The sequence below is a fragment of the Argopecten irradians genome, chromosome 2 (genome assembly GCF_041381155.1).
Source record: "Argopecten irradians isolate NY chromosome 2, Ai_NY, whole genome shotgun sequence".
NCBI lineage: Eukaryota > Metazoa > Mollusca > Bivalvia > Pectinida > Pectinidae > Argopecten > Argopecten irradians.
Window position 1 is genome coordinate 20,718,239 of NC_091135.1, and position 144,179 is coordinate 20,862,417.

Consider the following 144,179-nt stretch of genomic DNA (forward strand, 5'->3'; position numbering starts at 1 on the left):
TTCCCAAAACGCCACATTCTAGTTGTGGCTAGTGAACATCGGTAGGTAAATAGTGATATATTTCTTCAGCGGCAGATGTTTATTGCATAAAGAAAGATTAATTTATCTCCTATCCTGCCCTGTCTGGATCTATACCGGAGGCACAATATAGTTTACAGAAAAAATATGTACAATATATCTAATTAACTGATCAGCAGCTGGAATGAATGCTTCAAAAATCTAGGATGGACAAGTTTTCTTCAATCCAAAATACATTGTTCAGAATTAATTTACAAACATATACGTCCCATAGTCAAAGTGCGTCCCGGCTATATTTTCTATTGTATAGACGAGGTGCAACTGAAAAGTAAACTTTCTGGAATAAAAATGTATCCACGCTCTTTACTTTGAGAATATTTTTTTATGATGCGGAGAAAATTGCCGAACCTTTCCTGATTTTGCGTATGGAACCCCTCCTTGGAGGCGCCGGCAGAAAATAATTCATCCGGTATTGTCTTAATCTCCCAGACGCTTGATTTGTTTTACAAATTGACCTTGGGACAATGCCCTTGTGAGATCATGATTTCCACAGATAGGAAAAAAGAACCACTTCATGTCACGTTTTGTGATGGTGCCAGTCTATCGTAGAGAATCTTGTACAACAACGAAAACAAACATAAATTCGGAAATTTATCAAGATGAAAATACTTCGTTTGTTGTTGTATTATATGTTGAAACATTAATTGTTATACATCTGATATATGAATATATTTATATTTTTATACATCTGATATATGAATATATATATTTATTACATAAAAGAAGAAACAAAGCTATCTGGAACTAACATAATATAACTGGAATAGTATAAACCAGGCGCCACACAATTAATAGTGTCTAATATGTTACGAGGTTATGCTAGTAAAATACGGGAATAGCAGTTCTTCGGTACGAAATTAGTATTTTTGACAGAAGATTTTAAATACTTTTTACCGATGAAATATTTTTTTCGTGATATTTTATTTTCATAACAGCTTACGACGTTCTTGGGGAGTATAATTCGGTCAAACAACAGTCTCCCGACTCTCCTCGCAGAATGATGGAAGACGGGGTCGTGTCATGTGAAATTATCTCCTTACAGACATTTATTTAAAGTCAGTTTGACGTGACTAAGTGTCATTTAAATAGAAAGCGGCGACACAGAAATATTGATATCATGGGGAAGTCTATTATATGATATATATGCAGTGATTGCAGTCTCTCCTTTGTCACTCTCTGTTATGGGTGGAACCGTTCTTTCAGCTTTTCTGTGTTATGTAGTGCGATCACGAAAGGGGTAAACCGCTTCACACTCAAAGCAATTGAAAGAATTCTTTATGCATATCATATATAAAAAGGTGTTTTGTAATGATGTGAGGGATTGCATGCAAAAGAAGAAACAACTTTAGGTGAATAAACCCCGGCCTATAATGTAGTATAGTGTGTGGGTTTCCGGCTTCTTTTCCAAAAAAAAAAAAAAAAAAAAAAAAAAAAAATATCGGATCTATCGACAAATCGAAAGAATAAGGAAGCATCTTGGTAAACATTTTGGTGTTTAAGATAAAGCTCGCCACAAAATCTAGGTGACATTGATCAGACCTTAGCTGTATTTCTGCATCCGTTCCAACTGAAAAGTCTTGTCCAGAACACTTTTTTAACGTATCTGATCATTTTGTCAATTACTTGTGTATTTGTATTTTATGATTCCATTCCACATTTGCAACGGTAATGTGTGCCCAAAACCCCCATGTGGAATATGGTTATAATAAAAGAAATAAAATCCTGAACTTCGGCCATGGCCTGATGAATTATTCTATTTTTCCATAAGAAATATAACATTATTATTTGAGAGTTATTCATCTGCTATTGATTTGGATTTGATAGGGTCACATGTCATTCTGTGAATGTAAACTTTTGACCTTCGCCATATTTTTCAACGAGTCATCATTTCCTATCCCCTTGCCGACCTTGTTTTGCCATACTTTAGATAAAGTGTGATGTCCAGTTAAAGTAAGCAAACGACATTGATGTGGCAGATTTGTGGAAAGAAACACATTATCTTTATCTATCTAACACAATCCCTCCAGATTTCTTATAAACTTTTGACCGTAAAACGTGTCGCATTGTCTTATCCATTATATTGATGTTGTCTTATTTCATTTACGCTCTGTCGGTAGAAGGCAAACATGTACAAAGACTTCCATGAAAACATGGAAATGGTCTTTGAAATTCTCCAGGGATACTGAAATGACCACGAAGTAACCAAAAATCGGCCAGTGATTGATATTCCGCCAGGAGATAGCGATGGCACAAGGTTGAAAGGTCCGGCCATAACCTCGTATCAACAGTGGTATTAGTGGTTCGTACATCGATGAATGGTCGGTTTCTTTGATAGGGGATAACTGCAGCTACCTACTCAGTGGAAATTAAAAACAATGGCCTATTTCTATCAAATTTCCATTTTACATGTGGATGACAATGTATACGTCTTAAATTATAAACATGTAAACACGAACATCTTTGCAAATCATTACAAACTATTGACAATCAGTTTAAAACTGGAGTTGACATAAACATCGAATTTGTTTAACTGCACATTACAATGGGTTTTTTTATAGTCCAGATAAAACTGAATACCAGAGTTACCTCCCGTCACACGTTCGGTTTTTCTTTTAAATTATATTTGCAATATATAAGACAAAAATAAATATATCGATTAATCAGCCTCCCACCACCAAAAAGATAAAACAAAGAAACAAGAGAAAGAAGGGGAGCGGGGTGATTATAATTTATTCTCGACCTTTTTCTTGAAGCTAAAACACTGTTAACTGATGAATGACAGCAGGTATATAGTGGGTAATACATTTACTACTGAAGACTTCAAAGTTACTTTGTTTGTCATATTAATGTGATATTATCAGATATGTAAAACCAGAATATGTATTTGTTCATTGTACCTCATTCTAGGAAAATAGGATGATATATTTAGGTGATAATTTAGAATAAATTTAGTTTTGTGTGTGTCTGGGGTTTCAGGCCTCTGGGGCGTTTTGCTGGCTTTGGCCAAAGGATTTTAGAGTGATCTCCCTTTCCGCACCATATGCTTTTGGCGCCACCGCCGTTGGCTTGCATCAAGGATGCTCGTTGCTCAAAAAATTTAAACCCTCCGTCCCTCCACTAAAATTTCATGCTACTGGGTTGCCTGCTCCTATTGCAATAAGTAGAATGACTAGAGATAGGCTTGTGGTGCTAATATACAATATTTACATGTATAAATGTCAGTTATATGTCTATAATATGTCTCATGATCTCATTCTTTCAAATATTCTAGTCATTGTCGATAGCCTAGTCAAAGGGATCTAGTTTACTTATAATTTTTGTACTCCTATATTTTCATTATTTTCTCTGTACGATGATATCGTAGTTTGTTATTAATTATTATACCATTAGAGACAGGAAACAAAATATAATGCAAGTTTAAAAGAGTTTTGTATGATCATAAAAAAAAAAACAACCAGAAGACCTGCAACCCAATTCGTATTATATTCGTGATATAATGAAATAAATATGAGATAGCATTATAAGATGGGCATGCGTCCCATTATTACAGGAAACACAACACGAATATGCCGCAGCCTCCCAAAACAGACATTTACACATGCAACACATTACACACATGGGAGGCCGTCCTTAAATAACCTTAGCTGTTAATAGCACGATAACCCTAATGGACCAAACCGAACAATAGTTTTAGTCATCTATGTACATTTATACCAAACCATACAGTACGTGGTACTATATTTGTAGGCTTATTATTGTCTCTTTCTAGGCAAACACACCATTTACGTCAGCTCAGGGGAGGTAACTACTATTATACTGGTAGCGGAATCAGACGATGATCTGGATTCAACGTTATCTGGTTATCTGTATCGTGCAGTTGGCCGTGAGTGATATCGACAGCCGGAGGGTGAAATATACATTAGTCTGAGGAAGTGAGATGTATGTTGTCACACTGTTGTCTTGATAGGCTCGTTATTGACTCGACTTATTACAAAGTGCTTGATCATTAGTATAACAATCGAAATGTGTAACTAAATAGTATAATCAATGCCTTTCATATAATATAGAGTGATAGTTCAGATTTATTTTGATTACTATTAGTGTATTAGTATCGACTAATCAGTTTTTATATGTAAACTCACTCAACTGGCCACCACATCCTTCTCATCTGAATTCTAAATTTTGAATACTTTCTTGTTGATGCATAAACTAAAACTAGTCATTTAAGATTTATTTAGGCGTTGATGATAAGCGATTTCAAATGGAAGAATATTTTTCTTAAACATATCGCTAGTTAAAAAATTTCGCACTTGTTTTGTGTTGTTACCTCATCTTAGGCCCGATAAAATTAATGCTTTCAAAAAACTTTTCAATTTTACCTGAAAGGTAGTGGGCTTAATCAAACAAACAAAGGTTAACCATTTAAGAAAGATGTGTTTTTGTCCCCTGGTCAAAACCACCGTAGTCTATAAAAGTGGTAGTGAATGATCATGCTTATCGCCCATAATAAAGGAATGGGGCCGACTGGTTTGTCAGTACAATGTGACCAGGTTGGCCACAACTCACAAGGAAGCACATCGTTTTACAATAATACTTTTAATTGTTTGTCTGATTGATTAATTAACGTCGTATGAACATAATAGAACGTTTACTTAAATCAGCCGCTTAACAGAAAGAAGATGCACCACTAATCATAACATTAGTAGGACTTTAAAGGTACAATCACACACAATCAACACATTTTACACTTGGGAGACCGTCCTTAAATGTCTAATGAACCAAACCAAACTGGGATCATTAAATATATATAGATATATAATGTTTATAGATATATCCAGAGCATATTTTACGGATGAAACACAATTTTACTTTTTTCCCTTTAGTAAGACCACTATTTAAATATTCCTACAAGCTTAAAAAGTATTCCTTTGTGTCATATGTCATGTAATTTCGATATATAATGGGGTTGGTATATTTTCATAACCTATTTGAAACCCTTTCGTTACAATATGACATAATCGACATTACAAAGACATGTTTTCTGTTTGAAGGTTTGTTTTAGGTGCACGATAGCAGGGGGTAGAACCCGTCCGGTTCAATTCTCCTTTATAAACAAACATATATTCCCGGATAAGTATGAAATTGTTCTCTTGTTACTTACAAAGTGGTGTTACAGCCTTAATTAGTGATCAACTGATACCTTAATCACGTTAATTATCCATTGAACAATGTAAAATGAAGAAGTGCTGACCTGCCCAGTGGGATTCCCGTTGACAGTAGTTATTCAGGCGAGTAACTCACTTCTAGATTTATGATGCGGTTTTCTTTTCCTTCTAGGCATTGTTGTGTAGTAGACCTTTTGTGACTCTGAAAAGACATTTGTTCCAAAATGAATCGTGATTACATTTAAGTAAATATTGTGTGTTTTTCTCTCTGTCAGGTAAATAATACTTCATTATCGCTTCAACATTTTGAGTAATTTAGCTTAAAATACATATTTTGAGAAAAATACATAGTTAATCGCTACATAAATATATTCTTTAATATCTCATATTGCATGTACCGTCCTTAATGGATGTTAATAGGGCGGTAAACCCAACCCAATCAAATTATGTTGAATTTGAAAAGTAATTTCACATAATGCATTTAACGTAATAGCAAACTAAGTATTGATTTGACTAGATTGTAGGTTCCTCCCATGGCCCGTATGGTTCTTTAAGATTTCTTGTATTTTATTGTTTATCGCTCGCCTTTATGTTCTATTTCTATAACGGTACACATTATTACTTAAAAATTGATGCGAACTCTACCTGTATCACCAAGATACAGAAAAAAACTAATGTGAACAATCGCAGATTACATTTACCGGAGCTTATTAATCATTCATGACAAAGAGTTATTTTAATATATCCGTTTAATAATTGATCCACCCTAATCGTTTTCGTTATTTGTTCAATAAATTAATGAATTGACAAAACACTTAAATGGCAAAAGTTTTCATATCATTTGATATCCTTTATTCAATACACAAACAGGTTTGATATTATACTTCCACAGTGAAACATGCATACTAAATCAATGTATAAATGAGCTAAAATTGTTTGTCTATTAATTAAAACCTGGCGATGTGATTATTGATTCCGTAGGAAACCGTGTCGGTAACATGGCAGTTAAAAATATCAGGCAAAATACACCCGACTTAAAGTTACCCGCAAACAATTTTGTTTTGTTTCGCAAGGAACAATATCTATTTGTTGTGGTAGAGTGATTGCTTGACTCCTATTAGTTCACCGACTGGGTTAAAGCTAGCCATGTGGCCATTTAAAATAAATCGATAGTCGTCCTTTTACATATACCGTAATACAGCCAATACACCGCTCCTCAAATATACCCGATCACTTCATTCCAAAATGTGACAGCTTCATTTATTGACGACCCATTATAAACAAAACACATTCTAAAGTTTAATGCGAAAGAACATACTTCAGAAACGTTTTATAAAATTAGTAATTATTGCGAATTCTTGTGCAGAGGTTTCAATACATTTTCCTACCGTTGCGCTGATATTGTTTTGGATTTTAATATGTTAACTTTGTGTAGTTAAGCTGACTAATCACTGTAGAATTGAGACGTGTCGAACATTGATGTGAGCTGAACTCTCTCCTCTGATTTGTGAGGTTTGGTTTATAGGTAGAGGCCGTGTTTCAAAATTGGCCTCGTCATTTGTTTTAAATCATGATTAGTTGAGATTTTTGACCTCACTTGTGCGTAACTTCATGAGAGGGGATTTGACTTCAAACTATTACCTCTTTCTTGTTAAATCCGGATTTAAATTATTTGGATTTAGGATTAATTATTTTCGATCATTGGACATCAAAGGATTTACATGAACCAGGATGGCTGTTACTCTCCAGGTAGGCTCCAAATCTTAGACTATAAATACGTTTAGGTATATTATATACATGTAATATGCACTTAATGTTTTAAAGTACTTCTAGTAATGTGCTATTCACAATATGCAAGCTTTTTATAGATAAAATTGAAAACCTACACTGTTTCAATCTCATTGTACATTTTTCTTGTATTTATGTTATTTACATATACTATTCCTTATAAACCAATTATTGTTTAACCGTTTTTTCGCAAATATTATTATTTCCAGTTACAAATATTCCATATCATTCCTTGGGATGAATCTGACCAATCTTTGATAATTTTTTCCTGATCCTATTACCGAACAGAGTTTAACCTTGTGAAGTAATGACTGATCTCAATGTGAAATGTTACTAACTCTTATTTATTTATGTGATAGTGGTAAGTATGTGTGTATTATTTTGTCATCCATGCGTGAACAATAAGAAGCTTTTCAAACAAAACCCGGTATTATTAGGTTATCCATACAGATCGAACAGAACAAGTGTACATGTTTGTTACGACTATGGCTGTCAGTTTGTCATTTGTGAAGAACACAAAATGTGATTTTTTGAAGGATACGACCTTAGCGATTGTTACAGACGGTCTGTAGTGTGTGTAGATATACTATTACATCTCTATGTGTGTGTTCTTGGAGTAACATTTAAAGTATGATGGACACAATGTCCATTGTCGTTGACGACGAGACTCGAGGGGTAAGTGAATTAATTGATAATTTTCTATCAAGTACTTGTCACATGGATCTTTAACACTTGATTACTTCTTTGTAGCATGTTGTCAATGGATATATTTTCTCCGACATTTTATTGAAAATTGAAACATTGTTAAGCACTCGAATGCAGATGGAATAACTTTATCGCACAACTACGGAATGTTTTTTTTTTTAATTCTAAAGTGAAAAATCCTGGTTTATATATTAACTACTTGTATATTTGGACTTTTTTTCGAATTAACTTTTAAGCTTTACGTTTGACCCTTCCCTAATTAATAAGTATATGTTAGTTCTGAACGACACAGCTGCATGGCGATGCCTGATTTAAATTTCTTGTTTTCATTTTATTGGTTGGAATATTTTGCAAATTTTGAAAAAAAAAAATTGAAAAAAAAATTCCCACTGTATGAAAATGTTAACGGCATCCAATACCCATTATGGAGTCATTAGCAGATATGATGCAAATAACAAATCTTAGGTTTTCAAATTGGGAAAAAATCTGAACACGCTCAAAACTAAAATATGGTATACAATAGACGTCGCCAGCCTTAGACCTGAACACTTTACGATGTGTGGAACTGATTAGTGCTTTGCGTTGACAGTATGTGTCCTCGTTAAGGTCAGGTCTTTGAAGGCTGCTTTAGAAACGTAATATCTGGATATCTGTTTAGGGGTGTTGTGTATTGTCTGGTGTGTACAAAAGTCGTTAGACTATTGATACATGGAAGATAAATGACATGCATTATTAACATTATGGCAAGTCAACGCTGTGATATTAATGTAATTTTTGTGTGGATTAACGCACAATGAAATTGAATTTTCTTTTATCGATGCCATAATTTCGAAATGATTCATTTTATATTTTGAATGTACAAATTAAATAGCCTGAAATTGATATTACCTGAATACCTTAGACACATTGGAATTTATTTTACAAGAGGATGTACACTATTTTGTAGACTATCACGACTCTTTTGTGTGCAGTAGTAAATCAATTGTCACAATATCTTAAACTTCAACATTAGAATGTAATTGCATTTTAATGTATATCAAATACATTTCGACATCAACACACGATATGAAATAAGATTGGTATAATAAATTGTAATCTTAAAGACCTACTACCTTTCCGAAACAAAAATAAAAAGTTTCTTCAAAGCAATACTAACATCCGAAATCATATATCGATTGCCTAAGATGAGATGACAACACCAAACGAATGCAAGATCCTTTGTGTAATCTATGTTAACACTAAAGATAGTCAACTAATGTGCGGTAACTGGGACGACCCGCATTATAAAAATTAACATTTTATTTATTTTCATTTAATTGTTCAGAAGGTGAAAATAAGTGTAGTATTAACGTTAAGCTTATATCTTTTGCTACTCTTCAAAATTATCAATCTCGTTTTACATTACCATTAAAAAATAAAAGTCGTTTCAAAAAGGTAGTGGGCCTTTAAATTTATCATAACAATTGATTTACGTATCTGTTTATACTTATATTAAGTATCACCTTAATGATAATCACATTAACTGTATACGTTTATTTTTCTATCAAACTGTTTATCATTTCTCACTTGAGTTAAGTTCTCTTTCTTAATATCAGATATTATATTGGTCAATGAAAATGTCCAGTACTCCGTTTCAACTCATTCAGTGACTTATTTTACCAAAATCGCGAGAAAGAAGTATGAACATTTTCATGTATAATTCGTTCTTGATCAAGAGTAACGTTTTTTGTGTCCACGATATTAAGCTTTACGTATTCTTCGAATAATATTCAAACTCAATAATTTAATATTTAACTTGTATTATTATCACCTTCAATGCCCATTACTATCAGTTCACTGTCTGTGCGTCACACAAACATAACAATATGGCCTCCAATGAATCCGTCGCTCCTACCTGGAGTTAGATATGATTGTGCGAGGTAGAAGTCAGTTTCTTTTTGTCAGCGAATAAAGACACCCCTTGACATGAATACCGCTAAATCATGCATACCACCGAAGGTAACTGTACAGAGCTAATATGTATCTCCTTTCATTGTCCTGAGTGAATATGTAGGATTTGTGGTGTCTGGCATATGAAATGGGTCTTTATAAGTAGGAATACATAGTATTAGGTGGAAGATACCACAAATGATACTTCACAATATACTTCTTATCCTTTAATAACCTTCAACTGTCCCCAGATTTACTTTTTGATATTGCTGTATGAATTCTATCGCATGGATCGAGAATAAGGTAGCTTTATAATGATAATATGAAGATTATATAGCGTGTTGTAGACTTGTGTAAAGAGAATGTAACACAAATAAACCACTGTCCCCACATATGGTCGTCATTTATTACACTATCTGTTGATAGGACGTTAAACAAAAGGAAACCGAGCCTAACCAGATCATGTACCGCATGTATTCGACGTGTTTGTCGTGCTTCGTTTTTTTGTTAAAGTATAGAATTATTGTTAACTTCATTTTTTCATATTAGGCCCAGTTGATTATTATGGAAATCCTTTGAGCGGACGGGATTTCCAGACTGCAGAATTTAAATTAAAAGTTATTCTAGGTCTATTTTTTTGAGAATGCATACCCCCAACACATGTAAGACATGTGCCACTCACATGTTAAAGCGGCACACGGTATTACCGAGCCCGGAGATTAGAATGTCGTTGAAGGTATACAAATTGTTATCTCCGTTATGAGAAATGATTTGTTTGTATAACCTTCGAAATCGACAGGTCCATATACATCAATGTGCAATTAGTTTTAATGGGACCGGTTTACGGTGTGTATTTCATGGCCTGATATATCAATTTCGACTAATCAATATAATTAAATTATACACGTTTTAGGATTATAGCACAATTTAGAATGATACCATAGTTGAGTAGATATATTTTACCAAAGAATTTCAACCAAGAGTTCGTGAAAGAGAGGGAAAGAAAATGGAATATGTCTGGTTATACAGTTGTTGGATTTAATTACTGTGTTTGATTCGTGTAATGGCATATTAATGGTGTAATTTTTATGCTAATCAAAAGTCCATAAATTAGAAATGACTTTGTTGGAAGCGTAATATGACCTTGTATCGAACGTTCTAAGAGTTCACCTGTGGCCTTCACTCATATACGAAACACACACGAATATAACTGTAACAAAATGTTGTCATAGAAATGAATGATTTTCATAATTATCCTAACAAGTGTAGTTATCCTATTTAGATAAAGAAATTAAAAAAAAAATCTCATTAAAATATGATTTATTAAACAGTACTGGTATTTATTCACACTGACCCATTTCAAAAGAAATGTTTTTAAGCAAAACTGAAGGAAATAATGACTCGCTTCTGATTCCCTTTTGCATTACAACTAAGTTTCAATATATATTACGAGACTACTTGAATCAAATCCAATGATCTCCTATTTTATTGAACAGAAAATGATTTCGAGGTAGAATGAATACTCTCGATTAACAAGCTTAAATAGAAATAGTGACAATATAGCTATCCCAAAAACATTTAAGTCCACTAAGTATGTATGTAAGGGGGAAACTGTCGCCATGACTTGGAGAATTGTTGATTTGTTTTATATCATGGCGCTATAACATAGCCTGTGCCACTCCTTGTATATTTTGATCGTTAATAAAACTCACCTGGTTGAACCATATAGTACTTTCCATCTCAATTACAATAAACAATGCACATTTTATTGATTCGGACTGACTCCACAGGAGTCTTATCAGAAACGTTTTGTAGATAACATTCCTTCAGGTATGTAATATTATGAATAGTTCACTTGTGTGGGTTTTTTTTCTCGAAAGGGCATGTTAAATGAGGCTATTCTTATTTTTGGGTTGTTGCTATGAACATTTAAAAAAATGTTCTATGGTATTGATATTTTGGGCTGTTACTGGGGACATTTTATTTGTATGATAATTATTATTTTTGGTTGGTTGCTATTGATATTATTATCTGTGTGATGTTGCTATGGACGTTGTTATTTACGGTTATATATTTTTATCAGGACGTAGTTTCTATTACCATTTTTTACGTTCGATAATAGAGTAAGAGCTGAGTCAGAGACTGAAACCAAACCTTCAACTGTGCATAACTGTGTATTGATTTATCGGAAAATGTACTTCATAATTGATGATTTGTAAGCATAAATAATGTTTTCGCAGAAAAAAACAGAAAAAAACCCTCAACGAAATAAATAAGTTGCCGTTGGTAGTTTTGGAGACTTTGAACGTGGTAAAATAGCGGAGATATATTAAAATCATATAAATTGTATGTGTATCATTGTTGTTTTTGTTTTAGGATTAATCAAACACACAACAATTAGTTATATCAAACTACATTAATTATCAATCTAATCAAAATGTGATGTTCATACGGAGTTGAGGGTAGAAAATGAAGAGGGAATTTAATAAGATTAAACAATCATTGACTATTACGTAAATAGCACAATATAGTCCGCTAAACCTGCCTATATCATAAGGGTTTTTATTTTTATTTTTTTTGCCCAATATATGTATTAGACAAAAAAAGAGAGATTAAAATAGCCTAATTATATAGACAGGTTTAGCGGACTAAGCACAATATTGTATGATGCTGTAATTATATATATATATGATATATTTACTGGTTTAAAACATATCTGTTCAGTGCTTTACTAGATTGTATAGTTCTTGTCATGTAGAGCATGACATCAAATAATCGACAGACTCTCTAAAAGTATCCGATTACCTTGATATAAAACCAAAATGGTAACAATGTAGGGAATAGTCCGATTGGTTCTCCGATTGGCTGACTGTGTCTAACTCCCTATTAGCAGTTTGATTCATTGAAGGATGGTCTCCTATGTATGCAATGTTGTGCGAGTGGTGTGTACACGAGTGGTATGGGAAACGGTGGTATGCCCTTTCCACCACCTAGCAATCCAGTCAGGTAATTATTTTACATACACATCAGCATTTGATTTCTTTCACTACGGGATCTAGAGTAGAAATTCTATGTTCAAGGCATGGAAGAAAACTGATCAAATGATAGACAGGTGTGAAATGTTAACAACTGGTGTTCAAGGCATGGAAGAAAACTGATCAAATGATAGACAGGTGTGAAATGTTAACAACTGGAAGTAAATCATAGCAAACACATTTTCTTTAATATATGATTAAAACGGACCGAAAGATCACTTTTATAATTTCCTGGTAATCATAGATAGAAAATAATCCGGATTGTCTGCGTATGAGATAATTTGTGATCAGTGTGTTTTGGCTTAATTCGCAAGAATGTCGTCTGCATCTGCCTATTTGTGTATTTAGTGTCTGGTAGGCTTACCTGGTTATATCCCATATGGTATGATAGAGTACGTTTGAAATCGGCAAATCGATTGGATTCTTCTTTATTTTTCGTTAGATTAATTCCATGTTTTCGGTTTAGTATTGGGCTATTTTCTACAGACATTTTGGTCCATGACTTATTCTGCTATGGAAAACACTATGATTAATCTGTTCCCATCTGCACCATCTAACACAAATTATACGCACACCTGCAAAGCCCGTTATTAGCCGACATGTTGATATGCCGATTGATATAGGGGTTTATGAACTTTTATTGATTCAAATGGATCGATATTTGGCAATATAGTACACCTGTACTCTAGATATCAACAAGAGGCGTCGAGGGATGTGTAGTCCTCTTCTGTTGATGTTTCCAATCGATTCATTTCTAAATGCATCAAAATTGCATAATCGACATTGCATTGGAGGCAACAACCTACCACTGGCAGCACAGATTCATTAAAAACTTAGATTAATGTTGATGAATATAAAAATCACAGTAAAAAATGGAAATAAACATTTAATGAGTTGTGATCTCTTTCGTGCTTTATCGTTTATTTATTGATCCACCGAAAGAAAAATCAAACCCATCTAATTGCAATCACTTCAATTAATTCACAAAATCCGACACTGAGAGCTTAATTTTGGTTTGATTTTTATTTGTAGTAATGCCCTATTAACAGCTTAGTTAATATACGGTGACCCCATCTAGCATGCGATATGAACGCTTTCTTGTTCTATTCGTGGTTTTTGGAGATTTCGGTACATTCGTGCTGGAACTTTTTTTGTGATAGCGGAAACTGTCAATTATACATTGCTCACCAAAGAAGTACAGTATTTCTTTAGTATCACCAGTACTACATCTCGTCTGTTTGCATCAACGGAACCACCAGTCGCCTGTGGACCGTTAAAAAGGGATACATTCTAACATTACTACTGCAACTTTGATATGCATTGACAAAGGTCATATGATCTACAAAGTACCGAAATGCGACGTTGTTCAGAGAATATGAAGGAAAAACAAAGCAACATGCAATGCAATACAAATAATGCGATTTAAGTGTACGCCAGTGTGGAATCGAAAAATCGCAAAACTGTTTACTGAAAACTTAGAAATGCCTATGTATGATGCAAACTAACTAAGCATAAAAAATGTACGACACTGTTAAACAAGTATTCTGAAATGCAATAAAAGAATCAAAGAACAAAGTTTTGATCTGCTAAAAGAGGATATGTTTTTATTTACATTGGTTTTATTTGAATAAGTTTTACGCTCGAGATTAAAAAACATGGTCATTTAAAGACGTTAAAATTTTTGGTTTAATTTGAATAGTTTAACGCCCTAGAGTAAAAACCATGGTCATTTAAGACGTGTCATTTTTATTAGTGGAGGAATACCCGGAAAAAAACACCACCGACCAGCGATCAGTACCTGGTATCTGCCCCACATGTGATTTAAACTGGCAACCCAAAGAGTTCTACTATACAAGAAGACAACACGGATATACCGAAGTCTACCAAAACATCACTACGCATTTCATTCACGCAACACACTGCATACATGGAAGGCCGTCCTTACATGACATTGACTGTTAAGGATGTACTCCTCTGAGAAGTCAAAACTTCCATGTATTAAACTTTTTTTCTCATATAGGTTTTTGAAAAAGAAGTTCATACCATAAAAGAAATTGGAAGAAAAAACATATGTCCGTGTGCTTGTTTTTGAGCTATTGTCAATGAAAGATACCTAGTTGACAAAATATTGGATTTTATGATAATTTTGACGTTTTGACCATATACACAAGAGATTTAAGTCATAATTTCCAACTGAGGTGTTTGATATGTTTGGGTGTATGTATAATTTATTTTCCGGTATTCTTCTTTAAAAATATACCAGTTTTGATTGATAAGACTAATATTTTTTTCATAATACCAACATAAGCTACACTACCCCTTAATTTTGAGCTACAAAATGCACCATTTTTAGCCATATTTGCCAAATTTAACCCTTTATAGAAAAAGTTCTGGTGTTTAATTTGCATATCAATAAGGATAGGGTTGTTCTTTCTAAATCAGGCAGAAAAATGGGGGTCCGTGTGCTTCCTTTTTGCCCCATTTGAATATTTGTTATTTTTCAGTATTTTAGAGTAAAAAATAAAAGTGCTCAAATTACTATTAAATGTAAAATTAAAGTGAGAATACATTACACATTAATGCTCAATATTTTAATTATCACGAACCTAGTAAAGATTTACAGCAAAAATTAGCTCGATACAGCTAAAAATGCTGGCGCAGTGATGATTTTAGCAAAAACAATTTCAGTAAAAAATGGTAAAACTGTGGCTCTACTCAAAGCGAAAAAGACATAATTTCAAAATGGCCGCAAATATTGGCCATATCTTAAAATCCCTGTATAAAAAATCTACTAAAAAAAGAAATGTATTTTTTTGGACAAAATTTGCAACTGGCATTCTGCTACAGATATTGATAAATTGTTTTTTAAAATCTCAGTTCTTTGATCTATGTCGAAACGAGACTTCAACTGGACTGAAACCTCAGAAGAATACATCCTATATTAACAGGACGTTAATTAATCAATCAAACAAACAAAATGCGGAGGGCTTGACGACAGATCAATTTATTCTTACCAACAATCATCTAACATACAATAAAAACAACCTTGTTCTGCATTACGCTCACACAGATCAGATTTATAGCTTTATCAAGGAATAAATTACAGTCCTCAATTGACACATCCCTACCACAAAAATATAGGTCTTACAAAGATCCGGAGGTTTAATTTATAAATATATACCCTTGGATAAATTGGAAACTGAGGTTAATTTATTTTATTTGATGGTTAGAACATGAACTACAAATATATCAAAGTGTTTGATATAGCGTTAAAATCCAGCCAATATCCAACAAACTAATCACATATATCAGTAGGTTTAATAGTTTTGTGAGAGCGTCGTGTCTAATACCAACTGTAAATAAATTTACCTAATCCAACGTACACCTTCTTTGTAGCTAGTGTAATCCACTCGTTCAAAAAATTACATAACAATAACACAAAGTCGTACGCGCTTTGTTTGCCACTCACCAATACGATGTGTTGTAGGTAATAGGATTTGGCCCTGGGTGTATACAAAGGCAGGTCTACTAATCCGTAACGATTGATCCAAGTTTTAACTGGTATTGATTCATTCGTGACCTCTATGTCAAGTACGAAGCTTGGCCTTTTTAAGCAAGAAAGTTTTTAAAAGTGAGTTCTATAGAGCAAAGCTTATATGGAGACCATGGCGTTACCACTTGGTGGCAAAGAAACAGTTGTGCACGATATATACTTTATAGTTTACTTTGATGTTTTAATTTTTACCTTTAATGATAAGCCATTTGGTAAATATGTATATATATATCTATATATGTAAGAAATATATATGTTTTGGGAGGTGTCAAGTCTGTTTGAAATAATAATTCATAGTGCGATAATATCTAATTGCACCAAATAATTAACAAAAGCGGATCCTTATTGCCTTTAAAGTAGACCATATGTCACATGTGGTACCTAATTAACTGGGTACAAAATGAAAGAGTCAAATAAACACACCGGCAGATAATACATCGATAACCAGGAGGGTCTATAATTTATATTGCTGACAAAACCGACGTTTGAAAGTGATATTTTGTTCACATTTAAACGTATTTAGCAAACTTCCTGATATTTTGTTCACATTTAAACGTATTTAGCAAACTTCCGGTTATAAAAGATTGGCTATGATTAGAAGGCAAATGGCGTTTATACGAATTTATATTGTACGTACCTTTTTATGTATTATTTGTACCTGATAATGAAAATATGTAAGGTTTTAAATAAATCGTCGTTCGTGATTTGTTAGGTCAACATTTACCGTTTACAATTACGTTTTAGTTTATATACATGGTTTGTACGCTGGTGATGCCAACCATCCTCTAAACAGCTGGGGCCAAAATGGTGTGCTATATTACTGAAACATACTCCCAAAACATCGAACATCACACCCCACTTGGTCACATTATCCTGACAAGGGTAAACCATTCGTTCCACTCCTTTTATGGTGAACGTTTAACAAGAATATGAACTACAACTGTTTAAGAGTACAGTGTGTCTAACCAGGAGACAGTTTACAATGCATTAATTTCAAGACGAACATAATATATTAAAAAAATTAATATCTATTTGACAATATAATCTAACGTTTCATATGCCTTTACAATGTAAGTTTCCCAATGTTACCATTTAAACGAAGTTATTAATTTATCCTACTGCAAGGTATGATCGTCACTACATGACGTGATTAATATATTGCTCACCTTCAATGTGATCTCGTATATGTCAATCTTAGTATATAGATGTATGTGTTTTCCTTTGTTGTTGGAGTAGGATAGCGACAGAGTCAAGTGCATAAACACGCGAAATGTACACAAGGACCTCCCCCAAAGTTAACTTTAGTCATTATAGATCATTCTGGAATTACAAACGGCTAATAAACAGGTCAGTTATCAAGTAGTTTAGTAAACGTATATTACCTATATAAACAAGGGTTAGATCTATTTAAGTGAAAAACACACAGTAATGTTTAAGTAACCTATATAACGTCTGGGGGCATGCTATAGATTGTGATTACCATGCTGGGATTTTATATAAGTAATATCAGCTGATTCTCCTGACATCAGCAAGGTCAAATTTAATTTTGGAAATATTATAAGATAACATATTACCTGTCTTTATTCATTGTTTGCATTAAGCTAATATCGGAGGACAGGCACAAGGCTAAAGAAGACCATACTAGAGGATAATACTAACACTGCAAGTCAACCATCGTACAAATCATAACAATTCGCTTTATGGAAATATATAGATATTCATTATACAAACACGTTTTAAACATATTTTAAAAGTTCGTAACTCGTCTCAACTTTAAGGACAACCTGAGCTTTCAGTTGAAGCATGTGCAAATATGTAATATGAAATTCAATATTTGTTAGACTTAATTGATATATCATGTCCTATGCATGGTTGCAAATGAAAATCAGGTTATTATAGGCCCAAATAGTATATACATGTTAATCAAATGGTTTTCATGCGCCTATTCGACATATACATGAATGCCTTTCAACATGTTTCTTATCAGGGACTTGCTTTATGAAATATGCCCTTCATGTTACAAAGTTTATCTCTTAAAGTTATTACTGTTATTGGTATTGTTATTAAAATTATATGATAAAATAACCATGGCTACATGATATATTGTTGGGAATGGATACGTTAACTCGCTGCCAAGAGGTGGAAGATAAGAAGTGAAATATCAGAGGACTAGAATACTTATAATTACCTCCCACATTCATTTGTACAAAATGAAACATCTCTTCAAAATCACTGACATTGTAATGTTTTAAAATAAATCTTACGTAAATCAATTTTGAAAGGAGTTCTTTCCAAAATTCATCTGGCATAAATCTATCAAAATAGATTTGAAGATGCACGCTAGGTTGCTATGGTTAAAAACGAAAAATATTGTTTTTAGGATTTAAATAATTTAAAAAAACATTTAAATTCAATTATTAACTTATACTGTAAATACTGAAACATGTTCTTTTTGTCGCTTGATACCTAATATATATATATATATATATGAATGTATCTCAAAACACCATTGAATCGTACTATTCATATAATGGATCATTATATTATCCAAACAATTTGACAGTCCCTTTCGGAGCCTCATGGTGTGACGTCATGGGTCTATATACGCTATTGTCAAATTAAGACAATATGGTGTACCAACAATATCACTCTATATTTGATGTTTTGTATATCTGTCAGATAAGCAATGTTATTCAGACCGTATTCAAACTGTCCTGTTCATTCATGTAACCCGATAGTTGTTGTTTTTGTGATGAGAAACATGGTTGTGATTTTGTAATCCCTGTACCGTAATCACAAAAAAGAGAAAATTAGAAATAAATGCATGATTAATAGAGCGACAACATTATACATACTTTAAAACCTATATTTAGTTAAGATTTTGCTCTTGATAGAAGGGATTGATTCAACTAAATTACAGTAACCTGAAATAAGTATACCTATAGTTTTGTATTATACTTTTGTATGACTACTTTACTTCCAAATTAAATGTAAATTGATTTCAGAGATTGATATAGTTAATTGCCGTTGGGAATTATATACTATCTATACTTGCCCTAACTTCCAAACTGTTTTTTTAACGAAACTTGCAATCGAATGATACCACGAAATTCAAATATGCTATATACGAGATCAAAGGAACAGTTAAGGAACCGTGTTAGATAGAGCAGTAATGACATTAAACTGCTTAAGTTAAGAAAACTGGAATATAACTGTATAACCCAAAGATGTTGTGGAGGACAATTTGTCTAGTCATTTTTGGCTTAAAGATTTACCAAGTTGATACCACTGTTTATTGTCGAAAAGGAGCTTTTGTAATTTATCGTAAACATATGTATAGCCAAAACGAACTTGGTTCTAATACTGAATGAGTTCATCGTTATTGCTGAAATACCAAAGTCGTTAACGGTGCTGATAATGATATATATTTTCTATAAATTGACAGTTTCCTTAAGTGCTTGGCGAACCTTACTTTTAGTAAGCGTTTAACAGTTCATAGATAGCTGCGCCTATTCATGAATTAATTTAACTGGCATTAATCGTGAAGTGCAATATTTTGATTCATCAAAATGTATTTAGCAAAGTTTTAGACAAATAGGGATCAAATATAAACAATACATGTGTTATATATACAGGTCGGCAATGTACATGAGATTAGTAGTACATTCTGATGTTATCAGGAGTCAGTGACAGAATAGTATAGGTCACACGAGGACTTCATTTGATTCAATTATACATTCCCAGTATACACGTATATCAAAGATAATGCTTTTTCGATTGCCATTATGATATTGTATATCAGAATTTGCCTGTTAGTGTATCACGTTATGATCTAACGTGGAGATGTACCTATACGGTCTCCAGTGCTTTTAAGTATATCATTACCATCTTTAATAAGACAATGTAGGCACTATGTTTTGGGAATATAACTGTGAGTTATCGAAATCGTGCCTTGTTCTTTGGACGGGGATTCGACCGATTATGTTTACGTGCCAAAAGGAGAACAAGTAATCGCCTTATGGAAACTAAATGTTCATCATTCGAATTTACTGTGAATTGCTTCCTTCAGACAAATTGAAATTACTTTTTGTGCGGTATTGTATCCTATCGTTATGAGATTGTGTTGACTATTATAAATATACACTTACGTAATGGAAACATTAACGTTCCGACCGAGATCCCTTAAGGCCTATAATCTAAAGGAATACCAGCTATCATTAAAGGTGAGCGCACTATTTTCACATTTGATGACGCCTTTAAATGACGTCCTAGGTTTTTTTTAAAATAAGAATTTTATGGAAGTGTACGATCAGTTGACAGTTATATATTGTTCATATTTATATGCTAAATTAAACAGTTTCCTTTGTATGGTTATATCACTTTTTAGGATAAAATAGAGATTCATGGGTTATTTGAAGAATATTTGGCCTTTAATGACAATATTCTACTGCTTTAATGTCTTTTTGTTGCGTCAGTGATATAAAATGCGCAAATCATGCAGCAATCTCCCCCTCCGTAAAACCCCCCCAAAAAAACTACACTGATATACACAGCACATTGCTTAAAATGGGGATAATCCTTGAATAAACTTGTTGATAGGACGTTAAACATTTGAAACTAAACCATCCCTGTACCTCGAATCAAGCTTAGTAATTTCTACTTGGTCTGTTTCCTGCCACGTCCTTTGTGCTTTGTAGAACTGAAGGACAAACCATTGTTATGACGAAACTATTGTTTGAATTCTAAGAGTGCTTTCTCCATTTAGGTCTTGTTTAGTGTTGCTGTGATTTTGTTGACCAGGTTTCTTAAAAACGACAATCAACTAAACGTACGTACCTACACAATAAAACATTTAGGTATCAACACGTAATATTAACAAATTACAATTCGTCTGGAACCAATATAGTTAGAAAGAACAAAATATGCTATCATTGTTTATTCATATATAATCAATTTGGTAGGTGTTTGCATTCGGTGTATTAGTTGTAAATTTGTTTATGTGGTTAAATATAGGCAATGAATGTTATTACTTAAAGTTTAATCTTCATTACTTAGTTAAAGCTATTGGATGTAATTTGTTCATTAGCTTTTGATTCCAGTATTAAAAGTCGATATAACATTACTTATGGTAGGTATACTAAAACATTATCCATTTAAACATTTAAAGTTATATGTGTATGTCGCATATGCTGTGTAACATTAAAAGCTATTTCTGTTTTGTAAGTATGCTAAGTACGACACATATTACTTTAAAGATATATGTAAACCATATAGATTATTGGACATTAACATTTGATATAGTGTCGTTCTATTCTATTTATATAACAAAAGTGCACAATTTGTACCCCAGTTATTGATTGGATTTACATAGGGAATAAACGAAAAGTTTCTTCGAGTCTAATTAACCAAATGAAATATTAGTGCACAACTATTCGCAAGAACTGTTGTTTTATTCATTCAAGTCTTACTAATAACGAATATTTCTCCAAAAACCCCGACAAAATGTGTTTCACCCAAAATTACATATGACATCAACAAGATCGTTATATTTTGTCACAATCTGGTTATTTAACAGTCTAACATGCATTTATACAGCGGTACATCGACAACAATTCTAATTCATTTTTACATTACAGATATATTGGGAACAATGGTCGGGTAACTGGAGTAGTGTATATGAATGGTCTCGTCACTGACCCGTTACTGCCTATAATATGGTAGAGGTGTACGCCAAAATAAAAATGTTCCTGCACTCGTGCTCTTTGATATGGAATCGATCCAATGAATTTGATAAACCATGTACTTTGATACAAGTGTTACGTCAAATGACCTTACAGATTACAGTTTACATTACCATGAGTGTAATATATCATTCCAGGAAACCTCTGGAAACTTTTCTTTCGCGTATACAATATATAGAGTCTTCGTTATGTTTATTTTACAATATATTCGCGAACCAATGACTCATATGGATTACCATCTAATAATTTTTCCATGTATACTATTAAAAATATTTATGCATCTTCACTCTCGCGCAAGAATAACGCAGCGATAAATTTGAATGAACATGATCAACTAAAGTAGGATGACTATTCAATACAAAAATAAATGGTACGGACTATTCAATACAAAAATAAATGGTACGAACTTAAGAAGTATACATATCGAAAAAGGGGGGCCAATATGGGGTTAACAAAAACCGTCAACAAGACACTCGAGATCCCTCGTAAAAATGTTGATTTCGCAAAAATAAAGTGTTGTTCAGTAGTACTGTGTTTAACAAAGAAAGCAAAATGTCACTCGGCTGTCATTCATTCCCGACATCGGAACGATCGAATGACGTCAAATGTTCATTGCGACATCCTATTTATAGTGTACTTATACTGTATTTATACTCTCTAGACACACGAATTATGTGATTAAGGTACTCATCTTCTTTTGGAAGTTGATAATTTGTAAGGATTATAACCGTTACGGTTTCCGTAAATGAATTATTGTTTATGAATCATATTAGCAAGCATTCATACGAGCATGCAATTCATTTTTTGCGTTTTCGATAGTTCGAAGTCATCTATTTGTTTATCCACATGCCAATTCAATATTGCGATTACGTTTGTTTATGTCGATGAGCTATTTATTTGTTTCACGATAACATTTACAAGCTTCGTTTCTGAATAAAAAACATCCAGATAAGGTTACAATTCTAATAAATTATGCAATTGCGCTATCCCAGCTCTTTAGAGTGTGTGACAAAGTATCTAAAGCCGCATTGTGACGCATATTGATATAAGTTACTATCTTGTTTGCGTAAAAGGATGGTAGAAAGAACCGATCTGGGTTGCGAGTTCGAATCCCATGTAGTTGGCAGGTACTGACAGCTGGCCGATGTTTTTTTTCCTAATACTCATGCTTTCCTTCATCATTTGCACCTGAAATGTCCCTTTAATCACCCTAGCTCTTAATTTGATGTTAAACTAATCAAAACCAAACTAGATAAAACGAAAAAAGATCAGAAGTCTGTCAATAGCTTTATTGATTTTTGATCTATTGCAGTCGATCCATGAGCAGCACGATGCGTATCCGGACCAGGATAATGACGACAAGTACACTGTGGCCAGTACAGCGTCCACCGCCTTTACTCTGGGCTCCAACTACACCACAGGCACAGATAACTACATACCCGTGTCACGGCTGAGTAAGCACAGCTTCAAACTACGGACGACGTCCAGCTTCCCCAGTATACTCAACCTCTACAAACATCCTATACTCGAGGAGGTGAGTAGACTAGGATAATATAAATACAAGTTCATATCAAACATATTTTATTAATATTTCAAGTAAACCGTAGGCCTATTTAATTTCATACTTGTATTCGTTCAGAGCCTCTTGTTTATATTCTCCATACTTGAAAGTAAACAAGTTTGCAGAAGTTTATTCAAAATGCCCATATGTTATAAATATTGTTCGGTTTAGCAGTTAGATAATCTAATTGAGCAGCGATTTTCTATTTCGTTTTACGTTGTTAAATAATCTTAAAGATTCTCCACCGCTGACGATATTATTTTTCTCATATACATGAACAGACGAATTAGTGTTTTTCTTCAGTTACAAGTTACTGACTTTTCCCCATTATCGCCATTGAAAAGTTTAAGCTTATTATTTACAAATAATTAATTGCGTCCCGAAAAAAAATCATGACACTATATTCTATATGGAATTAAGTACTGATTGTGCAGGCTCCAAAAGCAAAAGAAATTATTTCATATGCATTTTGTGTTAATTAGACACATATAAACACGTTAATACATCAGTTATTATTCAAATGATGTGTATCGTTTATGGTCTGTCGGCGGTTGAGCATCTTTAATGATGTGTATCGTTTATGGTCTGTCGGGGGTGGAGCACCAAATGATGTATATCGTTTATGGTCTGTCGGGGTGGAGCATCTTTAATTAGTGTCTGATTTAACCTAATATTGCGTGTTAAACCATTCCATGTATGAGGATCAGTAATCCGGCTTGAAATGTATTTGATTAGAATTATCAGTTACTCATTTCACAGTTAAAGTGTCAAATCGATACCGCTTTGATATGTGTTATGTTTGTTGTGTCCATCAGGGAGTTGACAGACATGATGCAATTATAAAAAGAAAGCCAGTGCGTCGAAAGACTGAGCAGCAGAAGAAGAGCAATGAAAAGGGCAAAGTGGACTGGGATCAGGTGATCGATTCACGGGCAAAACAGGAGGTAAATATCGGTCAAAGTTGTCTTTTGTTAATGCTTAGTTAAATTCCAAGTATTTTGAAATATTGTATTTCTAAATTATAATTATGAAAAGCACCAATTTATTCACATTTTTTTAATCTTTACAGAGTTTAGACATGACAGACATATGACAAAGATTTCTTTACGTACGAAACATTCATTAATCATTTTATTTTGATTTTAATTACGTTAACTGTCAACACAAGTGGATGAATTTCACTGATAATATTATCTGTATTACTATTCACGATTGATGAATTCATCAACATGCTTTATGTTGCGATTCATCATATTTTTTTTTTATTCTTGTGATAGTAAGATTTCAACGAAACATCCACATCCATAATTGAATGTTAAAACAAACAATAATCCCTAACAATTTTGTTAGAATAGAATACGAGTACATGTGTAAAAAATGTTAAGTGTTTTTGCAGTAATTATAGCATTTATTTTCAGTTTAAAGATGTGCTGTATATAGTCCATATATCTAATGCTTCAAATTGATTTCAAATATATTTGCTTACGTGGATAATGAAAACATTGTAAGAATAACTGCTTTTAGTTCATGTCAAGGTGAAATGAATAATAATCTGTTTTTGTCATGCGTTAAATTATATATATGTCAATGCCAGTATATACAAACGTTAATTTAGTTAATTACACTAATTAATCAGTGCAGTACATAGCCTGATATAGAATGGCTACTGACATGTAACACCTGTGTATCTTTATAGGCGTACAATACGAAAGTAAGTTTTCCTAATATATTTTTGTAATTAATATTTCTACATTAATATCTATACCTTAGATAATGGCTATGTTGTGATGGTGTTAATATGTATGTCTAAAATACTTTATCAGTCTTTGTAATATATCTTATAAAACGTTAGCGAAAATATCTAACTAGTGATTTCAAACTGATTTAAAGACCATTGTGATACGATGGTCACTCCATTGTAACAGTATTTACGAGGAATTATGGATTATCATAATTTTAAATTTCATCTGGTGTGAAATTCGTACTGTAGCTCATTGTTCCAATCATGCATGTTTAAATTTCATGTTTCTGCTAGTCTTTGGTAGCATTTAAAAATCAATCAGTAAAGTTAACATATTATACATGATAGAAACAAATGAATAGGAACTTTTTAATTACTGCTTTAATTTTACGCGTTGCCAGTCAGGGCAATATTAAATATGTGAGTCAACGGGTGTAGTCGAGCAAATAATATCTCATCAAAACAAGTAGTATGAAATTTGTATTTCTACGATGTTTTATCTATCTATTTATTTAAACAAAATCATATTTTAAAAGCTTGGTGATGGTTAAAGGCTACTTAGGTGGAGGTTGTTATACATTTATTGATATTTCTTTCGCCCATTATTAAGCAGAAATGATTTTGGTGGTGGTTTATTTTGTTGCGGAGAATTACACGTTGTTTTGCAACGAGAAATGGATTGACGTTTTAGCCAATATGCTAAATAATGGCCAGTCATCACAAGAAAAAGTACATTTTCAAATGGCGTTATATCTTTGCATTACAAAGTGATGGTGTGGTGTATCGGACATATAGGTATGAATGACATCATCAGAAAATCTAAATTCAATTTGAACGCCATGCCTGTATATTCATTATATTCAATGAGATTAGAATTTAGAATCGTTCGTTTATTTTCATCAATCTGTGTGCATTCATTAACAATTCATTCTATCAAAGTTAAGAATGATGAATTTTAGGATAACCATCCAATAAGGATATGTAATTTCTGGATTGTTTATCAAGTACATGTAGTTACATTGGGTAAAAGACATCAACGACTATTTTGACTATTTACTCTTATTTAAAAAAACATATTCAGACATATAGTGTTACAACTGTGGTTGCACAAAAATCCACTCTGACATTACCTTTGCATTAAATTTATTTTTCATGCAAGACACTAAACTCTTTCAAAACGATCTCCAAATATCAATACTTTGTTTAATCGCGGATATGTTCAGAAGAATGTATGATACATGTACATGCTAGTCGACCATTTATACAACACTATATTTCGTTTGAATATTGCATGAAAACGATGCATCCGCAAATGGCATTATGGTAATGTCCAGTGAGAGCAAGAAAAATATATATGCCAGGATGCTAGGTGAATAATTAATATGCATGTTGTGTTCATGAGTAATGGTGAAATGTATTGTTTAATTAGTATTTAATGTAGTATGTTTCAACATATAAGTATACTAAAATGCATGATGTTTTATCAGTTTATTAAGTGTTATATAAGAAATGATAATATTAGAAATTATACCAAATATATCGGTGGGTATAGAGTCGGTATAAGTTGGTACAAGCCTAAACTATCCGTTATCATATAAACAGCAAAATGTACCATAACACTGAATATATCTCTTTGCTTTACGTCTTTGTTTGATATAAGTGATAAGTCACTGTAATCCCTATCATCTGCATGTTTAATAAGCTAAGATTTTAAAACTTTTTTTATGCATAAGTCATTTATTCATATGTTTTTATTATAGTATTTCAGTGTTTTATCTGATTTTATGCATCATATAATAAATTTTCTATAAGGACTACATTATCATCAGAAACCACACAATGCAATCTCTTCTGTGGAATGCATTTTGCAATCATTTATTCTAATACGTTTTTAATGATACTGATGTTTTAACCATATTTTTGAGATAACATTATTCCTTTGATATTTCAAAAACCATCTACCAATGCCTTTTGTAAACTATCCAAAGTGTATTTGGAATTTATACGTGTTAAAAAATAGGTTTTGGCATTCACATAAGTATACGGCTATTCATTTAATAAGGTATTTAGTAAACAGCTTCAAAACCAATAAAAAACTGTACGGATTTTTTTGTAAAGCACGTTTGTTGGTAAGACGTATATGTGTTTAAAGAACGTCATTATATAAATCTTAATAGCAGATATTATCAACTTTATACTCAGGGCATCACCCCATTAATACTATTACTCGTATTCTTATTGTATCAGTGAGTATTTAATACCAGAGTCACATAAGATGCAAACATTTTATTAAAAAAAAATCTTTATCACATATGTGGAAGAAATTATCTCAGAAGTTCTATCAAGTATGTTTGAAAATTAAATTCGGAATTTGTTGTATTTTTCAGCAAAGGGCTATACGAATCGAGGCAGTAGCCAGAGATCAAATGGAAAAATATGAAAAATACATAAAAAACTTGAAAGCGAAAGTCGAAGTACAACGAGAAGCACGCAAAAAGCAATACGAAGAGTTAACAGAACGTCTCAGACAGAAAGAAGAAGAGGTACACCCGATATTCACAACATCTATGTAGCTTAACTTTGCATTTTCATGTACGGGACACCATGAACTTGTCCTTGGCCTTTCTTCTTGGTAGAGGGGACTTTTTTCCTTAAAGGTAGAGGAAGTATATGAAGATTATTGAGTGACCGAACCTGACATTGAATAATTAATTTTGATGTTGTTTCCTTTTAGAATTCCCATACATTTCATTCTCATTAAGAACTTGCTTTTGATTTTAGGATAAAAAACGACGATTCCTTGTATTAAAACGACCAAAAATGGAGTATGTCCACGACAGAAAATATCTCAAGAAGCTTCCAAAATCTAAGTTCACAAAGGTATGAAAATCTTGGGACTTTGAAAGTTATATTATTCAAATAAGCGAAAATATTGTTCTTTATGAAAAGATAAGTGATATTTGGTGTTGCTCCCAGCTTAAACCTATGGAATATTATCATTGCGACTTTTCATATAAAAGCCGTCTTACTATACCCTGAACGACAGGGTTTAGCGAATATCCCCTCTTGTCATGTGTTATATAGCTATAAGTTGTCTATAATGATATTGTTAATATTATGTATTCTCAGTCCAGGAGAACCCTGTTACAACATTACACATATCGGGATGTCTGCATAAAGATTAGAAATCCTGTGCTTGAACCATCTAAATTACGTATTTAATAATACTATACTATAAACTTATTTTTGTGGCTAATTGATTTATCATTTTTCTTTAAACGATCTATTCACGACATTTTAAGTTTACAAGTGATGTCCGTATGGTTCTAAATTTGTGTTTGAATCAATTTCGCGATATCCTTTTGCCCGTGAAATACACGGCAATTAAGTACACGCGAAGAAAAGTTGTTTTACAGTAAGTAACAGTTTTAACATTTATGTTTGTATAGTTTAATTAACATTTGATATCCAATCCTATTGTAGATGGTGCTATTATCTGATGATTTACAAAAGAAAGGCGTATTAAGCACCAGGACAGACGTTGATAAATTTTGGAAAGACTTCGGCAAATCTGGATTAGAAACGGACATATTCGCAGCGAAAGACCCCCTGAAAGAAGGTATTCTAAATTGTATTTTCATCGACTTTAACCCATTAACTGCTTCCACGTGGCTATCTTCTGTATGCTTGTTATAATTCCTTTTACAGAAAGTATTAAATCCTTCAACATCTAATATGGTTATTTATCTATGATAAAGCGTTGTTAGAAGAGAACTTTTACCCTTTCTTATGCATGTTTTCCTCTATATATATGTATTAATATTTCAATTGAGTTGAATATGTAATGAATGCACTTTTATGTCTGTATTATTTATTTTTAGCAATGCATAGTAACAGAGTAGTTGGTAAACCAGGAAAAGTACTCCACCGTACAAAACATAACAAGATGGTACAACGATAACTTTGTACACCTGTGTTTTTGTCTTATCAACATTTTTGTGTTCTTCCTACAGTTCAAGAATCGAATGAATGGATCGGGAGAAGACTGAACGGACCTCCGCCGCCTCGGAAAGACACTTACGGCAATAGAGGTTACCCACTCCCGCCACTTAACAATAAGAAGAAGAAAAAGAAAAGATCACAAATAGACGATTCCTCTGGACAGGACGCGACTATAAACGCGCCTAGTATTCATATTGAAGGCAATGATGATGAGAGTGAAAACTAGACTATGACCTGTTTCGAGCGTTTTATAGGTAGACAAATGAACAATAGAATCTGGTAGTTCTGATATTACCTAATGTTTTTTAATTCACTGTACAGGGTTGCAAGTACCCTTGGTTGAATTAAAACATTTTCGAATTTGAAAAATGTTATATATTTTTCAAAGATACATTCATTTTTTAAAGGCTCACTCCCTTTCCGAAACAGTTTTTATATTTTTATGTGAATATAACATAAAATTGATAATTTTGTAATGCGCTTGTCATCACCTTCCGAACAATTGCATTTAAATAAATCAAATGTTGATTTTTATAACGCGGGCGGCCATGTTTCTCGCCGTAGTCCTCATTACCGAACGTTTGTTGAATATCACTGCGCCAGATGATAAAACAGCGAAAAGAATCTTTACTGTTTATATTTTAGGGGATATTTTAGGCCATCCATATACCATATTCATATATTCTTATGTTATTATTGTTTTTAGAACCCTTATTTTTGTTTCGGAAAGGTAGTGAACCTTTCACTCTATCATTGCATAAACAAAGCATAAGAAACACCACAATTAATTCCGAGAAGGTAAGACTGACTTGTCAAAAAACAAATACATACTATTTGTCTTTTAGACAGAAAATACTCGAGTAGACTTTGATCGAGAAAAAACATAGACGTTCCGTCGGATATATGATATTGATACGTTTATTGTCCCTTCCAAAGCTGTCATGTAACAGGTATTTGTTAGATATGAACCTATTGTGTCGGACAATGTGTCAGGGTGGGGTGAGAGTAGAGGAGGGTTGGTCGGATATTGTTGGGGGTATTGGGAAGGAGGTGGGGTTATGTTGGGATGTATTGAGATGGGAAGGACAAAGGAGGGAGCTATGTTGAGGTGGGTGGGAGTTCTCACTGATTAAATCCTTGTTATAGTGGGTTTACAACAGATTTATCCTCGCCACGATCGGTTTCCAGGAGAAATGCTTTGAAAAATAGTTACATTATGTTTTCCTTGTTATTTTGATGTTAAAGGAATACAGAAAATGTAAATGGGATGCAATCAAAATATATTTTGATATGCATTAAATTATTATTTATATTTATTACTATTAAATAATATAAAAAATTGCATTGCACGAGTTATTTGTTTCCACTGCTATTGATTGAAGTCATCATTTGTTATACATGCAAAAAACGTCTTATAAGTGAATTTGTATGATCGGTGATTATGTGAATGGTTTCGTGAGGATATTATGTTTTATGGGTTAGTAAAATCAAATTTTGATTTTTGAAAAGTTAATTTCACATTCAATAGATTAGCAACAGTTCCCACTGTGCTAACTGCGTATAGCAAACAAACATATATCAAAACAATACAATTTAAAAACACAACCTACACACCTGTCGTAAAAAACTCAACAAATGACTAATATCAAGAACCTGTAAACTCAACTTTTAATCAATTTACAACCTGAAAATTGTCTCCAACAGATGGCATTTACGTTACTTCTGTTGGAAGGTAAATCTTTTTAATATACATTGCAAAAAAGTTTATTTCCTCGAACTTGATTTGACCATGAAAATAGCTTAAGAAGAATGAAAGCTTTATTGTTGACAAAATGCAGAATAATACGCACTGAAAAATCCAATATGTAAAGCAAGGTGTTCCTGAAGAGTAAGCAATATCTGTTTGACTTTCATTGACGATACAAATAGAGGTAAAATAAAACTGGGTCAGGTCACAGACATACACTATCACGAAGGTCTACACGTAAGAATGTAACATAGTTGTGTACATTTGTTTCAAAAAATGATAGATCAAGGAAGCAATCATTTACAGGTTGGTAAGCCCCTATGTTTGGAAGAATTTGGCAGAATCACATGTAATTCCGTTTCCCCATGCATTATATTGCCGACAAGAAGGACGCAGTGAGAGTTGTGAACATCGCTGTTTTATTTATAGTTTTTTTTCATGTAAATATGTATATGAAAGTATACACGTTGTCGGAAGAATATTTAAAGTTTTCGGCGAATTACTCAATGTCATGTGAAATTAAGCATTTACCAAATCTGACCGTGTTTTCAAACATGTTTATCCGTGAACACGTAGGGACTATTGAGTTATCTTCCTTTAGTCACAACACAAGACAAATGTAAACAGTTACTGAGCGTGCACACTCGTTTAATTGCACCTATTCCAATTAATTTTTAATTATCGTTGGTTGTTTCTGTTACGCAGTATTTGTGTTTTAAATATTGTTAGATATATTCCGCCAATGACTATTAATCATTGAGAAAATATTAATACATTGAAACTGTTAGCGCATGTTTTCTTTTTTGTTGTTAAACAGACATGTGAGTGAGTCAATGTATATTTGTCATGGTTGGTTTTAATTTTGTTGTAATCAACATCATTTAAACCCCACTAAATTATACATATTGTTTTGAAAACTTATAAGACGTTCCACTTTGATATCAGTATACCACGTCCACGATAAGGGGAAGCGATTTAATCATATATTACCATTGCAGCTTATGACTGTTACAACTTGTAGAAACTTCTTAAAATGTTTGATCTAGATATAGAACGAATAAATAAAACTTAATATATCCGTCAAAAGCGGACATATGTAGATAAAAATAACAAGCACACACACACATTCATACACACACTTTACAATCGATGGAATAAACTTTTTGATATACAAACGGCTGTTTAAATATATTCGAATTGACAGAAGCATAACTTTAGGTCGCCAATCATTTACATGGATATAGATTAGGAACGACACAATGACATCCCATCTTGATTCCTTGTTTGTGGCAGATAATTAGTTTAAAGTTTTATTGATATTTATTTTACTATAACCACTTCATCACGATTTGTTTGAAATCTTCACATTCTACACGAATGGGAATAATTCACGTCCCACGTGATACCCGATTAAGTGTGGGACTATTGTTTCTATAGGTGATGGTGATTACAAATAGTTATGTTTCATCACTTCTTGAGACGAGACACTAGCCTCGCACAAATGTTATCAGGTATCACGTGGTACGTGAATAAGTCTCATTAGTTAGTAGCTTTTATTGTTCAAACTCCGAATTTAAGTGTGTAAACAAAAAAAAACCCAACCATTTGCTTTATTTCTTTTAATTAAAATCCAAGACACACACGGGTATGGCTGCAACAAACGCTGTTTTTTTAAATATGACGACTGAAATGTAATAAGTTTATTATGCATTAAGAACATTAATATCCTAGAATGATATATTCCATGTGTTTTGAAATGCTGTTTTAAACTTTAATAGATCAAAATGTTTTGTTTCCATTCTATGCACAACTGAAATATGAAAATTACAATTGTCTATGAATAATTTTTTTACGTTTCGATATTATTCAGAATGACCACCATATACATGTAGATGGTTTACGTCAGCGAAAGTTAAGTCTATTCCAATCTAGTAGAAAAATCATTTTATGTTGGTTAGAAGTAGAAAGTATCAGTAGAGTAAAACAAATGTGGGGGAAACGACTTAAAACCTTAGGCTTACAGATACAATTAGTGCTGAACTACGGTCATTAACAGTTGTACAAGCTATTCAAGCGTATCAAATAAGCATTGAAAACTCGCCAAATACAAAATCCGTATGTAATGAATATTATATAAACCTGTCGTAATTATAATTATCACTAGGAATGAATTGTATCTATTTGGAATGTTGACAAAACTTGTAGTAACAACCGAGTAAAACAATCTGACACAACCGAAAAAGCATTGGTTAAAGATAATATTCTACGGAATGTAAGAATGGAATTCAGTCAAAATATCGATGATCTAGTATAATTGACAGCATCGTTACAGACACGGTTGGCTGCACTATGCTACGTTACGCTTGATGTATACACAGTAGCGTGAAGTGCAATCAACCGTGGGTCTTTGACGATGTATAGTCAGTACCATATTTCTAACGCGGCTATTAAATCGCGATAAGAATTAAAAATAAGTTTGCGAAGATCAACTTTCGCGAATTTGAAAATTCAAATTCGCGAAAGTAAAAAGTACGTGAAAGAAAGTTGATGTACAATACTAAACTGCAAAAGGGTGTCATCATAACCTGATTATTCAACCGAGGTCTGTGTAAAGCTGTAACGTCATTAAAAATTTGCAGTTATTTGAAACTATGAAAAATATAGGTTTTAATTTCAAAAGAAAAATACAGCGAGTGAACTACTTGCCAGAGCTGGTGTAGTTTGGTACTACATATAGTTACACAATGTAATAAACAAAGACTCCAATGTCGTCTTTCAGACAAATAACATACATGTATATAAATATATCATAAAGTATTATCAAATTTGGTAAAGAATCAACATTCAAAACTCTTAAGGTGCAAAATTTCAAATATATAGATGTACCAAAAGCACATTTGATAATATATACACCATGCTCACACATGCGTATCGCATTCACCTCCGATTTTGTACATATTATTTACAAGTAATAATCTCAAATAGTACATATATAGAGATTCGTAAAATATCGTAATCACAACAAGTAGAATTAAAGATGCTCTAACGTCGACAGAGCATAAATGATATTAATCAATGGAACAGTAATTGGTGTTTAATCGTGTATATATATGCCTAATTAACACAAAAAATAATATAAAATATTTTATTTCGCCTTTGATGCATGCGCAATCAGTACTTCATTCCATATAAGATATAGTGTCACGGAATTTTTTCGGGATGCAATTAATTATTTTTCATATTTTTAACTTGAAGTAAAATTAGAAGCTCAAACTTTTCAATGGTGGTAATGGTGTAAAGTAAGTAACTTTTGTAACTGAAGAAAAATACTAAATCGTCTGCTCCTGTTTTTATAGTGAAAAAATACCATTTGTCAGCGGTGGAGCATCTTAAAATGAACTATCGACAGAATAACTTTTACGTGAAAGTACGTGAATATAAAATTGAACAATATTTACAATAGTAAATGTACTTAAATGAAGTAAATTGAAATAAATCGATACCAGAAGTGTATTAAATCTTATCATTTGCACATACATATGGATAGAACGTGCAGCAAGGATAGTTTTATATGTTAAGTATGGATGAAAAAGCGTCATGGTGGATTGATATTAGGTTTTTGTAGTTTTGGAAGCTTAGAGTATTCGATAGAATGTTTGCCTTTCTTTTTAAACCCCGTGATATCGGAAGGGAACACAGTATTTAACATCTTAAAAAACCTAAGAATCTAAGAATTAATCACATACTTGTCTACAAAAATGTATTTAACTTGACCTCATTCCTTGCTGACAAGATTTGCTCTCTTTTAATATCAAGATTAATATTTAACAGAGGTCATTTCGTCTTAAACTGTAGATCAAATCACAACAAATTAAATATCCATTATAATTTACTAACACAAAAAGTACTTATTGATTTTCAGCGCATACTATTGGCTGAACATCATTCAAAAACTGATAAATTCAGGGAATGATTTATCTTTATAAACGCGACAAATGGGACTTACAAAAATAGGTAGTCAAAATATTCAGTAAATGTTTTCATCAACGAAAAATAAGCAGCATCAGAAATGAAAGTGTAAAACATTAAAAACTGTACTATCACAGCAGACAAATATACAATGTATCTACAGATAAATTTCGGTTTTAAGTGACTAATAATTCTATACATTAGTACTGCTGTATTGAAGGAAATGACGAATATACCATTCTTCGGTATATCTTATCCTTTCGCTGTTACCGTACATAACGTATTAATGTTGTGTACCATATTTGGTAGTGGTGTCATTAAATATTACCGTACATAACGTATTAATGTTGTGTACCATATTTGGTAGTGGTGGCATTAAATATTCATAACTAAACATTTCATCTCTATTTGAATGTTCTGAACCCAACTTAAGTATGTGTGCTATCATATCTTATCAAGGTCATTCACCTATTTAGAGGAGGTCTAGACAACTGCTGGAGAAAAAAAAGATTATTTTTGTCGATAACTTTTATATTATAAAGGAACTTGATAATATAAGTCATGCGTGTTTTTTTCTACAAATTTTTTCATATAGGAAAAGTAATTTATTTAATAAAAATATAACAAAAACATGACATGTTGCTTACACGATGCGTACATCCTTAAGGTCCAAACACAAACTGTACAACCCACCATTAACACGGGATGTAAGCAGCACACAATGGTCATTAGATTCGATTCATAACCAATATTTAGATGCCACGTCTGTGTGTCCTTTCATGTGTCTAATGAACACGCATCTCCTTTCCTGTGTACGGAGGAGTTTGTTTGTCGAGGACAATCCATCATAACATCACGTTGGCGATGATGTATACTAGCCGAGTCCGACAGAGTATATGAATTAACTTACATCTAACACTGCAAAATGAAAAAAAAGAAGCCATTAGAGCATGCATTCGGAATGATCACTTCAGAGAATTACTTATTATAGTTATAAAGTCAATCCCCAAATAGTTTAAACAAATATAATATGTAAAGTCGTTTTGGTACACTGCTATATAATGCATTTGATGGGGTTTATTAAATTGGGTTTGATATATATTTCTGTAAATTGTTATTAAAGCAGTATATGTTTTGCATCAGAGCGCCCCGTAAATCAATACCCCATATCTGATCAGGATACCCCCCACATTTTTATCTAACTGCATGAAGTACTTTATTTTATATATCGCCAACTTGTCTACGCCAAAATTCTTCATTTCACATATTCATCCTTCCCCATCCGTAACCTTCTAAATTCACTTATCAAGATCTATCACGCCTCTTATTTCTTCCCACACATTATAAAACATAATCTCTAAATATTTAATCCCACGTCTGTTTCCGTACATTTTATGTCATCAATCTTCCCACACTTTCACGCTATATCCCTCTAACTTATCCCTCTAACTTAACTACATTTTCCGTCTCTTACATTTCATCATATCCATTTACCTGACGTATTTTGCAATGCTACCATGTTTTCTCGAACTAATTTTACTCAGAGACCCCTTAACCTTTGAAGCATTTACTCGTCTAACCAAAACCCATATTACACGTACACTGGAACAAATTTAACTCAAACACATGATGTCGTCAGTTTTGTTTAAAAGTTAACTTAAGATAATACTATTTGAAACTTGCTAAAGCTTAAGTGTTAAAGATTGTAAATAGTATTGCAAGTTAGAAAAATGACAATATTTAAACTTAAAATGTATTAAAGGACGCTATCACTTAAAAATATCTATTTTGTAACCCATGTAGCACATTTCTATGTCTTTTGTTGTAATACTTTTGTATTGTTTTGTTAGGATTATGGAGAACAAAATGAAAGAGAAACTATTCATGACTAGGTTGTATGTTTAAAATATCTTACTTGGCTTTTTCTCGCAATCCACTTCATCTTCGCCGTCGAAAACATCAGCGTCCTCCTTAACACCATTTAATACTATGTCGTCTATATTACTGACTTCTCCCTCGTTCGACTCCTCGGATATTTTCGTTTCTAGCACGTGAGTTTGTGAAGTCTCTGATCGCCTCGTCTGGTTCTTGTGGTGAGCAGCGTAGTACTTCAGGAACGATGTGATACTACGCCGGCCTTGCTGTAATGGACAAGTTAGATTTTTATTTTCACAAAATTCACGGTTTTATGTGACGTTTTGATGACTGATCGTTTCAATGATGATTTGGTTTGGTTTGATTTTATTAGTATTAACAACCAGGGCAATGAAAGGACGTGCCGATTTGTTTGTGGAAGAAAGTCGGAGTACCCATCGACCAGCGGTCAGCGCCGCGCAACTGCCTAACAAAGTATTTGAACACGCATCCCAGAGGTGGAGGGCATGTAGTAGTATGTCGGGAAATCTTAACCACTCGACCACCACAGCTTCATTTCAATAATGAAGACGATAGAAAGTGTACACAGTGTAAGTACATAGTTTAAACATTGAACTAGTCATCGAAAAGTCTTATAAAAGTATTTACTGGTTGTTTAAAATATCTTTATATAAATATTATTAATAGCTATTACTAATATCATCCCCGGATTTAAAACTATCAGCGTAACCAATGAAATAGTAATTGGAGTCCTAAAAGACTAATTGACCATAACAATGTTAATATGTTCTTAATTCTATAAATCACCTGTTGACCAACTTATCAAATCTGCACGTTGTTAGATATTTAGTATTAATAAAGAAATAACAAAATTAGATAAATTCTCAGATTCACATTATTATTATTTCTTTCGCATTATATGACACGAATAACTCAATAATAATTGACCATTTACCTTTTTAACAACACTAGAGCATAATACTTAAAGTTAATATGAGTTTTACTGTCAGTGACTTACCTCCACCACGAAATCTCGATCTCCTTTCTCAAGTTTGAAATCAGATGTACCCACGTGACCAGTATTAATTCCTACAGTTCTATCAAGATCTTTGTCCTGTCGAAACAAAAGAAAACAAACCATTAACGGACACTTAAATAGAAACCAATTATAACTGATATCACTTTTATAACCATAAAGTGACAATCAATAAACCTCTCTTTTGAAAATTAAAATTAGCTCACCATCCAACATTTGCACTAATGAAGGAGTACAAACAGGCTTTGCGTTGTCTAAGTGTCATTTATTTACGTAGATTATGATTATGACATTTACCATCAACCAAATATATCTTTCATTTTCTTTGGACAAAAAAAATCCACTTCAAAGATGGACAGAAATGTCAAGTAGTACATGTGTTAAATTCAGTATACATTATTTTGGATCACCTAGTGAAATTTCGATTATTTACCTGTACAAATATCCGCTTAACGTTTGTTAGAAGTGCGCTTTGTAGCGTATCAAAGAAAGACATAAGGCCGTCAATAGTCTTGCGCTGGTATCCTATATATCTCTGTTGAAGGAAGACTCCTGTGTTTTCTACAAAGTTGATTAGTTCATGGTACTCAATCTGTAACAAACACCAGTAAATATATAGAAAAACAACGGATTACAGGCATCATTGCACAACTTAAATTCCTAAATCCAAATTATCAACTTCGTAAAAGATACTCAAATTGCCGAATTTATTGAAAGAGCAGATATTGGAATAATATATCGGTGCAATGCATAATAAATATCTATCATACTCATAGGGACTCGAAAATAGAAAACGTATTGAAAGGGAGACAACTCTAGTTTCTTGGTTCCGATTTTAGGATGTTGTTGGAAACCACGTTCCCAACACGATCTCCGTCCTTTACACTAGTAAGTGTTACATTAGTAAATTTAAAGTTATTTTCTGTTCTACTCTTTAAGAATTATGGTCGATGTTGATATTATTTGCGATACAGATATGATTATTAACAAATTTACCTCTCCATCGTCATCCTCATCTAAAAGTTCAAAGGCTTTGTGGACATCATAATCAGCACCAAACAAGATTTCGGCACTCGCTTCTGAAAACTCATCCTAAAATAAAATTCCTCGTGTTAAATTTAATACCTTCGATTATATCCTATCTTATCGGGATACACAGTTTAACCATGTTTACATTTTAGATTTGCGATTTATATTGAAAAAGACCATAACGTAAGATATCTACTTCTGCAAATGATTGCAAGAGTTGGCTAGTGAGAAAATTTGTGCGCGGAGGGATTGTCCACTGTCGCTATAGCAAGGAACATCAGACAACCTTAAGAGTGCCAGCTATAAAAGATACTAAGATGGACCATACCAGGCTATGCATTTTAACCTATCTCTATAACAAAGTCTGGTTTTTATTTGTAGATATAAAACCATTAAAGTTACATAATTTTATATAGTATGAGCAGCCCCAATTAGTGCGGGACTACTTTATTTTTATCGGAGACAAAACCATCATTTTTACCACACATCTCATCCACATAGCAAAAATAGTTAAGAAATGATAATAAACATACGTCGTCAAGTAAGTTATAGCAATGCTAGTATGTAAAACCATCACATGGTAACGTTAGTTGTAGTAATGATCTCCACATCGAAGTGAAGTCATTTATAGAAATCAAGTCATTTATAGAAACGAACTAATTTACATAAATGAAGTCATTAATAGAAATAAAGTCATTTATAGAAATGAAATCATTTTAGAAACAAATTCATTGCCGTAAATGAAGACCACTACGAATATGACAACGTACATCTGCAAAGGCAGCCTCGAGTTCTGATTTGTTGATTGTACCCCCTCCGTCTATATCATGTTTCTGTAGCACCTACAAAACCAAGGAATATTGATTAGTTTTACATATAACATCATTTACACGATTGACATTAAACACAAGACGCGTAAATGGAGGTGACTTACTATATGTTGAAAATATATGTTATAGCGTATAACATACAGAGAACAAATGTATTAACCAATGAACGAGTTCCTTTCATGCTGTTATGAAGATATGCTTTCTGGTATTCATTAATAGTTCAGTGTCTTACTACATATACCTATACCGACTAAGTAATTAACATTTACAATTCCTCCCTAACCATCTGATCCCTGGCTATAATCACAGGGGACATGAGAGCTCTTTAATCACGCGTGCACTGGAGGCGAAAACGCTATGTCATTTTGACTTTGCTCATAAGAGATAATAAGAAGGGACAACCTTTCGTTACGGTTGATAACCATCAAGATTTTCATGTACAACATCTTTTTTGAGCTTCTTCATTAATGCGTGCTTTGCGTGGGTTTTTTCATATCCTTGGGAATGTCTAGGGCTGACAAATATTTTCCCAAATCACCTTTTCTTATATTTTCAGACATAGCATTGCCCGTATCAATCTCTATATGGACGTTTTCTGTCATAAGATATGCGTGTATTTTATCAACACATGACTTCATATCGTTACCATTCAAACATTCACACATTTCATTAGCCTATGAACTATTTTGCTGTCATGTAACCATTCACGCCTTTCATTACTCTATTAACTATTTATGCTGTCATTTAACGTATTTAATAAGCCCTTGGCCTAATTTCCTTACCCTTAAGAATTCGTTCACTGCCATCGTCACTCGTCGGTGCTCACGATGAACAGTCTCTTGTTGTTTCTTTTCCTCTTTCTTTTTTCTGTAAATAGACAAATAAAGGATTATCATAATGATGATTGTGTGTACAATAATGTTCCATATGACAGGGCTTTTGATCCATAACGACAATGATACTATTGGGTCGACTATGTCGTAATGTTAGGGAAATATAAATAAGGTTTCTCAAATGCAAATAAGATAAAGATTTTAAGCACCCGTTTTAAATAGCTTATATAAATGCCATATAAACGAGCTTCTATATACAGGTTTCTGATATCTTAAAAATAATTTACATTAGATTATTATGGTGGTTGCTAGGAAACCTGAAATACATGACCTACACTTACGCGTTAGTAACGGCAATAAAATACCTAGATACACTCCCAACAACCTTGATTTGATCAGGCGTCCATTTTATTACGTAACTTATAGTAAACTAAGCCATCGATCACAAGTGCCGAAAAGCCAAGGAGTGTTTTCTTTAAATCAGGTGAATGAGGCATGTAAACAAAGGTATGGTTGTCTAACTAGCGAACAATACAAACGTGCAATTACTTTGACCAAAGACTCACAATGCTAATATCAAACCAGACGTTAAACTAATGTTCTGTTATATTATACGAATAGAAATTTCGTTTTATAAAACAGTTTGTACTGATGGAATTTTCCTGTGATGGTTTGTACAGTACTTATATTTCAAATATTGCACGCGCCCACAGCTAACAAAATAAACAGTATATACATAGTGACAAAAGCAGGGTACGAACAGCGCCAGACAAAGTAATACATATATAATTATAATTTTGAAACAATAAATAGCAAGTCTCACAGATATGTAAATACCATTTATCGTTGACGATTTAATGATGATGATCTAACCAATTGGGTTATTCATGGTCTCCTATAAAGGTTAATTGCTGGAAACAAGGTAGTGGTTTGTGGTTTGGTGGTTTATGTTTAACAGCGAATTAACTTTTAACATTGTGCAACAAACGGAGTATTACCTGGCAAGTTTTGTGTCCGGTAGTTCAGCTAAATGAGTCCCGATTCTTTGTTCCATAAGGAAACGGAACATCTCATGCTCACAGTCCGCATACTGTTGAAAGGAAAACACAGACAATTAAAAACAAAATCATACAGAAAAACGAAGTGTATCCTATCACATATATAATTCCATATTATATCCATTGTGTGAATGTATTATCATGTGTATTACAAGATGATTGTATACGCCGCTACAGAATGTAGGACAGTCTTCAGATGACGTATTTATATTTCAAAACCCGTTACCTTTATGCCATTACAATTTTTGATGATGTAATATACTCTGAATAATCCCGAAAATTGTGGTCAGAGAAGGGCCGATACATCTTGCCGTGTTAGTAAATAGTTATTATTGTTTACATGTTGTTAATTTATGGATAATTGTGTACTAAGTGATTTAATTGAAAGAAAATATAACACGAAATTGTTATTCCCTTAAAATAGGTAACTATGCTTTTATTTTCAAATATCCGTTCCAAATAAAACAAAAGGGTGCTTATGTTAAGGAAAGTTAGCAAACATGTGTATTTTTAAAGATTTTTTTTTTTTAATTAGACGTGCTTATCTACTTATGAAAATATTCCACACATTGGTAACACTATCGTTTTACTCCAGATACGGATATAAACTTCTATCAGAGTTTCAATAATACCCTAGGCAGGCATGTTTCATAGCTATACTAACTAGCTATAGAAGATAACTACATCATACCCATGCGCCGTAATTCACATATAATAACGTTGCTAATGCTCGCTAAAGTATTTCACTCAAATTTAAACATATACGAGAAACTTTAACCTTATCGTTCTACTCTCGGCCAGTCTCGGTTCATGAGAACTCACTGTAAATGAAATTCATTTTGACCCGTCATCATGACTAAACAGTGTTCAAAATATACACAAATCAATATTTATATACAGTATGGTATTACGAAACTCATTTTCCAATTAGGGAGCAAAATATAAACACGGATATCATTCCATTCAAATAAAGCCTTATCCGTATTCGTCTCATTAAAAAAGAATTTGAATCAATTTGCAGTCTATTCATTGCAGACTTGACTACCGGGAGTGCTTGTCTCAGTGCTATCTTTCTACAGGGCAGTGTGTCAGTCCCTAATGTATGTAATGTAATAATGATGAGACGCCTACAGGAATGTATGGAGACCTATACATATAACACATACACACAGTCACGTATCGGGAACTAGTAATCATTCACACACACACACACACACACACACAAAAAACCACAAAAAAAAACCAAGTAGACGTAGGCTACGTCATTATTATGTGGTATTTCATTCAGCAAATAGTGCAGCAAAACGAGGAATGATTCAACAAGAATGCATATATAATATGCTGACAATGTATATTTAGATGATCAACTGAACGAACGTATGAGACAGTTGTGTGATATGTGTACTGATATACACGTGTTACTGTATACTCATGATCGTATGTCAATGCTAAAAAATCAACAATAAAATGTCGATACTGTGTTTATCAGTGCATGGTAATTCAGGACCACGTAACATGTCTTCAATAGTCATGCACAAAGTGTTTACGTAGATGTCATTATCCTACACAGACATGTTCTACTGATTGGTAAGTGTAATCATAGACAATATGCATCCCGTAAGGCTCATTCATATCAAGCAAATATCGCTCTTTGTTTTGTGTAAAATACACGTAGTAAGCATGTCCGATTGAGGTATAACATATCACAGTTTTCCCTAAATAATATCACTTTCTCAAGGATAAAATAGGACACACTCAGCCTTCAATAATTATAAATTATGTAACACGTATCTTCCCCCCATCAAGTAAAATATACTGTTCTCTTCAAAACTCATCACTCTATAGTTCATAAGGACATTTTACTGAAATTACTGCCCAATGCCCAAGTATTTACATACCAATATAATATATATTCAAAAACATATGATTTATTTTAACTTTACACTATACAAAACACACACCTATCTCCATACTTTACGATATTACCGATCAATCCCCACACGTAAGTGTATACCCATGCGTCTCTGTGATGTCGTATATCGATCTCTTCTGACTAAACATTACCCCTACCAACCAACTTAACATAAAGCGACCTTTTAAAGTCACAATATCCGTATCTTTCTTATTTTTCCCCATGATTTAGAAGAATTTTGAAAAAAAAATACTGTTGTAAATCATGCAGAGACAGGACTAAATCGAAGTCAAGATAAGCGATAATGATTCGTAATTTTTTTTTATAAAAATCAAATAAATATTGAACATCGCTAGGTGGCTCCCATTTAGTCACACAAGCCGAAGAACAATATCGGAGTCGAATCTAACTTTTTGTTGATAGTTACGTATAGTGTGACTTTAATAAATCCAGCAAAGTAACCCTTTCTATGCATTATATCAAATATCAACATCTTTCTCATCAAGTAACTGTGTACACTTTCTTTTCTAGATTCAAACCATGATAATACAGTACTTTAGATATCACCAGTGTATATTTAATACACCAGTAAGTTTATAGTCACGCGTTATAAGCGAACGAACATTTAACTCCGGGTGTTAATACAGTATAACACACACTACAGTTCCCATTCTAATTGATATCAAAACACTTCACTTGAAGGGTAATACCAGCTCTGTTCGATCTATAATGACTAGCTATATAGATGTACACAAAGAAGGGCTGGTAAATTGGTTTAATGTAAGTCCATAATAATATTGATTTACATTTCTACCTCTACATTTCACAACTATAAGGGTCACGGATTGGGCAATGAGTCATACTGATATATACTTAATTTTCAAGTACATTGACATTGGTGAATTTTCCATTGACATGGTATAAAAGACACATACAGTACTAAAAAGTGTACACATATGTGATAATACGGAAAAATACGGAAAAAGAGTGTACTTATACAACAAACTCCGTCTCATCTTTTTTATTAGCCTGTAAATGCACGTTGAAGGAAATTCTTACAAGAACGAATACAGATTAAAGCGTTACATGGCATATTTATACTTAGTTATTAAGCTAAACTCAATTAAGGCTGTTTAGACTTAAGGCTGTTTCATGATCTTTGGTGTCTGGTTATAATTTTGTTTTCATGAATTTCATAAATGATAAACCTTTGATTAATGATACTGAACATGTTGAAGTTCTGGACGAAGTTTCACTGAAGGTCACAAGTCTACAAGTAGATATACACGTACACGTTACATCCTAATTTACGCGTATTTCATTGAAAATCAGTCCTGGTACTGATCCAAGTACACTAACTCACCAACAGGAACCCTAGCGTTTTTTCGTTCTGTTGTCCGAACCTTTCTGATTTGGCAAGTTTCTGCGGTAAGTCTTCTAGTGGCTGCAGTCTCTGCAGAAAACTATCACCTGGCTTCATGGACAGCCACCAACCTAAAACAAAGGTTCAAAAACTTAAATAACATGTAACATGAGCCAAGATGTTTACAGGAAAGTATATCATTAACGTTTCCATGACAATGAATTTTTAGTGTTGAGATAATGGTACTGAAAACCCAGAACAATAGAACTGAAAACCCAGAACAATAGAAATGTAACATGTAGATTTGTTTGGATCATTCGGAAATTCTTAGGTTAAGGAAATAATCTTTTAGTAAGAAAAGAATTAATGTCAAATAGCTTCATATCAAGGTTAATAAAAACTTTCAGCAAGTACAACTCTTAGACCGGATCATTATTATATACGAAATATAAGATTAAAATTTCAAAACTACAAACCATTGATGAAAGTACACACGCTATTAGTATTACTTCATGGATAAAACTTTCCATTTTATTTCGAAGATTTACAAAAATAATTTCAAACTATTTTTAAATAATTCAATTTTGCTTGTTACCAGCATTTTTATTGGCTTAAATTTTTTCTTTATCAGCCTATAAAGGAAAAAATGGCGTCGCCGTTTGTAACGTTGCTTCTGATTGGCAGAGATGACGGCGTAATGATTTCATAGACAATAGAGTCCCAAAATGATATATCTAATATTGAAGAGATAATCTTTAGTAAATTGAATTACAAGGATTAATTTGAATAGCTTTTTTTTTATGTTATGGAGATATAACGCAAAAATCGGAGTGTACTCTCAGATTTTTCAGTTATATCTCCATAACATAAAAAAATCTATTCAAGTTAATCCTTAATGAAACGAACCAACCATTTAAATTCTCTTAAAAATATGTAGCAACCGATCAATATTGAGAGACATGCAACAGATTTATTGCACCGACTAAGCTTGGTATGTGATAGACAGTAGGTGTTAGTAGGCGGTGGGATCCGTGACCATTTACGTCTGTCTGTAATGGGCCGTATCATTTTAAAAACTCTATTTTATTTTATATGCGTATTACGTCATAAATGAGATGGTATCTAGTAGAAACGGATAACTAGATACATCATTATTACGACTTAAAATGACTTAAATCTGATTTAAATCTACCGAGACTTTATTGAGTACGTTTTTAGAAATGTGACTGTATAAGGACTGCACCAATATTGACAATTCCTACCCCAGTCCAGAGTAATGCTTTACTTTGTGGTGTCGGACTTGAATACTTTAGTATTCGTCAGTACTGGTAAGCTGTTTTACTTGTTGTATCAATACAATGGCAACAGTTTAGGGAATTGTACGTGTATAGGTGTTCCTCCGAGTAATATTTGTCTTTCGGATTGTAGTTTAACTTAGTGTATAAAGTACATGATTCAATAATACATTGTTACTCAACTCACGTATTTAAACAAAAATTACATAGAAATGTCTCATTACTTCGGGCACATATGCTCGATGGACGATTATGTCTTTGTACTAGTATAGACATTATGTGTGAAGTTTTAACATGTTGATGACTAATAAACAAAAAACTACACCAACAGAGGTCTGGAATAGTCATTGCCACTGTCACATATACATGTTTATAATGATGTTTACAATTTGCGAATGTTCGCAGAAATATATCATTTTTCACATAAAGATGGATTAACTTGTATTTTAACAAAATTGGACGGACTCAAACTATAGTATTCAACAGACGTACACTTCCGGAAAATAAGAACACCATTTGAACACAGTTTTATGTATCCAGTATAGTGTTCGTCCTTGACTTTTGTATGTGCAGGTTGAAATAAAAAGACATTGCCACGAAAGCAATGAAGCAGCTGGTGCGCCCCCTGGGAGGACATGATTGAACTAAACCAATTAGAAGTGATATGTTTACTGGTGTTGAAATGTTGCCCGCCATGATGCCAGGTACGATGTAGTAAAGTCAGTAATATAGTGTGTTTCTACTAAACGGCAATTGTTTATTTGTTTATGCTGATTTGTCTGCCAAATGTATCATGATTTTGCAAAGCGCAATTTCTAAACTCGACACTTATCACTTCTTAATGATGTTAAAAGATGATTATATAACAAACGAAACGCCTGCGTACTTAAAGGGAAACTTTATTCCCTGCGTACAGGTGTGCGTGTTATTACTGTTAGTCGTATCTTATTGACAGCTTTGGCAATGTCAACATTTTAAAATTATATACAACTATAAGGCGGAAATGTGTTGCATTGTGGGTTTACACTCACCATCAAAACAATGGACTGGATAATTACAAAGTACTCCGCCGTCTACATATAAATTAGTTTCCCCATTCACTGTGTATGGTGTTGCTTGGAACATGCCTGTCAAAAGATACCAACGTCAGTTTACTATATTTTTACAAAAACATCCAACAAAACAATAAAAAATAGAAATGGTATTTTAATTAGGTAAATTGTTGGACCCCTTGTGCTACGATAATTAGACATTCTTGTATTATGACAACCTCCTGTATATAGTCGTACCAGAAATATACCAAATCAAGGAGTTAACAAGCGAAAATACCAGTATACGATTATGTATGGCACGAAATGGGGCAGGATGGTGAGGGAAAGGTTTGATGACTGTCATAACATGATGCGTTTTAACCAAATAGAGTAACTGTAAGCCTGGTGTTATACATCCTTGGTAAAGACATATAATATAGAATACCATACTTGTGTTTTAAATATACAAAGACCAGGAAGGATAAAAGATATATATATATATCATAGTCTCATAATTATACAGTAGATCCATTGCAAGTCAGATAATACATGTAGTCTTAATTACCCGGTATTGACATGGACATGCGCACTGCTAATCGTATTGGCATATCCGGTGTAGTTTTAGGATGGCAATATTCTTCAGTCATGTGGTTTAAGTTTGTCACAACGACACATAACTCTTTGTTAAATCTTTTGTCACGGTAAAGCTGGAACAAAAAATATACTAATAGGTATTAAGAGATAAAATTATTAGCTAATTATACAAAAAGTAGAATGACAAGGACTAAAATCTAATGAAAGAAGAACACCAATGTATAAAATTGGTTTTACGTAAATTAAATGTCTTGTAAAACAAATACTATGACTGACGTTAAAGGTAGAAATTGAACATGAAAGAGTGAAATAGCATTGTTAAAAGACTTTCTCCAAATGCGATAGGCTCGACACCAATGTACCTCTCCAAATGTTATATCAGGGTCGTTGGTTTTTCTCTTCATCACACTACCAAACCATTCATATATTCTATTTCCTGGGTTCCATCCATAGCCTCGCACCAAATTAGGCAATAGACTTAAATACCCGAAGGAAGCGTCTGGAAAGAAAAAAAGCAGAGGTCGTTTTAAGAGAATCCAAAAAAGAAGAAGCAGAAGTAGAAATGTAATAACTACAATGATAGAATCTGATAAGGTTTGCATGGCACTAAGTGACTACTGGTAAACTTCTCAATGGATGGGTATATGATGTTTTGGTGAATGTTTGTGAATAAACAGTAATTGCGTTTCGTGATATCCATGTGGTATCGCTTCATTTAACGTGAATAAAATAAAACAACAGAAAAACTCATTGAATGTATATACAGCGTTAGTGCATATTAGCATTCACGTGGACAATATCTACATTGGATAACCGTTCTGTAGAAGAGTGTGATCAGTAGGTGGTAGGAAATTATCTTATTGCCTATATTGTGACATCGAAAGAAGACCTGTTATTTTGCTCTGTCAACAGCATCGTTTTCAAATTATTGATCAAAGAGATTGAGAAATGAACGAGAATGACCTAGCTTCAATTTCCCAGATTGTTCTACAAAGGAATAAGTGTAAGTAATGACAGAGATATATCTTAGCATCGAAACATACAGCAAATACAACATAGTACTATATAGTAGGTAATCTAGGCATATACAGAGTTGAAGTAATGGCTCTGTTTTAAACCACCCCCGAGTACTCTGAAAACATAAAACGATCGTTAAGTAGCAATATTAGCTACTTTTGCTGTTGTAAATCAATCAAGAATTTAAAAAAAAACACTGCGAATTTTGTATTATAGAGTATTAGAAGCATAACTACCAATAAATATCTCTATCCAAGAAATGATTTGGAAGTTCCATATGAAATAAGAAACCGGAAAGTACGGTATAAGGGCAAGGTGTAAGATGTCAATGTGGAGATGAGAACACGATTTTTGCTGACTTGTAGGTAGAGTTATGGTTAGCTCGGGGGAGGTAAAACCTGTAAAATAAGCTGCACCACACATGCCGAGTCTCCAGCATTCCCTAATTAGAATCTGCACCTATAAACCAAGCCGCTGTAACGTACCACATAAAATGAGAACGAATTGTAGACATCGAACAGAATCCTAAGGGGAGCGTTATCAGTGCATATCAGTACGGCCAGATATAGAATCCAATTCCACAAAATAATTGTAAATCTTTCAAGACAACACTTTGCAATAGAAAGTGAACATAACAGAGTTCGCACAGCAAATATTGAAAACCAGACACAAAAAAAAGTAAAATTGTCAAAATGATTATTCAAAGAAGTAGAAAGTCAGACAAAACATGTATCCTAACAAGCATATGTGACGGGAATGTCTAGTATGAAATGTCATGATGCTCTCTAACAATGAATCACAGACATCAGACCATTAATTCCCTCCCTCGTGTAGAGCACGATTTATATCCATATGTTAGATTTGAGATGTTTTACGATTTCATTAACCATTAACTGAAAACTGCCGTAAGACTAGGTAAAGGCCAAGACTAATTGGTGTAGTTTTTATGTTATGTGAAATGGAAAGGGGAGGTTCTAGACTTCAGTGGATGCCATGGAACTAAACGATAAAGGGGCATTTTCGTCGCCAATCATTCTGATAGATTGATCTGTATTTTATATGTATCATTCTTCCTGGCTGTTTTCAAAGTAAATAAGATACAAATATTTTACCCAGCTGCTCTTACTGACAGATCAAGGTACCCTGTTGACTACAAGAGAAACCTGATAATATATAGCCATGCTCCCAAAGGCGTAATTAACTGCATTGGACCTGGAATACGTTCAATCTTAAAACAACAACAGGAACATCTATACATATACAATAATGTACTACCTTTATGCAATGACCAGCTAATTCATTCCCGGATTGATATATTTCCTTGAATTGCCATGTACTAATAAATTGAAGGGTGGAATCGTTGATGTGTGTCTGTACTACATGTAACACTATGAACTCTATTTATTTGTAGAAATGTTTTCATTCTTTGTATCGACCTACTTACTAAATCTGACTTTATCATCGTTTATTTTGTATTGAATAAAGGGCGTTAAAGGTTTATTTTCATTTCCATTACTATAATAACATTTCGTTTTATTCATAACTATTTTTAAAATACCACGCAGCCAGAAAGTGTAAGAAATCTACCACCTAGGGCAAACCTGATAATAAAAATGTTAAGATATCGCTATCATATTGCTTTGAGTTATACATATACATGTATTGTAATATACCTAAGAAATAGTGGGAGAGGTCCTGACTCAGGAACTCTTCAATTTCGTAGGAGTTGTAGCCAACGGCGAGGAGAGCTGCGGTCATGGCGCCGGCGCTGGCTCCAGCTAAACGTTTGATCTTAGGGAACACTCCTATTTCTTCCAGGACCTGAAAAAAGAATTTCGCTGACGATGATATTTTTAAAATAAAAAATATGTTTCTTTAGAAAAAACCAACATGGGTCATAACTGTAAAGGTACATTGGTTGTAAGTATTAACATGAAGGACGTGTATCAAAATATACACTTTTAATCCAGATCTTTATTTTACCATCTCTTAGAATCAATTTTAGGCGAGCGCTCAGAGTTGTAGTTATGTATTATACGGTATATTTGTATTTTATGTAACCAGAAAACACACACAAACCTCAATCACCAACTTTCTACGTCATACATTAGTTCGTACCTTTTCTATATAATATTACATATGTAATAACAAACTTGATTTATAGACATTGGTATCCGATATGCTTTTAAGACTCGGTTTATTAGCACATTAATGATAGTCGTCATTCTGGAATTATTCAACAGAACTAATTTAACACGTGCCGATGATTCAGATAATACATATAACGAGCCACTGGAAATGTCACCATTACTGTTATCATTCGTGTGAATGTCTCTCCCATTATACATATATGTACATGTACATCATTAATGTAAGTTCAATATAAGTTATCCGGTTAACCAATGGAGCTAATTTCAATAATTACTGAAAAAATGAGCTTAAATTATACCAGGATCTTAACAGTTGCCGTACACAAATAACTTTGATTTCTGCATATTGGAATCTTTATGTTGCAATCATTTAATTCAATATTTCAAAGGGTAACATTGTACTAAAAATGCTCACAATATGTTTTCTTAACGATTCTTGGAGCTCATGCATATGTTCATTGTTTTGAATTGGAATATTTCATTGCATATTTGAGTCTATCAAATCATTATCTATCAAATAAAGGAGACATTTCGTAGGTCGAATTGAGTGCTGTATTTGTACGAATCTGGCATTGCACTTTGTGTTTTGTAGATAAAATGAAGTACAACTGTAATACTTCTCATGGTCATTTTAAAGGGATTTAAAACATAATAGCAGTATAATTATTTGCGTTTCCGTCATAACATGAACTGAAAATGTCAAAAATGCAAAATACAAGTATTAGAACCGGAAGGTGTGATTAATGTACATCAGATGAATATATGTAGTCCTGGTCACTGCACTAAATGTACCTGGAGCGGGAAAATGCACGACCAGACCGAGATTCGAACCCGGGGCCCTCCTAACACTAAACGGGTGCTTTGCCAAATGAGCTACCTGGTCGCCAGCGATGGACCCGATCCAGAACCGGTACACTTGTATCTTTATTGATTTTAAACATCGGTGCAAAATATTCAATAAAACAGAGAAAACTATATATATATAAACCTTATTATTGTTTTTTTCGTAAGACGTACCCTGACAGCGCCACAGTAAGCGAGTCCTTTATTACCACCTCCCTCGAACACCAAGTTCTCGAACGGATATTCATGGTCCCGTATGTCTACTTTCATCGCTGTTACTTCTAAGTCACTCAGTATTGACGGCATCTTATGATACTGTTTTCTTTTGTTCGCTGAAATCAAACAGGGAGTAATTGAAATTCATGTCATAATCGTGATCCAACAATTTCATGCTTTATAAAACAATTTCCTCTTGTAGCTTTTACTTAGCCAATTAATTCGTAATGCCTGTACCCCACTAAGGTTAATATAATTGAAAAGCTTAATGATTACATATTTATATAGACAAGTTGGAAATTAAAATTTCCGGATAGCAGGCTGGTATGATAATTTTGAAGTCATACATTGTTCCTTGAGTTATTTAATGCATAAATGAGGTATTTGGATTTTCATTGATGGTGTATCAAAATCATCAATAACGCTTTAAAATTTTACCTAATAAATTTTATATCCAAATTTTATAAGCATAATTAGTCAATCAATATTTAAATCATGTAGAAAAAGATGCATGGCTTTATTCCGAATCAAACAAACAATGTACATGAAACGTGAAAAAGGTAAATAAATGACATGCATAATTGTGTAAACTTTTACGGGCGTTCTATGTTCCACATATGCGAGGATAAATAAACAACTACATAAATGTTGATTCTAAATATAGTATCTATGTACAGTTATAATTGACTTTTATCGGTCTTATGTAGTAACATCTAGCGTTCACTTAAAATGTCTACTCTAGACTTGTTTAACAATAATTTCTCAGACAAGTGGAAACGCGACAGAAGTACATTTATCTAATTAGAAGCTCAAGCCGATTGAATACACAACTCCGTGCTTGCGCTAGCCTGCTATTTTTGGGTTTTTTTTTGCGCCGAATTTGAATTTGCAAAAATAAACGCAGAGGTTCAACGCAGTCAGTTGCAACCTATGGAATAAATATAAATACATGTGAAGCAAATATGAAGAAAATCCATCCAAATATATTAATGGTGCAATAGAGGTGATATACAAACAACATAAATACAAACAATACCATTTCATTGCAACTTAACCGAAAATATGTAATTTGTTAAACCTGTGATCAACACTGCATATTTGTATATATTCACTCTATTGGAATATTTAAGTACATTTTTGAATATCACACGAATGAGTTAAAATAAGTTCTATCCTTAGAACAAGGCATGATGCAAACATATCAATTATAAAAATTACACATATTTGATGAAAATAGAAAAAAAAACTAATTTTCAAATATATTAACACATTCAAGGAAAAAATACAAAATATAAGAGGACTCTAAATAGAAAAAAGAAAGGTATTGAATATGATATCCGATTGTACATATATATATATTTCGATTAATCTACGCTACATTTCTATTTCATTAGAAATGTGCAAACCTGTGCGAAACCTTTGACAATATTTGGTTCCTTTTCTTATAATGAAATTGTTTTACTTCATGTCCAGCCAAAAGTAGTTCGAAATGTGTATAGAAAAAAATTGAAAACTGATTTTGATGATATCCAGCTATCATGCCGTTCAATGTTTCCAGGTGTCAGACTGTTTCAAGATTATACATTGTTGTAAAATGAAAAAGGGGAAATCAAAGATTGCCTGCAGTTGACTTTGAAAAACATAAATCAATAAGTTACGAAGAAGTCAAATATTTCCGTATTAGATTTTAGCGTTTACGCCAAACACATACAACCATTCATAAGATTTATGTCATTTGTCGACATTGCTTGGATTTGTTTTAATTGGAGTATGGTATATTGTAACCTGTTCATATCAATATTAAAATGAATTTCAACGGAATTGGAACCAACATATCCAGTCAAAGATTTGACACAAGTGACGGTTTTAAAAGGAAAAGAAAAAGGACATGGCGCAAGTTAAGTGTTCGAAGCATACCAGCCGTTGTGCTCGTGAGATTCCTTTGTGTGATACCTTGATTTCAAATATAAGGCAGAGTACAAGATCAATTAAAATTCCATAAAACTTGTGCATTTCCTGAAAGAAAACAGTGCTTGTTCCTGTGTCCTTTCTGAAATATACGTTATTCAGAACTTAAAATGAGGGAAGCAATTCACAGATTTATTAGAATGCCAAGAAAGGTCTAAGCCAGAGTGGTTAAAATGCCATTCCAATACTAGTAGGTCTAATCGGTTGTGTTATAATTTCAAAACCAAATCTAATAACCTTCAACCAAAAACTTCTTTATAACAGTATATCTGTGGGTATTGATGCTTTTACACAATATGTTGGACGGTCCAGGATGATTTAGCAATTATTATAGTATTGTGTTCGGGAATTGCCATTGGATGCTCCTATGATATTTGGGAAATATAAATACATACAGCATAGCGTGATTCAGTACAATGTCATTGAAGCATAAAAATGAAATACAATGTATAAGTCGTTTTAATAGCCGTATGGAATGTTAGATAATATGCAGTAAATATATTTGTCTTGATTTGAAAGAAATTGGTCGATTGCAATATTTTATAGTACCAATCTAAAATGATTAATCAATTTCGAATTTTTATTAAATCCAGCAATTCTAAGGTGTGATATCACAATTTTATTAATGGAATTAGAGAAGCCTTCATACATCGTAAAACTTATATTATGGAAGGAAGCCTTCAAACCGAATCGATATCAGTCCAACCCCACTAATCTCGCGGATAAATATTTACATTCGCCTTCAATGAAAATTCATGGCTAATAGTGCCTTTGAGATCCTTCTCACACGATATGTTATTTAAAACCCTATCCATCATCTTCATCTGACTTTGATGTGCCTTAATGAATCGGCTGGAGTTATCAAAGCTTACATCTAAAACGGTCACCTGGGCTTTAAAAGTCAGACAAGTTTTAATCATCGCTCTATTCCCTAGTTTACACACCTGTGAAAGGTGTTTATACTATATACACCACAATATCTCACTACTGTATTCCCAAACTATACCTATTGATGTTACTGTAAACTGACATGAATATAACTGTAGAGTTGAGAACCAACAAACGGAGAAGGCTTCCGGATAAACATATAATTATAAAAGTAGCTAGTGTCTCCTTCTAGGACTTGTCAATGATTACAACATTTAAAATATTTTAAATTAATTTAACATAATAATATTAATGCCATTGCGAATACATCTGATATCGACATTTTAACAAATCCGTAGTTCAATTGTTTCAGACTAATTGAACGATTAAATGTTACAAAAACCAAAACAGAGATTTGACTGCACTCTTCAGGCTGAACTGACCAAATCATTCAGAAAGGTAAGCGTCCTTAGTTTAATTGACATTATCTTAAATCTGATGTTATCTTATTCTTAAGTGGAATTGCTCTGCATGCTACAATCGTATGTTAACACATGTTTCATTGATGCAAATTAAAAGGGTTGGGCACAAGTAATTGAACGTATATGAATCCATCACCATACACAAATAGCAATTGAGTGTTCATATTGCATATGGAAATCGAATGGTTCCAGATAAAAGTTATGTATGTACGTTAAAGGACAGAAGAATACAGTTGCATTCGGCTTACTTGTACCGATGAAGCATTTTTTCAAGATGAATTATATATTCCTTACAATTCATAATTTGCCGGTCACTACAGACAAACCGTTGTATAGCAATTTTTCTCTAAAAGCCAAAATTATTAATCGTTTAAATGTCCCATCTTACTGAATTGATCAGTAAACAAAGACATTAAAACTTGACGTGGCCAATGATATATTTGTTCGTGACCTCTACAGGTTATGGGAATGGAATTTTCCGTCAAAACAGTTGTAACATATCAGAATTGGTGTCATCGATATCCGGTGTATTTGGGGTTTGTTTGTATCTTCAATGCAGAAACCAGCAATAATCAATGCTGGTATTTTTATCATTTTTCGTTCGTCTTAATATTTTACGAGGGTATTCGTCCTTGACACTCCGATCACACCAAGTCAACATGCATGTTATCTTAGGTACATGTCAAGCGCCATTGATCATAGGGATTGTAATGTGAACATAAAATTTATCACATTTTTGTATACTATATATATATGTATGTATGTTTAATGTATCGCGTCAAGACTCTTAAAATGAAAACGTTATATATTTAACTCCACCACAAAAAAATGTTACTGAAATATAAAGAAATTGGCCATTTACAAAGTGATCGATTAATACATTAAAACGCAATAATAAGTAAGTGAAAGATATTTGTTTTATTCTCCTTTCGTAAAGTCTAATATACCTTTAGATACAAATATGATATCTTGAAAAAGTCATATTAAGCTGTTTATATTTCCAAAAACCAGGCAAGAGTTGGCTAATGTTAATGTCTGTTAATGAAGCCTAGCTTAGTTAACATTTTTATAATCACTTTGCCTTGTTTGATCCACATACTTTACAAACAGGGCATTACATGAACATTTAGAATATTGCAAATTCTGTCTTATTTATTTTTATTTTGTTTCGTTCTTTTTACCAAGTAGATTTTTCATTTGGAACTACTTCGTTTCGCGGAATAATGACATTCTTTATTCTTAACACAAATCTAACTTGGCGTGAAAAAAGGTGAGGAAGGTATCATCGCCCCTAGTTAATATACACAAAACTAATTATTTGATGGGGAATGATACACAGGTTACTAAATAATGTATTGGTATAGCATACCTTTCCCGTCTACTTCATCCGTCAATCCATTGGCCCCGACGCCATTTTTAAGATTTGTCTCTCTTTCACTTTCATGCAGACGTTCGCTCACCAGACGGTGACGCTGTTTCTGTGCTTTAACTTTGGCGGGGTGTTTCCGGTCCACAACTTCCTGGGGGTCGGGCCGACGGTAGCTGAGAGCGTTTCCCATCTGCAATTGATCCAAACATAATTAGTGGAACAAGGTGATGAAATATTCATCGTTCTGAACGGTACGACTAACATGCAACTTGAAGATTTTGTAGGTTAGATCAGACAAGCCCAGAACTATGTTGTCACTCTCTTATATGGTTAATTATGATACCTCATTCAATTGTGGTGATTGCAAATAACCCTACGAGATGTTGCTACATTGTGTCTCAATCGTCATTGACTTTGTGTCTTATGTCCATTACAACTAGAGCCTTTCTGAAAGCAATTAATTTGCAAACCGGATCGTGGGAGCCATAAGACACCGGGAAAAGATATCAAAAGTTTGTTTGTCATTATATAAGCACTCAATTGTGAAATCGTGTAACCGAATTTTGAATCAAACATCTGGATGACAGCGAGTCGAGTTCAAGAAACAGTACATGCGACTATTTATTATACATAATAGAAATGCCCTGATCACCAAAGATCACTTAAGCTCGGCATTGACAAACAACAGAGTCGTCATTTATCGTCAATAACGTGTATTTAAATTAACACGTCTACCAGGCGGGCATTGATAAAAGTTTGGGTCGCCTCTACGTTAGTGATTTGTTTTTAATCGTACATATGTGAGGCACGGAAATGGATACTTTAATGCATAATGATTAAAAACCTTTGACAGCTAAAGATGGGTCTTCATAATCGGGTTATTAGACGACATGCTGTACTAAACAAATGCATTGAAATGTCAATAAGCCTATTTACTGCACATCACACAATGTCGAACCAAAAGTTCAAGAAAGCATACAAATGTACGAATAAATAATCAAACAGGCATCTTGACAACCTAATAATTGATACATTCAGAATCCAACAACTGCCACTTGCCCCACTATGATACAACCGACGCCTTCGAAACGACAGGCAGGGTTTGACCTGAATGTGCTAGTAGTTGTAGTAGAGCAATGACAAGTACGTTTTGGTTTTGTTATTGTGGTACCTATCAAACATATTAATTCAAATAAGTTCTGGGTCTGCTTTAGGTTGAACTTTAACCTTACACTTTTATATCCAATGAAAGACGCTTTATTTTTGGATATGTTATTCTTGATATACCATCCCTTACGCGACTTTTACCAAATTCGTCTTTAAAAGATATCACAAATAACCGAGCGATTACACGCAGTCATGCAAAAGCATTGCCAAATGACTTGTAAAGTAATTTCTGGTAATTTATTCCGACGGATAATATTCACTAGTGTGTGAAAGTTACGCTTCACCCCAGGAAAAAACCGCACCATTGCACCGGATCGAATGGATCATATATTATTTACAAAGAGTTCATATCCTGATAGTAAGAGCTCTAGGCCGTAAACACGGTTAAGTACCGCATTGAACTTTCGTTTTAAAAACGATTTGTTGAGCATAAAACTGTTACAGTAGTTGGGTTGAGAATTGAGCAAGAGAGGGATGTGATTCAGAGTGGGCGGGGTGTTTGTAATCAGGGGAAACCCAAAAATGGTTGGAATCTTTGGAATATTGGGTGTGGAGGAATTCGGTAATTTGAAAGAGAGATGTGGTTCACGGCGAATATAAAGAGGTAGCAGCTCGATGAATATTGAATCATATGATAATACCAATATTTGCTGATGCAATGGATGGGTGATTGTTTTGATATTGTCTTTTGCATTATAGACAGCAGGACAATCCATGTACGATAAGCATATGTCACATGGTCTACATACATTCGAATGTATTGTGTACAGAGTTTACACAATTAACATGTCTGTATTGAATTGTAGATTTTGTACAGACATTAATAAATCTAATGGTTTGAAGACTACATTGAGGCTTTAATTGAAAAGCTATTGAAATGAATACGCTGTTTATCATTCCTACGAAATATGACTATTGTGACATTGTTTTAGCAATTGACTGGCAGATTTAAACCCCTGTATTGAGATAGTCTAAAATAATATGAAGGGTGACAGTTCGGTCTATATGAAATTAACAAGAATAAACACACAGTAATATAGACAGTGTATGTATGGATGTGTAACATGTATATATATACAATGTATATATTCACATTCTCATCTTGATCACCCCCTGACGGGAATAGTTCACCCATGCAGGAATTCCCGAGATATTACCGCTGATTTCGCGGAATGACGAGATAATTAACAATATCGGGGGGACAATGTGTTGATTAACGTTCAATGTGTCACTATTTGATTGGCATACATATTTGAAAGCAGACTCAGCATGAAGTCGTTATGGCTTAAACCCTAACATTAGATAGGCCCATCCCGTAATGAGGCGGTGCAAACTAAACGCAGGATTTGAGTCTGTTAGACTCGCGAATGCGCCATGAACATGTAATGCACCTAGTGCATTTTTTAATAACTCCATGAAATCCTTATGACCTTAACAGTAAGACTAAATTGAAGACGAATACAACGTCATCGATATCATGGTTCTCACGATAGTATTATGCTAATAGGACCCTCCTTGTTATATTTACGTATATTCATTCTATGTTTTGACGAAAGACATACCAATTTATTTGTAACAAAATTGTTAGATCTTTCAAATATTATTCTTCCCTACAAATATTCTAGGTCATACACAAATATGTAGCAACAAAATGATTTCATCTGAATATATAGAAACTGTTCTTATGTCCAAAGTCAAATTGTTATAGAGATTTAAAAACTAGAAAGTTGATTTTTGCATGCATAGGCCGAAACAAAAATTCTTTGGTCAAATGGTCAGTCCCCATGTCTTGTTCATTCTGTTTAGTGAGGCAAGCATACTGTATTTTGTGAGTAAAGATTTCTTTCAGAGATAACCTAAAGTAAAAAAGGCCCAAAAGTTGACATGAACTGTATTCTTGGAAAAGACTGTTAAAATATTCGAAATAAGGATGTTCATTCATTAGAAATACTAAGTAACATTAAGAAATTGAAAAAAAGGTCTTACATTGAAATCGAACACTTTTATGTTCTTTAGGAAGTTTTTAAAAACTATCTCAGTTGCAAATATTTGTGTTGTAAAAAACAGAAATAAATGTGTAGAATGTAGACATGAGTTTGACCTTGTATATGTTTATGAATTAGATTCACGGTGACACAGAGAACGACCACATTTGTGAATTTGATCGTGAAGGTATCGTATTACCCTTGACAAAACTACAAACTATACAGACACGAATGCATAACGTATCTGCCTGTTGATATATTTACCGTAGATTCATTTTGACCCATGTTTTCTTCTCCACGTCGGTGAAGATTAGCGAGAGTCACTCAAGCGTGTAAATCGTCTGAGGAGAGGATCGGCTGATCCAGGGTCGGTGTCTGTATCCGAGTTTATGTTTGTCACTATAATGTCCTTTGACGAGGTTCCAAACAAAGTCGAACCACTGATGCTTAACTTCTCGCTTCCAAACTACACTAGTTTATTGGACAAGATAGTTCTATTTTTCCTGATGGGTTTGTCGGCTAGTTGGTTTGGAAGTTCTCTATTTTGTACATATTTTGAAGCCAGTGTATCCTTTGGCTTGAATAGAACTGGAACTGGTCTGACAAGAACGGATTTCTAATAGTTCAAATGGAGTCCGCACGATTACGTAGACGCTATCCAATATCGCGTTGATGTCACAGATATATAACAGGTCAGCGCTGGGTTACACAATTTCAAGTTCTCCGTTGCTTTGTTGAAAAATCGTAGTCGACACTAAATGGTATAATGTTTTAACGCCTGACACACAAGATGCACAGTGGCAGTGACTCTAGTCATGAAAATCTGAAACCGACCTGGTGGCACGAAGTTCACGGTTTGTCATCAATGCTTGTACCATCTACCTGTATTACCAGGTACCGTTACACTGTCAACATCAAACAGATCAATACCATACATCAGTTATACATCCATGTGCAATATGCATTGTCTTCTAATTATGAATTCTGGAAGCAATGTCGTGCATACGTGCTATGTTCCAGTTATTGCCACGTCCTCTAATTAAAGCTGACATTCGTTGAGGGGACAGGACCACTCCAGTCTGTGTTGGGCTCTCAAGTGACGCGGCTTGTTACTTTAATTTAAATAGGCAAAGCAGTAAATAAGGATGATCGATAGAAATATAATTTCAGGCTTTCTAGATATACCCGATAATATGTTACGGGTGTATACGTGTATTTAGTGTGTTCGACACAGACCCTTGGGTCATACTGGATATAACTTTATTTCGCAATTTCATGTCACAAGGGCTTGACATCATGTTTCCTAAAAATCTAGACGGTTAAATACGAACCAATTTTGACAATTGCAAACATGCTTCGATAAAATGTATTTCAAACATATAATTGTGTAAGCTAAGATGATGTCATAAGTCCTTCGCTTTTGAAATAGTACAATCGTGTGCGCAAATGTGATGGTATTAGTCCTTTTACTTTAAAGACATTACAACCCCATATTTCAAACATTAAATTGTGGTCACTAAGGTGATGCCATAAGTCCTTTGCTTTTAAAACATTACACACGACAGGTTTTTTTTTCGAAACATAAATCTGACCAGTGAAAAAAAAAGGATTAATAAAATGATATCATCCTAAACAATCGCCGTCTAAGGTCTTGCCAAAATATTATTTGTATACGTTCGAATATCTATACTTTCGGTACCACCTGGATATCTTATATAAATGATTTTCATACCACCAGTCGTAATATAGCCATTCATTCATATTTTTTGTTCTTTGTAGTGTATTGACATTATAAGTTCAATGTGTGGTCTCGCTACATCATGTTTAACGTTGTTGTCCGCATTTATGATGAACTCAATATCCGGTTTCCGGGTTTTCTCCTAGAAGAAAATTAGTCGTTAGATCATCGCCATTCGCATGAGTTGTGGTTCGTGTTCGATTTTAGGAGCGTACCAACATCAGTTGTGAAGACCTCCTCATCCTTAACGATGCGCATGCGTGTGAGAGGCATGTATTTTGAGAGACAGGGGTATACACACGCGTGCCTCTTGTAATACAATTTCACAGAAACAAATTTACCTTGACCCCAACCTACCCATCCCATCATATCACATACAGACAATGAATCAGCTAATACTGATAAAGACTAGAAGTGATACGGATACAATTTATTCCTTTTTTACTTGTTATCGAATTCGTGACTTCAAACACAAGAATGTGGCGGAGACTACATCCATTGCACAAACCATGTTGAGAAAAAATGTATATACATGTAATTGCGATTGAATCCCCTTCCTTGTCACCCCTAATGTCAAGCTTACCCTTCCCCTCATACAGACTTTAGTTATCTGTAGCCCCTTGCTCAACCCCAAGGACTTATAAATCCTTGCTTACCCCTAACATGTCCTCTTTCCCCGTCTGCCAGTCTTATACCATGGGTGAAAAGTTAGTACAGGAATCAGCGTGGGATGTTTGTAGTTAAAATATACATTTAAACATATCATAATATGGTATAATTGCTTTTTGAAAATCGTGACATTTTAACGATGTTGATAAAATGATGACAGACAGATGTACCAGTCAGTACAGTATACTTGGTGATGTTGTTATTTGTCATCAAAATGTCACGTACATATTCAATGTACGTATTTTGCACTTAGATGTTCGGAAAGGTTCAGAATTAGGGACTTTAGGGACTAAAGTAAAGCATAGTACTAACGTACTTAGACACATCATGGTGTGAACGCTTGTAACACAGTAATGCATCTGCGATTTCCTCGTTACACGAAATACAATAGCACATTAAAGTATTTTGTAAGGGCAAACTAAAGATTAAAAATACATGTAGAAGGGGCTATATTACAGCCAGAGGCGACGGGCGTCACAGGTTTTTAGATAGAGATTATCCGGAGTAACCACCGAAAAAAAAGCACAGACCTACATTTTATGACACTCCCACTTATGTTCATATTTTGCAACCTTTAGGAGACTGGTTGTTTATTGTTCGGGAACCACATGATTAACTAGCTCTTAAATGTATACATATGTATATTTCTGTAAATCCAGGTTTGGGCTGGTATTCCCGTCACCGAATACCGAAGTGACTTCAGTCTGTTTACATAAATGGTGACTGCTAATCTGCTATACATTACAGATCGAGTATCAGGCATGCACGAAACACTATTTTACGGGTTTTTTTTTTATTCTGACAGGTTAAAGTAGCAGACATAGAAAACATTTTATAAAACTACAGGTTTTTGACAGTGCATTATTTATTGAGCCGTGGTTCAATGTACATGTAGAATATCAGAAGGTATATGTGTTGATGGTTAATGTAAATTCCTATTTTTATTTTTTATTACCCGTGGCTTTCGGTTGACTTATTATTTTCTGGTTCAATAATCGTGTCGCTGACCGTTTTAACTCTTTTCCAATAATACACAAAGTGTAGAATTTCACAACAGATACAAGCTTTGCTACACCAACACTACAAATGGCCCTGTTTGTGTTGGAGGAGACGATTCATTAGGTGTATAGAGGTCTCGATGTACATAAATCTCTGAATTAGCGCGTCCCTCTGGACTAGGGAGAAACGCTGAACGTATTAACCTTTTTGTCTGGCGACCACTAAGCGCGGAAGTATCCCCACCTGAACAACCAGGAAATGGCTATATTACGGCGGGGAAATATACACAAATGGAGGACAGTTTGTTTTCTACCTAAACTTATTACGGCAATATTTGACTAACCAGATTACGGGGTACAAAAGTACCTGGGGCAGACATACCGAGAGACAATAGTCGTCTATTGGTAACAAATGACAATACCACAATTACATTTATAATAGGTATGTAATTATACAGCTTCAGGGCTACCTGCTAATCTCACAAATATCGTAGCTTGTTAGATATGCTGATTGTTATGCGGGAATACCGAGTTTTGCTGACAGACATGATTACCTGATAAAGGATGCATTCACATTAAGTCTTGTAAGATAAAAAAAAATCCCTGTGGCAGAAGATCTTTATATATGATATAAATTTAGAAATATCACCAGTACATGTAAGCATAGGAAGGTCATAAACGCGACTGTAAAGGTACAGTGAAGTCATAACAAGTTTGTCTAAATAAATAAAAAAAAACTGGAAATTAAAAGTGTATCTAATCCACTAACCCTAATGTCAGACCGACATCTGATAGGGAATGTCTGTCCTAGAGCTACTGCGATGTTCAGAGCTCACACACATTCGTATGTCATTATTCATGAAATGTAAGAGATTTCTGGTATTGTTAAAAATAGCTCTCGTAGGTTTTTGTGTGACGTACGAAACAAACAAAGTAAGATAAATACATGGTGTATAATTACATAAAAGTACGTAAATAAATCAGTAAACCGGATCTAAAACGTTGTCTAGGTGACGTCAAGATGACGTAATTTTTACTGGTAAGGCATAAGGTATTGATCAACTCATTTAACGTAAGACATTCTGTTGTTTAATGCAGGGAAACAAATTGATGTTATCTGCTTCGATAGTCATATACATTTGTACTTTGTTTTCAATACCTCAAAATGTCGCGTTCGATTCTGAAATCTCGATATTTACAAAGCAGCAACATAGTTCCCTGTATAGTTTCCCATAATGCCGTAAAATCACATGTCGTCAAATCGCTTAAACAAGTTTATTTATTCACTAATTGTATATAGACAAACGTACGTCAGTCAAATTCTACAACAATATACATGTACACATGAACGCTCGCTATTGCCATTCTTAGCATCACATTTGTGAAAAATAGAGACCCTATTATCACCCGTGGACACCTTTAATCCTGCATGTAACAGTATCATTTCCAAAGCAAATCTATTTTAGAAAACATTCTTCTCTCAATAAATATTTCCATCAATCGTAATGTACACGGTTGTAGAATTGTATCTTCTATCTTCCCTCACACAATTCCAGTTTGACTCGGAAGTGACGTTTTTTTCTCTCCTTTATTCACTGAAGGAGGTGTAAGAGTCTTGGGTTGAGATTTTAGATATGTCAATGACAGGGACATTGAGGAGGAGGGTGGAAAGAGGGGTCGCATGGAAGAATCGCGTCCAGGGTTACAATGTAAATTCCCCGTCGGGACACCAGACAGTCATGATCAGCATTCAGGTACATCGGCACTGAAATTACCGAGCTAAGGTCAAGGGGGTTATCATATATCACTATCTGTAGTGTGTGTACATGTACCTGATTGATTTAAAGGGGAATCGGGACCTCCGACGGCGCTCTACCTACAGTGTAACTATTACATGGGCAAGCATTTCCAAACATGAACGGTTACCAAAGAATAGCATGCATAAAGCATATTGATTTGTGCATATTACATTATTTCAGTTGAATGTTTGCGACTATGCAATTGTATACCTGTAAGTTTGGAGCTCTAGCACCCAGTGATGAATAGCAAAGACATATATGGCCTAGATCTGCTATTATAAATTGTCACAATCTAGGATAGGTTTACAATGGTTTAAGGACTACACCATGGGTAAGGAGTATTCGTCAAAAATAAGTGGTTCAGTCCTCCCAAACAATGTCATGGTTTACAAATACCTACACCCATATATAATATCCATATGATATAAAAACATAAACTATAAAAACGATATACTGTATAAGCAACCTGGAATTTGCTGAAACACGCTCAAATTCTTTGTTTATTCGGTAAGGATCAAAAGCAGACACCGGGCTACGTGTATTTTATCCAACTCATACGATAACACTGTGTGTATTTATAAACACTATTACACGCTCCCTAACTCACACTCAAAAAGTCCTTTCGAGTGAATGTGGGTCTATTGTTATACGAGACATCCCTAAACCCAATTCAGCATGGTAGAAAAATCGTGATCAAAGTAATCAATAGACGCCAATATGTTTATATATACTAGATAATCAGCTAGTTAGTAACATTCAATTACATTAAAATTTTACAATAGCTGAATATTATAATTGTTAGACCTATAATACAATTATAATACAATTTAAGTAGTAATTGATCCTAATGAGATTTTCGGACTAAAGTTTATACACCTACATGGGATTTAGGGTCAGACTTCAGTGATAAAGGCCACAGCTGACAACTATATGATAACACGGTCCAACAAAATACAGAGGTATAAATATATCGGATTATCTTTTTGAAATAAATTAGAATCGCTATACAATACATAATGAAATATTCACAATTTTTTTTCGAAACATAATATTATGGTGCATTTTATATAAAACAAATTGGGAATCATCCCGGAATTCGAGACGGTCTCGGAAATGGATAAAACCACCCAAGTTGTGACCTACATTGTATATTACATGATGCTCTATAAATTGCTGATGGTTTTAAAAAGCATCAAAAACTATGTATAGAATCATCAACAAAATGTACATGTGTTCGTAAGAATCGTATGCTAATTGATGAATGAATGAATCATTAATACATAATTCAAACATAATATACATGTAGCTTCAGAAGTACGTGTACCAACAGTTATAAGCCAGAAAACGTAACATATGATGTTACAGTATAGCTGTCAAACCACGAGACCCTAACAAATCTTGTAAAGATTTTTAAAGTCTCTATATAGGTATGAGAACAAAACCGTTCTTAAGTTCAGTACTTACAGTCGGTGAACCTAGGCCTGATGCTCCGGTTATTTATTCCTGATCCACGTGTTTTGTTTTACGATTCACACAACTAGTATTTAGTATTTATATATAACCGCATGCCTTTCAGGTAAATTCCCAACCTTCTGCTCAGACAAGAAGAGCTGACTTTTTTTACACAGCTCCCGGCGTTTTATCTCAGACAAACCACGTGGGTACAAGAATCGGTATGGGTGAACTACTAGGACACTACATCGGCAAACCCCTTTAGGCTGTCTCACTGTTCCAGTAAATACCACGTGTTCTTATTAATGCTTTAATTTTACACCCACCTTATTTAATTACCGAATACAAACGTTCCGACTTCCTTACTTCTGGCGTCAATAGGTACGAGCCGACAAAAACACGTGGTAAATTGACAGCTGATCAACTCACTGTTCAGGTAAACACACATATATATATGTTGGCGGGATGCAGTGCATGCAACTATCCCAGACACTGACATAATACGGAAGCCGGGAGGAACCCATCGTCTTACACGTGTATAAGTATATTATACTTATCAAAAGCTGTTATACACGTGTGTAATATCGAGCTTGTTATCAATGTTGAATAGACGAAACATATGTAGTCCTGATCGTCGAGACACGAGATTACAACCTACTTGACCTGACCCCCAGTAGACCTTTCTATTGACTCAATCACAGGACAGGGAGGGATATACAGTTGTATAATGTAAATATATATCATCAGTTAGTTATACAATGTAAATATATATCATCAGTTAGTTATACACACTCATATAATCCAATGTTAATGTCCACCCATGACAGACCCACATTCTCAACACCCCAGCTAAAGGTAACAATATCGGAAACACATCTATTTAAATGCTATGAATTTATAATAGGTTTTTTTTCTAGATCTACTCGAAAAGTATCCGAAGCGCAACCACATTTTATCTCTTTTTATACGCGACTTAATAATTACGCAGCATTTTTGTCATTATTGTCATTTTTGGCACCCACTTACTACACTTTATAAATATGTACGTATTACTCAGGGCTACTACAGTATAATGTATTATACCCAGTTCTACCGATAATCTAGTTTACATTTGAACGGTGCGAGTCGTGTACAGAATGTATAAAGGACACAAAACAGAGTACGTGATTTCTCTATCAAAACATTGATACCCGACTCCCATTGGAATGTGGTACAGATATGGCGGATATCATTGTGAATCGTTATTCAAAACGTCTCAAATTGATAGATTGAGTAGTCCGAAGATTTGAGAAGATTCCGTAAATCAATTTATCAAACAAACTTCTTACTATTCTACGTGCATATAGTACGATCACTTGTCTTTTAAATGGATGTTGAAGATAATCCCTATTTTACATGCATTCCTTTTATCTTTTTTTATTTGACATAATTAAAAAGTAAGTTATAGGTATTTATCATTTGCTGTTCATATTAATTCATGCAATAAACGGAGTTGAAGTAAGATACTGCTAATGGACTGATACCTCATGATAACGTCATCAAGAAACCAGATGGCCAAAAGCTGCTCATGCTAATATTAACATTATACCTTTTTAAACCCCGATTAAAGATATTTGTTTAATTGACATAATGTCGAAAGCTAATGTAATCTATAAAAAAGCAGATTTAACTCTCTATTTTTTCTTACATGATACATACAAGATGTATTTATATCAAAGCATAGTTTTTCTTACGAGATTCTTTTAAGTTGTTATATTGGATACCGTGCACATGGTACAAGTAATCTGTTACGTTTCATTCTGGCTGGACGCAATTGCTACATTATGTATATGTACTCTGATTTTTATGTAATATGCCTTTGGCACGAATATAAAAATGAACTTGACCTAATCAGCCTTTTGATCTATTGAGTCATAAAAGGAAAGGTGCTTTAAACTGGGTCAACTGAAAACAAAAGACAGGTTCACACAGGATCAGTGAAAACGTATACGTGTGGCTAAACTAGTTCTGATTCAAGGTCACGAACAAAAAGGAATCCGTATTCCATTCAATACCGAAATGACTTCTTACTGAGTTTTCTATAACATAGCGGTATTGTTTACATTTCGCGAGAACACGTGAAAGATGACCATTAACGGAACACAGTTGCTTTAACAATTGGTGTAATGTGATTTGTTGTCGACCAGACCAAGTCTCGGGGGATACGTGTAAAAAGTAGACCTACTGGCCATCGTGTCTTCCATTGGCTCTTTACAGGACACCAAATATATTTACATCTAAAGTTATTTTTGTAAAACCACAGTTTCAAACCAGGAAATAAATAATCCAATAAAAAATAATAAGGAATGATATTTTCAACATATATGTGTATCTTTATATATGATTAATCAGTTTGTTTACCCTTGGCTTAATGGCTCGGCAATCAAAACCTAGATTCATCACATTACATTTGTAAACGGAGTTGGACTGTAATAAATAATTTATCCAAACCTCAATTAGTCTCTTTACATAATACAGTGTATAGAGAAACATATTTACACCGTTCAACAAATACAAGAATGACAAACTATATAAAAAATTTAAACAGAGTTTTGATAAATCTACATAAATTTTTAATGTTTTGATATTTAATGATATTGTGTATAGTGTAATGGTACTTATCAACTTATAATTGTCTTTCTTCTATGGTAAAAATGGCACTTTCGCAAATAATGGAATTCATCACTAATATCATTGGTAATAAAAACAAATCATGTTTTGATGATATATATCGTTATAATGCAGTTTGCAAAATTATTCTATTGTATATAAAATCATGGCACACGGATTCAGTGAGACATTCGTACAATTCAGTATTGTGACTGTCTGGGTTGAAAGGTTAAGGAGAAAATTGCCATGACATTTCATTCTGATGGTACAGCAAATATGTCACTTATTTTCTCTAGTCATTCATTGAAACTCGACATCATAGAACCAAAGTCCAATATGTTTATCTTGTCTGCCACGGAGCAATTTACCAAAAGATTGTTCTTTGAACACAAAGGTCACGTTATACTGACAAGGGACAAATCAGTTAACTACTACTTTTATAGACTTAGGTGTGTCTCGGTCAGGGGACAGAACCCAGAGTTATCCTCGAAGGGCGAGCGCTCAACAGAAGGCCAAAAGTTATATATTTATGAAACTTAAAATAAGAAGGCTAGACGTGAGATGGCGTCAAGGGAGACGCTAGGAAGAATGAGGTCGTCTAGGTAGAAGAGAAAAATAAGATACTAATTTTAGTAGCCTACTACGAGTACTCAATAGGGCCATCAGTGACAATTATAAAGAAAGCCCTATCTGCAGTGTAATACAACAATATACAGGATGAAAAAGACCAGATGACGAGGAATTAATTCGCACCACTTTAAGGGAAAATCCCATAACGTTGAGGTTAGAGTAAAGTACTAACAATGTAGAGTTTGACATGTTTCGTTCAGTAGATACTTTACCAGTACTTTTTAGAAACAAGAAATGAATTCTTATTAAATAAATGATTAAAGCGAGGCAATGTAAAGAGAGACTATTTTGATGAAGCAATCTAAAGAAAAGCGAGGAAAGAAGTGCTCTTATCAGCCGCTTTGTCAATGTGTACATCATAGTAGACTTTCAATAGACAAGAGAAATTTTATCGCAAAAAGCGAGTAGTTGTATAATTTATAACAATTCATTACTCAGAAATATGATATGATCTGGTTGGAATGCTAAAAATAAACAAACAAAACATAGTTGTTATTGTACCCCACATATGACACATGTGAACAAGGAGACCAGGCTCAGATTTCTCGAAACAAGAATGCAGACCTATGTCAAAGCCGAAGTTTCTCTACTTCTGTAAATATATGAGAAGAATTACTTAATAAGTCAGATTTTGACTTTTTCAGGAATCAAGCATGGCCAAGGTAGAAGTGATACCAGAATTTGTTTTCATCTGGAAACTTTTGAAATCGGAATGCACTGTACATTGTGCTTGGTGGAGAAGACCTTCAAATTGTAAAACTATAATCGAACCAGAAATTACATGTACTATGACATTTTGTCGTTTTGATATATTCTTCTTTCCTTTTGCTAGAAAATACTTAGCGATCTTTGTTATTTTCGACGATTTTGATAACCGTAATGTGCTTTATCTACTGGTGATAGATATTGAAAGCATTAACTCCTATATTAAGCCATATTACTGACACAAGTCCTGTTTAATGGGTCATGACTAATAGTAATGCCTAGTCATCGAAAGAGTTTGTTCATGATTTAAACAACACAAGGGCCCATTACAATACAAAGTGTCAACAATTTTCGGATGAACATTTACTACATCTGTATACATATATACGTTTAAAATATCTTCATATTGTGCTTCTAACATTCATTAACTTCAACAATTTCCGCACAGACGTCATAAGATAATCATATATGATTTAGCCAAGTCATCTCCAAATAAAACAATCGAGGAGTTTGCATTCAACATACGGCTTCAGTGAAATATCAGGCTACCTTTATAACAAGATAGGCTCACGGCTTTAAAGTCCGAAAACGACACCATCAAAATTATCTACAAACCAACAACCCACCAATTATTCAGTTTGACTTAGTCGACCGAATCAAGTCAAACGAATTACAATATGGGAACAGTACAACCAACGAAGCCTTCGCTCCTATGTATTGTACATGTACAATGTAATGTTTATGTTAGTTTAACTGGCTGAGTAGACTAATTGCATTGTACTTATTTACGAAACGCCATGACAACCAAGTTCACGTTTAATATACGATAAGTTTGACTGGATGTATTTGATTAAAACGTCACAAAGAACCCGTCACACAACTTATCACATTATCTAATACGTATCACTAAATATTATGGATGTATGTCCCTGTCCAAACCATCAGAATAACTGATATACCAACACTAACTAGGTTATCATTCACAGTGACATTTGTGTGGCATTTTACCAGCTTCTACCTAAAGGATCCCCAGGAGAAGACGTTAGATGATGTGCCCATGTGGAACACCTAGGTACAAGACGTTTAATTTGATTCCAACTCATTTAACTGTTAAATCGCGGACAGGGCCACGGATTGGTGTAATAAAAGCGGTCCTGACTGGTAGGGCAGTCGTTATAGGGGCTCTCGGTATCGGTGCTACTTATCTCAAATTGATTTATAGATGTATGAATTAGTCTTGTATTGTGTTGACAGTTGGTATTATGTATATAGGTAGACGAGGTTTATACACTTGTAAACTGAACGTCCTCGTTTACGACGGAACCGTGGTCACAGTAGTAAAACGTTAAATTTTCTCACGAAGTCGTGTCACAAAATCGATACACATGACATAGTGTTTCTAATTGAACATACAACATACATTTTATCAATATTTTTCAGTTGCTTCTTGCATATTACTAACCCCTTCTTACAAAACTAGTTTTATACAAAATGTTTAGATTGTTTAGATTTAATATCGAATTATGTTGAACAAAGTATAACTAATAGATTACATTTACAATGAAACCCATCTTAAAGTGAAAATTTGGAGATATGTCCTGATATTCCAAGGATTGTGCAATACATATTTTAAGTAAACATGACTTCATACTGCTAATGAAGTTTGATATTTTAATAACCGCTGACCACTTGCAGTTGTATAGCACTAGTTTTCAGGAATAACGCTTGGTTAATCGTCTGAATAGAAAATTTTTATTGAAAAATACCTGAATTATAGTCAGTAATTCTCTAATTATTTAATCAATTCTTAATTACTCTTTCAAAGCCATTAACTTGTATTTTGTAATTAGAACATTATGAACTGCGTTATTAATCACCAGGCATCTTAAATTGAAAAGGACCAATATACTTTACCAAAAACAAAATTACGTTTGAGCAACAGAAATCTTATGATCCTTCGTTTGAACAACACAAATCGTATGATCGTTAACGTTTGAACAACACAAATCGTATGATCGTTTACGTTTGAACAACACAAATCGTAGATGTATGACCGTTTAAAAAAGAGATTAAACAATAAGTGTTACACATTATCGATTGGAATGGCCTGGCTGAACCCTATAGCAGTGACAATGGTACCACTTCAGTTGAACCCAGTATAAGTACAGAGGCATACAAACACCCGTGAATTATTCATTGAATACCTGACGCCTATGGCACCTGCAACACTTATACTTATTACTTGCCTAACAGTCAGCATGCAACGAAGCTTGTTGAATAAGCATCAGCAAAACTTGAAGTAGCTTCACCTCTAACTCAAACTTTATCCCACATCTGGTGTATATAATGTCTTTGGGTAACAATACTGCAGATGTAAGGGTGTCATCCTCATGGCAAAGTCATTATGGGGTCGGCATATTTCATATTGGACCCGGAACTTTGCCAAAAATCTTGAATGTGATGTGGTATGATATACTGAAAACCACGGTCCATATAGACATTGGCTTGTTTATAATACAAAACATAACACTAACCAGAGGTATTGTATCTTTGAACTCCAAAAAAGGAAACACCCATATTATCCTGGTGATATACGGTAGCTAATAACCTCAAATCCAAAACAAGATTGTTTTACTTATCTTTAAGTTCTAAATTTATAAGAACGTTCATATGATATACAGTCTGTATTCATATTACCTATCTATATACATTTCATAGAAAATGCCACTAAATCATTGACCATTTTACTGATACGCACCGCATGAACCCAGAACAGGTTAAGTGAATTCATGAATTATAAATGTGGTCCTGAGAGTCATGAACGGGAGATGGACGACAAAAATATATTCATTTGTGCTTAGTAAACATTGAACAGGAATTCATAAACATTTTCAGTTCCACATAGTTAAATTTCATAGATTGAAAATACGTTTTGTATTGTAGTACAGAAAACAGTGACATGCCTAAAAACCAAGCCGGAATACAGTTTAATGCTAACTGAAAAAGTATAAGACAATGAGTTCATTATTAGGACAGTATGCATCAATAATTCATATGGCAAATGATTTGTCAAAATTAGAACTAAAATTAATTATTACAAACCTTCGTCATTAGGCTTCTGAAGACGAACCTCAACAACTCCAGGCTTGTGGTAAACAGCATCCATAACGAGAGAACGTATTCCAGCACCATTCTGCTGTTACTGTTTCCACAAAATACCTACACACATGTACACCTGGTACGGTTATAACCCTGACTCCTGAATACCTTGTACGGACCAATGCGATATTTATATTGCACTTAGTACTGTAGCTTCACATGTATTTATAAACTCTTGTATCCTATAGAAACACAAACAGGCTATTTCTGTAAAAACCCAAAGGACCGTACGCCCCCGTTGTTTCTGGGTTCATTATTGAAATTCCTTTGATTGTAACCGTGCCACTTTCATAGTGATTTTAACAACAATATGACGCCGTCTTATAACGTTGCCGTGTATTGGACAAGTCAAGGGTTGCGTTAGCCATTTAAACGTGTATATCATCCAGCTTGGCCACGCCTTGTTTCTCCTTGTCGTTAAATATGCGGAACCTTTATATATTATACCTACTACTGTATTTATAAATAGAAAATATCGTACGCTTCATGCGGTCCCAGGTAGATCGGAACAAATTATATGCACATATTTGAAAGCACTTATTTATCAAGATTTAGGCGACATTCATTAATATTCTATACATTTTTAACGAGACTGAAAACCTCGTCTGTTTAGTGCATTTTGAAAATAGCTACTAAAATGAAAGTTTTATATTTTCACCTCACAATTGGGAAAATGAATGAAGCTCGAACTGGACCAGTAGTTATGTTAATGTACTGTAATTGTAGATGACAGAATGATTAATATATGATATAAAACTAGTAGCGATTCACATTTCACTTCTGAGCGTCTGAACATAATGTATAATGTACGTGTCCAAAATGACTAGTCATTCAATGTCTAGTTACAGTTTCATTGAAATTTAACAGACAAGGGATATTCGTCACATAATGTATGAGCCATCCTTAGTAACAATTCATATATGAATTCTGAGAATATACCATAATAATACACTGATTCGTTATTTATTACATTTCAAGTATTGCCTGTCAAACTGACTACTGTAAAACAGCTGTCTATTTTTGAGTGTTTACAATACAAAGAGTATGTTATGCGCTTATAGAGTTAATGTGTCCATCAGTGTAATATTAAGGCAGTGACGATACATTAGGCAATAAGTATTAAAGCATTTGATAATACTGACAGCCCATCCATGATGAAATCCATTAGCACCCATTCACTACAAATTGTAACTACTAATGCTTCATGTGTGCGGGAGTGAGCCACCTACGAACGTTGTCAATATAAGGTGACAAGATGGAGCTTTATATCTCTATTGTCATACGTATACGTTAGTAAGGTAGACAGTGCTTCCGCTATCACAAGAAGACACAAAATGAATGTTCGAGGGTGTCTCCAAAATTCACGCATGTATGCGATAAGAATATACAGAGGAAACAGTCCAAAAAGACATTAATTACGTTTACTTAATTATTTCGTAATGCGATGCATTTCTGTGATATTATTTCCGAATAACTCGGTATGCAGTGTCAAGATGTACATGTACAAGTATGTATCTCAAACTGCAAATTACGATATGTTATTTTTCGCTTTTGTGGTGAGTTTGATGTGAGTTTGTGTTCTCTTGAGTGATAATATAAAACAATGTTAAAAAAATTATCATTCTGCAGTGTTGACCAAAACAAAAAACAACAGAATTTGAGTAATCCACGATACTGATTTTCTCGAATATATGCTGACAAGTTAAAAACAATATTTTCATTTCGATTTTTTTCAACGATTGGTTGCTTGAGGGACTTTATTTAACACTGCAATTTCCCCCATGGCTTCATTTATTATTTACCTGCTTTAGTTTGAATTAGATGACGGAGATTGAATATGTACACATGCTACAACACATGCATTTGGATACAAAAACATCATCCGTGAAAAGTTAAAAGTGAAAATTCCAGTCTTTGTTTATACTTTGACAACTCCCGATTCGACATCGCCTTGCGTGGCATCATAGACACAATGTCAAAGTACCAGACCATAAACCTATGTTAAATTTCCATTCATCAAATCACCAATACACAGTTCGTGACAGATTGAATGAATAACAACCCGAGACGCCCGGAAGCTACAGAGATGCGACTAGATTACTAATATTGCACCAACGGTCACCACGCGAATTTAGATGTTAGAGGTGTATTCACAAGAGACATCTCTTAAATATAGCACGATAGCATTAAAGTGTGTGTGTGGGCCGCCGGCCAGTATTGTATTGCCACACTATATAGTTTCTCGTTTTTCATTTTTTCCTGCTCTGGCCTGTGCACTTCTGTAATAAGGTCGAGTCTTAGAGAGACAAACAAAAGTCTCTTAGGCATGATGATTATTCTGTTTGGTATGAAATGTTAGCTGTGTAAAACATGCGTCGTGTTTGTAGTTGCTGTTAATCTATGAATTTAACACCGTTGAAATTGAGTTTAAACGTTATAAGAATATCAATGCTATTTCTATATAAACGAAACATGAATACTTCTGCACACGAAATATTTTGAAAACTCAAAAGCAATAACATTTAATGTCTTACAGTAATCGACCTTTATTTACTTACTTGTCTACCAAATACAAAATCAACTTTCACCCCGAATACTTGCTGAAGCAAAACATGTCTCATATTACACTGGCCAAAAAGACAATTATGAATTTTGACTCGATAGTGTATGCTACTAATTGGAAATTATCAAAAAATATATTCTGACGCCTCAACGTTTCAACGTCGGTTTGTTCTGTAAGCAGCGATCGGAGTAAAGCAGGATGGCGATTATTGACCACGTGAACAATTTGTGACGTGACCATGAAAAAAGAAGTATAAAGTTTAAAATCTTGACAAATCAAAAGACCGGAAGGTCATTTCCCATTAGTGGAATATTAATATATATATCAAACAACCAGCACATTTAAACAATGGTCGTGGCATGGAATAACACGAAGTTTTGTCACAGTGTCTCAAAAAGATATTTCTCGTTATATTTGTTTTAAAATCAAGCTTGATTCATACTGATAATTATTTTATATTCACACATTATTTTTAACTCACAACAAATAAGGAAATATTTTGTGTTTGTAATACCTTTTCATTCAATATACTCTATGGTGGGAATTCCTATAACAAACAATGGCCTATCCTAACGAGGAATTTTCTAGATCTATGACATACATGAATTATTATAATACGTATATATGCGGTTGGCCTATTGTATCTTTTATAAATGGCAAGTCATTTAAAGGTACCATAAAAATGCCTGTATCAAAGAGAGGTAATCTACGTTTGATTTAGGCATTTTTATATAGGGTCGACTGAGAGACTGTTTATTTATTTGCGGGTTACTATACAAGTCAAAGTGCGTGGGCACTTTCACACCGCCTGCACGAGGAAAAAGGAACATGCCCCAATAGGTCTCTAGTTGATCGGACAATTCCACTTTGTTTATTTTTCTGATTCAGACATTGATTACTGTAGTCAGGTAGCTATCCACACTCAGTGGAATCCAAGCAGTTGTTTTCAAATAAGCTATGCATAATTTTATCATGACGAATTATAGATTTATAAAGAGTAAGATGATGAAGATTTGTATATCTATTCAAGATATTTCATAGATTAACATTTTTAAAGTACAGTATAAAATACTGCAGAAACGATATAATGATATGAAATGCCTACAGTACATATTTAGATTGTATAATATATTTTTAAAATTATATTTTCATTGATAAAAATCCCCACCTAAACAATAGTTTATTTACATTCCTAACATAAAACTGAATGAATGCAAGCCCACTTTGTTTTGCTACATGCATGATGAAGTGAAGATGCCCCTCCCTCCCATTAACCAATCAAAACATTTGATTTTAGAATGTTTTAAAATTAGACTGATTGTATCTGGTGTATATAAATAAGTGGTGTCGTTACCTTCGTGACAGACCTTAAGTTTAGAAATGTATAAGATTTAGAAATTATATTATTTCTAAACCTAAAATCTGTGACACTTCACAGCCTGCTAGGTTTTAATTATAAGTGTATAATAACTTATACTGCCATCCGATGAAGGTGGAATTTAAATATACAACAGAAACATTTTTTTGTTGTAAAAACTTTTATCATTTCTATCTTTTAACATATCTTTCACATTTCAGTAATGTTTTTGTATCCTGTAAGATGTGCATACTTTTTTTATGGATAAAAGCCAGGCAAAAGAAATCAGCATACTATAAGCTCTTTGTCTCCTATTGTTTATTTCCCATTGTTTCATCTCTATGGGTTTCCCAACTCTTAAATTTATTTCTGCTCAAAGTCGGTTGAAGTTACTACATTTTGTATATCAGATCCACTTAGTATGATTTTATATTGCTTTAAGACACAGTATTTTCTGATGGAATGTCGACCGCAAAACTTTCCAGTAGTCTTAATTAACCTCCATATGCTTTACAACCGTGTAATTGATTTCTTCGTCGGCAAATCCGTATATTTGGAACATTAAGGGAAACGCCATAGAATATAAAATCACCCAGCGCATGCAGACGTCATATAGACACTGGAGTAAGGAGACAAGGAAGTAGTTACGACAAAAATCCATAGATATTGGGAAATAAAATCCTTAAAGGTTAACATCTGATGGGTTTAAGGGGTCCTTAGCTCCACTGGAGAAAACCTGATCAATATACAAAAATGTACCAGTAGAAAATCAGTGATACGTTGTTTTAAACAACACATTGTAAATGTACCTTCAGATTTTAAACTCTGATTTTATAATTTTCATTAGCTCTTCACTGCTTGGTAAATGTAAATGTGTTTGATTCATATTGTTTTACGTCCTGATCATGTTCCGATATGGTTCCATATATGAACGCGTGTCGCCAAATACATTAACGATAAAAGTACCATGAAACAGCTCGTATACTACAGCTCTAGTGCTACACACTTGGTTCATTATTATTTTTTTGATAAATCAGGAGACGTCTTGCTACCACAATCATTCAGTAGAAATAATGTGATATTGTTGGAATAAACACTTCAGCGTTGTATTTTGCATTCAGCAAATACCATCGCAGAAATCACATGACCAATTTTAGTATATGAAGTCATAAGAAGCCACTAGATATACATATATATATATATTTAAATATATATTTAGTCCAGACAGTGTTATTGTTGGAGATACATGCATTATCGTCGGAGAGTAAAGGGGAATAACTCCATGTCACTTTGTTATTAAATCAACAATATCGCAGCAGCAAGATTGTTTCCGCGAAACATTGCTATAATCGCGAAAATTTGAACCGCAAAATATTAAGAAATGTTGGAATCATATATACCCTTTAAGCCAGATCACAAAATTTGAAATAACGAAAAATATTTATTTAGTTTTGTTTCCGGTTTTAGTTCAAATCGTGAAAATTTTGGCAAGAAAAATAACCTGCTTTACCTATGTATCCTTATTCCTGCTTTTGAATTTAATTTTAGTGTATCTGTTTGACTGGGATTTAATGTTTATAATGATATGACCTTAAGTTATTTCATACCAATATATATGTGCATCAAAGAGATGTTTGGTTTGGTTTATTAGGTTAACCTATCATTACCAGTCAGTGTCATTTCTACCACAGTTACAGTTTTTGGTGTATCTCGGCCAGGGGACATTGGCTTCCTCATTTTAACGAGCGTTCGGCCTATGTATATCAAGTGATAATAAATGTAAAACAAAAGACACACTTTGAATTGCAGGCACGTATATTATACATATTTACTATTAGATTATGTTACAGAAATGGAACAAATAAACTATTTTTTATCGCGATTTGACATTTGCCGACGATTTTTCTTCCGTAAATCAGAACATCAATGGAAGAATATTTTATAGCAATATACAAAAAAAACCCACTTTAATACTTGGTGTTAACAATATATTCTGCCATGTTATAGATCCATATCTGATAACGGTATTATTTGTTTTCTTTTACAAGAACGGGAAGATAATACTTGTATAAGGATTCATGATATCCCTTCCTTGTGCATGGATTCAACAATGTCATTAGTGTCAATAAATGTTTTGTCACGTATAATTACATTTTAAGGGCATCTTTTTCTGAAATCGCTAAACATGAAAGTATAAAATCCTCGATAAGTTGAAACCAGTCTATACGTTATTTCATTTTTATAGGAATTTTATTACTTTCATATGAAAAGCATTTTTTGGAACAATTTGGAAAACGATTGGATGTGAAGATGGTAACATTTTCATGCATTTGTCGTGCATGGAAGACAACAAATCCATTTGCAAATGCTCGTGAACTGTCAAAATATTTGTAAATAAATCGGAAAAGGGCAAATCATTTAATTTTAGTACATTTCGAAATATACTTTTCAGTCTGTATCTCATTTCAAATGAGGAAATAACACCAAAGGATAAACTAAGGACTATGTATAGTTTTGATTTGTTTTAGTCGCCAAATCCATGAATTCAAAACTGCTATTATATGGTAAATTTGTTGTATTTTATGTATTTCTATAATGATTGTTTTCTATCTCCAGATGTAGTTGCCGTGGTAACAATCCAAACTATGCATAAATTATGAAAATGTGGTAATTTGGGCAATTTCTTTTGTCTATGAAACTATAGAGCGCACCCCTGAACAAACTTAATATTTACTGAAAATATGTATTCACTTCTAGGAGAAATATACAGTTTATTCAAGGGTGTGTTCTATGGTATCGAAAAGAAAACTTTCAGATAAAAGGTCAAAATTGTCAAAATTTGCACATTTTTGATAACCTTTGTAAAATTAGAAAACTGTCAATACCATTCAATTAAGGATGTACTAAAATTTCAAATCAAACAATTTAAATACTAAATAACCGTTTAAAAAATTATTGGGGGGGGGGGGTGTCAAAAAGGACCAAAACCATACATAGTCCTTTGGCAATAATAAAAATAAAAGATGAAGATGTATATTTCGCTCAAAGGGAACAAAAAATGTGGACAAAGATTATATCAACAATAACATGGTACCCTATCATGCTATATGCCACCAAACGATTAAGATAAAGCCCTTCTCCTCGGTGACAACAAACTCTGCTATCTCGACTCTTCAGCTACATGATTCAGCAGTTTTATTTTCTGGCTGATAATACGGCGCCTAAGTCTAATGTAGTCTTTTCTAAAAACGTCTTACAGTGTTTAAATTCTCCTACCCAGAAATCTATAATAGAGGTAGTTTCTGCTCCCGCTTAGCGCTCAGCACACAGGGAGTGGGACGACTTGTTCGCCCGTTGTCAGTATAATGTGACCGGGTGGGGTGTGTTGATTGGTGTCTTCGGCGGCATGCTTTAGTGATATAGCGCTATAAAAAGGGTACCAGTTCCACTATACAAGAAGACATAACGTTTAACACGAACATACCGCAGCCTCCCAAAACACGCACTTCGCACACGCTACATACTGCATACATGGGAGGGAGGCCGTTCTTACATGACCCTGGCTTTTAAAAGGACGTTTAAATAATCAATCAAACAAATAAACAAACAAACCTACCCAAAATTTAAATTTGAGCATAAGAATACCCCTGCACATAGGTTAACTCGCCGTGTAATTCCTGGAGAACTTACCTTTTCTACCCAATACCGATAGAAAAACTTTTTTGATTAGATTATCATCCTATTAACAGACAGGTTCTTGTGCGTGTAAGACGTGCATGGTGCGTAGTATAATGTTACCGGGTGGGGTGTGTTGCTTGGTGTCTTCGGCGGCATGCTTCAGTGATATAGCACTATAAAAAGGCAACAGTTCCACTATACAAGAAGCCACAATATGAATATACCGCAGTCTCCAAAACCATGCACCTCGCCCAACATACACGCAACACATCGCATACATGGGAGGCCGTCCTTACATGACCATAGCTGTTAATAGGACGTGAATTAATCAAACAAACAAACAAGTATTGTAGGAGACTGCGGTATATTTGTGTTGTGTCTTATTTTTTTGTATCTTTTTATTTTTAGAAACAACACATTGTACATAATCATTTTGAAATACATATTATATATCATTCATCTCATTCTTTCATCACCGATTTCAATCACCCTGGTTTGTGCTACTCGTAATCATTCATATGACCCATTCATCTTAAATTTCAGTTTTGCCTCTAGCACAAGCATTACTAATGGTTGACATCATATATATATATATATATAAAATATTAAGTATGACATCATAATTACTCTCTTTCATCCAAACATTCACACTCTTGCTATCGATTCATACATACTTTTATATTCTTTCATAGTCAGTCTAATATACAATATAAACATGACATGCATTATATATATGTTATCTTGAGATTACATGATGAGACATCATATTAAATCAGTTATTTTTAAAAGGAAAATACAGTGTTGTTGTTTTTCTAAAGTAGAGGGGAAAGAAGAGAGAAAGCGAAAGGGTTTGTATAGTGGATAGATAAGAGGGTAGGGAAAGGAGAGAGAGAGAGAGTTATGGTAAGAAAGATCTCAAAAGATACAGCTAATGTTACATGTGTATGTGAATTTTTAATTATGATTTACTGGTTAATATTCCTTTTTGAAATTATTGAACCAGGGTTACATATTGATTAAGCTATTCCATTTATTCCAATCATTGTCTAATTTGTAAATATGAGTGTCACCTTTGCTGACTGCAGTATATTTTTCTGTGAAGTATGCTTCCTTTATAAGTTTAGTTAAGGCACATACTGATAAATTCTCTTGATAACATCTTGTGCTATATATGTACTGTTTTAATACTAAAATAATCATATTGTCTACCCTATTAGGTAGTATTGGTTGATTAAATAATCCAAAAATGAATGTTTCTTTGTTAAAGGCGAATGGGATGAGTAATCTATCTAATAGGGATTCAAAGTTAATTAAAAAATTCTGCACCTCTATACATTCCCATAACATATGCACTATTGTCTCTATTTCCGTTTTACAACGATAACAATTAGCACTTTCAGCAAGCCCAATTTCAGAAAAGAAAGAATTGGATGTTAAAATATGTTGGTTGATTCTATATTGTAACCAATGTAGTTTGGAGTTTTTAGTTGCACCAAAAGGATTGTTATATATTTGTCTCCAAACATCATCATCAAAGTTAAATAAATTATTCCATTTGGATTTCCCGGTAGAGATTGTAGCATTTTTATTTAAGAGGTTGCAAAAGTCTTTCGTACCATTTTTATGCTTCAAAAAATGTCTAAATTTTTAGGTATGTATGGATAGCTTAGCAATGTATTGGATATAACTGGAGTGAGGTAATTTCTTATTACTGTGGCGATACCTTGAAATTTAAGAAAGTCTGTTCTTATGTTGAATTTTTGTGTAAATTCCTCGTAAGTGAATAGTATTTTAGAAGAATAATTTTTAATCATGTCATTAATGATAATAACACCCTTTTGATACCAATCTTTGTAAAAAACTGCCTTATTTCCTATCTTTATCTTATTGTTATACCAGATAGGAGTTTTTAATATAACATCAGGCTGGTCACTGATAATAGACTCTTGAGAATTTAATTTCTTCCAGACCAATAAGACATCTTTCCAGAATAAATTTGAACATTTTTGTTGACAGTTGGAAATGTATTCAGTTCCACAATTAATCAGTTTATCTTTATCAGCATATAAACTTAATAATACTTGCCACTTGCTTTCTGTTGTGTAAAGTCTACGGATCCAAGTAAGTTTCAATGCATCAATGAAAGATTTTATGTTTATCATTTTTAGTCCTCCATCTGGATAGTTTCTAGTTATAATATCTCTTTTAATTTTGTCTGTTTTGCTGTTCCATAGATAATTATACAACTCAAAATTCAATTTTTTGATAAAAACATAATCTGGATTTGCCAAGGATATAAAAAGGTGGTTAAACTGTGATATGAGTAGTGATTTTATTATATTTATTTTTCCTATTGGAGTTAAAATTCTTCTGTTCCATATCTTAATAAGTGCCTTGAGCTTTACAAGTTTTTTGCCATAGTTTAATTTAAGAATTTGGTGCAAATCCACATGAAATTGTATTCTAAGAAGGAGAAAAGAATTATTTCCCCATTACAAATTTAAAGTAAATATCTCTACTATTTTTCTTGTCGCCAATCCATATTACCTGAGTTTTATTGACATTAATTTTTAGACCTGATATTTTGGCAAACCTAGTGAGTTCATCTATGGACCCCTTCAAAGATTTTCTTGTACCATCTAAGATGAGAGTAGTATCATCTGCATATTGAGAAACTAATAAGGGACAGTTATTTACATTTATACCACAAATATCTACGTTATTTCTTAATCTAATGGCCAAAACCTCTGCACACAAAATGAATATATATGGGGCTATGGGATCTCCTTGTCTACAGTGTTACGTATGACACTGAATACATGTAGGTATTAGATAAGGGAGATAACTCCTATAGCTTTATTATCAATACATCCTATAAAGGTCATATCATTAATTTAGGTTATAGAACTTTCTAGGATAGTATCATGTATATAAACAAATATGTTTGTAGACATGTTGATTATAAGTAGGGATCTAGAATGATCTATTTCCAGAAAGCTCTGTGTGTTTATTTTTTTACTGTTTTTAGTTAGATATTTCTAGAAGTAGTAGGTTCTCCAATATTCTTGAATTAGGGTTTAGCTATATATACTCCAGCTGTCCAAGGCTAATCAGAACTGTAATGAGACCTGTAATTAGACATATCAAGAATTGTACAGCGCCATTTAAGATTCTTTTGGGAGAGCTATTGTGACTTTATCTGTGGATTATTACAACACGTTGTGTGGATTTATTCATATTGCCTGGAACTTTACAAATCATCTGTGGACATTCATTTTCCTCGTGGATTTTTGATTATTGTTAATTTGAAAACTGGAAGGATCAAGAATTATACCAGGACATTCGCATACAGATAAGTAACAATTTAAATCATCGTATTACTCTTGTACCACCACCAATTACTTTAGATATTGTAAACCATCTCTGTATAATATTATATATATAATTAAATTGTGTTTTGAATTTAGCTGCTGGTTTCTCATTTCTGTTATTCTTGCTTGTAACAACAGCCTCTATTGATATTGAAAAATGGGGATAGATTGCCGCCTTGATTTATAGCAGATATTGCATTATTATGAAAAGTTTTCACCCAATTTCTAATATCTTGACCAAAATTTAAAAAATTCAGTACATTATCAATAAAAGTCCAACTCACTGAATCGAATGCCTTTTCAAAATCTACAATTAAAAGCATGCCTGGTATGTAATGTTTCTCAGCATAATGCATGCCGTCGTATACTAATCTAGATTTCCCCATGAATCTGCAGAAATAAAACCTGTCTGATCTGTAAAGATGCTCCACCGCGACAGAGCATAAATGATATTAAATCTAATTGGTGTTTAAGAATTTATGCCCCAATGCATCAGTACTTAATTCCTATAGATATAGTGTCACAAAATTATTTTTCAGTTTTTAACTAAATTAGAACTAAAAAGTAAAATTGCTAAAACTTTTCAATGTGTAATTGTGTAAAGAACTTTTTATACTAAATCGTCTGCCCTGTTTTTTATAGTGAAAAAATTCACGGTATCTTTAATTTATCTGACTGATTTTAGTCTATATGCGATTGAACCTGAAGCAATTTTATATACAATGTTAAGAAGACAGATGGGTCTCCAGTTTTTCAAAAATTGTCTTGGCTTATCTCCCTTAGGTAAGCAGGTAATGATTCATTGTCTTTGTGTTGAAGATAAATTTCCATTTTCAAAACCATAATTTATTGATCTTACCACAAATGTTCCTAACAGCTTCCAGAAAATTTAAAAAAATTCTACGGTAAATCCATCTGACCCAGGACTTTTGTTGTTTTTCATGCGTTTTAATGTGTTGGATGCTTCAGAATATTGTGAAGTGTTGAGTGTTGTGTCTTATTGTATAGTTGACTTCGTGCCCTTTTTATAGTGCTATATTATATAATTACTGATATATGTCGCCAAGCATAAATCCCATCGTGGCGATCCCTCAACCGAAGGCCAAAAATGAGGTTGTGTTAAGGGAGACGTTAGAAGGAGAAAGTATAAAATCCTAAATTTAGTCGCCTTTTAAGATCATGCAATAGGGGCAGCAGATACAAATACATTTTGTAAGACATCAAGTATCTATGTTAAAGCTCTATATGTTATCATTTTCTGATACTGAGTCAAGACTGAGAAACTGCAGCTATCGCAACATTCTCTCCTAACGATCCAAATTAAAGTATTGCATTCCAATTATGTCATGATTATGGTCAACAAGGTCCGGCAGTCCAATAGCTATTTATAAAAAGAAAAAAGTATAACATTCCCTAGCTACGTTTTTCACTTAAATACAGCATCCCAAAACATTCTCTATTCCAGTTAATACGTGGATCACGTACAAATGTTTGTGGAGTTTCGAATGTCTCGTGTTTCTGTTCTATCCCCTGTACTTCCTGTCTGAGACAATATATCCGGGACATCTCCACAAAATCTGATTACCCTTACTAGGTCTACACCAGGGAGTTCGGTGAGGCTCTGTACTCTATAGGCTCTACTATCACCTGGCAACGTCTTCCACTTTGTAGCTTTTGTTATACATGAACTGAATATTCTATGGAGTTTTCTTTTGTCAATTTTGTACATTTTAGAATCATATGACGGTTAAGCGATGCTGTTGTCCTAAGCTTTATTAAAAAGATAACACTACTAAGTATATAGCATATAGACAATATCTGGCTAAATGGTTAAAACGGTTTAAAATTTAATAGAACTTCAAAAGGTGAAAGTTTCACAATTCAAATGCAGAGAGGTATAAAATAAAACATATGATGAGAGTAACGAATAAAAAATCAAATGTCACAAGGTATACAATCGAAATTCAAATTTTGAACTGTATACAATCAAAATTCAAATATTGAAGGTATACATTCAAAATTAAAAAAAAAACACCAAAAAAAAACGACCACAACAAAAACTCACTCACCTTGCAATCCAATCAGAAGGTTCTATGTTGGGAAATTGATCTTCAGATACGTCACACAAATATCCCGTTGAAAAGCAAATTTTCAATGGTGCTGTGGTTGTTGTCCAGATACTGTGGCCGGTAGTATTAATGAGAAGAAGGTCGACATCGTTTTGATGGGGAGTTACTTAGATAATATACCGCAGCGTGTTCATATTAGTATACATACATGTAGATTCATTAATCCTGATAATTCCTCTTTGTCAATTTTTCGCATTCTAGCTAAAGACATCAATCCACACTGAAGATCGATTCTGCTCATATGCATCCTGCAAATGTAACAAATTTCTTGTTGCTTTGTTCCAATAAACCATTACATTAATTGAAATCCAACTTTTATAATGAACTGATTATACCTGAGCGATGACTACTCACGTCGTGTGTATATCTTACTCCCCAGCCATCTCAGATTTTCTGTCGCACTGACTGAGACCAAATTATCATTGATTGGGTCAATAAGTCCTGCATGATATTACCTAGCGTGGCTAGAGTATGCGGGTTACAGTTAACGGTCGCCAAGGACTTTACTTCATTACTACCTATATGTGCGCACTTTCAATCGGCTGTCAACAATCCTAGTAATTGGTCAATTTATTCTGATCTGAAACGGATGAATCCTTTCAATGTTCTTCAAACTGAAGAGTCACGACATCGGATGTTTTGTAATTTATTGCATAATGTGGAGATATGCAGTAAACATCTTTGTGTTAAAACAAGTGTTAAGAAACAATCGTCTATGTTATTAACTAGATATCTTTTCAACGTCTTTTCATGAAAATGACAACAAACAACGACTGTATAGCCACAGCGATAACAGCGAAAATTTGATTTAGGAATATCTAAAATTATTGACTCTTTTTTGCATGATCGTAAAAGGCGACTAAATTTAGCATCTAATCTTTTCTCTTCTTTCTAACTGACTTTATCATTCCTAATGCCTTCCTTGGCACCGCCTCACTTTTGGCCTTGAGTTGAGCGTTCGCCCCTGTGAGGAAGGCTCTGGGTTCTGTCCCAGGCACACACCAAAGTCTATAATAATCGTAATTTCTGCTCCTGCTTAGCTCTCAGCAAACCGGGAGTGGGACGACTGGTTCGCCCGTTGTCAGTATAATGTGACCGGGTGGGGTGTGTTACTTGGTTACTTCGGCGCCATGCTTCAGTGATATAGCACTATAAAAAGGACAATAATTCCAATATACAAGAAGACATAACACGAATATATCGCAGTCTCCCAAAACACGCACCTCGCACTACATACACGCAATACACAGCATACATGGGAGGCCGTCCTTACATGACCCTAGCTGTTAATAGGACGTTAATTTAATAAAAAAAACACAAAAAATCATGTATATATTTATTTTGAAAACCAGATCGCAAAAATATAAAACCCCTAAAGTTTAATTTTATAGTGTTCGACTAGCGTAATTAACCGGCTATATATTATTTAAGGACGATAGCTGTAGTGTTTAAAGATATTTTTGAGCCTCCTTATGATACAACCACACTGAATCATACCGATAAAGACACTGAACATCACAGACCATCACTTTACTGCCAGCATATCATGCAGCACATACCTTACTGTCAACCAACTGTCTTTCGCGGCTACTAAATTTCGCCATTTCAATTCCAAAACAAGTTCGGGAAGATTAAAATTCGCGGATTTAAAATATGTCCTACAATTTCTATAAGAAAATGAAAAAAAAATCTAAATATCACAATGGAGAAAAACATTCACGTATTAACCTGTATCGCAAAATTCGCGAAAGCAAATCGTACGCAACAGAAAGTTGGCATACAGTATATATATTTCAATAAATTAATATACGAAAAAATTATTGCTACTTCAGTGCATCCATTAAGGTTTTGAGTAGATAAGTGTAGCATTTTAAATACATTACTTGAATATAAATACACAAGAACACTTCTTGTGAGTTTTAATTGAACTCGTTGTTATATATTCCGTTAACTACAAGTCGAACAATTAATTTTAAAGCTTTTATTTCTTACTTTCCTAACCAAAACGGCTGCTTTATATAGGATCACATATCAAGCGCTCCGGATAAGCGCTTTAAATCAAAGCTGATAGAGTTATGTCCCATACTTGCATTCCTGGAATAGTTTTATATATGTCCTGAGACTTGTTTCCAAATACGAACACAGTGAATATTTAAAACAATCACTTTTCCCGTAGTCTTCATAGGACGCTTAGAGTGTATCGATGAATTTTTAAGAGTGTTTTAAAATAGAAAAAAAAATGCTTACTTAATTGAGAATCTTAAAAATCTGTTTATTCATTTCAATGTCTGTTGTTTGTTATTTTGTTTCGGTTACTTTTAACTTTAACTATAATTTTCAATAGTTCATATCCTACAGGTTGGATAATCTACTCTATTTTCATACAATACTGAAAGTGTAGAAAAACAGATAACCATGACCCATATTTATGTTAAGGATACTGTCGATCTTCTACATAGCTACTGAACTTGGCAGTGCTATTATCAGAAGAGATGTTAACGTACTAATCAATAATTTTTAATAAGTATATTCTGTAAATTGTTGGAATCCAAAACATTTTTTTCATAATTCTTTTATTTTGTAAATCAAATCGATATCATTATTATTCAATATAATGTAATTCAACCGACACACCATCACCAGTTAAACTGTTTGTGAGTAAAAAACTCAGGTCGATTACTCCAATCAATAAAAAACAGCTCCTGCCGGAAGTCGTTCGTCAGTGAACCGCACAAGAGAGACAACCCAGTACAAACAAAAAATCGTACATGATCGGTCAGCGACAGAGTAAGCGCCACAGGACACCGACAACATGAGCAGTGGCAATATGGTCATATTGTAAAAAATCCATTTCAATGATCATACCACGTCGAAACTCCGAAAGGTAAACGGTTTCAACCAAATCGACAGCACATCATAAAGTCGACGGAGAAAGAACCGAAAGTCCAAGTGAAAGTCGATCAACCAGATGATATTGTCCAACCCAAGGATGATGCCAAAACACAACCTGATAAACTATTGGTCGAACCAACACCGCATGTCCGGAACGTCGCACAGTCAATCGAACCTCTAGAATCGGACGACAAATGGTCACGCCAAAGAGACTTGAAGGCTAGGACATGTGTTAAAATTTCTATAAAATGGAATAACAAGTGTTTTGTGTTTATGTTGAATAGTTAAAATTGAATTCAAGTAAATAATTTGGTAAAATGTGAATTGTTAAAAAATTAGGATGCATTATAAACAAATTCAAACACATTGATAATAAATAATTATTTGTCATGAAAATAATGGTGAATTCAAACTCTACTATGCAATTAAGAGTTTCAAATGTTACTTTTGCTCGTTCGGACACTCCGCAAGTTATAAAACATTTAATGGATGAAAAAATGCGTTTATGTAAATATGTTGATTCTAGTCATAATCAGTATTTGCAAAACTTTAATAATGATGAAAAACATTCCAGCAGGTGATATGACAATATAAAAACAAACCCCCAAGTGAAAGTTAATTTCAAACTATAAAAATAGACTCTGCCCTTATATTAATGATAGTTAAAGGAAAACTTTACACAGTTAATAGTCATTAATAGTTTGCAAATGATTTAGAAACTCAAAAGAGGGGAGTTGCAGTATTAGGTATTATATTTATAGGTTAGTTTGACATGATTATAGTGTTAATATCAACTGTGTTACTTATCGAGCCTGTTTGTAATGTATTTATAATGCAACCTCGTGCCAAATCGCACGAGCTTAGTGATAAACATGGGCGAAGTTGAAGCAGTCTTGTTTGTTCTATGTGGCATCAAAACGAAAGGTCACAAAATACGGTAGTATGTACCTAGTGTTATCATGAAAGCTATCTACTGTTATCATAGAAATTGCCGAATACATATTGATGAATATCATTGCATGATATTGATTGTAATGTCTATCATGACGCGTTATTTATCGCCTCAGATAACGGCTTACGTCACACTTGATACAGGAAATAAGTTATTCAGCAGGGCCAGTGTTAAAAGGCTTTTCATGGAATGGATGTACTGTAAGTGTTTTTGTAATCTTCTTATTTATAAAATATTCAGAAAGGAAGAATGTCAATTTGGGCCCTCTGGTGGCCATGACCGATAGGCACGTTTTTTTGGTTTACAGATACCTTAGGGTTTAGGACATCAAGATATGACATACATTTATATAATTAGGTTAGGTCTGAGTCCTTTGTGAGTAATGGGGGTTAAACAATTTTCTGCTTTGTACAGTTTTGTTGGAAATAAATGATATTTTTGAATGATTGTTCGTGAATTATAATTCATTTTTATTTTTATTATATAACTTAGTGTCAAAAAAAGGTCACAGTGACCAAATTGGTCGGCACTTTCATCGGACCGTATTTGGCAGAGTTTTGACCATTTGAATAACAAAAAACGCCATATTCGTCTGTTTCCGATCAAGAACCCTCACAAATATTACCGGATAATGTCTCGGGGCTTTAGCCAAGTTCGGTCGGCACTTTGATTGGACCCTATTTAGCGAAGTTATGGCACTTTGATTAACAAAAACGCTATTTTTGTCTTTTTCGTTCAATAACTTTCGCAAACATCACCAGATTTTCTCGAAACCTGATAACCTGGTTAAATGTCTAGGGGCCTTGGCCAAGTTTTATCGGCACTGTCATTGAACCCTTTTTGGCGGAAATGTGGGCCTGCGAGGCTTATAAATTCCTCGAATTTACTTCTTTGTTTACAGTTACCCAGGGGATAGGATATCATGACATGACATATGATTAAGGTCAGGTCGGAGCCCTTTGTAAGTTATTGGGGTTAAACAGGAGAATCAATTTTCTATTTTGTTCAGTTTTGTTGGAACCAAATATACATGATGTACATGTATGAAATGTATATTGTTATATGTTTATGTAGTTTTCCTTAACGGGTCGATCGCCCCAGTTGCCCGTTAGTGATTTGTTTGTGTTTTTGTTGGGAGAATCAATTTAAATTGATGGAAAAATCTACTGTTTTGTATGCATGATGTTTAGTTTGAAGGTCAAATTCATTCAATCGATTTCTGGAATATTTTGCTAACTTTGAAATGTAACCCCTAAAAAGTTCACAATAGTTTATGCAAAGTTATCTGTTGATTTCGTAATCAGTGGGCCATAAGGGTTCAGAAAAGAAACCCATTTATTTAGTAAGACGTGAGGGATGGGTGTTCAAGTAAACTATGTACTTTGCTCTCGGACTATGACTGATAAAGTGAATTTTATATCTAAGATGCTTTTGAAAATGGTCGATTATGAATTGATCACTATGTTTAAATTATGGTAATTGACTCATTATTTGATATTATTCATTAATTTAACAGTACAGATGGATGGAGTATGACATGCATAGTATCGTGGTTTGTATAAATTATGTGTGGCTTTATTGTATATCGACGTTCTGTGCAAGTCTTTACAGTAATTTTCTTTTTGAAATACTTGTATACATAACAATAACAAGTATGTCAATTTCACAGTTGGTAGTACAGGAGGAATAATTCGTGCTACTTAATAGGAATGATATATTTATATCCACATTAGTTCGATGAATTTTGACATAACTCCTATGACGCAGTGACCATCAAATCTACATACATGTCGTCATCCATTTCGTCACCTAGACCCACTGCATATCCTGCCATTAATAAATTCACCATGTAATATAACAATTACGGTGACACTTACTGCAACAGGTTCGTCATTATATATATAATGTCAAATGTATTTAGGAACAAACACATGCTACATAGCTACATGCTTCATGTTTAGCCCACTTGACTCCAGATTCGTAAAATAATCTTAGACTTCAGTTTTGACATGGTAAATTATAAATTATATAACTTTAACGTCAATTTTGCTTAGCTAAGTCAAAAATTCAGAAGGTTTAAGTCTGTTTCGTGATCCCGGGGCAGGTTTGAGGTTTTGCGATACTATGGCCTTTGGCGTCCGTCTACAATTCTTAAAATAATTTTCCTCTGGGAAACCACTAGTCAAAATTTGACCATATTTGGATGGTACCTTCCTTATGGGTGGAGATATAAATTGTATAAACGGTTGACACTTTCGGGTATAGGTTAAAAGGGTCAATTTGGTTCTAAATTAGCTAAGTATGACTTCTTCTCTGAAAGTTACAAATATCGCTTATATTTTGTATGTATCATCTTTATTATGTTGGGGTGGAATGCTGTACAAATAGTTTGGCTGATCCCTCGGTAGCCGGAGGATGGAGCCAAATAGAAGCAATTTGGCTATATTGCAAAAAGCAACTTTTCTCTCAAAGTTATGAATAAATGTAGTTTATTTTGTATGGAGCATCCTTATGTTTAAGGGAAAACTTCAAAATTGTACAAATAGTGGGTGTGTCTAAACCCAAGGAGGTCTGATGGGGCAGGATAAATCAATTTGGCCATATTTTTGGACAATTGCTTCTCTGGAAATGAGGAATGGATATCACTCATATTTTGTATGCAGCATCATTATTGGATTGGAATTCACAATTGTACAAATGATTTGGCTGATCCCCCGGGGCTTAAGGGGCGGGGTCACTTTAGCCAGACTTGTCTGAACGATATGAAGTATCATTTTTTTTCATAAGTATATTAAAGGTAGGTTTCGCCCAATGAAATATAAAATTTACGAAATTGAAATTTATCCTGTACATAGATATAATCTTCAGATCATTTTCGATGCATACAGCGAACAATATGGGTGGTCAGTTGCCTAGCTTGACCAGAAAAATCCTCCTCTAAAAATAGAGCGAAGTCAAGCTTTATATAGAACATGATGTTGTTTTTTTCTAATACGAGGCCACATCAACAAACGGAAGCGTGCAACAAAATGTCAGATAGAAGTGACAGTCTTGCCACGCCATGTTTAGTAAAAAACAACAACAACAAATCGAAGTACGATGGATTGTTTATACATGTCATATAATCTTAGCTTAGTACATCAAACATATATGTAGTTAGTCTGCCGCTGTATGTGCGCTGGATATCTGTTGAAATTTAACTCACCACGTGTAACACTTAGCCCCAACATAATCCTATTGCTACAGGAATCAACCAACTAAATAAAAAAAAGACCTTCGAAATGGCCCCTGTGTATACAAGATTGAGCCCAGGATAGAATTTTAACCCGGCCGCTGATTGGCTGGCTTATTATGAATTTCAAAAGTAAAAATGTTTTCTGACAGGTAATTATTCCTAGATAACCATGATATGAATTTGGAAATTCATATTGAGATTTAGGTTCAAAATATCAACTTTGATAATGAATAGGATTAGAATTTCAGGATTTGTTAGTGAAAAATGCGCCTGATTTCAATAAAGCTACCCTGGTTGGAGTTTGAGCAGAAGGACCCAAACTTTTTTTTCTATTTAGTGTTATATGAGAACCTAGACTTTAATTATAGAACACAATAGCAAACTAATATTCCTTTGTTTTAATAATACAGTACAAAACTTTAACAGAGTTTAACACTGTGGTCTATGTAAAATTATTTAGTTGGTTGCTCTCTATAGCGAGCGTTAGAATTGTACCTGCTGCCCCTATTGCATGATCGTAAAAGGCGACTAAATTTAGGATCTTATCTTTTCTCTTCTTCCTAACTGACTTTATCTTTCCTAATGCCTCCCTTGGCATCGCCTCACTTTTGGCCTTGAGTTGAGCGTTCGCCCCTGTGAGGAAGGCTCTGGGTTCTGTCCCCTGGCCGAGACACACCAAAGTCTATACAAGTGGTAGTTTCTGCTCCTGCTTAGCGCTCAGCATACAGGGAGTGGGACGACTGGTTCGCCCGTTGTCAGTATAATGTGACCGGGTGGGGTGTGTTGCTTGGTGTCTTCGGCAGCATGCTTCAGTGATATAGCACTATAAAAAGGGCAATAGTTCCACTATACAAGAAAACACAACACGAATATACCGCAGTCTCCCAAAACACGCACCTCGCACAACATACACGCAACACTACGCATACATGGGAGGCCGTCCTTACATGACCATAGCTGTTAATAGGACGTTAATAAATCAAACAAACAAACAAATCTATAGCGAACGCAACCGGAAGTATAAGAGTCAGTCACTGGAGCCGAGTGAGTCCATAGCTACAAAGGTAAGTCGCCAAGTTTTAGAATAATACGTGTCACTGTGACTATGCATGCAGTTTATTTAGAATTGGCCAGTAAGTTAATGGTACATATAACGTAGATTCAGGTAATTAGCACGGCTATAAACGTGTGACATGTGCGTTTAACATTAGATGGGTACGATCACATGGATGCGCGGTGCATGGTCTCCTCAGTTGTCAGAATTTGTTCACGGAACTGTATGCATGTTCCGGTTTAGGTGAACCAGGAATAAGCGGTCAAATCAAGAAATTGAGGGGGGAGGGGGGTCAGTCGTCTCTGCCATATTGGAGTGCCGAAAGCCATAAAGATATAAAACATAAGTTACAACTTATACATTTGAAATTGGTAACATTAAGGGGAGACAATTACATTGTATTACATAATGTCTAGTTTGAGGTGTGGTATTTATTCCTGCCAGGTATAATTGGTGGGAGGGGGGAGGGGTTGGGGGGGTCATCTCAGGTAAGCCAATTTAACTAATTGTACTGATTAATTGTAATATTAGGGCTAATACGTTTATTAAAAGTATGCATTTTATGTTATAATGATGAAAAATACCATTTTGTGAATATTTTTTCTGTTAATGAAACATATTAATGGTGTTTCAGGGTGGTCATTCAAGATTTCCGGAAATATATGTTGGTTGCACAGATTCCAGTCACGGACAAAGACATGCATCTTTTGTGCTCATTACAGGTTTGATCTTTGTTTAATTTGTTTATTTTAAACAGAAAGGCTCTTGAACCATGTTCCTGGTAAATTTGAAATATATAAAAGGTTTGGTATATCTGGTTTTCTTCCAAAATCTTGACATTTTCTATATTATAGGGGTACCTGATTATGTAATGGATTATCTCCCCTTGGCTTGGGACTTTTCCTATTTTTTCTTTATATTCAGAAAGTTTAATGATGTAACCAATAATTAACTTAAACAACATTAATACTATTTCAATATTTAATACATAATTTGCAATTAATCAACACAGTGTGTAAGTTCAATATTTCATGTTTTCAGAATTACTCCGCGGGTGACTGTCCGAAGGTGAAGCCCTGTCCTTGACAAACCGCTTGACCGATTAAGTTCATATTATAGATTTGACATACAGTCGAAATATACTTTACATCATAGGTAGGTATTGGAATTTTAATTTCCGCCATAGGGATCAACCAACTAAATAAAAAAAGACCTTCGAAATGGCCCCTGTGTATACAAGATTGAGCCCAGGATAGAATTTTAACCCGGCCGCTGATTGGCTGGCTAATTATGAATTTCAAAAGTAAAAATGTTTTCTGACAGGTAATTACTCCTAGATAACCATGATATGAATTTGGTAATTCATATTGAGATTTAGGTTCAATATATCAAATTTGATAATGAATAGGTAAAAGCATTAGAATTTCAGGATTTTTTAGTGCAAAATACGCCTGATTTCAATAAAGCTATCCTGGTTGGAGTTTGAGCATAAGGACCCAAACTTTTTTTTCTATTTAGTGTTATATGAGAACCTAGACTTTAATTATAGAACACAATAGCAAACTAATATTCCTTTGTTTTAATAATACAGAACAGAACTTTAACAAAGTTTAACACTGTGGTCTATGTAAAATTATTTAGTTGGTTGCTCTCTACATGCCATCTCTGGGTTTCATTCCCTAGATATATCCTAGGGTGCTACCGATTCCATTCTAATTTTATACTCTTTGATGCTGATTCTGATACATTTTTTTCTTACGCTTTCGTTCAGCAATTTTGTTTACTTTTAGTGCGTAACAATGCGCATGCACGAAATTTCGACAACACAATCCATCGCAGCTTCATTTGCATACAATCCTGTCAGCCTGGCGATCGTAATAAATCAAGGATTTCCTTCAATTTTTTATTCAAGACACATTTATTCAATCTCATACGCATTAAGCAATTAAATTGAAATATTTTTTATAAGTTTTTTCGCCTTTTTCTTCCGTTTATCGGATTTTACAAAAAAAAAAAAAAAAAAAAAAAAAAAAACCAACACCCATTTATTTGATTGGGCGAAGCCTACCTTTCACTTCATATGCTTTACAAAAGTCATGATACTGTTGTGTCAGGTTCCAAGTCAGATAAGTGTTTGTTATTACTAAAATAAATCAGGTGAGCGATACAGACCCTCTTGGTCTCTTATATCTAATTAAAAGTCCCAGTAATGTTTTTATTGTTCTAAAAACTAAACATCGATGATTATTATGAATTTATCTTTACTTAATTATGTTCAAATATGTACTGTTTCGACAAAAATGCATATTTAAAAAATATATGAATAGAAAATGAAAATTCGTTTGTCTGAAAATGTCCTTTGTGCCTGTCCATACCCGGATGATCACCAAATAAATCCCAGCGACACCATGGGGAAATTAAAACATGTTAAGATTTATTCAATGATTTACAATGTTCATCCTAATAAAACTTGTTCTCTTTTAAAAATAAAATTGTTCTATATTAGTACGATTATATACTCAATTCTCACGACTTTAAACACGCATTTGTACGGAAAAAACTACTAAAAGGATGAAGTATTACTTACTAGAGAATACCACTCGGTTGCCTCTTAATCGAGCGCATGTGCTCGCTTCGGCCTTACCTGTATAGAGTGCATTGTATGGTCTCGTGCAAAACTGCTTGTTCGCTTAATACTTGCTTATTTCTAAGGAATTTACCTCCATTGTTAATTCCCTTACTGTTTTTCATGTGACCAATATCTGATAACAGTTTTTTTAAAGGATTTGAAAAGTTTAAGTAGGATTTCAGTTAATGTTTATAGAGACGCATTTATAAAAGACGACGAAAATAAGATGACAATGCATTAGCGTCATCTGGCAACATAAATCAGTTGAAAAATATACCTGAGGTCAAAGGTTAAACAAGGCGGTCATCATGCGTAATTTTACGCACGTGTGGACTGTGGCGCCAACAGAGCGTAAATAATGGAATTCACTGATATTCCCCCCGTCATTGAAACAATCCTGATTAATTATAGCATTTATTTTTAACTAAGAAATATTGCCATAAGTTTAATAACTTTTGGCAAAATTTGGTATTTTTTTTACAATTAAATATAACGAAAACATAATGGGCCTAATACAAACATATTTAAAATGCAAGGGAAAGGATCGGATGAGACAACGGCGTAGTGATATTATAGAAAAAAAGAGTCCCAAAATAAATTTGGAATTCTGGGATCCTTAGTCAATTGAATCATAATGATAAATTTGAATGTTCTTTGTATGTTATGGAGATATAACGCAAACAATGAGTGTACTCTCAACTTTTTAGCGGTTTATTTAGAGTACAATCGGACATTTGTGTTGTATCTCCATTAAATAAATAGTCTATTCGAGATAATTTTTATGTAAAATTCATTTGAAAATTGTATGCTTTGAATGTGTAACCTTCTATCAGTAACAGAAAATAATTTTAGTAACGAGAATTGACTCTTATATTTGTATAACATGCATAGTATTGTGTTTTTGTGTAAAGTATTTGTGGCCTTATTGTATATAGATTTTATACATAACGATAAAAAGTATGTCAATTTATCTGTTGGCAGAGGAATACTTTGTGTTATTTGATAAGAATGCTATTTTTATATTAAAATTAAGGTTGATGACGTTTGTATTACTCAACATGACGCAGTGATAATCAATTCTACAAACATGTCATCCAGTTCGACACTTGGACCCGCTGCATATCCTGCCGTAACACTAACTATTATAGAAGCAGTTTCAATTGTTCTATCAGGTTCGTAATTGTGTATTTTTAAGATTTAGTTACATATACGGTAAGTTGTGAAATACTCGTATCATGATACAACAAAAATGTCAAATCTACTGAAGTAGCAAGTCTGAATGTTTTGCTCACTGCTTCCGAGATTAAGCTACATGTATACCGTGGCCTCCGGCGTCCGTCTACAATTTACAAAATTAACTTCCCAGTTAAATCCACTTTTCAAAATTTTTACCAAATTTGACTTGTAGATTTTTTATGGGTTGGGATTTAAATTGTACAAATGGTTATGCTGACCTTCTTGGGCCAAAACCAAAAAGAGTTCATTTGGTTATATAGCTATAAACAACTTCTTTAAAAGATATGAATGGTTATGACTCATATTTTATGTGTAGCATTATTAAGTCATTTGACCCCAAGGGTCAGGATGACCTATTGTCATCATGCATCGTCAATCGTCGTGCGCCGTGCGTAAAGTTTTCATTTTAACGACTTTTTCTCTATAACCGAAAGGCCCAGGGTATTGATATTTGACATGTAGCATGCTGAGATAAAGGGCTACCAAGTTTGTTCAAATGAATGACCTTGACCTTCATTCAAGGTCACAGGGGTCAAAAAGGCTAAAATCTTTTAAAGACTTCTCCTCAAGAACCAAAAGGCCACTGGTACTGATACTGGGCCTGTAGCATTCTGGAATAAAGGGCTACAAAGATTTTCAAATGAATGACCTTGACCTTCAATTAAGGTCACAGGGGTCAAATAGTCTAAAATCCTTTGAACGACTTCTTGTGAATAACTAAGAGGCCTAGAGACCTAATATTGGGCCTGTATCATGCTGGCATTAAGAGCTGCTAAGTTTGTTCAAATGAATGACATTGACCTTCATTTAAGGTCACAGGGGTCAAATAGGCTAAATCCTTTGAACGACTTCTTGTGAATATCTAAGAGGCCTAGATACCTTATATTTGGCCTGTAGCATGCTGGCATGAAGAGCTTCTAAATTTGTTCAAATGAATAACCTTGACCTTCATTTAAGATCAAAGGATAAATAGGCTAAAATCCTTTAAACAACTTCTTGTGAATAACTTAGAGGACTAGAGACCTGATATTGGGCCCATGACATGCTGGGACGACTTCTTGAGAATAACTAGGACACCAAGAGATCTGATATTGGGCCTGTGACAGACAGGGATGAAGCACTACCAAGTTTGTTAAAACAAATGACCTTGACCTTCATTCATGTTCACAGGAGTTGAATCATTCAAGGTCACATGTGTTGAAATAGTCTTAAATCTTTAAACGACTTCCGAAAGGCCCAGGATACTCGGATTTGGCCTGCAGTGTACAGGGATGAAGGGCTACTAAGTTTGTTCAAATGAATGACATTGAACTTCATTCAAGGTCACAGGGGTCAAATAGGCTAAAACCTTTTAAAAACTTCTTCTCAAGAACCGAAAGTCCCATTATTCTCATGTTGGGCCTGCAGCATGCCGAGATGAAGGGCTAACAAGTGTTTTCAAATGAATGAACTTGACCTTCAAACTTTTTGTGAATAACTAAGAGGTCTAGAGACCTGATATTGGGCCTGTGACATGCTGGGATGTAGGGCTACCATATTTGTTTAAAAAAAAAACCTTAATCTTCATTCACAGGGGTAACATAGGCTAAAATCTTTAAACAGCTATGCTGTATTGTGCCAATAGTCAGATGACCGTTAAGGCCCATGGGCCTCTTGTTCAAATGAATGATCTTGACCTTCATTCAAGGTCACAGGGGTCAAATAGGCTAAAATCCTTTAAACAACTTCTTGTGAATAACTAAGAGACCTGATATTAGGCCTGTGGCATGCTGGAATGAAGAGCTATCAAGTTTGTTCAAATGAATGACCTTGATCTTCATTCAAGGTCACAGGGGTCAAATGGCCTAAAATCTTTAAACGACTTCTTAAGAAATGTTTAGAAATTTGACATTATGCACACAAAATACGACGTAATTATCGCAAGGACAAATAACTCTGTAAAATACAATGACGGAATAAAATTCGGCTGCTAGTGATTGTCTTCTGTAAATGGAAGCGAGAAAAAATGTAATAAATTGCATATTCCTTTTTTCTTGATGAATACCACATACCTTTGCACTTGTGAGAATAACAAAGTTTCCACCTCCCACCTCACTCGATGAAATATAACTGATATTCATCAAGAAACAAGAAATATCCTCTCTCAATATATGATAATTGTAATAATATTAAATCTTGGATTTAACCACTTGTAATATTACTACCTCACATGACGGCAAGTGGTTCATTTTCATTTAAATATGTGATCTACATTGTATATGCATATTTGAAATTATATTGAATATCAAACGAAAAATATACGACACATATATCTTATATTTGGTTTACATTGCAGGTGGTGTATATGTATGTGTATGTGCATTTATATGTGCATGTGTAGCTTCATGTTGTGATAAATGCAAAACAAATATGAAAAGAAAGCCTACACTTTCAAACAAAACGAGAATAAAAAGATTCATAAAAAACAGTAATGGCTATGACGAAGAAATGCATATGGTCCCTTTGATGGCTACATCGGGAAGAATCACATTAGGTGGACAAGCAAATACAAATGAAAAACATGTTGTTCGTAATAATGGAAATATTCAATGGATGGGTGAAATACGCAAATGCTATGTGAATAAAATATCAACCAAGAAGACTGAAGATGAATCTATACGACGGTGCAAAACTATTACCAATATTTCAGGTCAGACTTTGTATGGTGCTGGAACAGACATTTGTGGAGGTGTACATGAATATCAATTGGTGAGGGAACGAGCTCAAATATCCCCATTTTCACAAATAAAATCGAAATCAAATTTTGTTGGAACTAAAGACCCTGAAACTCCACCAACAGATATTCTTAAAGGTCAATGGAAAATACGCCAAAACATTTGTATGCAAAATCTTAATGTTTCTATAGAAACGTCAACTGTCAAACTATCCTTCAGTAAGGATAATTTTAAAAATGGACAAGATTCTTCATTCTCATTGTGTGGTTCTGTTCACACAGACCTGAGGAAACTCTTACAATGTATAGAGATAGAAGATGATAGAATGCTTGTTTCACCTGTACCAGAGTTCCATATAGGTCGGAGTATGATGCTTTACGACTACGCTATTACGGAGATCCCACTATGTGTCCCTGTCCATTCACCTTCGTTGAAAGTACATTGCATGGAAACCGATGACTCAAACCTCAAAACAATTGATGTACCTTTCCAGAAATATCCACATATGTCAAGTCTAGATATCTTCTATATCATACCCAAAGATAGACACACGTGTGTACATGTGTACTCGAGACATTTCTGTGTGTTCTACTGTACAGTGTGTAACGAAGATGTGCCATTCCAAATGGAAGCCGAAGTTTATGCAAGAGAAGGAAGCTTTGAGGGATTTCCAACTGTGCACATAAAGATGCCACTTCTGGGACCATACGAAATGCTGGAAGATTGTCGTGAGGTAAAATACTAACAGATAAATCCAAACATTGTTTTATATCAACTTGTAATACTAACTGACTAAATGAACTCCCCCCTACTCTTTCTTATTTTAGGTGTATGTTTAAGAGACATAATTGCGATGTTGTTGTTGGTCAGATCCAGTTCATTTTAATATTGAATCAGTTTGCATTTGGTCATTACCTGGCTTTATCAACGGGCGAAGTAGTCGTTTTACGCCATTTAAACTGAGCGCTTAGCAGGAACAAAACTACCAATTACATTGTCAGTATAAAGTGCCCGGGTAGGGTGTGCTAGTTTGGTGTTTTCGCCGGCATGCGACAAGAGTTTCTGTATTACATGAAAATACAACGCGAATATATTGTAGTCTCCCAAAAGACGCACCACGCATTCCACACACGCAGCATGCCGTATGCATAGGATGACATCCTTAAATGATCCTGGCTGTTAATCTAATCAGCGAATCTCAATATACATACACCCTCATGCGCAAGACTGGGATACTAGTGAGGCCGTCCTTGCATGGCCTGGATGTTGATATATACAAATATCAAAACACTCAAAATAGCCATTAGTACACTATTTGATCTTGTAATTAGATTGTAACAAGGGAAAAGCTTTCGGCAGATACTGTAAACCAACTTTCTTTTGCGTGTTTCAAATTTCGCGATCCCAGTAAAATCACTAAAGTTTATTTCCGCGAATCAACTTTCACATCATTAATATTGATCGGAATTTCAATTATTCATTTTAAATCTGCGAATGTAAACCTTTGTGAACTTTGGTTGGAATGGAAATCGCTAAGTAGTCACGAAAGAAGATAGGTTTAATTTATTACCTGATATTAAATCCGGCCATTTACCTTTATTTATATTTATCAGATTTGTAATCTGATTGTGATCAATTTTCAAAGATTACCACAGAGATCATTATATTAGACAACGAAATGAAATAGTTATCTTGTGATGTTAATGCTGTTAATATGTAATGTTTAGATTTGTTGATGAGCAGCGAAACTCAATTTTGTTCCAAAACTATAATTGATTTTTGGCAGGAACGCAAAAAAAGCATGGAAGAAGTAAACTTTAAAAGAATTGACCGAGGCAAAATTAAAACCTTAGAATCTAAAATCGGCACAGCACTAAAATTCTGCCTTAAATCTCCGCTGAATTGGGATCACGACACAGACAGAGAAGGAGTTATTTTCCAACAGGAACAGGTATGTACAGTATCTTTACCGTAGGTAGATTGGCGAAGATATGTTTAATAATGATAATGATAAGAATTTTTATTGAATAAGGATGAGCATACTTAGCCATCGGCTAGACTACCGCATGGTCGTCTGTATGTTTTTGTATCAAAATTACATAATATTTCTATAAAACAAATCAATATTTATATACATGCATTATCAATGTTATCCATGAAGAAGTATACCCCTTTTTCCTATCATAATTTAATTGGTGTCTTTTCAGTTTATAGACGAGACACCATCAATTAAATGCATAAGCAAACGGCACCATCTCCAAGATGATGGAGCAATTCAATGGAAAATCAAATGTAAGGAACCATACCGTGGCACCATAGCCTTTACAATTGATGTCACCAATTTTTCCACTAGTGACCACAGAGATAGTAAAATAAGCAGATTTCGTCCGGAATTCGAAGTAAAATGTCCTTCTGGTAGGGCAGTAAGTATATCCCCATTAAACATTTTTTTCCTTAATTTTAAGTTTTCATTTCAGGAATTTCATCAGTTTGGTTTGGTTAATTATATTATCATCCTATTAACAGTCAAGGTCATGTAAGGACGGCGTCCTGTGCATGCGGTGGCTTGCGGGGCATTTTTTGCCTTTTGTTAAGTGCTCGCCTCTATCAGGTAGGCTCTGGGTTCTGTCCCCAGGCCGAGATTGTGTGTGTTTATTGTTTATTTGATTGATTGATTAATGTCCCATTTACAGCCAGGGTCATGTAAGGACGGCCTCCAATGTCTGTGGGCATGCGTGAATGAGGGGCGTGGAGCGTGTTTTGGGAGACCGCAGTATATTCGTGTTGTGTCTTCTTGTACAGAAAAAACTGTTGCTCATTTTATTGTGCTATATCCCTGAAGCATGCCGCCAAAGACACCAAACAACACACTGCACACATGGGAAGCCGTCCTTACATGACCCTACCTTTTAAAAGGACGTAAATATATGTGTTTATTGTGATAAAAATCGTGGTTTTGGCTTATCCCACGTATATTTAGACGGTATTTTTGTTCCTTGTTCACAGAATACCACAGGAAACGTCTATAACGTTTGATCATGCGTCTTGCTAAAATGCTTTAGCTGATGCTCAGTCTGAAAATGTGACCGACAAGTCTCCCAAAAGTTGGGACATAGTTTCACACAACATGCACCTTACATGCCATATCTCTTTTCAAACCTTTTGAAATTGTTGTTAAGAAGTGTATGAGATGCCCCTCTTGATTACCTACGCTCTGATCTAAAGCAGCAGTCAAAACATTGGTTCCCTGTCCTTTATTGGAATGGACAAAGCCCCAATCCTATTCTGTCCATTGATACTGTGATCTATGTCTTAAAGGCTACCATTTTTGGAAACGTTTTCTTTCTAACTCATTACATACAGATACTAGAAAACCTGAAAGTATGGTGGCATATTTTTGCCATCGAGTTATTTAAGGTCGAAACTCGACTCTGACCAGATAGTTATGTCGATCAGTCGAGTTATAAAATGACTTGAGATAGTTGAAATGATTTCATATTGGAAAGTCGAGGTACACTATCGCAATTGACTTTCGTCAATTTTCTAGGATATAAGTCAACATCCCAAGATGTAAGTCATAATTACCTCAATAGATCATGTTATATCTCGACAGGTCGACATGATTATCTCGGCAACGCTACGTTACATATCTCGATCTAAAATTACACGATGGCAAAACCATGCCACCATATTAGAGGGATGGATCGCAAAACTTTGGTGTGTTAGGTAACCTTGAATTCTGCTAATAACGATGATCGGCACTTTTTAGGCTCCTCTTTACAGGCAATCTTGATCTAATTTTTTGCCCATTACTGGAAACATCTTCGTCTGATTCTTCATGAACGTCTTAATTCAGCCTGATTGTGCCGATCACGATCGTGGATCAACTTTCTAAAACTATCTTGAACGATCCTCTTTAATACCCTTAAACATAGCTACGATAACTTTTACTAGATCTTGTGACATGTTTTCCGCTAATGGAATTACTCGACAATTCAAATTTGTACCGGATTCGTTTTACTTTACATCTGATCCTTTACCAGGATAATTCTTTCGGGCCGAAAAGATTGGCGAAAATATACGTGTTCGGTGAAATCGAACCCATTGAAACATATTGAGGTCACTGGACTTACACTCAAATAAAAGTATTAAATACGGTTTTATAACGAATGATACCGATAAAAGTAGCGAAAACTTAACTTTAATGAAAGTTTAGGATAATCGACAATCCGACATGCCGCCTCGAAAAATGATTGGTAACACGCATCCGCTAAGAACCTGTCACTAGTCAATGGAGAGAGAGGGAGGGATTGCTATTTCAGTCTGCGAGTACATATGAAAGTAGCGAGTGTTTTGTAATATTCACCCAACACGGAAATTTGATGCCCTGAAATTAACCTGTCGTTGAGAAAGGGTTATTATAATTACCGCACGACCCTCATTGATTACTACATAGTTAGTATTGTCATTGGGTTGGTTTGATCATCGATATGCCGTCAGTAACTTGCAACTGCTCGCATGGGTTACGAACTCGCGACCAGGATGTGGATAGCTTGTGCTATAATGACTTATAATCCCCATGATATTATCTCACAGAATTTGCGACTAGGAATTGCCATCAATGATTTTTCAAAAATTCCAAAGGTTCAAGGCTGGTCAATGCCGTTAAGGCGTCTAAGGGTTGTTCGTGATAAAACCATTCTTCGACTAAAGAACTGTTAATTAGAGTTGTAAAGCTTACGGGTTATGTTTTAGTTGTGAAGTCCTGATTTAACTCTAACGATAAATATCTACAATACAACATATCTCCAACCCCAACGGGCAGAGATATCTGCATTCCTGTGATAGTAAGACTTCTCTATCTTACCCAGGGTAATACTACTTGCATTTGTATAAAATATTCGCATGATAACCCGGAAGTTGTAAAACGCCACATGCAAATAAAAATGTATCTGTGAAATCCTAATAATTGACAATCCAATTCACCTTCGACCTCGAGCTCGTGCGAGTGAACTAATGATTATTGCAACGGGAAGTCCAGCTGCCTTCACATCAAATCAAGGTTTTCCAACATTCATCACCGCATTTATTGTTTCACATATGTTTGCTTGACGCTCTTTGTTCTTGGCCTTGAGTAATTCTATTCCCTTTTATCATGAAAAATAGTAAAAATGATGTTTTGGCGATATCAACAACAAACAGAATTCCAATTTGTACTGTTTTATCAACAACAGACAGGATTCCAATTTGTAATATTTACCATCATAATTGCCGGCCTGTACAAAACGCTCATGTTAGAGTTCTCATGCTGCATAATTTCATTTATACTTAGTGTGAACCAGGAATACTGAACCGTAATGTATGGCCACAGGCAGGCAGAGAACCATTGGGGAGTCTAGTAAAAGGTCTTCAAGGAGAAAACATCAGAAAAAACCTTTTGCAAAGAATGGGTCACACAAGGTATGTTAACTTTACAATAAATAGTCAAATCTGTCTTTAAAAACCATCAGAGACCAAGACAATTTGTCTTTATAGCCACATATTTACATTTGCTTGTCTATTCTACTATATAAAGTAACCAAGACAAAGTGAAGTATATTACGGTATAACTGACACCCAAAACGTCAAAATGGCTGTTCCATCTTGCGGATTACATCATCGTTGATAAACGGATTTCCTGGTCTAGCTTATTCAATGTTAATGCAGATACCCTAAAGTGAGTTGATAATGTAATTATAAGCATATAACTATCTTCCTATGGCATCTATGGTCTATATAGATGCCAGAGCTTAGCAGATAATCTTCATAATGCGCGCTAGGCATTATAATTCAATATAATGCCATAGGAAGATAGTTTAATGCCTAAGTAGTCTTTATACACAGGTCAAAGTGTGTTCAATTTGATCATTTTGACCCATTAGAAAGAGGTTATTATTAAACATATGACATTTACACTGCCCTCCAAAAGTTGTGTTACATGTGCATTTTTATAAACGTACATTAAGTACAGAAATATGCAAATCTTGGTAATACAGACATCAGAATGTACCATTTATCGACTTATTTATCTTGTTATGACCCAGAGTAACAGAAATGAGAAACCAGCAGCTAGATTCAAAACACAATTTAATTATATATAAAATATTATACAGAGATGGTTTACAATATCTAAAGTAATTGGTGGTGGTACAAGAGTAATACGATGATTTAAAGTGTTACTTATCTGTATGCGAATGTCCTGGTATAACCCTTGATCCTTCCAGGTTTCAAATTAACAATAATCACAAATCCACAAGGAAAAATGAATGTCCACAGATGATTTGTAAAGTTCCAGGCAATATGAATAAATCCACACAAAGTGTTGTAATAATCCACAGATAAAGTCACAATAGCTCTCCCAATAGAATCTTATATGGCGTTACAATTCTTGATATGTCTAATTACAGGTCTCATTACAGTTCTGATTAGCTTTGGACAGTTGGAGTATATATAGCTAAACCCTAATTCAAGATTATTGGAGAACCTTCTACTTCTAGAAATATCTAACTAAAAACAGTAAACAAATAAACACACAGAACTTTCTGGAAATAGATCATTCTAGATCTCTACTTATCATCAACATGTTTACAAACATATTTGTTAATACAGGATAATATTCTAGAAAGTTCTATAACCTAGATTAATGATATGACCTTTATAGGATGTATTGATAATAAAGCTATAGGAGTTATCTCCCTTATCTCATAACTACATGTATTTAGTGTCATACATAACAATCTTCTCCAACTGATAAATTTAGTTTTTCGAGACTTTTCTCAGAAATAAACTGTCAGCAAATTTGAAGACATGTAACAGAACGTTTGGAGGGCAGTGTATACAGAAATGGTCGGTAAGGCTGGTTTGACTTTGACTCATAAGTACAAAGATTACAAAGTGTGTTCAATTTGATTATTTTGACCATTTAGACCGACAGACGAACAATCTGACGGAGACCATAAACCCTGATTCAGGGAAAACTAGGAAACAACTTCATTTAGAAATTTTAGCATAAGTGTAAAGCAGATGAATGTGAAAACCAAAAGTTTATATTTCTATTGCTAACGCGCTTCGCTAAATTTGTCTCTGCCCAGTTGACATTCACACTCCCATAATTACCAACTAAAATCAGTTCAATGCATATATTTACATTTAATAACAATTTTTAATAACATCCTTGGAGATTTTGTATCTCTAATAAATAAGCAATTCGTTATTGTCACGGACGGAACAGCCATTTGCACAGTCGTCTTCTGTTATCGCTAGTACAATAACAGTGACATCGCAATTATAATGACGTCCAAATAAGCGATGGCAATTTATGCTCTGGATAACGCTTGGTAAGGTTACTTATTGAGGTTGCAGTTAAAATGTATCTATTGATGAATTGTGTTTCCCTTACAGTCCCAGAAACTTTCCATGCACAGACGAGTTCCTTTATGACACTTTATCAAGTATTCAACGGAAGGACTCGATATCATTCTTGACAAACATCAGAATGTCTCTAGAAGAAATGCACGTGCCAATTAACGAAGATATCTTATGCTTTTTCTTGAACGTTTGCAAATCTGGTGAAGTTTCCGACCGAACAAAAACAGCCAAAAGGAAAGAACAGATACCGTTTCATGATGACTCAGATGAGACTCGTCCCAAAACAATCGATTACCGTCCAAAGTCTGATGACAATAAGAGATGTGAACCACTGGGACATGATGAAATTCAAGACGAATCCACAGCAGTGAAGATACCCAATGGTACATCAACAGTTGGGAATGCGACCTTAGAAAATGGTCATCAAGTCATTAACAATTTTTGTCATCAAGTTCAAACGAAACCAGAGTTAGAATCGAGAGGTGAACCATCCGGTCAGGAAACGTCTGATATTGGAGCTACAGGCGGGGGTTTGCAATGGGTCTAACCGTCGAGTGCCACTCATAATGGAAATGACATCGGCAACGGTTTCGTTCCAGGAAGCGAAAGTGGTATAGCTATCTCCGATAGTCTTTAGGCTTTCATTGTTTCATTTTATCGACGACATGAGTTGCGCTATTATTTGTTTGATAAACATCTGTTCTTACCTGAAGAATATGTTTTACCACTTACAAACTGTACATAGTATTTAATGTCTTTGGGATGCCATACATGTTTTAATCTTAATTGTTTACATTCTACCTCAAATATATTTTGTGATCGATTGAGTACCGACTAGTGTTAGGAGGTCCGACCTGGTTATTACATTTTCTTTATTTCCTGCTACAAATTGACGTTAAACAAAATATACCAGTCGGAGCCATAATGATGAGGAAGATGAAGGTTTTGAGAGAGGAGAGAGGAATGTAGCGCGAATAGGTTGGATGGAACATCGGCGACCATATAGTTAAATAGGTAGAGCATCCGAGCGGCTAGTATTTGGAGGCCCCGGTCTAGCCGCTACATTTTACCATTTTTCCGGCAGTAAACAGCACCCCGATACGACACGGGCTTCTGGATGTCTAAATGTGAAATTTCAGTCCGTTCGAACAGCAATATGATTATCAGACTCGTGTAAAATAACCAATATTTTCCTTGTTTTTTCCTGCTGTAAAAATCGCAGAATATTAAGAACTGATAATTTTATTTTGGTGTATACCACAATCAGTGGTATGCATAATCATGGACACCATCAGATTTGGTATGGTGTGTTTAATTGCTGATACATATATGTGATACAGATATTTAGAAATGGGAAATTTATTTGTGATTTATCACACTTCTGGCAAATTATCCCAAATTTGGTTGGCCAAAAAGGATTCGATATATTATTTTAGTGGGTAGTTACCCATCTAATATTAGTTTTGATCTTACGTAACCGCACAGAGCTTCTGAATATGGCGACACGACGGATTGTGAAAGCGTGATAGTGTTAACAAATATATCTGACAGGCGGTTAATTTCACAAAGCGAATATGTTTAAGGTCAGAAAATAATGTAAACAATGTCTATCATCTGTGAGTAAAAAAGTATTTGATTGAAAAAGTTGTCACTTTCAAGTTTGGTTTATTCGTCAACAGAGCTTTAGTTTAATGCCGGGACATCAAACATTAGTGTTTAAAGATAATTCAATTATTCTGCCATTTATAGTTTAGAGATTTGTATACTGGGATCCAACCACTAGTCGTGACGGAACAGTAGTCGTGACGGAACAGTATAGTCGTGATTATGTGCATATTCTACTGAACGTCCAGATTTCCGAATGTCTGGAGCTGCTGACGAACACTTCATGATGATGTTGTTTTGTTTATGTGGAAATATTGTCTTTCATAAGATGCAAACAATTATTATAAGGATTATTATCATTATTTATATATTAATTTCTATATATTAGCTTTCTGCATGACGATGGTCTCTGAGGGTTACCGCTGTATATGTTGATATATTAACAGAACATTTGCAGCTGCTAGGACACTCAGAAAAGGTTTAAAGTATGTTTAATTGCTTATATTTCTTGATAAATTTTGATTTTTGATGATTTTTATTGTTAATTTGTCCCTTTTTGTAAGATGATTTCTAATAGGTTATATTAATTTTCTTGATGAATTTAATTGCTAATTTCACACTTTTTAAGATGAATTTTTGATTGGATATTTCTTGATGAATTTAATTTTTAATCTTCTCAATTTGATTTTTATTTTTTCTTAATGAATTTGATTTTTAATTTCTTCCCTTTCTTGTAAAATGATTTTCAATTTGTGATTTTCTTGATGAATTTGATTTTTAATTTTTCCTTTTCTGTAAGATGATTTTTTATAAGTTATATTCCTTGATGAAATTGATTGTTAATTGATAACTTTTTGTAAGATGATTTTTTATAAGTTATATTCCTTGATGAAATTGATTGTTAATTGATAACTTTTTGTAAGATGATTTTAATTTTTGATGAATTTGAATTTTAACATCTCACTTTTTCTAAGATGATTTTTGGTTATATTTGTTGATGAATTAGATTTTCAATTTCTCTATAATCCATTACATTTGTTTTCATTAATGGTAATTAAAAAAAAAAGATAACGTGATTAAATCGTTTATATCGTCCCGTATTAATCGCTATAGTCAATCCTGTCTATAAAGGCCACCAAAGTCACCAAAACAAAATTGCCTTTATAGCCAAACGGTCTGTATACACAGGTCAAATTGTGTTAATATTTACCATTTGAAACCCTTAGAGAGTCTCATTAAGCAGGTGGACTTTCTACAGAGGTGGTTTCTAAGGCAAGTTACTATGGTGGCTGATTACGGCCATCTCGTGTTGTGTTGTCGCCTTATCGTGTTGTCGCCTTGTCGAGTTATCGCGGTCTCAAACTGCGACAACCCGAGATTTAACAGTTAAAATGTCGACTTGTCGCGTTTTCGAACCGCGACAAGTCGACAACATGACAAGACGACAAGTCGACAATACGACAAGTCGACATTTCAAACATGCTAATTAGCGCGTTCAGAATCTCGTGTTGTCGCGGTAAAATGTCGCTTGGCTTATACCACTTTCATCATCTATAGTGTATCTTCCTTTATGTTACAATGTCTATTTAAATGTATAAAAATAATGTATTGCTCTAGATGATATAGTAAATAAAACAACTTAAGATGATGCACGAAGATGTTTGATAGAGAAATGGACATATTTCGTTACAAAGATACCGCCTTATCATACTTATTATATTAAGTGTATTTATTTGTGCGCTTATATCATGTTAACATTTATGTGCATAATTAATGTTCTAATAAAATATATTTCAATTTAAATTCTATGGTTAGTTCATGTTTCTTCGTACTAAAGATACTACATATTAAAGCTTTGATTAATTACGATTCATATTACGTTTTACTTTAATTTTTCATATTGTTTCAACTACAGAACGTCCTTCTACATATTATAATGATTTTGTACGTTCCACATTGAGGTATTTTGTATTAAGAAACACAGACGTTATTAGATACATTAACCTCCGGATCTCGACCTGGTTAGGATTATCTTAAGGTGTTTAGCTTGCCTTTACTATATGTTAATACACAATAATCCAATACCTTTTTTATTTGTTTATTTTTACTTTTTCTTGTCATCACCTTTACTGTGTTTACAGGAAATATACTATAATTACGTTTAAATGTAGAAACAAATGTCATCGAGGTCTATTATTGACAACGTTTGTGTGTTATGTAAAAGGTAGCTTTACTATGGCCATACATAATTATATGCAATTTCACTACTTTTCGTCGAAAAGGATAATTCTATATGTAACGGGCGCCATTCTATTTATCTTCCTTCCATATGAGCTTCAACTGCATGTCCAATCTGGTAACAGATTATTACTTATATTTCCATTGCGATCATTCAAATTCAAAACTATACACTTATATCCTTTGAATTTCCCGCTTGCGATAGTGTTGACGTCAACAAGTTCAATAAACGGAACAGCCATACCATCAGCTTCGAGATATAGTTCAACACAAAACGGTTTGAAAATAGCAAACAAATGAAAATTATGCGATGATATTTTTAATGCATGTTTTTTTGTCAACACGATGATAATATTAGATTCCATAGACCGTTATGTATAGGCTCAAGTATACATTGTATACATTGTCAGTGACGCGGCGTAAACGTGATATATTCATACGCTTGACCAGATTGGAGTTCATAGCCTGGTATTGCCCATCTTGTTTAACATGGATCAAACGGGAAACTGAATGTAGAATGGAAATATATAAATATATACCATTTCACTATTTTTCGTCTATAAGGATTCTATATTTGGATACTTGATGAACTCTCAATCGCGATTGCGTTACGAATAGACAATTATCATGGTAAATACCACAGGGGCTTAAGAATTATTTACAGTTTATAAGTATTTGGACCCACCAGGGTGTCAATTAACCATTTTAGGCGTTTAAGAAAAAATCGATAGAACTCAAACTACACATGTACAATGCACTATCTGAAAATGGCGAAAATTTGTCTATGGACCATTCTGGTGGGTCCAAAACATATACAGTATAAACTTTATCAAATTCTCATATCCCTGTGCTACTATGAATTTAAATATACAGGTGCCCCATGCTGCACTATCAAAATTTCATATTTTGTTCAAATTTGAGGATAAGTACCAGGCTTTCAAATTACATTTTAAAAAAAGTACATACATTTTGGCAAAATGTGGTCATGACCATGATTTCTGATTTGTCAGAGGAACATGTAACGGGTTTTGCATCATTTTGCTATAATGGGTTAGAAGTATCGCTGTATCAATTTCTTCCGGTGATTACGTTAATGATAATTACTTTACTTCCACAAAATATCTTGAAAATGGGCCCCTGTAGATGTAGACTAATAAATCATCATTTCCCAATTGTTTTAATGGGCGTATACGTATAGTATATTACATTGCACGGAATTACACTGTGAATAGATAACTCTATACACCTCTTTGTAATCTATATTGTATCAAAATCTGAAATGAGCTGTGAGCATGTAGGTTCAATTTTTTGTAGACCTGAGCCAGCACCACGACTTTTCTCAGACATATGTTTTACTCAAGTCTATGTCAAATCATATACTTGAGTGAAAAATCTCTCTGAGAATAGCTTTGTGGTGCCGGACGCCGATCTCTTTATCAAACATTTTGTCTGCACATTCTATTTACTGTATTGGAAACAGAGAATTTTGTACAAATATTAGTATCAACAATATTTTTATTCAATAAGGATACAGTATAACACACTTGATATAAAAGATTGTATTCAGAAACAGGTTCAATGTACTTATGATTAATCCGTCTCCATTTCAAGACATTTTGAGGAAGTATATACCGTTTATACTGGCTGGTCTTGGGCAATACATGTACACTCATGTCGCACGAGACTGTATTGCATGGCTATGTTGTATGACAACACAAGAAGACGTGTATCAAAAGGTACTATTGGCAAAAACATCCACTTTACAAATCAATCGAACTATTTATTGTAGATACTGTTACAGAGAGTAATCTAGGTAAAGATTTGAAGTTAATAGAGTTAGTTCTACATATTCAACCTGTACAGTGTACGTGCTGGCGTGCACCTATGTACACGTACCATAGACTCCCATACTCCCGTACAACTACACATACTTTCCCGGTTAATACTGATACTCTATATACTAAATACATATAGACTGTACATGTATATCAAGATATGTTTTCTATCTATTTTAATATCTTATTTTATCTATTGTCAATTCAACAGACCCAAGGGACCCGTTACAGAATGATAAACCAGACCAATAAATGTACATGTATAAGATACATGTATGATAATATGAACAAATGCATTATAAGAAATGTCACAAATAAAATACATGTACTTCGTACATTTTGACATCATTAATGCCGAGTAAAAAGGATCTGTCTAATATATGTTCTTTTCATATCTTATTTAGAAAGTTTAAGTGAGCAATTGAGATGAAGTTTCTTAGTTTAAACTCCGGTACACAAAAAAGTTTTGCAAAGACGTAGATTATCACTTACAAATCCCTGTTTTAGAAAATACGATTAGGTTTCTCGTATAAGTAAAATCTGCTTTAAGGTATTGACTGCTGTGCGGTAAAGATTGATAGTGATGATGATGTGACTGCTCACGGCCCGATTGTCGGAGGATAGAAATATGATCCGTTACCGACACCGGTACCGTTACACTGTGTCGCGTCTACAAGTTTGTCTCACCAGGTCGGTTCCGATACCGACTGGTATAAACAGTGTTCACTAATACAGTTCAGGACTGTCACCTACCTAACACTGGCGTTGTGATATTGGAGTACCGAACGGCGGATCGTCGTCATCCATACAATATCTGGTAAGTTAAAATCGCCGAATATCAGAACAGCATCAAATGTTTGTGATATTAACCTTTCGAATGTTTCATTTTTACACAATACACAGTCATGTGGTACAATGAAGCACATACACAGTAGCGTAGGAAGATAAAACATATGTTGGTTCGGAGGGTCACACAGTTACCTGTAGAAAAAAAATAAGATTTAGAATGGCTGAGATGAGTTTTACGATATATATTTTTTGATAATAACACTGAACACGGATTAATTCATATCGCAGATTCATGTAGAAATTATAAATTTGTAAATATCGTCATATCTTTATGCAAACATGTACTGATAATTGCCAATAGCGGTCGCATTATATTAGCTATGTCTTTGGTGATTTTCCTACTACACCGCGGTTAAATGGTAGTAAGAATAATTTTAATAACTTTTGTTAGAAACCAGTTTTAATAGACAGTCAATTTCTTTGTGCATTTAAGTGCTGAAACTTAGGATAATTTGTACACATTAAAATGTATTGTTAAAAGTTTATTGAAATACACAAAAGGGGCTATCTGAAAATTGAATGTACAAATGTATTCTTTATTTCAACAATAACTTTATTGTGTAAATGCGACGAAGACTAGTCACAAAACTGACTCGCAATAACAATGAATCAAGACGTGTTTGCCCCTTGTCCTGGTAAACAGGGGGAAGGGGGTATTGAAATCTGAGATCGAAATTACCTCGATTTGTTTTGAAAATATACTCTGGATATATATGATATGTATGCATCAAAGAGAAAACAATGCACAACTTTCAAATGTTGTAAAAGTAATCTCAAAAATGGGCACATACATCGATATTACATATATGACCTTTAATTTGTTGATGTAAATACTACCAGGGCATATTAACCGAGTCCCTTATTTTACTTATATAATGTGCATATTACATACTTACAAGAAAACAATAGTCATAGAACAACACCTTGATGAACTCAGCAACTGGTCGGTGGGAGCGTAATATCGACTCGGCTATGACGTCACAATAATTCATAGTTATGTAATAACTAACTAAAAATTTCTAAAATAGGAACTCTGAGTGGATATGGTGTATCTACCTCCACTTCACCATGTATTAGCCAATGACAACAGTGGAAAGTATTGCACTGTTCCTAATATAGATCATTTCCCGACCATATAATGTCATATAGCAACGCTAACTTTTAAATAAATTGGAATGTACATATCGGCGTGTCTTTAATGAATTCAAGCAATGAATCTGATGGGAATTTTAGATATTAGTGAGAGACATGATGGCGAATTTAGCGGATGTATTGATTATCAGAAGTTTAATTCTAAAATGAGCAGGATAATGATCTGTATACACGGGAGTACATGAGTATAAGGCGTTTTATTGTGATTTCTGACTACACCCTGTGTAGGCCGCGGTGGCTGAGTTGTTAAGATGTGCTCTCCACCTCTGGGATGCGGGTTCGAATCCCATGTGGGGCAGTTGCCAGGTACTGACCGCTGATCGGTGGTTTTTCTCCGGGAACTCCGGCTTTCCTCCTCCAACAAACCTGGCACGTCTTTAAATGACCTTGGCTGTTAATAGGACGTTAAACTAATAAACTAAAGCTCAGATTTATGGGTACATGCACACGTTGTATTTTTTGCTATAGCTAGCGCTAGGACACCAGTGCCTATTGATTTCGAAGAATATCAGCATCACGATCTTTTACAAATACATGGTATAATGATCTTTTATTGTTTCCAAATTTTCATACAAGAATACAATACAGAACAAAAACAAAACACCCATTCACTCATACAACGTAATGCATACTTCTAGTAGTTTATCATAAATTTATAATACATATTTTTAATATAATATTAATATCAATTGCTAGAAGTTGGATTGAAGCTGGCCTTTTAGTGAGGAGAAACTAGATGATGAGTTGATTTACAGAAAGTATTGTCAGAGATTGGAGACAAAAGATGGTTTATATACGCCATGTATGCTTATCAAAACTAGAAAAGCATTTAAAACTGAAATAAATATAAAAGAACCCTATCAAACTGAAACGCACGAGTAAAGACAGGGATATTGATATTATTGTAAAAACTGTTAAGTTTTCCTCTTCTTCCTGTCACATTCGAGCTGAAATCTTTAGCGTCTCTCCTTTACAAATACTTCACTTTTCACTGTTTCTGAATTTTTTAATGATCAAAAATTGCATATAGCAGTGCTTTAATATTCAGTGACTTGAAATGACATCTTAGAATAGTTATATGAATGTATTGTTTAATCAATAAATTATTTTAATTTCAATTCTCTATGATAAAGAGTAGTTATGATTTAATAGTGAACTTTCCAAAAAGCAATAAGCAGAACATCTAAACTTAAAATAAGATTTTAGATTTCACAACATTCCCAGAGTAAATGATTACAAATATAACAGACAGGATTACTGACAAGTGTTCTTTTGAAAAAGATCTAACTACAAAAATACTGATGTTGCCAAAAGTGTTTTAAAAAATCAACCGTATAGCCATCTGACCCTTGACTTTTGCTGCTTTTGTATCAGTGTATGTTTTATCTGCTTTCTAATTTGTAATGAAAACTTCTAATTTGATAGATTCAAAGACCTTAATTAAGGAATTGAAAATCTAGAAAGGAGTGACGAGCTGCATTTTTTGCAGCTGTTTTCTGAATTACAGAGCTTTTCTTAAAAAAACCATTTCAATTACTCTTCATTTTCCTTTTACTGGTAGCGTCTTACCTTACTAGCGTCACTTTGTTGTCTGTTTAGACACGTCATGTTAGATTGCATGGAATTCTCAATCATATGATATATCATATGACTTTATACTCTCGCTGTACCCAGCTACCAGTATGACTTCTAACGCAATATTTACGGAAAATAGACTATCCCAGTTTCTGTAAGTTACGGAAATTCATTGCGAGAATTGTTTTTCAGTAAAACATGTCATGCTGGGCTGAACTCGATGGTAAATTATGTTTGGTATTTACACTTGAGACATGTAGGTTTACCTACACTGGATCATTGAGGTTATAATGAATTGTGTAATTAGGTTAGGGGCTGACCATTCGCAGTTGTTGTCCGGAGCTATGAGGGACCGCGGAATCAAAACAAATAAGATATCTGGGAGATTTCATAGAGAGGTGAATGTTTCGGAGACTCCTGATTGGGTATTCAGAACGAATCAGTTTCAAATGTTTAATGTATGGGTTTGGCAATACACGTAGATGTAAAATATGTAAAGTAATTTTAAAATTCTGCCAAGTCTGTTTCTGAATCCGCGTGATGCACTAGTACTGTAATTAGGACATATTTTAACCTAACATTAGGCTTTAGGCATTATCTCTTTCCCTACATAAATCTATTTCTATTCTTTTTACTAATGTTTCTTTATCTAATATATTTTATGTATATATTTATCATATTGGTAGTGTTGTTTGGGTTTGTAAGATATCCAGTCTAGTCTTCTTTTTAAATCATGGTCAATTTGTAGGTCGGTGGTCTTCATTGGGGTACTCTGGGTTCCCACAAATAATCCACACATCCTTAAATGGCCATGAAACCTAATCAATCTACATGTATATAAAACAGTATCTGTTTTTGTGTTCGTTTATCAGCTGTTTTCACTCATTCATTTTAGTCATTTAATCATTCATTTATTCATTTATTCTGTTTCAGCCGTGCTTTGATTGAACAGTTTATTCCTAACATGGAAACACCGCCAATGGGAGTTATTTCAATTCATGAAAATACTAGACAGAGTTGCCTTTTCATAAATGACCTGTGTATTAATTCGTGAGTATAATTCGTCTTTTTTTTTTCTCTCTATATTACTCTTATATACTATACATATGTTCTTTGAAGCCAATAGTCGAGCGAAATTCGAGTTTTCTCCCTTACACTGTCTGTTGGACTCTTGTGAGGGGGCTCAAGAGATGAATTGTGTAATTCTTTCACTGTCAGATCATGTAATTGAGTAGTTTACATGAATATGTGAGTCTAAGATAAGTTTTATTCTATTTTTCAAAATCATTTTACTTTTAATAGGCATGCTTTTTTAATTTCGGGTTCAAATTATTTTATCTGTCCTTGGAATCCTTCAGAGGTTAATAATTTCCTTTTGTTCATCAATTGGTATAGATTTGTTTTTTTCAGAATCCGCTCATTCAGGAGCAAAACGGCAAATTTAAGATTTTTAGGGCTGTGTTTTGGCCACATTTTATTAGTTGCACCATAATTTCGCGGTGATTCATCAGATATATTATTACATAATATGTATACTCATTTCTTTACGATATTGTTTTGTTTACTAAGTTATTCTTCTATAGTATTGAGTCAGTTCGGAACTTTTCTTTGCTTAAATACTCAGTTCAGGATATTTTTTTGGTAGAAATAAGTGGGTTAGGGGTATGTTATCTCCCCCTGATATTCAAGTTTATTTCAGTTTTTCATATTTCCCTGTAGTGCTATATTATAGTTATAAGTAAAAGTCAAAAGTCTGGGTTCAAATTTTATTGAGAAATTTAAATTTTCATTTCAAAATTGCTTCAATTCGCATAAATTGTCTTGCAGGAATCTTCGATACCAACACACAACTTGCAATACCAGACCAACCCAGACAGCGAGCAAACTCCCATTCTGGAATATCACCTTATTGACATGTGATTTTTTTAAAATGGTAAATTTTAAATACATGTAATATGTAAAATGCTATAGGGACCGCAAAATTAGACCAAATATAGATTTCTGGAAATCCCCTTTTTGTGCACAATATTTCATAGAGTGATGAATGTTTCAGAGACTGCTGATTGGATATTCAGAGCGAACCAGTTTCAAATTTTTAACGTGTGGGTCGGGCAATACATATAGATGTAAAATATGTTAAGACATTTTAAGATTCTGTCAAGTCTGTTTCTGAGAGGGAAAGGTAATCGATATTGGAATTTTATGAAAACTCCATTTAACCTGCACAGTGGCAAATGTTAAAGTTGTCGTCTATGGGAAAACATATGGTTCTGCGGTCTCTATGAGGACTTCTATCCAGAAGCTAGACTAACAATCGACCCGATAGTTCGATGGCCCGATAAACCGAAAGCAGTACAATGTAATTAGTTTCTTACACAATTTGAAATATTTTGTTGTTTCGCAGAAAGTAAATACAAAAGGAAAACATTATTGAAGTAAACTAATGATAGATAACTAAATTTATATTCATTTGCAGTAATGTGCTTATGAAATGAATCCTTATCATACAATTTAATTGCTGTTTTGACAGTTCTAGCTATAAATATTTGTCTGACTTCAGCTAATAATCACAGACTACACACCAGGACTTGTTGATGTGGCCAGTCTCCTCCTATGAAGTTTCTGTGATCTTTTTGATGATAAGGTATTTATCAATTTTACAATTAATGGATGTGTTCTTCGATATGGATTGTTTTATTTTATGCTATTGGGTCGCAGGAGATTACCTATTACTTCGTTTTAATGTAACATAACACGTTCGGAGATTTTTTTCATGTATATAACGTTATCAACTTTTCGTTACTTTAGTCACACCAGACCTAGCCTAACCAAACAAGTATCAATAAATAGATAAATAAAAACAATAAGAATAAATTACTAAAACTGTCCCAATTAAGTCTATAATTATCTTCGTATAACGCATGAGCGAAAATATTGTCTTAGACATATGGACACGCAAACAGAAGGTATCAACAAGAAAAATAAGGCAATTACAAGCCAGGTAAAAACTTCATGCATCTGGAAGCCTGTACAATATATAGTACAGTAAAACCCCTCTAACTCGAACCCGGATTCCTCGAATACCCCTTATTCGTCGAACTGGTCGTACGGTCCCAACCGTGTCCCTATATAATCTATGTAACAATGTATATCAATCAGTATATAAACTTCAGCGTTTTATACTAATAAGTTAATAAGAGTTATTTCCCTTTCATCATCATTTTCTACAATGAAAACGATACAGTAAGTAGTAATTGATCATGGGAAGTAAACATTCTTCCATTGCGTGCAAGGAAAAAATTCGCACCATATTTTGGATTTCATATTTATCATAAGTTATGTCAAATATTTTCAGCTACCCACAACCTTCCTAAAAGTTTAATATATGTGCATTTTTGGTTTGCTTGTTTAGCCAATGACTTGTCCTTGTGGAGTGGCGGAGTTTGGTATACAGGCTTTTGGTTTTTATTTTGTGTACTTGCCATTTTCGGATACATGCTTTGATTTATTTGTGCTATACGGGTTTGCTATGCTATGGCAACGTGATTTATTGTATAGAGATAAAAAGTTACCATATATATAAATATGGTGGTCATGTTCATTCATGTTATTGTGAGAGGACTGGAGATGAATCAATGCATTTATCACATACCTCGCCTTACATTCAGTGACCATGGCTAATGTCACTGGTAACGGATTTTCCAAATAAAGCATAAAATCCTACGGTTCTGTTTTACAATGTAGGTACCTTCGAAAAATTTGATCATTTAGCAAATGAAATGCTTGGAATCATTCTTTGGTTTTATTGCTAGATACGTCTTATTTGAATAGAATAATCTTTCTCCAATTTTGTGCTTATTATTTTTATGAAACCATTTAGCAACACCGCTACAGGTATAAAGTGTTTGACGGGCCGCATCTCTGATTAGCCACCGCGAGTAAAACGATGATTGAAGGACCTCTTCTCTGGGCATTGACAATGCTACCAGTCCAAACCCCTATTTACGGCGAACTTATTTGATAGACTCAATGGATGTTAACTAACATAATTGCCTCTCGTTTGCAAATACTGCAGCCATTTATCTAATTTCACAATTCATCAGCTAAGCTGACAATGCAAGTTAAAATTATTAAAATATATTTGTTTTTAAATATGTATACTTGTATTTCAAGAATTGTTTATGAGACATTCCCCTGTCGGGGACAGCCATTTTTGTTTTACATTCCGACGACTTGCAGACCCCTATATAAAGCGCGTGAATCGACACACTTGCGTTCAGTTATGTATGTTTGTACATATACACCTAGCCTGTAAAACTTTATGGGGCGTTTTTTAGCAAGAAAACATGCCAACTCCTCTAAGCTGTTATTTAGATGTTTGTCAAAATAAAATTATAGCACAAGTGAATAGAAATCCAAACAATATTCCGTCCACATATCTCCACGTATATCATCCTACTCGATGCACTCAACTGACCAAGAACACGTGACTACGTACCTGTCTCGAACGAGCGACAACTATCAACGACACACAGGTGTCGAAATACATGTAAAACTTAGGGTATATTGAAGTGTTATTAGCTCGTATTGGACACATTTTGGGATTTAGCTGACAACACATTCATGCATTATTTCAATGAAACCTAGTCAGGTGTGTGCAGTGTTTATTTTCGATTTGACATTGTTTTTTGCAACATCGAGGGATGTGTGACGCATGTGTGTCAAGTTTCGTGCTTTATATAGGGGGCTGGCCAGTGGAGGTTACTAAGCAGAGCAAATAAAATAGTTGTCACTTCCTTGGATACGACAATGTCATAACTAGAGGATGTCTCAGAAACAATTTTTTTTTGTAATTTTCAAATGCATGCTTTTTTCAGGAAATATCTCATTCAAAACATATCTGATTATCCTGGAGATTCGGGGTTTAACAAGTTGCAAAAGATATTAGCATATGAGGTTCAAGAAATACCACAATTATTTATCTCATCGATATTTTCCCTGTCGATGCGACCTAACGATATCTACGAAATTATATTTTCCCGAACGTCTATTCCCCTAGGATATACCGATCTACGATATCATTGTTTTCTTACCTTCTGTTTTCATTTGGAGTTCCGGGCTTAATGTATTCTTCGATATCATAGAGTACCCAGCCCTGTGATGTGGGCTTAATGAGAACATATTTATTTTTTACGGCAACACGGTCTAAATCATCTCATTTTACATCAATTTTGTTTCTGTTGTATGAATTCAGAAAAATATCCCACTTTCATACCGATGGGTTCCAAATGAATGACCTTTACTTCACAAACAATGTTAGATAGATAAATTAAATGTTAATTGTTATAAAGCGGGTCATTCCATGACCCCAATGACCTTCTAACACCGCCACCGTACCTCCATAACATCCATGGCCCCTCTTCATATGCGCATACGCAAAGATTTGTGTCTCAACCGATTGGACTCAAAGTAACCAGTTCAATATACAGAGCATCTAATGTACAGTAACCCTGGCAAGTACTAACCGAAAGATTAAGCATATATATGTAGCAGATATATGTGTTGATCCTCGTATACTGATATACTTGTTTGTAGATAAGCCGCGGTCTTGATCAAACTCAGTGCTACGGCCTACGAAAAACAATCATAGCAACAGCAACCTCCTAAACCTAATATAAGATAACTGAGTTTGATCAAGACCGCGGCTTATCTACACTAGTATCTACCCGATAGTGAGTAATATCATTGATAAATGAAATGCACAACTACTTAAATGATATTGCCGTTTTTAACTTGAACAACAAGGCGGTTTCAGCGTCAACCAATTAGGTTCAAACCGGATACACAAGTGATAAAACACATTTCTCATAGGCGGCGCTTGTCGTGCGGTATTTCTTTGTGCAGTGATTACAATGTACGCCATAAACAGATTCTTTCTCCGAATACACGTAATCCTAAACAGTTTATTAATTTAAGTAATTCTAACTTAAAATAAATGTGTGTTCATAGTGTTTCCCACAGGAAAAAAAGGGCATGGTGCTGGGTTTTGAAAAGGGCACCTTGACCGCGATAAATAACCATCAGAGGGGCACAAAGGTTATATCGACAACTTCCAATACATGGGGAAATCTTTAAAACTGTCTTGTTGTTTATTTAATTCTGGTTCAACTTAATATCATTTAAATGCTTTAAACTCTATGAGTTGCTAAGTAATAATATTAGGACATCTATTTAATTATTCTGAGTGAAAAAAATGATTTTGAAAATTGTAATCTGCAGATCATATGATCATGACTATAATTATTCACAAGAAAGATCTAAATTTCATTTATATTAATTAAAAGAATGGGAAAATTCAAAATGTATTTCTTTATTTCAATCCAATTACCTTTATTTTAATATATATCTTTATTTAAATATCAAAAATACTGTATTGATTTGAATAAGATAACATGCTTCATAAATGGACAATTAATTAAAATAATGTTCTAAATTTACAAGCACTAAATTAAGAAAATACAGATAAGTGTTAGAGTAGTATGCAAAATATTTCAATTTAATCTGATAGAGAAAAAGTTGATTTCTTTTTAATTTGATTATTTTAATTACTTCGCTATTAATAATTTTATTATTATTAAGATATCTTTTCTAAAAATAAATTCACACCGAAATTCTAAAAAAATAATACCGTTTTCATTTTTAAAAACGTGAATATTAGTAAAATTCTGAAATTCAATACCTCCGGATCTACTATTACAATACACCCAAAATGGCGGCCATTACGATTGCAAATCTTGTGACATCCATCCGATATAGATAGGCCTATTAAACATTAAAAACGTGAGTATGAAATGAGAGACGTAAGGTGCGATAACAGAGTTATCGTTCCTTCGGAACGAATGTTAACCACGACGATTTTAACCTACCAACACGCTTATAACCGCAAGTTGGGTAATAAGGAAATTGACAGAAAGTTTTTAATGATATTTTACAGTTAAGTAAATCCAGGCGTGATCTATCTTCTGAGATAGTTGTTGACTCTGCGAAAATTCATTTGAGGGAGAAATTTTGGGTAAAGCAGGCAAAAATCGACATTTTCACCGCTTGTTTCTGTTTAATTCGTCCTGTTGAATTTAATGATACAGTAGATGAACAGAAATTATCAGTAGTAAAAAGGTGATGTTTTTCTGAATAAAATGGTTCCTTTAAGTCTTTAATAGGTGCCACAAAACTCCAACACGGTGGTCTCGAAATTAGGTATATTTTTGACGTTGATCAGGAATTTCCCCATAGAATGTTCTAGAAGGTTCTCGAAGCGTCTATATATGACGTCATTTCCGGAAATCCCAATATTGTGTATTGAACCGGTTCGTGAATGTTGAAGCCGCCTTCGCTGTTCAAGTTAAGTATCCAATATAAGGTAAGTAGTTATGCATCTTATTTTTTGTAGACACTGGGTCACTATCGTTGAATATTAGTATTATTTCATGTGTAATATTTGATGTTAAGAGTTTGTTGTTTGTGATTTGATTGTTTTTGTAAGCCTGCAGTTCAGAGTGTAAATATAACACGCGACTGACTTACAACAGAACCAAAGCGTGTCAAATCATAGCTTGAAAACTGTCAGTTGTACTTGCTCTGAGACAGATGCTGATTGAATATACGTTACTGCTAATATATTGTTTGATTGTGTAATTAAATTGCTACATAAGTTATAGTTGACGCTTGTTTAGATTGTTTTTTTTATAACTGTTTACAACTGCAGCCAGTCTAAAAATAGCACCGAGCTTCACCTGTGTGTAATCCGCGATCCGTTGACGAGTCTAGCACTAGGCTTAATAATGCATTAGTGCTGTATACGTAGTTAATAATTTGAAGACTTTTAATGAATTTCACTGACAGTGTGTCAGGAAATTTCGATTTCCTGACCATATCTTGATGACATGTTTTTGTAGGGTCCTAAGTACATAAATGTATTGATATTAAACAATATTCCTATGGGTAAATGGGTAAAACAGAACAGACATGGTTTCCAGAATTTTAAATATGTAAACAGAACAGGTCTGGCTTCAAGTTAGTCACACTATTTTAATTTGACAGACAAACAGATTGATTACTGATATCGTCCAATTACTTCAATCGTTTAACAATTAAGGAATGTGTATGGAAACGAGTACTACTACATGTGCATATTAATGAGTGTGATTGACAACATACCAACAGTGTGCATATGTATACGCCATGTGCAGACACCACACATCATGTCCGATACAGATAAAACATAAATTTTAAAGTTTGTGCAATTTGTTAATAATATCACATATATATATATTCATGTACATGTACATGTGTAGTGGACCATTGTATTGATAATATTACACCAGAGTTTTAAGGAAATTCTTGTTAAAATATTTATTACAGTTTTATTTTACACAATATATACTAGGTTTATTGCTTAATTAATTTATATTCATTATGTCCTTATGTGTCAGAAACCATTTAGCATTGCTTTGCCCTCAAGAAAATCTAAATAACGCTTTCAAGGGAGGCAATTCAAGATTTATCCCTCCACATATGTACATAGACCATAATTGCATATGGTTTGTGAATGAAGAAGTTCAGACATGATACCACTAGCCCTCCACCTCTGAAACCAATTGCGAGTTGAATCCCATGTGGAACAGTAAGTTGTTAGGTGGCGGTACTGTTGGTCCATGGTTTTTCTCCGGGTACTCTGGCTTTCCTTGAGCATCTAAACCTAGCACGTCCAAATGTGTGAAATGGAAGATGAGCAGTAACTGAACGAATAAAAGTTGTAAACATTGAATAAAACCCCAACAAAGATAAGAGACTTAAGTTCTACATGTAACGTTACATGTAGAGATATATATCAGTATCTATATGTACAATGTACACACAAGATGTTTCGTTTATACATGGCATATACAGTTACAGAAGTTAAACGAAAGTTTTAAAACTAAAAGTGAAGTACATGTATATAAAGGTTATATACCGGACCCTATATAATTACATATGTGTATATATATAAAAAAAACCCACCGATTCCATTATCTATTAACACAGCTACTGAACAAATTTGATTTTCTTTAAATTTCTTCCATAAATATTTTTTTAATTTGGAAACATGTACACTGACTTGGTATTTTGAAAAAATAAAAGTTGCAAACATTGAATAAAACCAAACAAAGATAAGAGACTTAAGTTCTACATGTAACGTTACATGTAGATATATATACCAGTATGTATATGTACAATGTATACATACACGATGTTTTGTATCATTCTAGAAACCGGAATAGTCTAACCCCTTTCGTAAAATCATTGTACAAAACACACATGGCAAAAACCTTGGCATAATGGCATAATTGGAAACAAATACCAAGGTATAATTTTTTGCAAGCTTAAGTGCTGGCTGGTGCTCAAAATCTCCTGCAATTATGGAGGCTGACAAATTTTATAGAAAATACAAAGATTCACTGATTGGAAATTTTTAATAGAATTTTTGATTAAATGTGGGTAGTGGAGACATTTAAATAATTATTTATGAAAATGCATATTTCCAAAGTAAGAATTCAAAACTTGTGATGCTATATGCATGATATTTCCACTTCTTTGATGCCATTTTTTTTTAACTTTTTATAAATCAGAAAAAGTAAAAATATATATTGCAGAATAACAATGTAAGTATACTATAAGGATTTGTGTTGATATTGGTGATGTCATTGAGTATTTACGAGATTATAGATACTGTCCATATGATTATATATATACATGTATACTGATGATGTTGTCTGATAACTACAGGTATGTGATATGCTAGGATGAAGGGCTAAGTTTGACGGGTCACTTTGTTCAAATGAATGACCTTGACCTTAATTCAAGGCCACATGATTCAAATAGATTACCTAGAGGCCTAGACACCTGATATTACATGGATCATAAAAAATACTCGAAAATCGGCCCCATTCCCCATGGCAAAACCTCTAAATTTTTTCCAATTCAAGCCTTAAAGGGCCAACCTTTCCGAAACGGCTTTTAATTTTTAAAATAGCAATGTAAAGCGAGATCAATGATTTTGTAGAGTCGCAGAAGTTATTAACTATACGTTTACTAGAACACTTATCATCACCTTCAGAACTGTTTAATTAGCTTAAATAAAATGTTAATTTTCATAACGCGGGTCGTTTTATGTTTCCCGCCGTCGTCCTAGTTGACTATCACTGCGCCAGACGGTAAAACAGCGAAATGAATCTCCGCTGTTATCGTACGTTAGACAGGAAATCTTGCATATGTTTGGTGTTGTAACCTCATCTTAAGCCATTGATATATATTTTCTTTTGTTATTAATGTTTTTAAGAAACCTTTAAATTTTGCTCCGGAAAGGTAGTGGGCCTTTAAATTTCCCAAAATCAAAATTTCTTGAAAACTATCCAAAAATATTGCATGAACTTAGAACTTTGGTCAAGACTTTAAATATTTGTGAACTGGCTTCAGAAAAGTACATAAAGTAAAAGATAAACTACATTGAAAATAACAAAAATCTTGTTCGTTATGCTTTATTTCATACTTCATAATTTTTCCCAAATCCTGGTTTGTCGCGCATTTTCCCAAATTCAAAGCCTCAGGCCCTATTCCCAAAGCAGTGAGAAAAAGCCCTGTATTTACTTTAACACGGAAATTATTAACACGCCCCCCCCACTGGTCCTCATCATGGATTTAAGTAAAAATATTATTAATATGTAAGTAGAATAGCAGTTTTTCTGTGTATTAAACACTATATTTATAGTGATTTGAGTAGTTGTGGACATTTCTACACTGATGTGGTTGGGTTCAGTTTCGGCCTACCAATTATAATTCTGGAGAGCAAACTGTTCTTTGTATTTCAAACACGGATCAATACATAGTACATATATCTGTAAGCAGGTCATAGTGATACCAATTACAACTTAATTTTCATACGAACCGGTTTATTCCAATATAAATTAACACAACTTTTAATGCATATTGAATGCATATTGAGAATTGTCACTTTTGAGAAAATATGAAGCCATATGTCAGGATCAAATTGAAATATTACGTAATCATGACATTGGGATTTTTTCTTCATTTTATTGGAGAAGCTTATTACTATACATTTTTATTTAAAATCTTGTAACCTATTTTGTTCACTATAAAGGTGTGTTAATGTGTACATTCAGGGACTTCTTGTTTGGTAATTAAAATATACCTCCGAAGATTTGGTTGAGATGTAAAAGAATAGGACTATCTTCCGAAGAATAATATAAGTTGTAAAAGAATAGGACTACCTTTCGAAGATTAAGATGAGTCGTCAAAGAATCAAACTATCATGTTTGAATTGGGAGCGCTAATTTTATTTCACCTCCAATAGGTAAAAGAATAGGACTACCTTCCGAAGATTAAGATAAGTTGTAAAATAATTGAACTACCTTCCGACGTTTAGGATAAGTCGTGAAAGAATTAGTTACCAGTTTTGAATTGGGAGTGCAGTTTTATTCCACATGCAATAGTCATGCAGACCTGATTTTGTATTCCTGGTGTTGGGTCTGTAACATGCTGAAAAGGAAGGCTACAGAATTTGTTCAAATAAATGGACTTGACCTTAATTTAAGGCCACAGTGTCAAATGGGTTATAATCTTCAAATGACTCCTCTATCAATAATTGACTGGCCTGTAGCCATGTGCATGGTACATCTATTATGTTTGTAGCATGCTGGGATGAAGGGCTACTAATTATAAGTTTGATCAAATGAATGACCTTGACCTTTATTCAAGGTCACAGTCACAAGGGTCAAATAGACTAAAATCGTAAAATGACTTTAATCGCGCGATATTGTTTCCTAAGCTGAACCGCTCTTTTCGCGGCAATCCTCCATACAGGTGTCGCCCACTATGGTAGTTTAATCGACAAAATAGATCCAATGCGCATACTTGCACTTCTTTCGGAGAATTGTCATGAGTTTTCAATTCATGGTACTTAGCGTCTATCATTTCATTCGCAAAACCCCTTAAGGTGTTGCTCCACTAGTAAATCATTTACAGTTGTAAGCAGTATTTGTTTTTGTAGTAGTGCTCACTAGCTGTGGTCATAAAACTTATTGAATGGCCAGACGATTGTTTTCCAGGCTGCCGATCGGCTGCTTGACTTCAGCTTACGTAATACACAGACCTGAAAGTGACACCACAAGCCAAGGTGGAAATAGCCCAAGGCTGCTTATTAGGGCCACTGGGGTGTTGGTCAGGGGGTCAGGGAGTGGTCACACTTCTTTTGTTTACTTAATTATCAAGCCACTACCTGGTATTTGGTAATTTAGTAGAAGTGTACTGGGGACAAACAGGGCACGGCGTTAGGTCATAGGGGCATGGCGTCAGGTAAAAAGGGCACGGCGCGGCGCCATGCTAATCGGGGCTGTGGGAAACACTAGTTCATAAATATGACTAATTAGTGAATGGTCCATTCGGTGGTCCAAGGGATCCCAGAAATCTCTCCCATAAATGACAGTCGACATTTTTTTTCAATCGGTAGATCACGTCAATATTTACCTACATTCAAAACGAAGGAACGATAACTCTATTTATCGTATCGTAATTTCTTCATTTCATACTCTCATCATCTATGGTTCTGCTTGTGGTGCGGGCATAGCCAGTTCAACGAAATCTTTTCACTCTCAGCATCTGTTTCTGGTGGCGATGTGGCTTTAATGGAGTGCTTCAGAAAATATCGGCTTGTGGAGTTCCAAAGAAATTCAAAGCGTGGTCGTTTCTCCTGTATAAATTTGGCATAAACAAGTTCAACGAAATCATTACATTTTCAGCAGTATCGCTGTCTCTTTTGACAATGCGGATTAAAGGAGTTTAAGAACATATCGGTTTATAAGCATAGCTAATCCAACGTAATCATCTAACACTCAGCATCCCTGTTTCTGCTGTTAAAGCGGTGTTATGGAGTTCTATATATATTCACAATATCGCTGTTTTCATTTTGTAGATTTAATTAGTTTGTTAAAATTACTTCAGTTTAGCCTCCTAATTCTTATATCGATTCGCACTTAAGATGTTGATTGAAATCTTCTCATTTTCAGCATCTCTGATGCTGTTCGGAATGCAGAAAATATCACCCTCTCATCATCTCTGTTTGGATGCGGTCTTAAAGGGGGTCTGAAAATTTTGGCTTCAGGGTTTTTACGAAATTTACAGAATTCCTGTTACTTCTTTCGATACGGGCATACATGTAACAGATTAAACAAAGTCTCCCTGCTTCTGCTGGACAATTTCGTTTAAACGAACGCTACAATATCATCTTAATCTATTTGTTTCTCCTGGACGGTTAACCAATAAAAATATGCTTTGGTGAAGAATACTTGTTTAAATGTGATATTTTCATTGACGATCAACTTCTTGTCTGTGATTTCTTATAACACTTTGCTAGGTTTTCTCCTGATGGTAGCATTACCCGACTGTACGTGTCGAAGTAGGTTATAAACATGTGCGGATGCTGCAACCTAGTAGCCTCGTGACCTGATCATTTGGAATGTTTAAGGCCATAAGCTCCTTGCTATGATCTGGATGCGGTCCTTTATATCCACGAAGTTCATGGTTTAGAAGTAGTTAAGCCGCCTCTGCTACTTTTGGGCGGTCAAACTCATTCCTTATGGTCAGTAAAGTTGAAAATGTTCAGAAAAAACATCCATTCAATGGTCACAATTTGATGAATATTCTTCAACTATGTTTAAAAACATTATCTATGTCCTTAAACTATCTATATAAATATCGGCTTCTGTTTGCGAAGCGGTGTTCATGGAGTTCCAGAAAATATTTGCTTAAGGAGTTTCAGGAAATTCACATTCCCATCGACAATGTTTTCCCTATCGATGTGACTCAACATGTTTAACGAAGTCATCTTAATTTCAGCATCTCTGTTTCTGTTGGCGATGGGGATTGGAGGAGTCTTAGAACATATGAGTAATGGAGTTACAGAAACTATTGGTTTATGGGGTTCCAAACAATGTCTCGTTTACATCATCACAGTTTCATGTTGCGATGCGGTCTTAATGGAGTTTGGAAAATATCGGTAAAATGAGTTCCAGAAAAGGCCCCACTCTTAGTATATGCATGTATGTTTCTGCTTGTCATGCGGTCATTGCCAGATCAACGAAATCACTTCATTCTCAGCATCTCTGTTTCTGGTGGCGATATGACCGTAATGGAGTTCCAGAAAATATCAAGTTCCAAAGAAATGTTTTATTCAAAACATGGTTGTTTCTCTTATCTAAATGCGGCATAAACCAGTTCAATGAAATCATCAAATTTTCAGCAGCATCTCTGTTTCTCTTGACAATGCGGATTTAATGAGTTTCAGGAAATATCGGATTATGGAGTTCTGAGAAATGTCAAACTTTCATCTTCTGTGTTTCTGCAGGCGATTCGAGTTTAGCTATTTCAACGAAATCATCTAACTCTCAGCATCTCTGTTTCTGCTGTTAATGCGGTGTTAAGAAGTTCCAGGAGTTATCTCATTCACAATATCGCTGTTTCCCTAGGCGATGCAGGTTTGATAAGTTTGATGGAATCATCTCAGTTTACGCCTCCCTAATTCTCATGTCGATTCGCACTGAAGGAGTTGAACGTAATCATCTCATTTTCAACATATCTGGTTCCGTTGGCATATGCGTTTTTTACGAGTTTCGGAAAATATCTGATTATGGAGTTCCAAGAAATCTCAAACTCTCATCACCTGTGTTTCTGATGGAGATACGGATATTATCTCCCTTTCAGCACCTCTGTTGGTATGTGGTCTTAAAGGTGGTCGGAAAATATTGGCTTTAGGATTTTTAGGAAATCTCTCACCCACATATTCCTTGTTTCCTATTTCGATATGGGTGTAACAGATTCAACAAAATCTTCTCACCTTCTGCATCTCTAGGAAATATTTGCTCTTGGACATGCTTTCTAGAAAAATGGCCTCTTTCTCAATATTCCTGTTTTAGATGGATATTCTGTTTTAACGAAATCATCTTAATCTATTTGTTTCTCCTTGCGGGTTAACCAATAAATAATATGCTTTGGCGAAGAATACTTGTTAAAATGTGACCTTTTCACAGACGATCAACTTCTTGTCTGTGATTTCTTATAACACTTCGCTAGGTTGTCTCCTGATGGTAGCATTACCCGACTGTACGTGTCGAAGGAGGTTATAAACATGTGCGGATGCTGCAACCTAGTAGCCTCGTGACCTGATCATTTGGAATGTTTAAGGCCATAAGCTCCTTGCTATGATCTGGATGCGGTCCTTTATATCCACGAAGTTCATGGTTCAGAAGTAGTTAAGCCGCCTCTGCTACTTTTGGGCGGTCAAACTCATTCCTTATGGTCAGTAAAGTTGAAAATGTTCAGAAAAACATCCATTCAATGGTCACAATTTGATGAATATTCTTCAACTATGTTTAAAAACATTATCTATGTCCTTAAACTATCTATATAAATATCGGCTTCTGTTTGCGAAGCGGTGTTCATGGAGTTCCAGAAAATATTGGCTTAAGGAGTTTCAGGAAATTCACATTCCCATCGACAATGTTTTCCCTGTCGATGCGACTCAACATGTTTAACGAAGTCATCTTAATTTCAGCATCTCTGTTTCTGTTGGCGATGGGGATTGGAGGAGTCTTAGAACATATGAGTAATGGAGTTACAGAAACTATTGGTTTATGGGGTTCCAAGACATGTCTCGTTTACATCATCACAGTTTCATGTTGCGATGCGGTCTTAATGGAGTTTGGAAAATATCGGTAAAATGAGTTCCAGAAAAGGCCCCACTCTTAGTATATGCATGTATGTTTCTGCTTGCCATGCGGTCATTGCCAGATCAACGAAATCACTTCACTCTCAGCATCTCTGTTTCTGGTGGCGATATGACCGTAATGGAGTTCCAGAAAATATCAAGTTCCAAAGAAATGTTTTATTCAAAACATGGTTGTTTCTCTTATCTAAATGCGGCATAAACCAGTTCAATGAAATCATCAAATTTTCAGCAGCATCTGTGTTTCTCTTGACAATGCGGATTTAATGAGTTTCAGGAAATATCGGATTATGGAGTTCTGAGAAATGTCAAACTTTCATCTTCTGTGTTTCTGCAGGCGATTCGTGTATAGCTATTTCAACGAAATCATCTAACTCTCAGCATCTCTGTTTCTGCTGTTAATGCGGTGTTAAGAAGTTCCAGGAGTTATCTCATTCACAATATCACTGTTTCCCTAGGCGATGCAGGTTTGATAAGTTTGATGGAATCATCTCAGTTTACGCCTCCCTAATTCTCACATGTTGATTCGCACTGAAGGAGTTGAACGTAATCATCTCATTTTTAACATATCTGGTTCCGTTGGCATATGCGTTTTTTTACGAGTTTCGGAAAATATCTGATTATGGAGTTCCAAGAAATCTCAAACTCTCATCACCTGTGTTTCTGATGGAGATACGGATATTATCTCCCTTTCAGCCCTCTGTTGGTATGTGGTCTTAAAGGTGGTCGGTAAATATTGGCTTTAGGATTTTTAGGAAATCTCTCACCCACATATTCCTTGTTTCCTATTTCGATATGGGTATAACAGATTCAACAAAATCTTCTCACCTTCTGCATCTCTAGGAAATATTTGTTCTTGGACATGCTTTCTAGAAAAATAGCCTCTTTCTCAGTATTCCTGTTTTAGATGGATATTCTGTTTTAACGAAATCATCTTAATCTATTTGTTTCTCCTTGCGGGTTAACCAATAAATAATATGCTTTGGCGAAGAATACTTGTTAAAATGTGACCTTTTCACAGACGATCAACTTCTTGTCTGTGATTTCTTATAACACTTCGCTAGGTTGTCTCCTGATGGTAGCATTACCCGACTGTACGTGTCGAAGGAGGTTATAAACATGTGCGGATGCTGCAACCTAGTAGCCTCGTGACCTGATCATTTGGAATGTTTAAGGCCATAAGCTCCTTGCTATGATCTGGATGCGGTCCTTTATATCCACGAAGTTCATGGTTCAGAAGTAGTTAAGCCGCCTCTGCTACTTTTGGGCGGTCAAACTCATTCCTTATGGTCAGTAAAGTTGAAAATGTTCAGAAAAAACATCCATTCAATGGTCACAATTTGATGAATATTCTTCAACTATGTTTAAAAACATTATCTATGTCCTTAAACTATCTATATAAATATCGGCTTCTGTTTGCGAAGCGGTGTTCATGGAGTTCCAGAAAATATTGGCTTAAGGAGTTTCAGGAAATTCACATTCCCATCGACAATGTTTTCCCTGTCGATGTGACTCAACATGTTTAACGAAGTCATCTTAATTTCAGCATCTCTGTTTCTGTTGGCGATGGGGATTGGAGGAGTCTTAGAACATATGAGTAATGGAGTTACAGAAACTATTGGTTTATGGGGTTCCAAACAATGTCTCGTTTACATCATCACAGTTTCATGTTGCGATGCGGTCTTAATGGAGTTTGGAAAATATCGGTAAAATGAGTTCCAGAAAAGGCCCCACTCTTAGTATATGCATGTATGTTTCTGCTTGCCATGCGGTCATTGCCAGATCAACGAAATCACTTCACTCTCAGCATCTCTGTTTCTGGTGGCGATATGACCGTAATGGAGTTCCAGAAAATATCAAGTTCCAAAGAAATGTTTTATTCAAAACATGGTTGTTTCTCTTATCTAAATGCGGCATAAACCAGTTCAATGAAATCATCAAATTTTCAGCAGCATCTGTGTTTCTCTTGACAATGCGGATTTAATGAGTTTCAGGAAATATCGGATTATGGAGTTCTGAGAAATGTCAAACTTTCATCTTCTGTGTTTCTGCAGGCGATTCGTGTATAGCTATTTCAACGAAATCATCTAACTCTCAGCATCTCTGTTTCTGCTGTTAATGCGGTGTTAAGAAGTTCCAGGAGTTATCTCATTCACAATATCACTGTTTCCCTAGGCGATGCAGGTTTGATAAGTTTGATGGAATCATCTCAGTTTACGCCTCCCTGATTCTCATGTCGATTCGCACTGAAGGAGTTGAACGTAATCATCTCATTTTCAACATATCTGGTTCCGTTGGCATATGCGTTTTTTACGAGTTTCGGAAAATATCTGATTATGGAGTTCCAAGAAATCTCAAACTCTCATCACCTGTGTTTCTGATGGAGATACGGATATTATCTCCCTTTCAGCCCTCTGTTGGTATGTGGTCTTAAAGGTGGTCGGTAAATATTGGCTTTAGGATTTTTAGGAAATCTCTCACCCACATATTCCTTGTTTCCTATTTCGATATGGGTATAACAGATTCAACAAAATCTTCTCACCTTCTGCATCTCTAGGAAATATTTGTTCTTGGACATGCTTTCTAGAAAAATAGCCTCTTTCTCATTATTCCTGTTTTAGATGGATATTCTGTTTTAACGAAGTCATCTTAATCTATTTGTTTCTCCTTGCGGGTTTACCAATACATAATATGCTTTGGCGAAGAATACTTGTTAAAATGTGACCTTTTCACAGACGATCAACTTCTTGTCTGTGATTTCTTATAACACTTCGCTAGGTTGTCTCCTGATGGTAGCATTACCCGACTGTACGTGTCGAAGGAGGTTATAAACATGTGCGGATGCTGCAACCTAGTAGCCTCGTGACCTGATCATTTGGAATGTTTAAGGCCATAAGCTCCTTGCTATGATCTGGATGCGGTCCTTTATATCCACGAAGTTCATGGTTCAGAAGTAGTTAAGCCGCCTCTGCTACTTTTGGGCGGTCAAACTCATTCCTTATGGTCAGTAAAGTTGAAAATGTTCAGAAAAAACATCCATTCAATGGTCACAATTTGATGAATATTCTTCAACTATGTTTAAAAACATTATCTATGTCCTTAAACTATCTATATAAATATCGGCTTCTGTTTGCGAAGCGGTGTTCATGGAGTTCCAGAAAATATTGGCTTAAGGAGTTTCAGGAAATTCACATTCCCATCGACAATGTTTTCCCTGTCGATGCGACTCAACATGTTTAACGAAGTCATCTTAATTTCAGCATCTCTGTTTCTGTTGGCGATGGGGATTGGAGGAGTCTTAGAACATATGAGTAATGGAGTTACAGAAACTATTGGTTTATGGGGTTCCAAGACAATGTCTCGTTTACATCATCACAGTTTCATGTTGCGATGCGGTCTTAATGGAGTTTGGAAAATATCGGTAAAATGAGTTCCAGAAAAGGCCCCACTCTTAGTATATGCATGTATGTTTCTGCTTGCCATGCGGTCATTGCCAGATCAACGAAATCACTTCACTCTCAGCATCTCTGTTTCTGGTGGCGATATGACCGTAATGGAGTTCCAGAAAATATCAAGTTCCAAAGAAATGTTTTATTCAAAACATGGTTGTTTCTCTTATCTAAATGCGGCATAAACCAGTTCAATGAAATCATCAAATTTTCAGCAGCATCTGTGTTTCTCTTGACAATGCGGATTTAATGAGTTTCAGGAAATATCGGATTATGGAGTTCTGAGAAATGTCAAACTTTCATCTTCTGTGTTTCTGCAGGCGATTCGAGTTTAGCTATTTCAACGAAATCATCTAACTCTCAGCATCTCTGTTTCTGCTGTTAATGCGGTGTTAAGAAGTTCCAGGAGTTATCTCATTCACAATATCGCTGTTTCCCTAGGCGATGCAGGTTTGATAAGTTTGATGGAATCATCTCAGTTTACGCCTCCCTAATTCTCATGTCGATTCGCACTGAAGGAGTTGAACGTAATCATCTCATTTTCAACATATCTGGTTCCGTTGGCATATGCGTTTTTTACGAGTTTCGGAAAATATCTGATTATGGAGTTCCAAGAAATCTCAAACTCTCATCACCTGTGTTTCTGATGGAGATACGGATATTATCTCCCTTTCAGCACCTCTGTTGGTATGTGGTCTTAAAGGTGGTCGGAAAATATTGGCTTTAGGATTTTTAGGAAATCTCTCACCCACATATTCCTTGTTTCCTATTTCGATATGGGTGTAACAGATTCAACAAAATCTTCTCACCTTCTGCATCTCTAGGAAATATTTGCTCTTGGACATGCTTTCTAGAAAAATGGCCTCTTTCTCAATATTCCTGTTTTAGATGGATATTCTGTTTTAACGAAATCATCTTAATCTATTTGTTTCTCCTTGCGGGTTAACCAATAAATAATATGCTTTGGCGAAGAATACTTGTTAAAATGTGACCTTTTCACAGACGATCAACTTCTTGTCTGTGATTTCTTATAACACTTCGCTAGGTTGTCTCCTGATGGTAGCATTACCCGACTGTACGTGTCGAAGGAGGTTATAAACATGTGCGGATGCTGCAACCTAGTAGCCTCGTGACCTGATCATTTGGAATGTTTAAGGCCATAAGCTCCTTGCTATGATCTGGATGCGGTCCTTTATATCCACGAAGTTCATGGTTCAGAAGTAGTTAAGCCGCCTCTGCTACTTTTGGGCGGTCAAACTCATTCCTTATGGTCAGTAAAGTTGAAAATGTTCAGAAAAAACATCCATTCAATGGTCACAATTTGATGAATATTCTTCAACTATGTTTTAAAAACATTATCTATGTCCTTAAACTATCTATATAAATATCGGCTTCTGTTTGCGAAGCGGTGTTCATGGAGTTCCAGAAAATATTTGCTTAAGGAGTTTCAGGAAATTCACATTCCCATCGACAATGTTTTCCCTATCGATGTGACTCAACATGTTTAACGAAGTCATCTTAATTTCAGCATCTCTGTTTCTGTTGGCGATGGGGATTGGAGGAGTCTTAGAACATATGAGTAATGGAGTTACAGAAACTATTGGTTTATGGGGTTCCAAGACATGTCTCGTTTACATCATCACAGTTTCATGTTGCGATGCGGTCTTAATGGAGTTTGGAAAATATCGGTAAAATGAGTTCCAGAAAAGGCCCCACTCTTAGTATATGCATGTATGTTTCTGCTTGTCATGCGGTCATTGCCAGATCAACGAAATCACTTCACTCTCAGCATCTCTGTTTCTGGTGGCGATATGACCGTAATGGAGTTCCAGAAAATATCAAGTTCCAAAGAAATGTTTTTTATTCAAAACATGGTTGTTTCTCTTATCTAAATGCGGCATAAACCAGTTCAATGAAATCATCAAATTTTCAGCAGCATCTCTGTTTCTCTTGACAATGCGGATTTAATGAGTTTCAGGAAATATCGGATTATGGAGTTCTGAGAAATGTCAAACTTTCATCTTCTGTGTTTCTGCAGGCGATTCGTGTATAGCTATTTCAACGAAATCATCTAACTCTCAGCATCTCTGTTTCTGCTGTTAATGCGGTGTTAAGAAGTTCCAGGAGTTATCTCATTCACAATATCGCTGTTTCCCTAGGCGATGCAGGTTTGATAAGTTTGATGGAATCATCTCAGTTTACGCCTCCCTAATTCTCATGTCGATTCGCACTGAAGGAGTTGAACGTAATCATCTCATTTTTAACATATCTGGTTCCGTTGGCATATGCGTTTTTTACGAGTTTCGGAAAATAATCTGATTATGGAGTTCCAAGAAATCTCAAACTCTCATCACCTGTGTTTCTGATGGAGATACGGATATTATCTCCCTTTCAGCCCTCTGTTGGTATGTGGTCTTAAAGGTGGTCGGAAAATATTGGCTTTAGGATTTTTAGGAAATCTCTCACCCACATATTCCTTGTTTCCTATTTCGATATGGGTATAACAGATTCAACAAAATCTTCTCACCTTCTCTCTTCAAAATTAGAATCTCAAACTTTTTTTCAATCGGTGGATAATGGTGTGTAAAGTAAGTTAACTTTTGAGTAACTGAAGAAAAATACTTAATCGTCTGCAGCTCCTGTTTTTTTTGATAGTGAAAAAAAAATACCATTTGTCAGCGGTGGAGCACTTTTAAGATATATATAATATATATATGAATATTTATATATATTATAATATATATATATATATATTAAATTATCTATAATTAAACAAATGAAGAAAGTAGACTTACATGATAACAATCCTCTATCGGTTTGTCCACGACACAAAGAACTATATTATAAAGCTACGTGACGTACCTTGGGTCAAAAACCGGAAGCTAAGTACCGTTTAAAACGAACAACCAATGAAACAAGATATCTACTAAGCGATGTGATATTAACCATTAGGACATTTTCGGACAGAACGTATCTAGCTAATAGTATAATGATAACCCCCTAACAATGCGTGAAGAGGTAAATAGAATGAATCCTTACGGACCGTAAAATGACATACGTAAGGCCATAGAAATGCAAACCCTTACCTTACATCCGCACACAAAAGTAGCAAAATTAGATCACTTGTGACCATTATGTTTTTTTTATACATCTCAAAACGTAAATTAAAGTATGTTTCCTGTTATCACAGTAAAGGTGATACATGGAAAAGTAAGGGAAATGAACAACATCAAATAGGTATTGGATTCTTGTGTATTAACGAATAGTAAAGGCAAGCTAAACATCTTGAAGATAATCCTAAACAAGGTCGAGAATCCGAGGTAAATGTATCTAATAACGTCTGTGTTTCTAAATACAATAACTACCTCAATGTGGAACGTACAAAATCATTATTATATGTATAAGGACGTTCTGTAGTTGAAACAATATGAAAAAAAATTAAAGTTAAACGTAATATGAATCGTAACATTAACCAATGCTTTAATACATTGTAGCATCTATTAGTACGGAAGAAACATGAAACTCACCCATAGAATTTAAATTGAAAATATATATTTTATTACAGACCATTAATATGCACATAAATGTTAAAACAGATGATTATAAGAGCCACAAATATATACACTTAATATAGTAAGTATGATAAGGCTGGTAGTCTTAGTAACGAAAATATATCCATTTCTCCTACTCAAACATCTTCGTGCATCAACTTACAGTTCATGTATTATTTACCATATAATCTAGAGCAATATATTATTTTGAAATTCATTTTCAACAGCCATTATGTAACATAAAATGGAAGATACACTGTAAGATGATTAAAGAGATATTACGTCAAGCGCTATATGATAGAAGAATAATTACCATAATACAAATGTAATACGAACAAAATTTGAAATGAATTGAAATGTCTGCATATCATCTATGGATGCGAACTATGTCATGTATGCAATATTTCTTGTACTAGAAACTATAAGTTCAAAAACGCGACAAAGTAAGTTCCGAAAGTCCTTTCCATGCCATTAAACTATTATGAAAAATCTGGCAATAACTCCTTTTTGAGTATTTTCTCCTTTTTAACTCGAAAAAAACACGATAAGGCGGACATTACTATAATTTGAGATGGCCGTACAATTACCCAGTAGTAACTTGCCTTAGAAACTATACCTCTGTAGAAAGTCCACCTTGCTTAATGAGAACTCTCTAAGGGTTCCAAATGTTAAATATTAACACAATTTGACTTGTGTATACAGACCGCAATATCGCTTTGAGGCTATAAAGGCAATTTTGTTTTGGTGTACTTTATGAGGGCCTTTATAGACAGGATTGACTAATAGCGATTAATACGGGACGATATAAACGATTTAATCACGTTATCTTTTTTTTTTAATTACCATTAATGAAAACAAATGTAATGGATTATAGAGAATTGAAAATCTAATTCATCAACAAATATAACCAGTAAAAAATCATCTTAAGAAAAAAAGTGAGATGTTAAAAATTCAAATTCATCAAGAATAATAAAAATCATCTTACAAAAACAGTGGTCAATGAACAATTGAATTCATCAAGAAAATAGTTCAATTTCAAAATACATCTTACAAAAAGTTATCAATTAACAATCAATTTCATCAAGGAATATAACTTATAAAAAATCATCTTACAGAAAAGGAAAAATTAAAAATCAAATTCATCAAGAAAATCACAAATTGAAAATCATTTTACAGAAAGGGAGAAATTAAAAATCAAATTCATTAAGAAGTTAACCAATAAAAAATCATCTTACAAAAAGTGAAAAATTAAAAATAAAATTCATCAAGTAATATAACCAATTAGAAATCATCTTACAAAAACTGAGAGATTAAAAATTAAATTCATCAAGAAATATCCAATCAAAATTCATCTTAAAAAGTGTGAAATTAGCAATTAAATTCATCAAGAAAATTAATATAACCTATTAGAAATCATCTTACAAAAAGGGACAAATTAACAATAAAAATCATCAAAAATCAAATTTATCAAGAAATATAAGCAATTAAACATACTTTAAACCTTTTCTGAGTGTCCTAGCAGCTGCAAATGTTCTGTTAATATATCAACATATACAGCGGTAACCCTCAGAGACCATCGTCATGCAGAAGCTAATATATAGAATTAATATATAAATAATGATAATAATCCTTATAATAATTGTTTGCATCTTATGAAAGACAATATTTCCACATAAACAAAACAACATCATCATGAAGTGTTCGTCAGCAGCTCCAGACATTCGGAAATCTGGACGTTCAGTAGAATATGCACATAATCACGACTATACTGTTCCGTCACGACTACTGTTCCGTCACGACTAGTGGTTGGATCCCAGTATACAAATCTCTAAACTATAAATGGCAGAATAATTGAATTATCTAAAACACTAATGTTTTGATGTCCCGGCATTAAACTAAAGGCTCTGTATGACGACATAAACCAAACTTGAAAGTGACAAAACTTTTTTCAATCAAATACTTTTTTACTCACAGATGATAGACATTGTTTACATTATTTTCTGACCTTAAACATATTCGCTTTGTGAAATTAACCGCCTGTCAGATATATTTGTTAACACTATCACGCTTTCACAATCCGTCGTGTCGCCATATTCAGAAGCTCTGTGCGGTTACGTAAGATCAAAACTAATATTAGATGGGTAACTACCCACTAAAATAATATATCGAATCCTTTTTGGCCAACCAAATTTGGGATAATTTGCCAGAAGTGTGATAAATCACAAATAAATTTCCCATTTCTAAATATCTGTATCACATATATGTATCAGCAATTAAACACACCATACCAAATCTGATGGTGTCCATGATTATGCATACCACTGATTGTGGTATACACCAAAATAAAATTATCAGTTCTTAATATTCTGCGATTTTTACAGCAGGAAAAAACAAGGAAAATATTGGTTATTTTACACGAGTCTGATAATCATATTGCTGTTCGAACGGACTGAAATTTCACATTTAGACATCCAGAAGCCCGTGTCGTATCGGGGTGCTGTTTACTGCCGGAAAAATGGTAAAATGTAGCGGCTAGACCGGGGCCTCCAAATACTAGCCGCTCGGATGCTCTACCTATTTAACTATATGGTCGCCGATGTTCCATCCAACCTATTCGCGCTACATTCCTCTCTCCTCTCTCAAAACCTTCATCTTCCTCATCATTATGGCTCCGACTGGTATATTTTGTTTAACGTCAATTTGTAGCAGGAAATAAAGAAAATGTAATAACCAGGACCCGGACCTCCTAACACTAGTCGGTCCCTATCGATTCAACAAAATATATCTGGACATGGGTTTAGATTAGAATGTAATCCTATTAAGATTAAAACCATGTACTGCATTCCCCAAAGACATATTAAAATAATAGTGTACAGTTTGTAAGTGGTTAACAACATATTCTTCAAGGTAAAAGAACAGATGCATGTTTTTATCAAACCAAATAATAGCGCAATTCATGTAGTCGATAAAATGAAAACATATTTGATAACTCGAAAGCCTAATGACAATTTCGGAGATAGGCCTATACAACTTTCCAGCTTCTGGATCGGAAACCGTTGCCGTTGTCTTTTCCATTTTATGGTTGTGGGGCACTCACGCGTTAGGTACCATTGACAAAAATTGCAAACCCCCGGCCTGTG

At 34.2% G+C, this 144,179-nt stretch overlaps 3 protein-coding genes across 10 annotated transcripts; 2 read left to right on the plus strand and 1 right to left on the minus strand.

Moving 5' to 3' along the window:
- The first annotated feature begins 6,742 nt into the window (after nt 1–6,742).
- On the plus strand, nt 6,743–30,121 carry LOC138314784 (uncharacterized). Of its 4 annotated transcripts, none has more exons than XM_069255330.1 (8): nt 6,743–6,992; nt 23,307–23,528; nt 24,371–24,499; nt 25,252–25,266; nt 27,684–27,839; nt 28,078–28,176; nt 28,780–28,915; nt 29,310–30,121. In XM_069255330.1, the coding sequence occupies exons 1-8, from the start codon at nt 6,975–6,977 to the stop codon at nt 29,522–29,524; spliced, it is 990 nt and encodes a 329-aa protein (XP_069111431.1). In that variant the 5' UTR covers nt 6,743–6,974; the 3' UTR covers nt 29,525–30,121. The 4 variants fall into 4 exon arrangements, with proteins under 4 accessions (XP_069111431.1, XP_069111430.1, XP_069111428.1 ...); XM_069255329.1 differs by lacking the exon at nt 6,743–6,992 and adding an exon at nt 7,472–7,706; XM_069255327.1 differs by lacking the exon at nt 6,743–6,992 and adding an exon at nt 20,080–20,476.
- An 817-nt stretch (nt 30,122–30,938) lies between these two features.
- On the minus strand, nt 30,939–74,169 carry LOC138314783 (uncharacterized). Of its 5 annotated transcripts, none has more exons than XM_069255322.1 (16): nt 73,677–74,169; nt 56,783–56,972; nt 52,055–52,212; nt 50,561–50,708; nt 48,233–48,369; nt 47,842–47,983; nt 47,277–47,372; nt 44,951–45,081; nt 41,616–41,707; nt 40,567–40,651; nt 39,725–39,796; nt 38,922–39,017; nt 38,359–38,517; nt 37,908–38,003; nt 36,930–37,155; nt 30,939–35,932 (listed from the first exon to the last, which is right to left on the minus strand). In XM_069255322.1, exons 1-16 carry the CDS (start codon nt 73,764–73,766, stop codon nt 35,916–35,918), a joined length of 1,935 nt encoding a protein of 644 aa, XP_069111423.1. In that variant the 5' UTR covers nt 73,767–74,169; the 3' UTR covers nt 30,939–35,915. The 5 variants fall into 5 exon arrangements, with proteins under 5 accessions (XP_069111423.1, XP_069111426.1, XP_069111425.1 ...); XM_069255325.1 differs by lacking the exon at nt 73,677–74,169 and adding an exon at nt 66,917–67,062; XM_069255324.1 differs by lacking the exon at nt 73,677–74,169 and adding an exon at nt 66,603–66,872.
- A 24,502-nt stretch (nt 74,170–98,671) lies between these two features.
- On the plus strand, nt 98,672–110,885 carry LOC138316909 (uncharacterized). Its single transcript, XM_069258556.1, has 6 exons — nt 98,672–98,765; nt 101,165–102,276; nt 103,330–103,494; nt 103,751–103,966; nt 106,876–107,003; nt 108,984–110,885. The coding sequence occupies exons 1-6, from the start codon at nt 98,681–98,683 to the stop codon at nt 109,495–109,497; spliced, it is 2,220 nt and encodes a 739-aa protein (XP_069114657.1). The 5' UTR covers nt 98,672–98,680; the 3' UTR covers nt 109,498–110,885.
- The last annotated feature ends 33,294 nt before the right edge of the window (nt 110,886–144,179 follow it).

Coding starts and splice junctions, on each gene's coding strand:
- LOC138316909 (XM_069258556.1), top strand. CDS start 98,681: ATGTCATCCAGTTCGACACTTGGACCCGCTGCATATCCTGCCGTAACA. Junction 98,766..101,164: donor AGTTTCAATTGTTCTATCAG/GTTCGTAATTGT, acceptor TTTACATTGCAG/GTGGTGTATATGTATGTGTA. Junction 103,967..106,875: donor AATGTCCTTCTGGTAGGGCA/GTAAGTATATCC, acceptor ATTTATACTTAG/TGTGAACCAGGAATACTGAA.
- LOC138314783 (XM_069255322.1), bottom strand. CDS start 73,766: ATGGTGCTGGAATACGTTCTCTCGTTATGGATGCTGTTTACCACAAGC. Junction 41,708..44,950: donor AAACGCTAGGGTTCCTGTTG/GTGAGTTAGTGT, acceptor TCCTTTCAACAG/TATGCGGACTGTGAGCATGA. Junction 38,518..38,921: donor ATGAGGATGACGATGGAGAG/GTAAATTTGTTA, acceptor TGTTTGTTACAG/ATTGAGTACCATGAACTAAT.
- LOC138314784 (XM_069255327.1), top strand. CDS start 20,405: ATGGAAACATTAACGTTCCGACCGAGATCCCTTAAGGCCTATAATCTA. Junction 20,477..23,306: donor AATACCAGCTATCATTAAAG/GTGAGCGCACTA, acceptor GATCTATTGCAG/TCGATCCATGAGCAGCACGA. Junction 28,916..29,309: donor GAAAGACCCCCTGAAAGAAG/GTATTCTAAATT, acceptor TTCTTCCTACAG/TTCAAGAATCGAATGAATGG.